The sequence below is a fragment of the Oryza glaberrima genome, chromosome 10, assembly GCF_000147395.1.
Source record: "Oryza glaberrima chromosome 10, OglaRS2, whole genome shotgun sequence".
Taxonomy (NCBI): domain Eukaryota; kingdom Viridiplantae; phylum Streptophyta; class Magnoliopsida; order Poales; family Poaceae; genus Oryza; species Oryza glaberrima.
This window is the reverse complement of record NC_068335.1, coordinates 16,612,229-16,751,279: the sequence shown is the minus strand read 5'-3', so window position 1 is coordinate 16,751,279 and position 139,051 is coordinate 16,612,229. Positions and strand designations below refer to the sequence as shown.

The 139,051-nt window shown below is 43.6% G+C and overlaps 15 protein-coding genes, 1 long non-coding RNA gene and 1 pseudogene across 21 annotated transcripts; 7 read left to right on the top strand and 10 right to left on the bottom strand.

Annotated features, from left to right (window-relative positions):
* Positions 1 to 16,612: 16,612 nt before the first annotated feature.
* On the top strand, positions 16,613 to 22,924 carry LOC127785734 (leucine-rich repeat receptor-like serine/threonine-protein kinase BAM1). 2 transcript variants are annotated; one of them, XM_052313135.1, is made up of 3 exons: positions 16,613 to 19,773; positions 20,564 to 20,596; positions 22,329 to 22,396. In XM_052313135.1, coding segments are annotated over exons 1-3 (2,937 nt in total). In that variant the 5' UTR covers positions 16,613 to 16,871; the 3' UTR covers positions 22,331 to 22,396. The 2 variants fall into 2 exon arrangements, with proteins under 2 accessions (XP_052169095.1, XP_052169094.1); XM_052313134.1 differs by lacking the exon at positions 20,564 to 20,596 and having other exon boundaries at positions 16,614 to 19,773; positions 22,329 to 22,924.
* Positions 22,925 to 23,448: 524 nt separating this feature from the next.
* LOC127753102 (cellulose synthase A catalytic subunit 7 [UDP-forming]) lies at positions 23,449 to 28,028 on the bottom strand. The gene is made up of 9 exons (XM_052278568.1): positions 27,744 to 28,028; positions 27,515 to 27,642; positions 27,330 to 27,399; positions 27,086 to 27,242; positions 26,373 to 26,985; positions 25,454 to 25,930; positions 24,783 to 25,376; positions 24,353 to 24,703; positions 23,449 to 24,254 (listed from the first exon to the last, which is right to left on the bottom strand). Exons 1-9 carry the CDS (start codon positions 27,955 to 27,957, stop codon positions 23,667 to 23,669), a joined length of 3,192 nt encoding a protein of 1,063 aa, XP_052134528.1. The 5' UTR covers positions 27,958 to 28,028; the 3' UTR covers positions 23,449 to 23,666.
* Positions 28,029 to 28,784: 756 nt separating this feature from the next.
* LOC127753103 (eukaryotic translation initiation factor) lies at positions 28,785 to 31,865 on the bottom strand. Its single transcript, XM_052278569.1, has 5 exons — positions 31,517 to 31,865; positions 30,378 to 30,546; positions 30,123 to 30,248; positions 29,204 to 29,269; positions 28,785 to 29,085 (listed from the first exon to the last, which is right to left on the bottom strand). The coding sequence occupies exons 1-5, from the start codon at positions 31,723 to 31,725 to the stop codon at positions 29,035 to 29,037; spliced, it is 621 nt and encodes a 206-aa protein (XP_052134529.1). The 5' UTR covers positions 31,726 to 31,865; the 3' UTR covers positions 28,785 to 29,034.
* A 2,494-nt stretch (positions 31,866 to 34,359) lies between these two features.
* LOC127785640 (peroxisome biogenesis protein 12) lies at positions 34,360 to 39,284 on the bottom strand. Its single transcript, XM_052313041.1, has 10 exons — positions 38,994 to 39,284; positions 37,761 to 37,866; positions 37,480 to 37,628; positions 36,468 to 36,720; positions 36,027 to 36,136; positions 35,689 to 35,763; positions 35,502 to 35,588; positions 35,225 to 35,311; positions 34,907 to 35,044; positions 34,360 to 34,792 (listed from the first exon to the last, which is right to left on the bottom strand). The coding sequence occupies exons 1-10, from the start codon at positions 39,099 to 39,101 to the stop codon at positions 34,721 to 34,723; spliced, it is 1,185 nt and encodes a 394-aa protein (XP_052169001.1). The 5' UTR covers positions 39,102 to 39,284; the 3' UTR covers positions 34,360 to 34,720.
* Positions 39,285 to 40,095: 811 nt separating this feature from the next.
* On the bottom strand, positions 40,096 to 40,374 carry LOC127785914 (uncharacterized). The gene has a single exon (XM_052313255.1). The coding sequence runs from the start codon at positions 40,372 to 40,374 to the stop codon at positions 40,096 to 40,098; it is 279 nt and encodes a 92-aa protein (XP_052169215.1).
* A 9,474-nt stretch (positions 40,375 to 49,848) lies between these two features.
* Positions 49,849 to 50,646, bottom strand: LOC127752947 (uncharacterized; annotated as a pseudogene).
* Positions 50,647 to 57,021: 6,375 nt separating this feature from the next.
* LOC127752872 (uncharacterized) lies at positions 57,022 to 57,868 on the bottom strand. Its single transcript, XM_052278311.1, has one exon. The coding sequence runs from the start codon at positions 57,580 to 57,582 to the stop codon at positions 57,313 to 57,315; it is 270 nt and encodes an 89-aa protein (XP_052134271.1). The 5' UTR covers positions 57,583 to 57,868; the 3' UTR covers positions 57,022 to 57,312.
* A 10,003-nt stretch (positions 57,869 to 67,871) lies between these two features.
* Positions 67,872 to 69,889, top strand: LOC127753287 (60S ribosomal protein L23). The gene is made up of 4 exons (XM_052278768.1): positions 67,872 to 67,951; positions 68,058 to 68,342; positions 69,500 to 69,541; positions 69,642 to 69,889. The coding sequence occupies exons 1-4, from the start codon at positions 67,939 to 67,941 to the stop codon at positions 69,722 to 69,724; spliced, it is 423 nt and encodes a 140-aa protein (XP_052134728.1). The 5' UTR covers positions 67,872 to 67,938; the 3' UTR covers positions 69,725 to 69,889.
* A 2,770-nt stretch (positions 69,890 to 72,659) lies between these two features.
* LOC127786191 (uncharacterized) lies at positions 72,660 to 77,643 on the bottom strand. Of its 3 annotated transcripts, none has more exons than XM_052313526.1 (5): positions 77,439 to 77,643; positions 73,920 to 74,735; positions 73,659 to 73,832; positions 73,383 to 73,508; positions 72,660 to 73,234 (listed from the first exon to the last, which is right to left on the bottom strand). In XM_052313526.1, the coding sequence occupies exons 1-5, from the start codon at positions 77,490 to 77,492 to the stop codon at positions 73,133 to 73,135; spliced, it is 1,272 nt and encodes a 423-aa protein (XP_052169486.1). In that variant the 5' UTR covers positions 77,493 to 77,643; the 3' UTR covers positions 72,660 to 73,132. The 3 variants fall into 3 exon arrangements, with proteins under 3 accessions (XP_052169486.1, XP_052169487.1, XP_052169485.1); XM_052313527.1 differs by lacking the exon at positions 77,439 to 77,643 and adding an exon at positions 75,480 to 75,753 and having other exon boundaries at positions 73,654 to 73,832; XM_052313525.1 differs by lacking the exon at positions 77,439 to 77,643 and adding an exon at positions 75,480 to 75,626.
* Positions 77,644 to 86,312: 8,669 nt separating this feature from the next.
* On the top strand, positions 86,313 to 93,431 carry LOC127786387 (pre-mRNA-processing factor 19). Its single transcript, XM_052313787.1, has 18 exons — positions 86,313 to 86,550; positions 86,634 to 86,719; positions 86,830 to 86,901; positions 87,068 to 87,130; positions 87,693 to 87,779; positions 89,554 to 89,695; positions 89,784 to 89,902; positions 90,090 to 90,206; positions 90,496 to 90,591; positions 90,689 to 90,748; positions 90,945 to 91,019; positions 91,769 to 91,873; positions 91,991 to 92,107; positions 92,204 to 92,281; positions 92,360 to 92,456; positions 92,691 to 92,742; positions 92,834 to 92,904; positions 93,001 to 93,431. Exons 1-18 carry the CDS (start codon positions 86,538 to 86,540, stop codon positions 93,132 to 93,134), a joined length of 1,584 nt encoding a protein of 527 aa, XP_052169747.1. The 5' UTR covers positions 86,313 to 86,537; the 3' UTR covers positions 93,135 to 93,431.
* Positions 93,432 to 93,898: 467 nt separating this feature from the next.
* On the top strand, positions 93,899 to 95,501 carry LOC127786389 (54S ribosomal protein L19, mitochondrial). The gene is made up of 2 exons (XM_052313789.1): positions 93,899 to 94,016; positions 94,738 to 95,501. The coding sequence occupies exon 2, from the start codon at positions 94,757 to 94,759 to the stop codon at positions 95,222 to 95,224; it is 468 nt and encodes a 155-aa protein (XP_052169749.1). The 5' UTR covers positions 93,899 to 94,016; positions 94,738 to 94,756; the 3' UTR covers positions 95,225 to 95,501.
* Positions 95,502 to 95,512: 11 nt separating this feature from the next.
* On the bottom strand, positions 95,513 to 98,598 carry LOC127786388 (uncharacterized). The gene is made up of 7 exons (XM_052313788.1): positions 98,488 to 98,598; positions 98,210 to 98,327; positions 98,064 to 98,107; positions 97,784 to 97,894; positions 97,306 to 97,398; positions 97,103 to 97,221; positions 95,513 to 96,573 (listed from the first exon to the last, which is right to left on the bottom strand). The coding sequence occupies exons 1-7, from the start codon at positions 98,577 to 98,579 to the stop codon at positions 96,446 to 96,448; spliced, it is 705 nt and encodes a 234-aa protein (XP_052169748.1). The 5' UTR covers positions 98,580 to 98,598; the 3' UTR covers positions 95,513 to 96,445.
* A 2,671-nt stretch (positions 98,599 to 101,269) lies between these two features.
* LOC127752752 (RPM1 interacting protein 13-like) lies at positions 101,270 to 104,737 on the top strand. 3 transcript variants are annotated; one of them, XM_052278159.1, is made up of 4 exons: positions 101,270 to 101,504; positions 101,759 to 102,361; positions 102,866 to 102,952; positions 103,050 to 104,737. In XM_052278159.1, the coding sequence occupies exons 2-4, from the start codon at positions 101,987 to 101,989 to the stop codon at positions 104,259 to 104,261; spliced, it is 1,674 nt and encodes a 557-aa protein (XP_052134119.1). In that variant the 5' UTR covers positions 101,270 to 101,504; positions 101,759 to 101,986; the 3' UTR covers positions 104,262 to 104,737. The 3 variants fall into 3 exon arrangements, with proteins under 3 accessions (XP_052134119.1, XP_052134117.1, XP_052134120.1); XM_052278157.1 differs by having other exon boundaries at positions 101,270 to 101,509; XM_052278160.1 differs by lacking the exon at positions 101,270 to 101,504 and adding an exon at positions 101,528 to 101,667.
* Positions 104,738 to 105,049: 312 nt separating this feature from the next.
* LOC127752753 (uncharacterized) lies at positions 105,050 to 105,991 on the bottom strand. Its single transcript, XM_052278161.1, has 2 exons — positions 105,514 to 105,991; positions 105,050 to 105,423 (listed from the first exon to the last, which is right to left on the bottom strand). Exons 1-2 carry the CDS (start codon positions 105,951 to 105,953, stop codon positions 105,183 to 105,185), a joined length of 681 nt encoding a protein of 226 aa, XP_052134121.1. The 5' UTR covers positions 105,954 to 105,991; the 3' UTR covers positions 105,050 to 105,182.
* A 3,160-nt stretch (positions 105,992 to 109,151) lies between these two features.
* On the bottom strand, positions 109,152 to 118,472 carry LOC127785913 (beta-amylase 1, chloroplastic). The gene is made up of 17 exons (XM_052313254.1): positions 117,726 to 118,472; positions 117,433 to 117,643; positions 117,234 to 117,344; positions 116,352 to 117,139; positions 114,554 to 114,749; positions 112,585 to 112,725; positions 112,400 to 112,489; positions 112,207 to 112,284; positions 111,984 to 112,058; positions 111,699 to 111,751; positions 110,894 to 111,044; positions 110,554 to 110,670; positions 110,319 to 110,445; positions 110,104 to 110,207; positions 109,843 to 109,978; positions 109,549 to 109,601; positions 109,152 to 109,445 (listed from the first exon to the last, which is right to left on the bottom strand). The coding sequence occupies exons 1-17, from the start codon at positions 118,220 to 118,222 to the stop codon at positions 109,362 to 109,364; spliced, it is 3,012 nt and encodes a 1,003-aa protein (XP_052169214.1). The 5' UTR covers positions 118,223 to 118,472; the 3' UTR covers positions 109,152 to 109,361.
* On the top strand, positions 113,472 to 115,015 carry LOC127786160 (60S ribosomal protein L21-2-like). Its single transcript, XM_052313489.1, has 2 exons — positions 113,472 to 113,809; positions 114,545 to 115,015. Exons 1-2 carry the CDS (start codon positions 113,573 to 113,575, stop codon positions 114,800 to 114,802), a joined length of 495 nt encoding a protein of 164 aa, XP_052169449.1. The 5' UTR covers positions 113,472 to 113,572; the 3' UTR covers positions 114,803 to 115,015.
* Positions 118,473 to 119,579: 1,107 nt separating the features above from the next.
* LOC127786228 (uncharacterized) lies at positions 119,580 to 123,617 on the top strand. The gene is made up of 4 exons (XR_008019933.1): positions 119,580 to 120,223; positions 120,974 to 122,026; positions 122,103 to 122,227; positions 122,797 to 123,617. It is a non-coding gene; the product is annotated as an uncharacterized LOC127786228 (long non-coding RNA).
* Positions 123,618 to 139,051: the final 15,434 nt, after the last annotated feature.

Genomic DNA, 139,051 nt, shown 5'->3' with positions numbered 1-139,051 from the left:
CAAGTGGTGTCTGTGTGAACATTTGTATTTTTTTTATTTTTTTTAGAGAAGGGTATTTTTTACCCGGTTTCTACATCCAACCGGATATATACAGCCATTGAAATAGGGAACTTGGCCCCGTGAACAACCCAATCTGAAATTCGCTCCATAGGAGATTTGAACTCAGGACCTTGGGGTACTACTCAGGTAACTGTAACTATTAGGCTACATGCCCTTTCGTATGTGAACATTTGTATGTTTGAGTTTGGCGATGTTAATATTGTCTCTGATCCTACAGCCCCATTTCCATTATCAGAAACATATTACGTCAATCATTAATATAGAGGTATCCACATTAAAAAAAAAGGAAATCAAATGTGCTCAACTGTCTAATTGTCAGAGTGTCAGTGAATCTAGATCCACGGCTCTGTTTAGTTCCAAACTTTTTCTTTAAAATTTTAATTTTTTCATCACATCAAAACTTTTCTACACACATAAATTTTCAACTTTTTTTTGTCACATCGTTCCAATTTTAACAAAACTTTCAATTTTAACATGAAATCCATAAATTCCCAATGTCGTCTCATCACAGGAAGATGCTTATCTAGAGTTAAAAATGAGCCGATCTTGGTACGGTGCTATTGGAGTGGGAACGTGGGATAAACTTGCTTTCTCTCAAACATTAGAAAACACGCTCCACTTGGAACTTGATTATTTTGATTGTTTGATTTACTACTGATAAAGCCGTAGAAAAACAAACTCAAGCAATAGAAAATGATTATTAATGAAAATTTAAAATATTTGTCCTTAGTGTTTTAAAAACCACTGCTAGAAAATAATATTAAGAAAAAAAAACTCAATATCAGCCCTTAAACTAATTTATAAAATTTGAGTCCTAGTTGCGGTTGATAAGACAAGAATAATTGACGAACTAAGAAAAATGACTCACTGGCCGATCTTACAACGAATCGCAGTACAGATATATGTTCATCGTCGACAAATAAGAAGTTTTTAGCTTTGTGCGCCAAAAAAAAAAAAGAAAAAAAGAACAAAGGAGAAGCTTACCAATGGCTTTCGCTAGCGGTTAATTGTCGGTGTCAGCTGACTCGGACGGATACACTGTACATCATCCACGAGGATCACGGCCAAAGCCGGTAGTCATTCTGTTCTAGATTATAAGTTGTTTTGACTTAAGTTAAAATTAAATTGCTTTAGGTTTGATTAAGTTTGTAAAAAAACAGTAACATTTTCAATCTAAGATAAATATATTAAAAATATTTTTATTGCGGGGAAATTATAAAAATATTGACTTTTATCATTGACTATATTTCTCCGTAAACTTAGTTAAATTTAAAGTAATTTAATTTTGATCAAAGTCAACAACTTATAGTACAAAATGATGGAGTACGTACTCAGCACAGTTGGCAACATCATTCCCCGCACGATCTCCTACCTCTCGCATTCTCTTCCCCAATGCAAACGACTGATCGAACTGAACAACGTTCTCTCTCCTCCTGAAACTGTGGATGGCGATGGCCATATTCAGCAATACCCCAATTTTTTTATTCATCCCTATAGAAACCGTGTGTGTGCATCTCATTCTCCAATTAGACACATGGGCAAAGAGCTCAACTTTGACCATTCACTTCTCATTGTGCCGGCCTGTTTCTAGAGTGCCGGTGAGCCGTGCACGGGACTCCGAAAGAGGCAGATTCTCTATCCATCGATTTAGGGGTGAACAGAAAGCTCAAAGCTCGTCGTTCGAATCGGCTTGTAACGAGCTTGATTCAGATCGACTCAAACTCATAGTTTTAATAAGTCAAGCCAAGCTAGAATTTTAACTCATGAGCTTAATGAGCTGCTCGTTTAGCTGGTTAGTACAGAAGATCGCCTATCTTTATATGCTTAGCCCTTCTTAACTAATGATGTTTAGTTACTTAACTACATCCAACCAACCCACTTGAATTTAGTGAAATTTTTATTAGCCAGTGTTTATTATTATTTATATGGAATAAAATGATAAATTTAAAATTATAAAGGTGAAATAAATATGTTAACGAGTTTATTTCAATTTTATAATTCTAAATTTTATTAGCTCGTGACAATAAGCCGAGCTTACTCGTTATCCACCCCTCATCGCGGCCGTTTTGTCGTTCGTGACCACTTGAATCATATACGGCTTTAGACAGATCAGTAGTGCTCTGCGAGAGCTTCCTGTCGATCGTGTGTTTCTTTTTCTAATTTTTATTAGTGCAGAGTTAGGCGAACTTTGCAAATGCGTAGATAGCTACCGTAACACACGCCGATGAGTCGTCGGCGATGACCGGCCATGCAGTGTTTTAATTTTCGTGTTCAAAATGCTAATGCTACCATGCATTGTTCTGCCAAACCGTGTGATTAGCTTAATTACTGCATGCTCATTTCTTTTACATTATAAATTGTTTTAATTTTTCCTAAATATTTTTTAAAGTTTCATTAAATCTATGAAAAAAATATAGTAACATCATTAGCACAAAACAAACATATTATCAAACTATAATAAATGTTAGTTTTTAACAAAACTAAATTGGTGTTGTATATGTTATTAACTTTTTTTTACAAATATAGACAAAATAAAAAAATACTACCTCCATATTTTAATGTATGATGCCGTTGACTTTTTGTTCAACGTTTGACCGTTCGTTTTATTAAAAAAATTTATGTAATTATTATTTATTTTATTGTGACTTGATTCATCATCAAATATTCTTTAAGCATGACATAAACATTTTTATATTTTCAAAAAAAATTGAATAAAATGAATAGTCAAACGTTGCTCAAAAAGTCAAAGGCGTCGTACATTATAATACAGAGGGAGTTTTTGACTAGAAGAAATAAATTCAAAGCGACGAACGGAGGGAGCGGGAGGTTATGACGAGTTTGACAATCACTAGCTCGAGTCGTGCCGTTTTGCTCACCAGTCACACATCGCACAATCGTCGACTCGTCGTCATCCGAGAAAGGAGGCGTGTGCAGCTGCGACCGAGGGCAGTCAACATATATCTGTTCACAGTCGAAAGTTGGAACACGAGAAAAAAAATTAAACGCACAAGCCCGGCGGCCAGTCGACCGGGGCTCACCCTGGGCGACTAGGGGTGAAATGATGACGAAAAATTCCCGATCGACCGAACGTTGTTTTGGTATTAAAGGATAGGCAAAATATTTTCAACCTTTACCTATTTAGCTATATATATATATATTATTCGTGAAAAGGTATGTAGCCTAGTGGTTGCAGTGACCTGAGTAGCACCCCAAGGTCCTGAGTTCAAATCTCCATAGGAGCGAATTACAAATTGGGTTATTTGAGGGCTAGTTCCCTGTTCGATAGGCTAAGTTCCTGTTTTCACCTTTTCATGATGTGAAAGCATTGTTTTTGAAGAATGCTACCAATTCTAATCGTTTCTGACTGTTTTCACCTATACTCGCAATGACGTCGATAAGAATTTACTGTTTGCCATCCTCATAGGTTCAAATGTCACTCTTTGAAATTTTCATTTCCATTTGTCATCCAGTATAACTCTCTCGTGTGTCACTATTCTTACTTTTCTAGTTCACCTGGTGTTACATTTGTATTTTTTTTTCCTTTCTATCCAATGTATCGAATGATGCCAAAAGACTAAATGCCCTTGGGTCCATATGTAAGAGGTTTCTCCCGCCCTACCCAAGCTGAACCAAAAGAGAGGAGGAGGAGACAGAGCCGCTATTGGAAAGATGGAGCCCAGCACCGACGCTGATACATCCTCCCGACCACGAACACCACAAACCGTGCCCCCTCCCCAACATGTAGAACCACCCAGCCTCAACATGGTCCTAGCACACTCCTGTCTATCCTCACCTCCTGCGATGCCGGCGAAGAGGAGAATAGGGGGAGACGAGGCAGAGAATCAGCCCACGACTTGCCTCAATTTTCAAATTTTGAAAACTATCGACTTAAATTTTGAAAACTTTCAACTCAAATTTTTTAAAAAAAATTAACTCAAAATTTAAACTTTTAATTCTAATTTTGAAAACTTTCAACTCATTATTTAAACTTTTAACTCGGATTAGAAAACTTTTAAGTCAAAATTTTAAAACCTTCAACTCAATATTTATTTAAGTTTTGAATTTTGAGTTAAAATTTTTAAAAATTTGATTTGAGAGTTTCAAAATTTGAGATGTAAGTTTTGTAGTTTAAGTTCAAATTTTAAATTGAAAGTTTTAAATATATTGTTTTGAAATTTGAGATAAAAGATCTAAATTATAAAATACATTAAAAATAAAAAAAGCTCGCTAAAGATTAAAAAATCATGAAAAATGGAAAACGTGTCGGGAAGTGGAGGAAAGCGTAAAAAATGGGGAAAAAATCGTGCGGGAGCGGCGGAGCGCCAGCTGACATATAAGCGCCAGATAGCCATCCCCAAGATGGGGCCATGGGATGGGAAGAAATTCCAAAGTCCAAACCTGTGTGTACGTGTGGGGTAGTCATCATGGTCCTATGTGTTTCCTGGGAATTTAGAAACCACGGACGTGTTGGATGTATGTGAGTCAAGTGGTCTCTTTGAACATATATACATTTGCGTGTTCGCTGCCAGGACTTTCTGCTCCTATATCCTCGTTCCATTATCAGAAACTGATTACGTGACAGTGTAGAATTTTGGATATAAAGGTGTTCAACTGTGGGTTAAATTAGAAACCACAATGCTTACAAATTCCCTATATCGTCTCACCATAAGTATCAGCTCGTCTAGAGTTAAAAATGACCCATTTGTTACCCTTTTTTTTATTCCCAGGAGACTCTCTTGTAAGTTGTAACGGTGTAATTGGAGTGGGATAAACTTATCTTCTTCTAAACATTACTCTCTCAATTGTAAATATGGCAATCTAATATTGGATTACATATAAACATATGCTACGAATCTAGATAATACCGTATCTTGGGATGGATTGAGTAGAACTTGACTGACTGCTATGAATGTTTGATCTACAGTACAATAATGAATTAAGCAATCCAAATAATTTATAAATACAAGTTTTATATGTGTGTTTTTTACGGTTTAAATTATCTTGGAAGATAAAATATGATGTAAAAGTAAAATTTGCTATAGGACACCTAAAGTTTATAATTCTTGGTGTTGAACACCTAAAAATGTGACATGGTTGTAGAAAAAAAACTGGTAATTCGCTAAGATATCTATAGTCATTATTTTATTATTTCCAGGAAAATGGGAAAGAAACTTTTAGAAAAGATGAGTTTGCCCCTAGGCCAATTGCTTGTAATGGCCTCTGTCATGGGCCCTGTCTTTCACCGCCTCCAATCTTTAAGGTCTTGGAGAGGGGATTGGTAGAGGAAATGTGGCTTGGATCTGGTTCCAGATATGTTAAATGATAAAATAATAACAGCAGTGTCCCCTAATAAATCATCGGTTTTTTATGTCCTAAAATTGAGTTTATGTTTTTTAGTGTCCAAGAGTAAAAAAAATCATAAATTTTGAATATCCCATAGCATACTTTTACCAATGAAAGAAAAACCTTAGTGTTAACTTAAAAGTAAGTTTTGAAATTTAAATTTTGATTGCAGCAGACAATAAAAAAAAAGGGAGAATGATGGTTCATGGATAGACCTATGATATGCTAATCTCACTCGACGATTATCTTTGACACAAGAAGTTTAGTAATATATTTGGCTTGTCGGTATCAGCCGCAATCATCAAATTAAATTTAGAGCACATATGCGACATAACCAATAACGCCATCCGATCCACGAGAAAGGAGATCGTGTGGTTTCATCGTCCCCGCACAATCTCCTCCCTCAGAATCTCCACTCCAATAAAAACGACCTCCATTTGGCCATTCTCTATCTCCACAAGCACCACCATTTTTCTCCCCACCTGTGGAAACCATGGATGGTGATGGCCATATTCAGCAATTCCCTCCCAGCTTCTTCTTTGTGAAAACCGTGTCTGTGCATCTCCTCCTCCGATTACACATTGACAAAGAAATCAACTTTGACCCTTCACTCCTCTTTTCCACTAAAGAAGGATCCAATATACCCATGAGGACATGATAGTGTCACACACTCACACTACTCGTCGTACGGGCGCACACCCAGCTTCTAGATTGCCCGGTGAGCCACACGCCCACAGGTGACTCCGATGAAAAATGGATTCCATCTATCGATCATGTGTCCGCTTCGCTCGTCGTACGTGACGGCGTCATCACCTGATTACGTACGCCTAGACACATTAGGCCATTTACAGTGCAACGAGCTGGCATTCGGCCTAAGCTTCCACGTTGACGAGTAGCCCAGATTCACCGCCACGTTACAGCATGGGCCCACAAAACTCAAGCGCGGGTGACCAAAGTTGGTCACCCGTTCTTCGGCGCAATCGAGACTGGTGGCGTGGGAAACGAGGTCGTGGTGCCGTGCGGGAGGCCTGGCTTCGCCGTGAGAACGGAGAGCGGCGGCGGCAGCAAAGGAGAACCGAGAGCGGCGGCGGCGATTGGGTGCAGATCAGGTTGTGAGAAGAGGCCCGCTTGCCTTGTCTCCCGAGCTCCGGCCATTTCCCCCTCCCGTGCCGCCGACCTCGCCGTGTCGCCGAGTCACGCTCCACGCCGCCGATCTCTTCGACGCGCCGGCCAAGGGAGTGGAGAGCGCGAGGAAGACGAGGACGGATTAGCCGCCGAGCCGGATCTAGCCGGCAGAGGAGAAGAGAGGGGGACGGCAATGGAGGAGAAGAGAAGCGGCCGGCCGCACGGAGGAGCTCGTCGTCGATTCGCAGCCAGCCGCATGGAGGAGCTCATCGTCGACCCGTAGCCGGTGCCGACACCGCTCGTGACACCCCGCCGTCTGCCGCCTGGCGCGGCCCGGTGAGGAGAGGAGAGGTGGAGCCCCCGGCGCCGGCGCCGCTTGGGTCGTGCCGCCAAAGCTCCCGCCGCATCGTCCCCCGTAGGCGCGCCGCCGAGCTCCCGCTGCACCGTCCGTCGGCAGGGATGGAGATGGATTCGCGGAGGAGGGCGCCGACCGACGCAGCCGCCCGACGCCGTCGCCGCTCGGGCCGGAGGAGGAAGGCGGAGGCGTGGAGGCTGGACGCCGCTTGTCCGCTCGTCGCTGTCCCCTGCTCCAAGTCGGGCGTCCGCCGCCGACATACCGCCGCCGTTCGAGGTCGATCCCTCGATCCGCCGCCCGGCCGGCCCGCCCCGCCCTCGCCCCGCCGTGGAAGGCCACGGAGCCGCCGCCGCTGCGCCCCGACGAGCCGACACCACCTGACCCCCTCTGCGACCTGCGCTTGAGCCGCCGCTCCGCCCAAGTTCCGGCGACCTGTCTTCGCCCGGCTCTGCGGTGGGGAAAGGAAGAGTTGGGGGAGAGAGAGGGGAAAGTAAAAGGTGAAACTGTAAAAGTAGTAGTGGTGGGACCCACTACAAGCTAGTACTTGTATGTGGCCTTGTGGAGTTTGCACTGTGAGATGTGTGGCTAATACAGTTCTTGGTCTACGTGGCATATGAGGGACATCAAAACTTGGTGACGCACTGTGAATGGCCTTAGTGCTACGACGAGAGGGTCATTGTCGTGTGCCTGTTTTTTTTTATATTGCAGAGTTAGGCGAGAATGCATGCATAACACAATTCGAAATGAGTATAGGTATGATCCACGGTCGATTCAACTAATGCATAAACACATCTATTCCTTTCGTTCCTAAATATTTGACGCAGTTGACTTTTTAAAACATATTTGACCATTCGTCTTATTTAAAAAAATTTAAGTAATTATTAATTCTTTTCTTATCATTTGATTCATTGTTAAATATACTTTTATGTATACATATAGTTTTACATATTTCATAAAAGTTTTTAATAAGACGAACGGTCAAACATATTTTAAAAAGTCAACGGCGTCAGATATTTAAGGACGGAGGGGTATTATTTTTCTAAGCCCACATGAACAATGGCAGAGGCCATGACTAAAACCTGTGGGGTTAAAGCTGTAAAATTCTTTTTAGTTTTCTATTATTGTGACACAAATATCAATAGTTTTTTTTTTGGCTGTTTCGCGAAAACAAGTGGGGTCAGCTGATCCCATATATTACTATAGCTCCACCACTGCACATGGAGAGAAATAGAGCACAAGAATCAGTGAATGAGACGTAGTCGGATGCTAACCATATAATATGGTATGTAAAGCAAGATTCTAACACAATTAACGATGACCAGTAGATCTGCCACTGACCGAGTGACCGGCCCCGGCCCGTGCATGTGTTTTACTTGATCCAGTTCAGGTGCAGTGGGTAGTGTGACTGTAACTTAAACAGTCACACGAGCACCATCAGATCTAAAACGGGCGTGATCTAGATGTATCTAAACACTGTAGCAAAACACTGCAGCGATTTATTGTAGCATAGTAAAGTTTCGATTTATCGTGGCAATTGATTTGGACCATTGGATCAAAAAATTGAGAACTCAGATTATGTGTAATCTATTAACTTATTAAAGGAATAAAAAAAGAAGCCTCCACGTTCACTCTCACGGCCTAGAAATTCTCATATTGATCGGAGAAAAAGAAAAACAGAGTCCATATAGAAATATAATTTAGAAATAGCTGAAATTCGGAATTAAAAATAAGGAATATTGGAATAGGAGACTAGAGTCCATATAGAAATACAATTAAGAAATAATAGAAATTTAGAATTAAAAATAATGAATATTAAAAGTAGAGTACAATTAAGAAATAATAGAAATTTGGAATTAAAAATAATGAATATTAAAAGTAGAGTATATGGTCCATATAGAAATACAATTAAGAAATAATAGAAAATCGGAATTAAAAATAAGGAATATTAGAAGTAGAGTATATAGTCCATATAGGAATTTAAAACTAACTAAAATTCGGAATAAACATAATAAAATTAAAAGTAGAGTTTAGAGTTCGTATAAAAATACAATTTACAAATAACTAAAATTCAAAATTAAAAAAAATGGGAAGAAGAGTCTAAAATCAATATAGGAATACAATTTAGAAGTAACTGAAATTCGAAATTAAAAATTAAAGAATATTGAAAGATGAATTTAGAGTCCACATAGAAATATAATTAGAAATAATAAAATATCATAATTAAAAATAAATAATATTGGAAGAAGAGCCTAGAGTCAGATATCGAAAATTCAGAATTAAAAAAATATCGAATTCCGACGATATCGTCTCATGCTCAATCCAGAGAAGTGTACGTTCAGAGTACCGTCGGGCAAGCTACTCGGATTCCTTGTTTCTGGCAGAGGAATAGAGGCAAATCCCGAGAAGATCAAAGCAATCGAGAACATGAAGTCGCCCACAAGGCTCAAGGAGGTACAGAAGCTCACCGGATGCATGGCAGCATTAAGCAGATTCGTCGCCAGGATGGGAGAATGAGGACAGCTTTTTTTTCGCCTTGTTGAAGAAACAAGACAAGTTTGTATGGACACAGGAAGCCGAAGAGGCATTTATTGCACTCAAGCGCTACTTATCAAACCCCCTGTACTCGTTGCTCCCCAACCTAATGAAGAATTATTTCTTTATATTGCCGCTACACCATACTCCCTTAGCACTGTCATTGTCGTCGAGCGAGAGAAAGTACAGCGACCAGTTTATTACGTCAGCGAAGCTCTCCATGACGCAAAGACAAGATATTCACAGATTCAAAAACTGCTCTACGCAGTCATCATGACATCAAGGAAGCTACGCCACTACTTTCAAGCCCACAGAGTCACAATTGTTTTCTCCTTCCCTCTTGGCGAAGTTGTAAGAAACAAAGACGTTGTCGGCCGCATCGCGAAATGGGTAGTCGAGCTAAGCCAATTTGATGTCCACTTCATGTCGAGAACAGCCATTAAATCTCAGGTACTCGCCGACTTCGTGGCCGATTGGACCATGCCAGATAACAAGTCAGATAACCAAGGCGACAATGAGACATGGACAATGGCATTCGATGCGCACTCAATAGCCAAGGAGTAGGGGCTGGATTTATCTTAACATCTCCATCCGGAGATCAATTCAAACACGCAATCCACCTCAACTTCAGGGCAACTAACAACACTGCAGAATACGAAGGACTACTCGCCGGGATATGAGCTGCAGCCGCACTTGGGGCCAAGCGACTAATCGTCAAAGGGGACTCTGAGTTAGTCGCAAACCAGGTACATAAAGACTACAAATGCTCTAACCCCGAGTTATCCAAGTACCTTGCAGAAGTCAGGAAGCTCGAGAAGAGGTTCGACGGGATCGAAGTCCGACACGTCTATCGCAAAGACAACGTCGAACCCGACGACCTAGCACGACGCGCATCCAGACGAGAACCGCTCAAACCCGGTACCTTTCTCGACGTCCTTACGAAACCTTCGGTAAAAGAAGTTAGCGGCGAAGTGTTAGGGTTACGGGTCAGGCATACCCTCTACCCCACGATATACGTCACATATCGACAAGGCATATCCACGTGTACACGGATAAATCCTTTAGCACCTAAGGAAACTCTTCGTAAAGACAACAAACAAGGAGAGACCTTTTCGGACAAGAATTGGGTTGCCTACGTATCATACCAGGTCTGGTATATTTGAGTCCTACTCGGATAGTGCCCAACTTACGGTATAAAAGGGACCCTCCGGGGAGGGCATAGAGGATCGAATCTCAGAGCCAACACAACCTAAATAGCCTACGAAGTCGGAGTCTGCAAGGGGCCAAGTCAACGAGAGCTAGTCGAATCGTCTTGACTACAATCTCGCCGAATCCCTCGAGTTCCGTCTTTTCCTGTGTAATCCGTGTTTTCCACCATATAATCCCATATCAACTGGATTAGGGCTATTACCTATCAAGGGGCCTGAACCAGTATAATTCTTGTCTTTTGATTGCTCGATGTCGTACTACGTAGATCCTTATACCAGCGTACCCCAATACCCTCTATATCCGGTCTACGGGTATCCCCCGTCGACAGATCAATAATATTTATAAAAGTGAGATGTTTTAAATAAAAAGAGTTGCATATTACGATAAATTGTTTAATGATAAATCTAGTAATATCAATTTTACATGATTGATATTTTTTTATTTTTTTTGCTATTAATAGTCAAAGTTAAAAATAGTTGATTTGTCACTATGCTAAAAATACTTATATTTTGATGGATGGAGTAGTAATTATCTAATTATTAGTTAGTGTATTAATTAAAATGAGACATTTTAGCTAGGATTGGATAACTAACCCAAGGTCCTCTGATCCTGGATTATTGAACGGGAGTGCAACTGTCGGGCTCACCGTCGCGCCCTGCAGTGGTGGGAAAATTTTTCACGCATATTGCTAATCTAATGAAAACATTAATTTTTTTGTTTGAAATTAGATATCAGCATTTATTAAGATTATAATGAGAATTATGGAGATAGGTATAAGGCTCAAGCCCTTAACTATCCCATGTCTGTTTCCGCTCACGCCGAATGTTATTATCACCATGAATTATTTGCTTCACGTCTTTTAAAATATGTGTGTTTATTTAATGTTTTAAACTAATTATTAAGCTTTTTTATCAAGACATTTGACTTATATGTATAGTCATACAAATACTCTCTTTTTTTTAGAGCTAGGGCATCACTGCCCCCATTTCTATTACCAGAAACGGGAATAAGTGTCTTACAGAGCAAGAGAGGAGAGGGAGAATAGCAGAAAAAGAAAAAAACTAGAAGCAGAAACCTCAAAGGGAGGATTACAGTTTTCCTTTGCCCCAGAGGAGCGAACACAGAGAACATAGCAGTAACAATGATACTGCTATGTTCTCTGATTAATACTCCACAATGATACTGTCAGTCAAGTGTCAATAATCCGTTTTGAACTCAGGTACTGGGGCTTCCGCTAGTTGACCGATCAGCTTTGCATTATGCGGCGCACTAGTTGTTTGTTTACGCGTAGGAATTCTTGAGCGAAAGCGACTGCATGTAGCCTAGCTCACGCCCCGTTAATCCGTGTAGTGCTTAAAAACAGGCAAAAAATCGATGCCAATTTTCTCTTTTTTGGTCCTTATTAGTCAGCAAACCCAGTCTCTGTTTTGCCGTCTTAGACCAAACTATTTGCTGGTTGCTAGTACTAATTATTAACCATGGACGTTTCTTCGACAGTAATCGTGGAGTTTGTTTTCAGAACTTGATTATCGATCCACAGCTCTTATCTTCAAACTGAAAAAGGTCGCAAGATAGGATCACATGAGCTCACCATCAGCATAACGAGATGGCAGACAGCGACTGGGCTAGCGTATGCATCAACTCCGGACAAAATAATATACTATAAATATGTAAAAAAAAAAATAGAAAGAAACCGTAGATTCTTTGATCCTACTCGATCCTCGGTTCCTGTAGCAGAAGATCATGCATCAAAATAAAATATTTCCTCTATTCTCGAATAATTCACACTAGTAATATTCACGCTTATTTTTTTTAAAAAATATGTTATCTTATCGAAATATATAACAGTAATTTATGGTCAAAGTACAACACCCATGGTCAAAAGTGACACATTAGAGAACAGAGGAACAAACAAGAAATGGAGTAAATTTCGCTTGAGCCAGTCACACTCAGAAGTCAGACACAGAGAGGTTCTCAAAGTCAAAGTCAAAGGGACATGGCACTTTCATTAGCCACCTGATACAGCTAGCTTCATGAACTGCTGTACAGTAATACAATCTTTGAATCACACTCACATGGAACCAGAAGGTATTTCAATCAGTATATAGCGCGGAAGAAGGGGGCAAGGCACATGGAATGGGGATAGGAGAGCGCGCTCAAGTCAAAATGGGTTTAGTTCTATGCAACTAAAATTGACTACAATTCTATGTTTGTATATTGAAAATATTTATTTTGGAATCGAGAGAGTAGTACTATGGATTGGCTGCTCTCTACAGTAAGGTGCCATCGATTTCCCAATAATCGTACAATCTAACCCGTGTTGGTTAAACATTCTCGGATTCTCAAGTTATAAGTAGATAAAAATGGGTTTCAGTAGCTGGGCTTGACATCGTCATTGGCTCTGTCACTAAGCTCAACCGCGACAACATTTTAGTAATTGGTATATATGTTGCATTCAGTATGCAACATTTCAAGGAAAAGGGCATGTAACTTAGCGGTTGCAGTGATCTAAGTAGCACTCGAAGGTTTTGATTTCAAATCTCCATAGGAGTGAATTTTAGATTGAGCTATTTTGAGGGGTTAAGTTCTCAATTTAAAAGACTGCATATATCCAATTAGATATGGAGACCGGACAAAAATTACTCTTCTAAAAAAAAGTACTCAAGAAAGCACTATTAATCCATATTTGAAGCTTCAAATAGAATGAAGAAGAAAATATGCAACATTTCTTTTCTAAATTGCTTCAAGAGAATATAATTAATATTGGTAGGGAAACATGAAGAGAAATACAAACAGAGGCTTGATTGAAATCTGATATCGGTATTCGCCAGCCAAGTCTGGTCTGAAACGGGGAAGTTTGCAAGAGTTGGGTTCAATCCCACGAAATTCCTCCAAAATCTCCCGTTCGAAAGGAGGTCTAAAAGTTAAATTCCTTTCGTGGAAGAAAAATTCTTGCGCTTCAAATTAAAAAAGAAAAACTGGTCCATGTGACTATGTCTCACGAAAATTGCCGATTGTGTACTTTACACACAGTACTGCCGTACTGGGCTTGTAATTGTAGATGAACAATTTGGTTCAGGTGATCAGGTCCGGGCTTTCTTAAAATTGGGCAAATCAACGAAAATGACAGAAACAGGCCAGATGTCAAGAACGCCATGGCCCGTCTGTGAACTTGGCAGAACAGCCCATGTGTAAACTCAAAGCTTTGAGGTTTCAAGTTTTTTTTTTCCTCTTTCAAATTATATACTGTACACGTACTATTGTCTTCTTCTATCCAGTATCCATGGCGCAAGCCCAGTACGGATAATATTTTACAATTGGGACTTGCGAGAGTATATTTTACCACTTCAGATAATATTTTCACAGTCCTGAAAAGTATTTACAATCATGAGATAATGCATCTGGTAGGAACGGGCACTTACCGTAGAAAAATAATCTTACAGGTGTCAGCCAAGGAGGCACTTACCCAGAATTTTGTAAAATTTACTCATTTATTAACTATTTCTTCCGTTCCATAATATAAGTATTTTTTAACGTTTAAATTTTTTCCCTCAATATAGCAACTAATCAACCTATTTTCAAGTCAAATTACTTTCTTGTCTTAACCAATCACAATCTATCAGTTAATTTGTTTATATATTTTTTTTCTGCTTGAACCAATCATAACCATTCTGCTCTACAATTTGCTTATATTTTGCAATGACACAAGTAGATTATATGGCACGACAACAGTACACTAGCCCTGATTACCCAAATTCTGCCACGATCAGATAGAAAATTGTGTCTTCCAGAGAAGAGGAAGAGAGATTCTACACTTACCCATCAAACTCCCTGGTTATCACCATTCCATGGGCTAAAAGAAACACTAGCTAGTAACCACATGCGCACACCCTAATAGTGACTTTGCGTAAGTTGGTTTCACAAGTCATCTTTTTCTGATCTTTTTTAAGGGTGATCGCGTGCACAAATCCTAGTACCATCAAAAGGTTGGCACATAGAAATTTCAGTGACAATATGTAAACATGTTAGGTCACAGTCACATTGGAATGTTATGTGCGTGTGTGATAATCTTATTCCTTTCTGAAGAATAATAAACAGTGTAATTCCTCTTTGCTTATGTACTTTTTCTTCACTTATTGTTTATCGGACATTTAACTGAGCATATATGCAGTGCCAAACAGCGGGAATTGGCATCCCCTGTTTCTCCTTTCTTCAGCTTTGTCAGCACACTGAACTGTACAAAATCAGTTCATCTTTTCCCACCTAATTCTGAAAATGACATCAATAGCAAAATGATCAAACAATCAAAATTTTCATAGAAATAAAATATTTTCCTTATCGCAATTGGCACCTTACATTTAGATTTATTCCAAGTTACTCGGCAAAAAGAAGAAGGATTAAATTAGTCCATCGCTTGCACTGTTTCATCTGCTAGTGCCAGCTCCAACATTTTGAAGAGTTTACTATTATAGCTTCTCAACATCTCAAGCTTGATGTACCAACCTGTCGTAGAATGCGTCCTACCAGTAAGAGCAATGATGCAAGATCAACTGCTTATAAACAAACAAGCAAATTAAACAAACACGGTTTGCAAGTATAAAAAACTTATGTCACCTTAATTACATGCAGTGCAATCCAGCCAGCAGCAACAACAATTAATTGCACTTGGTTGACCTCTATAACATTAAAAAAATCCCTAAGAAAATTGCTGACATAATGTTCTAGTCAATTGGTGCTGCAACTACCCGTACATGGTCAGCAGCTGAAGCAAGGACGAGAGCTCAACTAAGGAGGTCATTATCTAAAAAAACTAGGGATATGAGGGAAATAATTAGAGGATTAAACAGTTCAATTTTGTACTGGTCCACGCAATGGAAGAGCTAATAGAATGTTGTAATTGCGTGTCAAATAGATTATACATTGTTGTGTACCTTTTGGAACTTTCTTTTTTCGCCGAAATGTGGCTTTTGGAACTCAAGCATATCGGATAGATAGGCTTGCACAAGTTGTCCACTAGATCACTACTACTGTTGTATATGCACTGGGATGACTATGAAAGTACACAATGGTTGGTAACCGTACACTCAAAGGAATACCCAGTTTTTTAAAAGAATTTAGGGTATCAACTTCAAACGAGAAAAATAATTCATGAGGGGATTCTCTATTCTCCAGCCAAGGTTTACACAACCGATTGCCTTAAGACAACCGTGATAATCAAGCGGTTATTATCGAAAACCAGCAAAACTTGTTGAAAAAATTGTAAGCTTTTTAAAGTTATCTACTTTATCGAGCGATTCGTAAATACGGCTACGGCTAGATAGATAAGATTGATAACCACGATAACCAAATGGTTATTGTCACATTTGAAACGGTTATCTAAAGTTTTTTTTTTTTTTGCAAATATAAGATTGCTTCAAGATTTGTGCTCTGACCCACTTCACTCACTTAGTCTCTAGCTCTATGCAGAATGTTTGTGTCCTTTCACCCATCTCTTTGCCACCAATGCTTAACGGTACCTTGGAACACAGGAAAAACAATAGTATTTCAAAGGATTTAAATCTTATAGGAAAATTTTCTATCAGGTCTTTTGGAACGAATCAGGTCCCAGCCCATACAATTCTTTTGAAATTTGTGTGGAATGGCATGTTTCATGGGAATTTTGAAGGATTCCTGGCATGAGCTCTCTAATCTCTTTGGAATTCCCATTTATGCCTACCTCTCTCTGCCATATCCTGTGCTTTTCTTGTATTCCATCCCACGTAGTTTTCCTGTATTTTTTGTTCCTTACAATTCAAGGTGTTACTGACATTCTATTTTTATGTTTTTTATATTCCTAAGGTCCAAAGAGAGTATTGGACCCATGATCTTGTATCTTTAAGTGCCTACCAAGCCAGCATCGTGTCATAGCCGGAGCATCAATCTCCATATGAATCCAATCGTGACCTCATGGTTTGAATTTTTCAAATTTTCATAATTTTTGGACGCCAAAAGTCTAGCAATCCTATTTTTTGATAGAGATATATTTACTCATCACATATAGAGAAATCATATCTCGAACAAACAGTGCGCTTGATGGCGCCCGCCCAACCACCGCCGGCTCAGTCGCTCTAACACCTCTCGATCACCTCCTTGCAAGCAATGCTCGCCATGGCCGCCGCCGCGCTCTCGCCGGAGCGCGTCCGGTCGTCGTAGCACCTACTCGCCGGCGCCGCTCCAATCACCGTGGTTCAGCCACCCGCGGCGGAGTATGAAGCGCCACGACGCGGGAACGCCGCCGCGGCGCGCGCGCGACCATGCACGCGGCGTGCTTGTGCTCCACCTGCTGCTCGTGTCGGCCTCGCTGCGCGGCGCGACGGCCGCGCCGGGCGAGGCGGAGGCGCTGCTCGCGTGGAAGGACACCCTGCCGCGCTCGGCGGCGGCGGCGGCCGGTGTCCTCGGGTCGTGGGCGACGCCGTCGCCGCAGCAGCCGAACGCGAACCCCGCCGTCGCGGCGTGCGCGTGGCGCGGCGTGGCGTGCGACGCGTCGGGCGTCGTGGTGGGCGTCGACGTGGCCGGCGCGGGGGTCGCCGGGACGCTCGACGCCCTCGACCTCTCGTCGCTGCCGGGCCTCGCAGCGCTCAACCTCAGCCTCAACTCGCTCACGGGCTCCTTCCCGTCGAACGTGTCGTCGCCGCTGCTCAGCCTCCGGTCCATCGATCTGTCGAGCAACAACCTCTCCGGCCCGATCCCGGCGGCGCTGCCGGCGCTCATGCCCAACCTCGAGCACCTCAACCTCTCGTCCAACCAGTTCTCCGGCGAGATACCGGCGTCCCTCGCGAAGCTGACGAAGCTCCAGAGCGTCGTTCTTGGCTCCAACCTCCTCCACGGCGGCGTGCCGCCGGTGATCGGCAACATCTCCGGCCTGCGAACGCTCGAGCTCTCCGGTAACCCGTTGGGCGGCGCGATCCCTACCACTCTCGGCAAGCTCCGGTCGCTGGAACACATCAACGTCAGCCTCGCCGGGCTGGAGTCCACCATTCCCGACGAGCTCAGCCTCTGCGCCAACCTCACCGTCATTGGCCTCGCCGGGAACAAGCTCACCGGCAAGCTGCCGGTGGCGCTGGCGAGGCTGACGAGAGTGCGGGAGTTCAACGTCTCCAAGAACATGCTCTCCGGCGAGGTCTTGCCGGACTACTTCACCGCCTGGACCAACCTCGAGGTGTTCCAGGCGGACGGCAACCGGTTCACCGGCGAGATCCCCACGGCGATCGCCATGGCGTCGAGGCTGGAGTTCCTCTCCTTGGCGACCAACAACCTCTCCGGCGCGATCCCGCCGGTGATCGGAACGCTCGCCAACCTCAAGCTCCTCGACCTCGCCGAGAACAAGCTCGCCGGTGAGATCCCCCGCACGATCGGCAACCTCACGAGCCTCGAGACGCTGCGGCTGTACACCAACAAGCTCACCGGCCGGCTCCCCGACGAGCTCGGCGACATGGCGGCGCTGCAGAGGCTGTCCGTAAGCAGCAACATGCTGGAGGGCGAGCTCCCGGCGGGGCTCGCGCGGCTGCCGAGGCTTGTCGGCCTCGTCGCCTTCGACAACCTCCTCTCCGGGGCCATCCCGCCGGAGTTCGGCCGGAACGGCCAGCTCTCCATCGTCAGCATGGCGAACAACCGCTTCTCCGGCGAGCTGCCTCGTGGCGTGTGCGCGAGCGCGCCGCGGCTCCGGTGGCTCGGCCTCGACGACAACCAATTCTCCGGCACCGTGCCGGCGTGCTACCGCAACCTGACCAACCTTGTGCGCCTCCGGATGGCACGGAACAAGCTCGCCGGCGACGTGTCGGAGATCCTCGCGTCGCACCCCGACCTTTACTACCTTGACCTGTCCGGCAACTCGTTCGACGGCGAGCTCCCCGAGCACTGGGCGCAGTTCAAGAGCCTCTCGTTCCTCCACTTGAGCGGCAACAAGATCGCCGGAGCGATTCCGGCGAGCTACGGCGCCATGTCCCTGCAAGATTTGGACCTCTCGTCGAACCGTCTCGCCGGCGAGATCCCGCCGGAGCTCGGGAGCTTGCCGTTGACCAAGCTGAACCTGCGCCGCAACGCCTTGTCGGGACGTGTCCCTGCGACGCTCGGGAACGCCGCGAGAATGGAGATGCTCGACCTGTCCGGGAACGCGCTCGACGGCGGCGTGCCGGTGGAGCTGACGAAGCTGGCCGAGATGTGGTACCTCAACCTGAGCAGCAACAACCTCTCCGGCGAGGTGCCGCCCCTGCTCGGCAAGATGAGGTCGCTGACGACGCTGGATCTCAGCGGCAACCCCGGCCTGTGCGGCCACGACATTGCCGGGCTGAACTCTTGCAGCTCGAACACCACCACCGGCGACGGCCACTCCGGTAAGACGAGGCTGGTGCTCGCCGTCACGCTCTCCGTCGCCGCCGCGCTGCTGGTGTCCATGGTGGCCGTGGTTTGCGCGGTGTCACGCAAGGCGAGGCGAGCCGCCGTCGTCGTAGAGAAGGCGGAGACGTCGGCGAGCGGAGGCGGCGGGAGCTCGACGGCGGCGGCGGTGCAGGCCTCGATATGGAGCAAGGACACGACGTTCTCCTTCGGCGACATCCTGGCGGCGACGGAGCACTTCAACGACGCGTACTGCATCGGCAAGGGGAGCTTCGGGACCGTGTACCGCGCCGACCTCGGCGGCGGGCGCGCCGTCGCCGTGAAGCGGCTCGACGCGTCGGAGACCGGCGACGCGTGCTGGGGCGTCAGCGAGAGGAGCTTCGAGAACGAGGTGAGGGCGCTGACGCGGGTCCGCCACCGCAACATCGTCAAGCTCCACGGCTTCTGCGCCATGGGCGGGTACATGTACCTCGTGTACGAGCTCGCCGAGCGGGGCAGCCTCGGCGCGGTGCTGTACGGCGGCGGCGGCGGCGGCGGCGGCTGCAGGTTCGACTGGCCGGCGAGGATGAGGGCGATCAGGGGCGTCGCGCACGCGCTCGCCTACCTCCACCACGACTGCTCGCCGCCGATGATCCACCGCGACGTCTCCGTCAACAACGTCCTCCTCGACCCGGACTACGAGCCGCGGGTGTCGGACTTCGGCACGGCGAGGTTCCTCGTCCCCGGCCGCTCCACCTGCGACAGCATCGCCGGCTCCTACGGCTACATGGCACCAGGTACAAACTGTCCGTACATCCATAGCCACACAGGGTGAAAACGGTCGGAATCTAACGACGCTGGTAGTTGATCATATTTATCATTTATACTACTCAGTACGATATTAATATGATGCATAAAGAAATTAGAAAAAACAAATTTTATATCTATGATATTTAAAATCTTAATAGTGGTGGTGTCCATTCGCACGCAATCTCTACCATTGACATATGGGTCTCATAATCTATACTATTACCTTTCAGCAAATCTTCAATTTCACCATTAGCTCTCCCAAATTTCAAAATCACCTACTTGTTGAAATAAGAAAAACCATAGTATTACTTATACTAAATAGGGTCTTATTATTAACTAGCTGGGTGACCCGCGCAATTGCGCGGCTAGCACCCAAACAAAATCATATATTATTTTAGTATGATTCATTTAAAATTTATTAAATAACTAGCTCATTGTCTTAAGACTTTGAAAGAACAAACCTTATCATCCTCGTGTTTCTAATTATATAGTTTTTAAAAGTCACACCAGTTGCTACCCTTATGTCATCTCCTTCTTTATTTGCTTGCTCGATCTATCACTATTTCTATTCATTCTTCTTGGAACATTTAAAAATTGGATTTTATAGTTTTTAGAGTTTATTGTTATGTTGGGTTTCATTTTTATAATATCTAGATGTCCCGTCAAACGTTGCCATTATACTCCTCTATGGTCCGTCCACTGTCTCTTCTCTTTATTGTCATTGAGATTTTTAAAATCGAACATAATTATCATTTGTGTTCATTTTTTACTTTCTAGAAGTTCCGCCAAACCGTCAGCGGCTTTGCCATTGTACTCCTCTACGGTTTGCCCGCTGCCTCCCTTCTTTATTGTCATTGATATTTTAAAATCAAACATGATTATTATTTTTTTTTTTACTTTTTAGAAGTTCCAAACCTTTAAAAATTAAACTTGTAGTTTTATTTTTTATAATTTTTAGAAGTCCCTTCAAACGATGCCACTATGCCCCTTTACAGCCCGTCCGCCGCCTACTCTTTATCGTCATTGTGATTCTAAAAATCGAACATAACTATCGTTAGAATTTATTTTTTATTTTCTAGAAGTCTCGTCAACCGTCGGCGGCTCTGCAACTATACTCTTATACACCCTGCCCACTGCTTTTCCTTTTTATTGTCATTGAGATTTTAAAATTCGAATATGATTATCAATGGTATTTTTTTTTTACTTTCTAGAAGTCTCGGCAACCGCCTTACTTGTTTGCTTCACGGCCTACTTGACGTCCCTCCTTTTAATCGTCATTAGGATTCTATTTGGTGTTTTATTAACAATTTTTATATGTCGTATCAACCGCCACCACTCTACTCTTTATATGCATGGTACTTAATTTATCTCGTCATGTGTTTTAGATGGTTTTCTTTCAATAGTCTATATTTTTATCACAAATTTTATACATTGAATTTTATACATTGTATTCCTAATTGAAATCTTATTTTTCTTTTTCTATTTTCAGAATTTAATTTTTTAGAAAAATTAGTTAATATCGTATTGTGTTTTTTTAATGTTTTTATTTTTTATTTTCAATTTTAGTTGTTTCAAAATTGTATTCCTACTTGAACTCTCTTTAAATTTTTCTAATTTTGGATATTATTTTATTTTTTATTCAAAATTTTTATTAATCTCGTATTAGGTTCTTATATGAGTTCTTCGTTCAATATTGTCTATTTTTAATTTCGAATTTCAGCTAATTTTAAATTGTATTCATACTTGAACTCTTCTTTTATTTTCTTTTGCTAATTTCGGATTTATTTTTATTCCAAATTTTAATTAATCTTATATTGGGTTCTTGTATGTACTCTTTTTTTTAATATTCCTTATTTTTAATTCCGAATTTCAGTTATTTTTAAATTGTATTCCTACTTGGACTCTCCTTTCCTTTTCTAATTTTGGATTTTATTTTATTTTTATTTCGAATTTTGATTAATCTCATATTGTGTTATTATATGGAAACTTCTTTCAATATTGCTTATTTTTAATTCCGAATTTCAGCTATTTTTAAACTGTATTTCTACTTGGACTCTCCTTTCCTTTTCTAATTTTGGATTTTATTTTATTTTTATTTTGAATTTTGATTAATCTCGTATTGGGTTCTTATATGGAAACTTATTTCAATATTGCTTATTTTTAATTCTGAATTTCAGATATTTTTGAATTGCACTTCTACTTGGACTCTTCTTTTCTTTTTTTTCTTTTTCTCTGATTAATGTGGGAATTTCTAGCCCCCACAGTGAACATGGTGCCTCCTTTCAATGCTGTTTTAATAATATAATAGATAGATAGATTGATTGATTTAATAAGCTAGAAATTTAATTTGTTTTCTGTTGCAATGCACGGACTCTAAGCTGGTATAGCCAACAAAAAAAAAAGGAAAACCGTTGAAAACAGTGCCCCTTAAACATAAACGGTGCCCAATTAATCGAGAATTTTCGTGACCATTTTCACCCCTTATACACACCGAATCGGCCATTGACGCTGATACCATGTTTATCTTGCGGTCTTGCCGCAGAGCTGGCGTACATGAGGGTGACGACCAAGTGCGACGTGTACAGCTTCGGCGTCGTGGCGCTGGAAATGCTCATGGGCAAGTACCCCGGCGGGCTCATCAGCTCGCTGCAACACTCGCCGCAGTCACTGTCAGCCGAGGGGCACGACGGCGGCGGCGGCGGCGGCGGCGAGGAGGCGTCGGCGTCGGCGTCGCGCCGGCTGCTGCTCAAGGACGTGGTGGATCAGAGGCTGGACGCCCCGGCGGGGAAGCTGGCCGGGCAGGTCGTGTTCGCCTTCGTCGTGGCGCTGTCTTGCGTCCGGACGAGCCCCGACGCCCGGCCGACGATGCGCGCCGTCGCGCAGGAGCTCGCCGCTCGCCGGCGACCGATCCTGGACAGGCCGTTCGAGATGATCAAGATAGGCGACCTGACAAATTCTCACAGATGAGAGAGAAAATTTGTGACAAATTATCGATTGCTTTGTGCTTATGTGATTCCGTTAGTAGATTCTCATTAGCATCTGTATAGTTTTTGTACAGTCATATTTAGTCCCGTTTAAGAACATGCAGATGATGAAGAGTGTTAATTGACTTTTTTTAAAAAAGAAATTAAAAATGGATTTATCTATCTATGTTTTAAAACAAGTTTTATGGAGAAAGTTATTTCATGAAACACAACGTCGTTTAGAAGTTTGAAAGTACTAACGAAAGGCGAGGTAAAATCTACATGTAAATTACCGAACGTTTGGGCTGAATTGATGCCTTCCTACGGGCTGAATTTATGCACAGTTATCGGCTGAATTTGCACTCACATAAGGGCCGAATTCACGCCAGCTTTTGGGCTCAATCGACGTAAACTTGTCGGCCAGATTGACCAGCATTTCTGGGTCAGATTTACCTGCATATATGGGCTAAATATGCGTAAACCAACGGACCATTGAGCAGAAAGCATTGGGCTGAAATTACGTCAAATAATGGCCGAATTTATCCTCATTGGGTCCAACTAACGCTCACTGTTGGGCCAAATTTACGGGCCTAATGGGCTAAATTTGCGCTCATTTTCGGTCCGCACTAACGCTCAAATAAGGGGCCAATTTTACGACCTTTTAGGCCGAACTATGGACTGAATTTACTCCCAAAAATCTTAAAAGAAACTTCAAAAACAATTGTTCTTAAATTCGAGTATAATCTCCACCTCAGTTCTTACAAATTTTACCCCCAAAACACTTTATCCCACTCACAAAAACTTGTACATGAACAAGTCAAAATACTCCATACAACAAGAATCATCCATCCGGTCATCCCTCTTGCAAAATGCAGAGACACAGAGAAGTAGTAGCAGCAGCTGCGAGCTCGAGCTCATCAGCACGAGACCCCGCATGGCTTGAGGACGGGGCCCTTGGGCTTGGGGATGAAGGGGTCGATCCTGACCCAGACGAGGGAGAAGATGGAGGCGAGGAGGATGGACCAGAGCACGACAATGGTGGGCGTCCGGTTCTGCCTCCCCATGAGCCCCTTGAGGAAGGGGTAGAGGTGGAGGATGACCCAGAAGGAGAAGAAGAGCTTCCCGAACAGCGGGCCCCACGACCCGTACCCGTTGTTCACGGCGTCCGACACGCCGGCGACGATCCCCACCATGTTGATGATGATCAGCGTCGTCGGCGGCACCAGCAGCGTCGTCCACTTGAACAGGTAGAGCTCGCCGAACGCGTCGGTCTCGTCGGCGGCGGCCTTGGACGTCACCGTGAAGTTGGTGTCCACGCCGCCGAGCACCTTGAGGAGGCCCTGGAACACGGCGAACAGGTGCGCCGACACGCCGCCGATCACCCAGAACTGCTCGTTCCTCCACCAGTCCTCGATGCTCACCCCGCTCCACCGCAGCTCCAGCACCCCCGTCGCGATGATCGACAGGAACAGCGCTATGAACCATATGCTCGCCAAATTGTTAAGCTACACGTACACCAAGATCGCGATCGATCGGTCAGTGCAAGATCATTTGGAGCTTGAAATTTTAGCGGAAATTTTGATGTTCTTGGTTGGTTCTTTACCGTGGGGATGATGAACTTGCCGGTGAGGAGGCAGACAGCGGGGATGGTGCAGTAGGCGAGGAGGGGAATGGAGGTGAAGGGGTAGACGATGGTGTTGGTGTAGGCGAAGCGCTCGAGCCACTTGAGGCGGCCGCCATAGGCGTACCAGAGCGGGCAATGGCGGCTCATGAAGATCTCGACGGAGCCGAGCGCCCACCGGAGCACCTGGTGCAGACGATCCGACAGGTTGATCGGCGCCGACCCCTTGAATGCCGCCCTCGCCGGCGTGCAGTACACCGACTTCCACCCACGGCAATGCATCTTGAACCCCGTTAAGATGTCCTCCGTCACCGACCCGTAGATCCACCCAATCTGCAAGAATTTTGATTTTTGGTTAGCTTCGATCATCTTCCTCGAGCTTGCAAATGGTGGAGATTTTTTGATGGATTACCTCCTTGCCCCACTCGGTCTTCTCCTCGTAGCCGCAGCTGATGACGTGGATGGCCTCCTTGATGAGGGCGGCGGGGTCGGCGGCGGCGCCCTGGGGGAGGCCGCCGTCCTCGACGAGGGTGGAGGCGATGAACACCGGCGACTGGCCGAACCGCTTCTCGAAGCTCTTCTGCGACATGAGCGACGAGCGCTCCAGCTCGTCGTACCCCTCGAGGCCCTCCTCGATCTCCTCCAGCTCGAACCCGCGCTGGTGCTTCCGGTACCCCTTCTTCCCTCCGGCGAGCGACGCCGCGCCGCCGCCGAGCTTGTCCTTCTTGCTCCTCTTCTTGTAGAACCCGAGCAGCCCGCGGCGCGGCTCGTCGAGGCCGCCGCCCTCGCCGCCGCCGCTGCCCTTCTTGTTCTTGTGCGACTTGCCGCGCTTCCCCCCGCCGAAGCAGCAGCAGCAGCAGCACCACGACGGCCAGCAGTCGCACGTCATCTTCGGCCTCTTCTCCGGCCGCGGCGGGTCGTATCCGTACAGCGCCTGCCTGTTGAACACCGTCCCCGTCCCCACGTACACCGGCCCCTGTATCCCGTCCAGCCCCTTCATGTTGATCTGCACATCAAACGACACCATCGTTAGCTCACGTCACGGCGCGACGCACGCACGCCGGAGAAGAAGGCAGTGCTCACGTCGAAGAAGACGGTGTTGCGGTTGGCGTAGCGATCGTGGCGGTCGATGCCGTCGAAGCGCTGGGGGAACTGGACGTAGCACAGCTTCTTGCCGAGCTGCTTGTCCATGAGGAAGCACATGGCCTCGCGGACGGCCTTGCTGTTGTTGACGTAGTGGTCGCAGTCGAGGTTGAGGATGAAGGGGGCGTTGGTAAGCACGGCGGAGACGCGAACGAGGGAGTTCATGGCGCCGGCCTTCTTGTGGTGGTTGTAGCCGGGCCGCTTCTCGCGGGACACGTACACCAGCCGCGGCAGCTCGCTGCCCTCGACGTCGAGCGCGCCCTGGCTGCCCAGGTACACCTGGATCATCCCCGGGTGGTCCCTCGTGTTGTTCCCCGGCCATGGCGTCCCGTCCTGCATCACCCACCCTTCCTCCGGCTTCTTCTGCGCCTTCGCCACCAGCGCGTTTATCCTCACCTTGAACTCCTCATACTCTCTCTGTCACATCAAGAATAGGTGTTAAAAAACTTATAGACGATCTAAACTGGATGACAACATCGAGAAGGGATATATCGGTAACGAAGTTTAGCCATAGCCTACATCTCCAAAAACAGACTGATCACGAGATGCTCCAATTGAATGAGGGTTCAAAATTACATAACAGAATTTTTGACATTTCAGTTCTATTGGACAACCTGATATGATATTATTTGAAACTTTTAAATGTTTTTCAAATTTTTGTGAATTTGATAATATTTATTCAAATTTTATCAATTTTTTTCAAAATAAAATAAAATAATTTCGGATCGAAATAACCGGCTATATCGGTCCCCCCAACACAAATGCCTAAAACAATATATTAAACCCTTGAATCCGGTGTATTACAGCGTATCAGAGTATCCACGACACTCAACCCGCAGATGGAGTGGAGAAGGTTTACCTTCATGGCGCGGCGTTCTTTGACGAAGGTGGGCTGGACCTTGTCCTTGAGGTAGTCGATCTTCTGGGAGAAGTAGAACTCGGGGGCGCGGGGCTCGATGGTGAACTTCTTGCAGAAGGGGACCCACCGGCGGGCGAACTCGGCGGTCTCGGAGAGCGTGTCGAAGAGCAGCATGGACGCGCCGTCGTCGGAGACGTAGCAGGAGACGCGGTCGACGGGGTAGTCGACGGCGAGGATGGACAGCACGGTGTTGGCGGTGATGATGGGCGGCTCCTTGAGCGGGTCCACCGTGCTGACGAAGAAGTCGATCGGGGCCAGGCGGCACGGCTCGCCGTCGCGCTCGTACCGGAGGGCCAGCCGGTCCAGGTACGTCTCCCTCGTCACCGGCGACCACTTGGGCAGCTGGTCGAGGATCCACGACAGCGCGAACCACAGCTCGCAGATCACCGAGGCCAGCCACAGCGGCACCGCGTCCATCGCCGGCGTCGTGATCCGGAACTTGAGGAAGAAGCAGAGCACCACCAGCCGGAGCACGATCACGATCCGGTACGGGTTGATCTTGCTCGACGGGATCGGCACCTTCCTCCACAGCGGCTGCCTCGCCTCCGCGAGCCTGCATGCAGAAATTCGATCATCACGATCATGCCAAAGTTCACAAGATTTGAAAAATCTGAGGTCGATCGATAGATAGATCTTTGGAGAGCTAAGCTTACAGCATGTACTCGTCGTCGTTCTTGTCGTCGTCGTCGTCGCTGTCGTCGCGGTTGAGCTTGCCCCGCTTCTCCTGCTTCGTCTTCCACTTGTCGATCCTGTCCTTCCACTCCATGCCACCCTCCATCTCCCTCTCCTGCTCCAGATCCTTCCCAGCCACTGCAATTTCACAGAAATCCACACACACATCTTCAGATGAATTGTTACACCAAGAAACGCAATTTCTTGCGGGATTTGAGTACCGACCGCTTCCGGTGAAGGAGGAGAGCGCCGGGCCTCCAGGGCGCCACTTCTGTGCCGGCTGCTCGCCGTTCTCCTGCAAGACAAAGGTTGTATACAGGTTTCGCATCAGTTTACAAGCACTTGATTGCAGAGCAATTGCAGTGAGAAATCAATGGCGATGGATCGATCGAGTCGAGTTGAGCTCTCACCGAGTAGACGTCGAAGTTGACGGGCTCGTGGGGGGGTTTCTGCTTGGTGGGGCTCTTGATCTGGAACTCCTCCTCGAAGTCGTCCATGTCGCCGCCGTCGTCCTCGTCGCCTTCCACCCGTGGGCACCCTGCGACCGATCGATCGAGACAGACAGACAGACATTCTTGTCAAGCTCGATCTTGTGAACTAAATTGCGATTGATCACATGGACACAACACATGATGTTACCTTTGTGGCGCTTGTAGCGGGTGTTGCACTGGGGGCAGCACTGGGTGCCCTCGCTGCGCTCGTACTCGTAGCAGGGCCTGCACACCGGGAAGCCGCACTCGGCGCACGCCACGAACGGCTTCCCGTCCTCCCTCGCCGCCACCTCCTCGCCGCACACCCGGCACGTCTTCTCCTTCCCCTTGTGCTCGCCACCGGTGACGGAGGCGGTGTCCATGGTGAGGTGCCGGGGAAGCGACGTTGGTGGGCGAGGAGGAGGCGGCGGCTAGCTAGGTGATATAGCAGCTGGTTGATGATCAGATGCAGGGAGGCGGGGGCGGTAAGGTGGCGGGGTGGCGTCCCGCACCAACCGTGAGTTGGGGCGTCCCGGTTTGATTAGAGCGCAAGCCAAGGCACGCACGCACGCGGCCGCGCGCGCCATGCATTGCTCGCTTCGGAAGCAAGCCGCCGCTGCCGATGCTGCTGCTGCTGGAACGAGATCGTCGTAAGGTGAGATCGCAACGAGACGCGAGGGAAATGTGTTGGAGGGGTCGTAGTGCAGCTGAAGCAAAATCGAAGGCCAACGGTGAAGGGACGTGGATGTGTTTGGTGGGTGGGTTGCGGTGACGCCTCACCGTTTTTCTGGTGAGATGGTGCAGGGGGGAGATCCGGGCCATCCGGCTCGTGTAAGCGTTAAGTCACTGCGTGTATAAATGGCAGACGGTAGGAGGAAGGCCATCTGAACCTGTCAAGTGAGAATGTGAGATGAAATCCTGCGATGCTGGCGTTAACACGCATTGCGATTCAGGGAGGCTCTGGTGTAGCAGCACGCCGACACACACACACACACTCTCTTTCTCGGTTCAAACGTGAGCGTGACCAACACATATCAGGTTAGCCATCTAGGACAAACTAGACTCGAGGCCCTGAGAGCCAACATCAGCTAGATTTTTGTTTTTTTTTATGTTTCACGTTTTCAGTACGAATCAGGTGTGCAGTGAGAAAAGCAATGGATGGATGCTTGCATTAAAAAGGGTAAGTAGTGTACACCATCCAGTAAGAATATGCCGTGTAAGCAGATCGCAATGCCATGGCTCCTCTTGATTGTCAAAGTATGTTACGAGCAAAATTAAGTGGCGTACAAACTCCTCAACATCTTTGTATCTTTTACCATAAGCTATCAGAGAGGAAAGCAACACAATAGGTCGGAAAAATTGCCTCGGACAACAACACTAGCTGAGGCTGTAAAGAACAGGCGCCGGTATCGGCACACCACTCGATGGCCACTATCCAAGCTGCAACGTTTTGCGGTGACTTACACGTTGTACCGTCCACCTCTGCTTGGTTTCTCCCTCTTGGCGTCATCCTGCATTGAAGTTGAAGCACCATCCAAATAGAATGAGCTATGGACGTATTTGATCTATTCTACAGGTGACTAAAAAATAATATGTTATTGAGACAACAAAAATAGTCTAAACACATACATGGAAGCTGTAGACCATCTTATCATTGTAGTCAACAATCTCCTTCCATTTCTTGCCAATGTTTACCTGCAAAGCAAAGGCATGTTAGTTTTCTCTAGTTATCATTGGTCTATGGTTGAAGCCATGTTTCAAAAGGTAATGCTCAAATCTCAAAAAAAAACACATATAGAGATGTCCTTTGAATGCACAGGCCTGTGGTAACAATGAAAAATTTATGAAGTGCAGAAAAAAGAGACAGGATGGTTGATGAGTTAGGGAATTACAAAGCGATTGCTTCATTGCAAAATGTGAAACGTTTTAGTACTATTATGGTGCTCATCAATGCAAACCAGCATTGATGTTGTGTTTATGTTTTTGTTATCATACCAATGCAATATATCACTATATCAGAAACACAATAGATGGCAATCATAATGGATGCATCAACCATCAATAGTATTGCATGATGTGGGCACCAGATGACTTTAAGAGTCTTGAGTCTCTTTGACACGGCATCAAATTACCTAATAGGGATTTAGCTCACACAATAGGCTTTATCAAGCATAGCTTAAATTGACTGAAACTCAAATCAAACAAAATAGTTCTCTACTCAAGACAGAAATAAATTGTTCCAATAAAACAAGCAGATAAATGGTATCAAATAAGATATGGAACTCAGAAAAGCAAACAAAATGTAAAGTCTAGCCTACCATCAAATACTTGTCAACTGTATCCCAAATAAATTGAGCAAAATTAGTGAAGTGGACAAATTTGATGAACATAATACTAAAGAGAACATGGCAGCTTTGAACAACGTGTTTAATGTTGACTATAGAGGTGGTGGGAAAACAATGTACTACAGATTAAATTGCTTGCTACATCAAACATATGAGCAAATACACTCATATTGTTATACTACAGTATTTTTCAAAAAACCAACCTGAACGGCTTCATTGCTGGCAGTCCTAGTCCACAATGCAAGCTTGTCTCCTCTCTGGCGGACACTAGCAACAACTCCACAAATTTCCTCACTTTCATCAAACTGCTCTCCAATCAGAGCCATCAGCTGCATGTTCGAAAAGTTTGTCAGCAGAAATGATAGAAACTTTAGAAGATAGGTCAAGCAACAGATGTTATATCCAAAGCACTTCAGAGCCTCCGACCAAACTAAGCAATGATTTTAGAGGAAATGTACCGTTTCAAGCCACATGTTCTCAAGGGTGGTCTTCCTGCTACATGGCACAGTCCATTTGCCCCCATTTGCACACTCTGGGTCTTCCCACTTTGGTTCTACACCAGCCTTGAATAAATGAAAATCAGCATTTACTGTCACCTTGCTTGGACGGAAAATCTGATCATACAAGCTGCAGCAAGAAATAAGGGGATTTAAATGAAAGGAAGATCATGCCTGCACATATAGGATAAAAGGACAATCAAATTCAAAAGTATCCGATAATAGGCAGGAATACCTACAGTAAGAACTTGCCAAAACATAGAAAAAATACAACAGAGTAATTAATACCTACGCCTCCATGTGCCCACAATATTGAATGTCATTCTAGTTGTAAGTCTCAAAAGGTATAACTATTTTTCTTATCTTTAGACACAAAAAAAAAAGTCGCATGCAAGCTTGAATAATAAATAAACAACAATGATAGTTGTGTTCATATGTTGTATAATTGCTACCCTTGTACATTTAACCACATTAAAAGTCCCGGAACATCCATAAAAGAAGCTAGAAAATATACTCCATGCAGCATGTATGGAAATAAGACAACTCTATCAACAGCTGGTTCAGCAATACGAGGCCTTCGAGAAATCTTAAACATTCTAGTCTATCAACAGCTGGTTCAGCAATACAAAGCCGTAGAGAAATCTGAACATTCAAAATCAGTTGTTACGACTATGCGGGAGGGGACAATTGTTGTTTATAAGTCACAACAAACGACCAGGGTTGCACTTCGGGAAACAAGCATCCAGACAATCCCTAAACATCAGTAATCCACGATGCAGCCTACACTTAAAATCAGCTCCAAAGTAATCAGCATCGATGCATTGTAGTAATTAGATCTGACGAAAACTGCAGCCAACGATAGCATCAACAAACATATCAGCGAAAAAAAAAAACTAACCGAAGTACCCTCTAATCATTCTAGATTGTGCTCGCATGGGAATAATCAGAACCCCCGATCTACACCACCAGAAATACCCACAGCATAGCCACTAAATCAAGCATATGAGCTACCAGACAGGATCAAAACACAGAAAGTAGATCAGATCCGAAGACCGGGAAACGGATCGGGCAAGGGCTTAGGGCGCTTCATCGGCACGTACCCCCAGAACTCCTCGACGGTGTCGAAGGTGTAGGCCTTGCGGAGCGAGGTCCCCCACGCGGCGCCGGGCTTGGGCTTGGACTGGATGTCGTACCAGAACGCCCACTGCCTATGCAGCTTGTGCGGCGCCTTCGCCGCCGCCGCTCCCTCCGCCGCCGCCACCTCCGGGGTCTCCGCCGCCGCAATCGGCGCTGCCTCCACCTCAGCCATGTCCGCTCCGCCGCCGCCGCCGCCTCTGCTTCTCCTCGAGGGAAAACGAACGAGTAGGCGATGCGAGAGAGAGAAGAGAAGAGAGAAGCCGCCGCCGCCGCCGAGGGGAAAGAGAAGGAGAAGGGGAAGAAGGTTTCGGCTTCTGGATATGGCCGCGTTGGCGAGGGAGATGTGCTGCGTTTTCACCTGGGCTACGACCCCACGATGCCACTAGAGGCCCGGTCCGGCCCGTTTATAACGGGACGCAAGTACATCGCAGTCTCCTTGTGGCCCATATAGATGGGCCTCACGTGAAACGAAACCCATTCCCGACACAAATAAAATGGGCCTCATGTGCACCGAAGGTCCCTCAACTTGTCATCGAGTTACAAAATCGTCTCCCAACCGCAAAACCAGATATCGGGTATCCCTTAACTAAACCATTCGTTTTAGGTCCTTCGGTGGTTTTGACCTCGGTTTTATCCGACGTGGCGGCTGAGTCAGCGTGGGACCCACATGTCAGCGTGGCCACATCAGCCTCCTCTCTTTTTTCCCCTCTTCTCTCCCTTCCTCATCTCTCTCTCTCTTCTCAGCGAGATCAACAATGCAAGGCGGCAACGCTGGGGGAGCGGCGCGCAGGCGACAGGGAGAGGAGCTGCGGGCGGTAGGGGAAGGAGCGGCGCGTGGGCGGTGGGGAAAGGAGCGGCACGCGGGCGGCGGGGGGAGGATGTGATATCCCGGCTCAAGGCTTAATAGGATTAATAGAATACTCATATCTTGCAACTTCTTTTCCGGAAGCCGATCTCGAAAAAACTCTGAGATTAAGCGTGCTTGGCCTAGAGCAATTTTGGGATGGGTGACCGACCGAGAAATTCTTCTTAACCTAGAGCAATTTCGGGATGGGTGACCGACCGGAAAATTCTTCCCGAGTGCACATGAGTGAGGACAAAGTGTGCAGAAAAGACTAGTGTTGGTCTGTGAGGGCAGTCTATGTCCTAGGAAAGCTGCCAGATGTAGTGTGGGGCGTCACATATGGTATCAGAGCCGACTCTTGTAGCTATACGTATATATGAATATGCACGTGTTGGTCTGTGAGGGCAGTCTATGTCCTAGGAAAGCTGCCAGATGTAGTGTGGGGCGTCACATATGGTATCAGAGCCGACTCTTGTAGCTATACGTATATATGAATATGCACGCGGGCATACAGTGCATACGGGATGATCCACGATGTGGTCGTATGGCATGACGTATGTGCGCCGAAAAATGTCTGCATATACGTGGTGCTAATAGGGGACGTTCCTGGCCTGGGTTGACCGACGAGGACGTCGGTATCTTAAGGGGGTGAGAATGTGATATCCCGGCTCAGGTCTTAATAGGATTAATAGAATACTCATCAACAAGTTGCAACCTCTTTTCCGGAAGCCGATCTCGAAAAAACTCTGAGGTTAAGTGTGCATGGCCTGGAGCAATTTTGGGATGGGTGACTGACCGGGAAATTCTTCCCGGTGCGCCTCGGGTTCTTCCTCCCCCCACCCCCCCACCCCCCGCTGCGCTCACCTGCCGCCGCCGTCCCTTCCTAAGCTAGTTCGGGTTCTTCCTTCCCCCCTTCCTAAGCTAGTTCGGGTTCTTCCTCCCCCCCCGGTGCGCTCGCCTGCCGACGCCGCCCCTTCCTAAGCTAGTTCGGGTTCTTCCTCCCCCCGCGCTGCGCTCGCCTGCCGCCGCCGCCGCTTCGCTTGTTCTGCCCGCCCTTTTGGTGCAGTGAGCAGTCCCGCTTCGCCCCGCCCTTTCCCGGGTCCGCCCCTTCCTAAGCTAGTTCGGGTTCTTCCTCCCCCCGCGCCGCGCTCGCCCGCCGACGCTGCCGCTTCGCTTGTTCTGCCCGCCCTTTTGGTGCAGTGAGCAGTCCCGCCTCGCCCCACCCCGCCGCCGCCCTCGTCTCCCGCGTCGCTCCGTCAACCAACCTACGCCCCTGCACAGAGAAGTGAGAGAAAGAAGGGAGAGAAGAGGGGAAAGAGATAAGGTGTTGATGTGGACACCCTGACCATGTGAGGCCCACGTGGGTCCCACACTGACTCAGCCGCCACGTCAGATAAAATCAGGGTCAAAACCACCGAAGGACCTAAAGTGAACAGTTTTATAAGTTGAGGGATGTCATATATCTGGTTTTGCGGTTAGGGGACAATTTTGTAACTCGATGACAAGTTGAGGGACCTTCGGTGTACTTTTTCCACACCGTTATGCCGTTCCAGCCCAACACGTCTGTCATAGGTTCATCCAAAATTCCACAAATCATGCTCACAGCATCATAAACACATGACATCCAAAATTCCACAAATCATGCTCACAGCATCATGATAGATTCAGAAACACAAGAAGTTTTCCTTGAGAGAGATGAGAGTGAAATATCTATGGCTGCGTTCGGTAGCAGTAGTTCCCAACCCATCTCTCTCGTTTTCCGCGCGCACACTTTTCAAACTGCTAAACGGTATGTTTTTTTTGTAAAAAGTTTCTATACGAAAGTTGCTTTAAAAATTTATATTAATCCATTTTTCAAAAAAAATTAGCAAATACTCAATTAATCATGCAATAATAGAGACTTCGTTTTGCGTGCCGGAGAGGAGGGGTTCCCAACCCAACCCCTCCTCCCGAACAGAGCCATAAGCTTTCGATGACTTTCATATTTGATACAGTTGGGCAAGGACCTCTCAAATTGTGTAACCAGTCACCTCGTCAAAGTGACATTTGTACAGTAATTGCACATCAGTACCAAAATCTCGAGCTGTGCATGTTTTTTTGATTTCAACAGAAGAAAACGAATACAAGCTTTGTATGAACATAGAATTTCCTAACGGGGGAAGAATCAACAGCACTGTTCTTGAGTAGATGGCCATGCCTTGAGTGTCAGAAGGGCTGAGTTCCTTGTGGTCTGTTCAACAAAAATGAATAGCTGCATAGTACGATTCTGTATATCCGGCTTCCCCTGATCTTTGGGGAGAAGAGTGTGTTCTGTCTAATCAAACTACAAATCATGAAAGAGGCGTCTGATTTGTTCTACTGTGGCAGGCATCAATGTGATGGGGCACCTTTTATGCTGTAGAGCAAAACAAAATCAAATTAGCGACTGATTGGTGGCTAAGATAAATAGATTGTGGGTTGCTTCTTTCTGATCATAATAATGGAAAGCTTCTTTGTGACAGTAATCTACCTGGGAGACTGACTTAAAAATGCAACTGTAGCAGAATACAAAACCAGAAGCAGAAAGAACAGAAGGGTTATTGCGCTTCTGGCAGCATAAGGGGCACAATGTCCTGTCAGGGGGCAAGGGAAGTCCATCTTTAGCAACCTGATGAAAGAAGTAGACGCTCAAATCAAACAGTAGTCATATAAAGAACTATTAAACCACAAAATATATCCAACTGCACAGTGGCAAAACAAAGAGTTCTGTTCACCATGTTACTGCAAATTGAGATTTCAGACAAGGGTAACTGCTTTCTGCATATATTGACTAGCATATAACATGTACCTTTGGCAGAGGTGGAGGAGGGGGTGGGGGATATACAGTCGGAGCTGACATTCTTTCCTCAGCAGATTGATACCACCATTCCATCATCTAGATAAGATCACGAGATAGAGAACATTAAGCGAAGCACGATGGGGGATCATGTTTTTTCATCATATTACATCCATTGTAGGGAGAACTGAGAAGATTAAAGATAAAGAGAGTGTGCAAGGAAAAACAAATTTGACCACCGAGACAAACGAAGAACTTGGGTTCCTAGAGCAGAAATTGGAGAGCTGACCTTGAAAAAGAAAACTGCAGCAATCAAACCAGTTTGTGCATAATCTAGGCTAGTGTACATACAGTTAAGTAACACCCTTTGCATGGTCTGCAGGGATAATATTAAAATATTAGTGTTATGCGCCATTATTAAATGACTCAAACTTGAGCAAATCCACTATATGAGTAGTGATACAATCCTTTACTACCTTCAGCCATGGAGGACCACGAAGTCTCTCAAGTTCTCGATTTCTGATTCTTGATACCCTAGAAGATGATTCCATCTAATTTTTCAAGAAAAAACAATAGAAAATAAATTAGCAAAATAAAGGCTAACCATCTCTAAATATGAAAACTTAACCCAATTTGATATCTGATATGTTTTCTTGGATTTTAAAAAAGGACAATGGTCTGCATGGAGAAATCATAATCATAAGAAAGAAAAAGGGCATTTGTATCAAGGTAATAGGATAGAAATAGGCTTCTGCATATTTGAGCTAACCAATAGTCAAGGACACAAATTAGTAAGTAACTAAGTATCAAATACCAGCTCTTGTCCTGTAGCACGACAAACATGAAGCCCAAGAGCATGCAGTGCTGGACTATAAAATGCAGTACCATCCAACAAATACAGCAACTGGTAAGCAAATGAGAGACCTGCAAATCAATTTTAAGACCTGATAAGTAAAAATTATGGCAACCGTATAGCCCATCTGATGAAACAAACAAATCAGCGGTGCACAGCTATGTAATTGAATTTGTATAAAACATGAGTTACATCCACACACAGCAAAACAAAAGGATTAAGACAATAAAAAGTAGGTTATACAAAATAAGCTAAAGCTGGGCTGCTGGAATGATCTCATTCTTTATTGGTCTTTAACTGAGAATAATGCACTTGTAATAAGATGTCTAAAATCAATAGATACAGAAGAAAGCTGGAACACTTATGATTTATGCAAGGTGTCTAGGCATAAGGGTAGTTAACCTTCATTGGTCGCATGAATCCATGGATAGCAAACACCTATTAATGCCGCAAAATTCTTCTTAATACGTGCCATATTTGATACTTCTCCAGTTGTAGCCTCGACTTGTGCTTGAGAAGTCTCCCCTTGATCTGAAACAAGGTCAGCTTCATCGAATCTAACATCACCCTGACCCCAAAGGCTTGCCTGCAACCTGGCCTCCCTTTCTTTGTTATATATGGACTGCAGCTTTGACTTGAAATATGGCAAAACAACCTACAAACATATTAAGAACACCGTAAAAAAAATATTCCAAACCTGAGAAATTTCATCATAACATAAATAAAATGTGACACCCATTTTTTATGAGCATTTTGATAGTGATATCCATATGTTTGTCGTTTTACTTGAGTCACTGAGGTAGCACATGAAATTGTATCATAAATGCCAAAAATAACAACTTCATCAAGAGCATCGCTAATACATTTAACAACTACACTAAGTTTTGGTGCTGAATACGCATTAAAGGATAATAGACCAAAGCAAGATTGAAGACTCGAAACTTTTTTTTCTAATCTGCACCAACTTTCAATAAGAAAATAACTGAACACAGAGATCCAGTAAGAGCATCGTAGCTTGTAACTAAAGCAAAAGGACATTCTGTATTCATACTGGAGTAGTACATAGTAAAAATAGACTAGGCATTGGTGTCAGTTGTAAAACGTTGATAAACAAGGCCAGCTTTAATAAAAGAGCAGCTCAGGGCACATAATAGAACCATGCAAAATCACACAAGGTTAACATATGGGTTAGATTTGTTTCTAGGTGTTCAACTCTTGAAGTCATGATAAACCAATTTAATCAAATTGGTAGAGAGAGGTACTGTTTTCGTAGATTTTGATAGTAGCTGCATATGCAGAGTAGCAAGACAGAACAGCTCAAAAGTATTTACCACGAAAACAACAAAGCCAATACCAAAAAAAAAAAGCAGTAATATTTGACACTAAAGCTGCTTGCTGCTAAACGACATCATACCAAAAAAACAACAGAAAGGACTTTCTGGCGCTTCCTTAGAACAGAATCATAGGCTTTATCATTGGATTCTGCACCAGAACTACTTCTCTTTACTGAAACCTTAACAGGTCTCCGCCTGAGACCATACAATGACTCCGAAAAAGAACCATCTGAAAAAAAAAAAACCTGGACAGTTATAATCACAGAGGCGTTGAGATGTCTCAAAGAAAAGTTAGTACAAAGGTCATGAACACAGCAAATCCTTTACAGCAAAAGAACCTTATGTTTCTGTGATGACAAACCTGTCGTTCGCAAACTATGGGACTCAAGGACAGCCATTAACAAGGCAAAGAATTCATCCTCGTAATCTAAAACTTTATGTAACAACGGCCGTCTTAGTGCAAAAACCTGTGAGTAATAGTATGAGTTAGTTAGAACTCTATTTAAGAGGCATGATGTACTAAAATTAAACACACACACAAAGTGATATGTTCAAGAATTTAGAGAAAGCATCAGCTGAAAAAATGACTCCTCTAGTCACAAGTTTTTCCCCTTATTAAAAATGGTGCATATACTACATTAAACTCTGCTTTATCGCTCTCCATTGTTTAGACACTTTTTTCAAACAGGTAGTAGTAAAAGCGCAATTACATACTTAACTGCCTGTGCAAGAATCACAAAGCGCAATTACATACTTAACTGCATGTGCAAGAATCTTTGTGAACCAGATAGAGCAGAATTTGTATCATGCTTTTGACAGTATGTTGTGCTAGGTAAAGGTCCAACCTTGTGTAGGGCAATCCAAAAACTTCCATTCCGCATGTAATCCTCTTGGCTATTTCGTGCCCAGTGCGCACTGTTTTTTAGTACTTTTTAACACTATTATTGGAGTTTCTTCGTAATATACTTCTACATACGTTCCACAGATGCTCTACAAAACACTTCACCTTCAGTTTGTTGGGATGCTATTCTAATTGCATCATTTGGTCACATTCAATTTGTTCTTAAACATGTGATATACAACAACCAATTTAATATTATTTGTATAGAAAAATGAACAGCATCATGTGAGCTCAATGTCCTTTAAAAGAAGTTTGCTCAAAACTACATATAGCAATGATCCCAATGAATCAACCCAATTCAGTGCAGCTAGCCAAACAACCTAAAGAGCTGTAATATCCATCAGCAGAAGAACCAACTTCTGTGACTGCGAATTGCATATACAAAACTAGCACTGATCAACTATACTCCGAGCTTGCACCAGTAACCAACAGAATCTGGCACAGAAACAAATAAAACAACAACCCAGAGCCCGCACCATTCAATCATCTCCAACTCCTCAAGCTAGACCACTACAATGCGCAGGAAGCCAGCATCGTCGAGTGACACTATAATTTTCTATCACCCCCTAGAAACCCCAGACATCTTACCAAATTACAGCCACGAAGTCAAAACACCCTTATCCCGAGCGATTTGGATCGAATTTGGAGGAGATGAGGAGAGGGGCGGGGGCGAGGCGAGTTCATCCACTTTACCCCGAGCGAGTAGGAGAGCGCGGCGCGGAGGCTGGCCGGCAGCTGCTGCGCGGCCGACATCTCGAAGAAGGTGGGCCGCGCCCCCTGCCCTCCCACCTGGAACAGCATCCTGCCTCCTCCTCCTCCTCCTCCGGGCTAGGCTCGGCCGGCTAGGGTTCCCGCTGCCTCTTCCCCGGCAGCGCGACTCGGCCTAGCTGCGGGTGGATCCGCCGGAGTTGCCGCCGCAGCCGCCGGTTAGTGTAGTCCTCGGCGTCCACGGCGGTGTGTGTGCGTGTGGGAGAGAAAGGAGAGGCGAGGCGCAAAAGAGAAGCCTTGAGGGAGACGGGACGGGGGTGGTGACGTCACGAGGCGACGATGGGCCGGGCTTAGAGAGGATGATGGGCTCTTCTGTCGATGGGCCTTCTCAGGAAAACGATGGGCTCTTCAGCAACATCCAGTTCATGCAAATACAAAGGGGCTCATTAATTATTTGAGGGCAACTACAAAACGGGATCCCGTTGCAACGGGACAGACATATTAACTATTCTCTTGCACGAGTATCACAGGTATCAGGTCCTAGGTATCACAGGTACCGAGTAACAGGTATCAGGTACCATGCAGCTAGTACCACAACAGATATCAGGTATCCGGTACTATCTCATAGAAGGTATCGCGTTCCAACGGGATACCGTTGTCTTGGTTTTCTGTAATTATTTCGCTTATATTTATACTTATAAAGCTAAGATTAAAAAAACTTAATTTTAAATTTGATTTTTATTAGTTCATTATTGTTTATTTTACAGCATTTGTTTTTAATTCACTAAGAATATATACATAAAAATTTTACTTACAAATAACTTTTTATTCACTAATAAGCGTTTCGGATAAACATATTAATAAGCGAAACAATGGAGAATATGATGCTTGAAAGCTGCAGCTAAAGATTTTTTTTAAAAAGTAAAAATCTCCATTAGTTTTGTGACCAGCTAGATAAGTACTCAGACATTGCACTTATGAACAATAGTACAATGTGTACAAAATCACAAATGTGCTAGCAGAACTTGTATTGGACTTGGATCCCCCTGACTCTAGCAGTGGCAAGAGGCAGAAGAAGTTTCTCTAGCTAACTATAAGATATAGGAGCCAGAGAAGCGAGGCCGTCGTCGAAGTTGCGGGAGTAGCTCTCCAGGCTGTACCCGAACCTCGCCGCGCCGCCGGCTTTCTTCCCCGGCTGCGTCGACGCCGAGCTCCTCCACTTTGACCTCAGCTTCCGGTACAGTTGCCTCACCGGCCGCGCCGTCGCCACCGCTGCCAACCGCCGCCTCTCCACGCCGCCCGTCGACGACGCGGCCGTCCTCCTCCGGCTGCCACCGCCGCCGTAAAGCCCCAGCAGAAACACCATCTCTTATATCTAGCTCCACAGTATACAGACTACAGTGCGGGATCTTTTTATTTTAAACCCCACGGGGTGTATTTGTATTAAAGAAGGGGAAAACACTGTACAATAGCCAAAAAGGCTAGGAGATTACAAGAAAAAAGAAAGTGAGAAAAACGAGGGTGGGTGGGGTGTAGCTACTAGAAGAGACGTATGATTTTGATTAGTCGATTACGTGACGTCGTCTGCACTTCCATGGTTGCTCGGTAGTAGGCATTGGAGGCTTTTTGCCCTGCCTGCGTGCCAAAGCCAGATCTCGTCAGTCGCTCGGTCAATGATTCCCTGCAGCGGAGTCTCTATGCTTCTGAATACCCTACTATTTCTTTCTTTCCAAATTTCCCAGGATAGTAGGGTAAGGATTGATTTGACGCCCTTCCTTTTCTCCTTTGTCATTGCACGAACAGTCTGAGTCCACCAGTCCTCAAGGGATGCCGTCTTGGTCCAATTTACCAGCCGTAGTTGGGGGACAGCCAGCCTTGTCGCTATAGCATCTCATATTGCTCGTGATCGGGCATTCATAGAAGAGGTGGTGTGCCGTCTCTAGGTTCCTAAAGCATAGTTGGCAGAAGTAGTTGTTTGGCCACTCCCTCTGCTGCAGCCTATCAGCCGTCCATATTCTATTTTGAAGGAGCAGCTAGGCAAAAAAATTGCATCTGGACGGTGCCCAAAACTTTCAAACTGCAGTTGCCGATAATGATGGGATGCTGCCCAGGAACTGCATTTGATAGGTTGACTTCGCTGTATAGGATCCGGTTGGTGTCCATTTCCATTGTATGCTGTCTTGGACACCTTGGGATAGGGTAGTGTTTGATTCCCAAAGTATCTCGAAAACCTTGAAGAACTCCGTGACGAGCACTGATGTCAAGTTGTGTCTAATGTCATCGATCCACTTATTGTCCTGTAGGGCATTTGCAACAGTCCTTTTCTTCCTTCTGGCATGACGGTAGAGGTTTGGTGCCATTGTCTTTAGTGGGGAGCTGGATACCCAAGGGGATTCCCAGAAGAGCGCCTTCCTGCCGTCCCCGATGGTCACCTTTGTGGATGCTGCAAAGAGCTCGGCGTCCTGTTCGTCACATGGGGTTGGCATACCAATCCACGGTTTGTCTGGGAAGGTCCATTCGTACCACAGCCATCGTAAATGGAGGGCCCGTCCCATCTTAGTAAGGTTCGAGACCCCCAGGCCACCATACTTGATCGGTCTGCAAACTCGCTGCCAATTCACCTTGCACTTGCCACCGTGGATCTCGTCGCCACCGTCCCAAAGAAATTTCCTTCTTGCTTTATCAATTTCTTGGATTATTTGCTTTGGAATCTTGAGCGCTGTCATGACGTAGATTGGCATGGAGCTTAGTACTGAGAGTACTAGCTCTCTTCTGCCCCCAGCTGAGAGGAGTTTCTTTTTCCAACTAGCAAGTCGTGCCTTGATTCGGTCAATTAAGTATTGTAGGTGGACCTTGCACAGTCTGCTTACAGTGAGGGGCATTCCTAGGTACTGCATTGGAAAGACTCCACGTGGGCGGTGAAATTGTGTAGAACCTTGTCGAGGTCAACCGCGTCGCAGCTTATTGGAAGCACTGAGCTTTTTTGTAGGTTGACTTGGAGGCCGGTTGCTCCCCCGAAACCGTTTAGGATCAAGATTAGGCTATCCACATCTTGGCGAGATGGCTTGATGAAGATTGCCGCGTCATCAGCATATAGGGAGCACCTGAAGCGCGCGCTGCGATCCGCTAGCTCGCTTAGGTGGCCTTCGTCAGTTGCTATCTTGAGGAGTCTGTGCAGAGGGTCCATTGCAAGGATGAACAGGTACGGAGATAGGGGGTCCCCCTGTCTTAACCCCCTTCGATGGTCGATCCTTTCCCCCTCAATTCCATTTAGAGAGACTCTAGAGGAGGAGGTTGAGAGGATCAACGCCACCCAGTCGCGCCATTTGGCGCTGAAGCCCATTCTCTCTAGGAGCGTTAGCAGGTATTCCTATGAGACCGAGTCGAAGGCCTTGGCAATGTCCAACTTGAAAAAGAGGGTGGGTTTCTTGGATCTGTGCATTTTCCTTGCCAAATTGGAGACGTAAAGGAAGTTGTTTTGGATGCAGCGTGTTTTGATAAAACGCACTCTGGGCTTGCGAGATTAGACCGTTGATCTGTCTGGACAGACGGATTGCCAGGATCTTTCCCAACAACTTTGCCAGGGATCTTAATTAATTTCTTCCTCACGGCTCACTCAGAACATAGCTACTTCCTCCGTTTCAAAATATAAGACATTTTAGCATTTTCCATATTTATATTGATGTTAATGAATCTAGATAGATATATATGTCTAGATTCATTAACATCAATATAAATGTGGGAAATACTACAATGACTTACATTGTGAAACGGAGGGAGTAGCTAACTGCAAGTCTGCAACTCGATGGCCTCGTTTCTTCGCCTCCTTCCACCTGCGGCTTATATAAAGCTCGCACTTGGCTACGACGACGACGATGACCGGATTGTTCGGAGAATGTCACCGGCCGCCGGCCTGGCCCGCCGTGGTCGGCCACTGATGACAATAATGGCACGGGCAAGAGTGGATTTCTGCAGGCAGCTTCTTCTTTCTCCCTGGGGGCCAGATGCTGAATGTGTTGCGACGTACTGTTAACGCGCGTGAAACACGTGATGGTACGGAGATGTATACAGTGTGCGTAGTACATGTGTTAGCGTCGAAGAGACGAAGACTGTACTAGCAGCTACAGATCAGGTGTGAAATGTGACATGATCATCAACATGCGTATGCATGATCCAATTAAGCCTGCCAGTGGGCTGGATTTTATTGGGCGAAACGGATTGGATGTTGATTTGGATGGTGGTGGTTGGATTCAAATGGGCTGATATTAATTTTGGATTGGAGCGGGTTGTCCTGTGAAGAATTGCGGTTTGGGCTGGAGTGGATGCGGGTTGGCCTGTGAAGACTATCCATGGATTCAGCCCATGGGTTAGCCTCCAAAACAAACCGAACTATCCCCACTTCACTCCAAACCCTACACTCCCCGCACGCGCCTGTGCACAGTGCGCCGCCGCGCACTGCCGCCGCCGCCGCCACAACCGCGCGCCGTCACCGCCGCGTGCCGTCACCGCCGTTCGCTGCCACCGCCGAGCGCCGTCACCGCCGTTCGCCGCCACAGTCGCCGGACTCACTCAAGAAGGTGACTCATCTTTCATGTTTCTTGAAGTGGCGTTCTCTCTCTGCTTGGTCGAGCTCCGCTGATATATGTTCTTGCTGTGGGCAGGGAGGTGGCAGATCTGCGGTTGCGTGACCTCCATCTTGGATCTCGGTGAGCTGGGGGGACTGTTCTTGGAAGTGGTTCTTGGGAGCATCCTGGTATGGTACCTTGGCTATTTTTGTGCTTTTTCTTTGTTTCGATTTTTAGATAATGTGGGTTGGTTCGATTGGAGATGCTGAAGAGTGGTGGGTTTCTGTTGGGTTTAATGCCGCAGCTGGTGTCCCATCTTAGTTGTCTCATGTGATACATACTCTGCTGGATTGTAGTATGTGTGCCATCAGACATCAGGATTAGTCACAATAATTAGGTCTTAACTCTTGAAAGGTAAAGACTTATGAAGCTATTGCCAAATTAGCAGTACCAATGTCTCATCTAACCTTGAGAAGTCATCTAGATCTCTGGTATACTGCAATGCTACTGAAAAAGAAAAAAAAAGATGTTGGAGATTTGAACAAATTGGAATTACACAAATTGATTGCCAGCAATGTTCTGTTATTCGCAATTAATTCTGTCAGATGGTTGTTTATAATATATCAGTGCAATTGCACCCTTTCCCAAGTCCCAACCTCTAAGTCATGTTTATTAAGCATGCAGCTTTTTTGCTGCTTAATGGTGACTGTTGAGCACATCTAGAAAATCCAGCACTTAAACTTTTAAGCTGTTGGTCAAAGGATAAAACATTTTGAATGTCAGTTCATTCAGTTCCATATAACTACTAATCTGTTGATTTAGGTGGCTGTCTTTCACTGTAGTATTAAGTAGCTAACTATTTTATGTGTTGACATGACATGAGGCCTGTCTTTCTTGTTCAAAGATGTGATTTGATATTCATTATGTTATTAGTGGAGTTTCAAAAGGTGAAAAAAAAAGTGCACAAGAATATTTATGCACGGTTCTTTGAAAAGAAACATGTCCAGCCCCCAAATGCTAGATGCATGATTACGGTGTATAACAGGTTGCTGTTGGGTATGCTTATCATTTCACTAGTTTTTAGCACAAGTAGTAAATGTAAATATTAATTCTGCACAAGTAGCAAATGTAGATATTAATTTTCTATTCTTGTCAAACACAGGTTTATTAAACATGTCTATGCAAAATTCTGAAAGTTCATCTGCCAATAGTTCTAGTCATGAGCTGCCTTCACAAACACGTAAGAGAGCAAAAGTGTGGGAACATTTTGAGCAGGAGCTTGTCATGATAGATGGTCTTCCAAAAGCACAATGCAAATATTGTGGCTTAATGTTGTCAGCGACTAGAAAATCAGGAACTAGCCATCTCATAAACCATATTTGCGAATCTTGTCCACTAGTTGATGGTGAAGTTAGAAATAGGTTTATATCAACAGTTAGGAAACAACCCGTGGAAAATTTTGTGTTTGATCCTAAAAAGACTGAAGAGTTGATGATAAAATATTTCATCCATGCTGAGATACCATTCCATAAAATTGAGGATCCCTACTTGGATGATTGGATGGCATCCATGCAGCCAACTTTTAAACTTGTGGGTCGTCAATCAATCCGCGACAAGATTTACAACTATTACAATAGGCTGAAACAAGAATTGCATGCTGAATTAGAGAATCTTGATTCGCGTGTATGCCTAACATCGGACATGTGGACCTCAAATCAAAACCTAGGATACATGGTTGTCACAGCCCACTATGTTGATGCTGAATTCAAAATGAAAAAGAAAATTATAAGTTTGAAGCCTGTGAAGTATCCACACACTAGCTTTGCAATTGAAGAAGCCATGATGAGGTGTTTGACTGAGTGGGGCTTTAGTAGCAAACTGTTCACCTTAACTTTAGACAATGCTAGTAACAACACCGCTGCTTGTCAAGAATTAGTGAAAACTCTCAAGGATGAGTTGGTTTTGGAAGGCAAACATTTTCATGTGAGGTGTTGTGCACACATCCTCAATTTGTTGGTTCAAGATGGGATGAGGGTGATTCGTGCAGCAATAGATAAGATCCGTGAGATCCTAAAGTACATTGAGCATTCACCCTCACGCATTCAAGCGTTTAATTCAATTGCTTCTAGTAAAAGTCTTCCTCCAAAATCTGGTTTCACTCTTGATGTACCAACCCGTTGGAACTCGACCTTCAAGATGATTAGAGAAATATTGCCTTACAAGGCTGTCCTCAATAGCTATGCCTCTGAAAATTGTGAACTTCTACCAACTGATGAAGAATGGTTGCATGCTGAATCAATTTGTGAATTTCTTAAGGCTTTTGAAGAGGCTACTAGAGGTGTATCAGCTCATAGGACACCAACTGCACACACATTCTTGCCCCATGTTCTTTGTATCCGTCATGCTTTGAGTGATCCTGATTGGCAAACCAGCGATCTTTTAAAACGATTGGCTGCTCCTATGCACACCAAGTTTGCAAAATATTGGGATGAAAAATTGGCAAACAACTTCAATTTGGCACTTGTCATTACCACTGTGTTAGATCCAAGAAGGAAAAGAGACTATTTGGATTTCTTTTATGAGAAGGTGTCTCCCCATGGTTCTAATGTTGAAAGTAAAGTGGACTCTATTATAGAGGAGATGAAATCATACTTTCATGTATATGAAGGAATTGCAAGAAGAAGGGGTGTATCCTACATGTCACAGTCTAGTGAGAGAGTTAGTGTTGTAGGCTCACCTGTTTTGGGAAAAAGAAAGCTAGAGCATGAATTCACCCTCTTCAAGTCAAACCGGAAGGTTGCACGTACTCAGAAGTCAGAGATTGATACATATTTAGAAGAAGTATGTGAGGATGATAGCGAGGATTTTGATGTTTTGGCATGGTGGAAGAAAAATTCCAAAAAGTTTCCTGTGTTGGCAATTATGGCTCGAGACTTTCTTGCAATTCCACTTAGCACCGTGCCCTCAGAGTCCGCTTTCAGCAGTGGAGGAAGGATTCTTGGAGACACAAGAAGCTCATTGACACCAGAGATGCTCGAGGCACTTGTTTGTGCAAAAGATTGGCTACATAGAGCCAAAAAACAAGGGGATTAAAGGTATAATATCTCACGCCTTGTATTTCGTCTCAGACTTTGTGGTCTGTGCCATACAAATAGTAATTGTAGATGTGTTTTCATTTTATATTGTTTGATTAGTCACAAAATCTAGATTAATTTGTCTGAGTGCCCACCAGTATTACTAATATTTGTGCCAAATTTTCTTTGATCTAGGTTCGTACTGAGTACTGACCATATGATGTTTTGTGAAGAAGGTTTGGTATGATGGCTGTTTTTTTTTTATAATGGTGGGGTCCCTGTGCTCAGTAACTTAATGTTGTTTTTTGTTCATCAGTTGGTGAAATGTTAGGCGGAATTTGTAACACTTTGCAATGCCTTTTATATCTATTAGTTGTATCCTTACTTGTATATATTCTTATTTGAGCAGCTAGAGCATGTTCAGGAGATAGATGAGAGCATTGTGTATGTGAAGGATAAGCAAGGAAGGTGGCCTCTCTCTTCTCCCAGAGGGGCAAAAAAGGCCCCAACCAGGACTCTGTCATCCTCTGCCAGGTAACATCTTCAGCTCTAACTCTCTGTCTCTGAATCTTTTTTTTCTGTTTGATGTGCTCAGCTCAGATCAATCCGCTCAATTTCTCCTCTTGATGAGGCTGCTCAGGCCAAATGTTTTGTTTTGTACTCAAAAGGGTTCAGATTAATATTTCTGTTTTGAATTAATTGTCTGCACGTGTGTCTACACTGCTGCTCTCTATACTGTAGCTGAGATCCATGGCTAAAGAAGTAACGAGGCCTCCTGGCTCCAAGCTCTCTGTAGTGTAGCTGGGATCCATGGATTGAATCCATTCCAGTGAAGTGGGCTGAACCCATTTTAGTGTAATGGTTTGGGGTGGGTTGGACTGAAATCTGACGCGGGGTGGGTTGGTTTGGATTTTGGAGGAGAGGAAATGGGGTGGGTTGGTTTGGCATGCCATTCCATGAGGAGGTGGGCTGGGGTGGATTCAAATTGGATCTCAGCCCACTGGCAGGCTTAGATCCAATAGCTAGCTACGAGGTGTGGAGCTGCCACATGAAAAATGAGCTTCATGAGTATACTCATTTTCCGAGTTCCGACCAGCTAATCGATCAGATAGATCTCACAGATTAATGAACGACGATGGCTGACAGCTCGGGGATTATGGCGACCAGCTTCTTCGCGCATCATCTACCATGCATGATGACAACACAAGACACATGCATGTATATATATTCTTAAAGTTCATCAGCGCAAAAGCTCGCAAGAAACAAAAAAAAAAAAAGCTTCACATGATCTCTCTGTGTGTTCAGATTTCATATCTCCCATGCAGGAATCAACTAATAACATTGCTAGTCAACTGGGCCTTTGAATTAATCGATCTACCAATGTGTTCATATGGATCATGCAGGATTTGTATACAACCTATGTTCTGAACAAACAGTTAAAAGGGAAACTATTTTTATCCCTCGAGGAGACATCCCCTCATTATTTGCATGTCATTCAAATGGTTATAAAAAAATGTAAAAAAATTTGAAAAGATGTATTATCATGTGATATATCACTCCACAAACATGCAAGTTCAAATTCAACTTCCACATCTCGCAACAAAAAAAAACAAATTTGACTGTGAATATACGTTAACTAGTTGTAGTTTAATTTGTTTTTTTCATTGCGAGATGTAGAAGTTGAATTTCAACTTGCATGTTTGTGGAGTAATATATCACATGTTAATACATCTTCTTAATTTTTTTCATATTTTTTCATAACCATTTGAGTGACATGCACACAACGATGGGATAACCCCTCGAGGGATAAAAATCCACTCCCGCAGTTAAATCTTGTTAACTCGTTTATCATGTTTTCGCATGGGGTTGACCCGATGTACGATAGATTTATTCAGTTCACTTAATTAAAGAGCTCATTATTCTCGCTTCGTTGAACACGTACTAACACTGATGGATCATTTAGATCCTGTTTGATATAACTTCGGATTCAAGATGTTTTGAAACCGGGCATTCCTAATACTATAAATCTATATAGCTCTGTAATCACGCTGATAACATTTAGATGAATCATTTAATTAAAATAGAGTATACATTTTTAATCACTATAATTTAACATATAAACTTTAAATCTAATGTGAATCTGGGATTTGATGCCAGAGAAATTCCCCGTGGCGAAGAAACCGCCGAACTGAACGTTGACGAGGGCGAAGTGGAGACAGCAGAGCATGGTGGCGAGTTTTGATTTTGTTGCATGTGCTTCCAAAATTCAAAACGATTTTGTTGCATACAGCATATCTCTACTACTTAAAAAATTTAAAACGTTTCCGACGTCCGTGACAAGAAAAAAAAAAGGGCGAAAAATAATAGATCCGATTGCGATGCGAAAAAAACAGTCCGTAATACAAAAGTCATCTGTTAAACAAACGAAACTGCCTTAAAAAACGGTTCGTACCCCACCACGCAAAAAAAAGTTCGACTCCGTAATAGAAAAGGCTGAAAAAAAACCGAGAAAAAAGGCATCCACCACGCGGAAAAAAACACGTTTCTGCAAAAAAAATATTATTATGTTTTTTTTATTTTCTTTCTCGATTTCCGATTTTTCCGGCGCACCGTTTCCTTCCCGATTTCTAATTTTTCCATGGTTATGTTTATATACAGATTTGATGGGCCATAAACTACTTCATGAGCTCGGCTAGGTTACGAGCTAGCCCAAACACAAGATTCGGCCCGATTAAATTTGAGTCGGATAAATTTCAATATATAGAGAAGTCCATGCATTTTAGGATATTATGAAACACACCATAATCTCAACATATAATTCTTCATGAAGATTTAAACGAGAGTATAAAAAGACTTATATAATTTCTACGATCTATAGAGTAGAAGTATTCAAACGGTAACATGCTATAAATGTTGATGCGTCATCAAGCACCATGTAAATTTGGAAATCATGCTTACTTCAAAACTATTCTTTTAAATTAGTTTATCATGAGCTATCATATTTTCCTCCGTAATTTGAGATTTATTTTAGCGAGCAAAAGCACTGGGTGAAAATAGCTTCGGTTAAAAAAAATAATTTAAGTTTTACTTTAATTATTCTAATTTTATTATACCCGTAGCGGAGCACGAACATTTTGCTAGTATATATATACACATAACCAAGTTTTAGTTCCTCCATTAATTTAGTTATCTATGGCAATATGAAAAAAGCAAATCTGACCAAATTGTATGAAGACAGAACAACACTACAATTACAAGTAGATCTAACACTAATACCACTTGCATAATTATTGCAGGTAGACCAGAATATATTGCACTCTCCGGTCTCCAGCAATGGCAGGGCACTCTTCTCTAGCTACCTAGCTACATGAGCCTAGAAGCGGTAGCTGGCCGGAGACGATCGATCGAGGCCGCCGTCGTCGAAGTTCCGGGAGTAGCTCTGAAGGTCGTACCCGAACCTCGCCGCCGCGCCGCCGCCGCCGTGCCGCTTCGACGACGACGACCGCAACCTCGACCTCAGCTTCTAGTACAGCTGCCTCACCGGCCGCGGCGCCGCCACCGCCTCCGACGACCGCCGCCTCCCTGCGCCGGCGCCCTTCGCTGTCGTCGCCATCCTCCTCCGGCCGCCGCCGCCGCCGTACAGTCCGTCCAGAAACGCCATCTCGATCCGCCTTTCTCCGGCTGCAGGCCGGTCACAACTCACAACAACAAAGATCACTCCGAGATCAGTACTCAAAGCTTGTCCAGAGATCGAGTTAATCTGCAAACTCTTCTTGCTCTGCGGTGCGAGAGCGTCTCCCTCACCTGCGGCTTATATAAAGCTCGCAGGATGGCTGTGGGTATCACCGCCGGCAGCGGGGCCCGCGAGCCACTCACCGGCCGGCAGGAATGGTCCGGGCTAAAGTGGATTTCAGGTATCTTTTATTCTCTCTCTACCCCATTGCCGCTGTGGTCAAGGAAAGAGACGATGGAGATAGCCACGACGAAAGAGGAGGGGGAGAGCATCGTCCTTTTGCTTTAGAGGCGGTAGCGTGAGCAGTGAGGTGGCAATAGCGAACGCGGCCGTCACCCTCGCACAAAGCTAGGAACAAAATAAATGAAAGGATTGGAAGAGATAGAGTTGGTCGATCGGCCTGGCCTCGAATCCTCGATCGACTATGGATTCTCTGCCATAATATCACGATCATTATATTAATTGATCTATACTATTTTTTATTATTTTCTATGTTAATGTTTATAATAATGGTATTACTATAGTAGAGAATGTGAAACCTGTATGAGTGTCTGATGCTCCAAGCTCGCTCGGTGTATGTCTTTCTGCTCGATCGGAGTGGACGGCGAAAGCGGCGCGACCAGATGCCGATCGATGCGTGCGTGTGCGTGAAACTCATGCAGAGCTAATTAAGAGCTAGATCGATCGATCGATCAATGTGGTCATTTCTATGGGTATGTGTGCCATACTGAGATGTTCGTATACGTCACATGAACAATGAGCTTAATTTGTGTAGGTAACGTACGACCACAATTAACGCACTACCACTTGTGATTTTTCTGTACGAGGCCCTCTCATTTTTCCATGCGGACGGCGTCTGTAAAAATCGATAGTCATTTTTCCATACGGCTGCTTAAGTGGCCCGTATGAAAAAATCGTTTTTCCCATACGGACCTATTAAGAGGGCCGCATGTAAAAATGAGCTCATTTTTGCATGCGGCTCACTTAAGCGCCCCGCATGGAAAAATCGATTTTTCCATACGGGCCACTTAAGAAGACGTATGCGAAAATAAAATTTGAAACTAGTGTATCTCACTCATATGAACTCCAAATTGGATAATTTTTTTTTCTAAATGTTTCTAAAATCATGCTCTATCATGTTATTGTGTTCTCACTGGTATTATTTTGGCTGTTTTTTCTTATGACTTTGTTTTATCAATTAAAAATTTGAATTTCAAAAGTTCAAATAATATTTTGAAGCAGTAAATGATTTCATCGGAAAAAGTCATCAACAACAAAGTTGTATAACTCATCAAGATCTATAACTTCTATTTTTGTCATTTCTTCATCTGACAAAGTGATTTTCTTTTTCAGATGAAATCATTTTCCCACCACTTCAAATTTTTTTCTACCTCATCTCCTCTCTCCCCCTATTAATTAATTTATTACACTCCCCTCTCTCTCCTCTCTCTCCCTCTCTCTCCCTCTCCCTCTCTCAGAGCAGCCGGGCGGCGGATGGCGACAGCGTCGATGGCGTCGGCGGGTGGCGGATCCGGCGGCGCCGCCCTCAGGAGGGCCGGATCCACAGCCATAGGGAGCGGCTACAGCGGCGGCGGGCGGCGCGTCTACGGCGGTGGCTCGGCATAGCGGCTACGGCCCCTGCTCCGTACGTCGATGGCGTCGGCGGGCGGCGCGGCTACGGCGGCGACTCGGCGGCCCGCCACCCCCTCCTCACCGCCGCCGACAATGACGACGATGAGGCGACCCTCCCCCCTCCTCAACGCCGCAGCGGCGGGGGCGGCTTGGCTGCCTTGGGTGGCGCCGCCGCACCGTGCGGATCCGGCGGGGGCGACGACGGCGGGCGGCGGGGGAGACGGATCCGCCGCCAGCGACAACGCCGGGCGGCTGGGGCGACGGATCCGGTGCCGCCGCCGACGGATCCGGCGGGGGAGACAGATCCATCGCCGGCGACGACGCCGGGCGGCTGGGGCAACGGATCCGGTGCAGCCGATGACGGATCCAGTGGGGACGACGACGGCGGGCGGCGGGGGCGACGGATCCGCCGCCGGCGACAGCGTGCGGCATGGATGCGCCGCTCCGGTGGCGGGCTAGGGTTTGGGATTTTTTGGATATTTATTTTTTTGGGGGGGGGGGTTTGGATTTTATTTTTTTTGTTTGCTGAATTTATTTTCGCATGCGGCCGGTATAAGCGACCGTATGCGAAAATTCCATCTTCGCATGCGGATGCGCCGGCCGCATGCAAAAAGAGTGGTTTTTACAGACGATTTCGTCCATGCGGTTGGGGCAACCGTATGAAAAGATGCTTCCCAACCGCATGGAAAGAGCCTTTGTGTGGTAGTGACGAGCTCCACTCTAAGCGCATGTTATGATCTAATTAACAACATGTGGTCGAGTTAGGGCGTGTTTAAGTGGAAGTGAAAAGAGAAGAGATGTAAGCTATTAGCGTATATATTTAATTATGTATTAATTATTTTAAACTTTAAAAAAGGATTAATATGATTTTAAGTAAATTTTTGTTGACGAAAAAATCGAACACACCGGTCTGGGAGATCTGTTTAGCTCCTGTGCAGGTCCAAAGATTAATGAGATGCGGGTGTGCCAGTCAGTTTGATCCTGCAACTGACAAGATTTGCAAATAATAGATCAAACAGCCAATCGGCTGACAAGCCGATGGAGTAGTTCCAGCCGATAGCCGATAATAGTCGATGCCGATACCAGCCGATAGCGATAGGGTTTAAGCAATCGGCTATATGTCCAATGTAGCTAATGATATAAAGGCAATCGGCTGATGATAATATAATATAGCAATATAATCCAGTAGAAACCAATCGGCTAACAATATGAAACAGTAGAACAAATATTGATCCGAAGGTTAAAGCACATATCGGCTGGAGGTCCGATGTCACAAGATCCACAAGATTAGATTAAACAGTGAAACCTTTGTTGTCATCGGCTAAATCGAACTTATATGTATTGCAATCCTTATGAGCCGATGCAACGTCCACATAACTCACCGGCTGAAACCCCGATGAAACCCTTATTGGCAATCAAGAAGCAGGCTAGAGATTATGGTTCTAAGCACGACTTAGTAGATCAAACTCAACTGATGCAGAACTAAGTATGAAAAGAAACATAATATTTAGATAATCAAACCGTTGACTGAGTTTTCAGGGTGGTAGATGTCTAAGCTAATCTAATCTAGCAACGCGATTTAGCCGATACCGGCAGAAACCCTAAAACAAGAAGTAGCCGATAGAGCTAAATTGATATGCTAGGACTAGATTAACAGAGACATATGATAAATAGGTAGACAAATATATCATCCAAACCAGAGCAATCCAAGAGGTCGAATGTACTGATGCAGCCTTGAACGACGCCGACGTAGACGATACAATTGCCTGGACCGACGGAACATTAGACTTACCCCTTCGCCGGAGATCGAACACCGATGCAGCCCCGCGTCAGGTGCTAAGTCCCGCCGGACGATAAAATAAAGTAGAAAAGGTAAAAGGTGGCGATGCGCCGAATTGTATTAATCGTAGAGATTGATAGATTACAATGACCCTGGGTGTACATATTTATACCCATAGAGAGATACTAGTCCTTGTCAGACAAGAAAGAAACTAAAAAGGAAAAGATAAAGTCCTTACCGGACACTAAACACACTTTCCTAAAGATAAAAGGAAACTAACAAACTATACCTAATTAATAGATAACTGTCATGTCGCATCCTTTTTGAACTCGAACTCTTCTAGATAAGCTTCCTTTGATTGATCCGACTCCACCAAGAACACGACATCGTGGCGACTTGACTCCCATCGACTGATTCTAGAACTTTGAAGCTGATACTGACTCTAAGACGATGGTAACTTTGAGCTTACCAAATTTCACTGTTAACAATTTTATATTATTTTTTTAAAAAAATACATCGTTTAGCAATTTGAGAAGTATGTGAAAAACTAGAGAAATTTTTTCTCTTTCAACCTCACTAGAACATAGCCTTAGGGGAGATATATCTGAATCTGATGCATGTTCTGTGTGAATCAGAATACTCTACCTTCGAAGTCACGTGATTTTATCCTTGACATATGAATCTAATACTGAACTATGGGGGTTGCCAAGAAAAAGAGTAAACTGATACTGGTTGAAGCTTCTGCCATTTGCTGGGCTCTATGGTTGAGTAGAACTGATTTTGTTTTTAACAAATCACCATCTATTTCATTTATGCAGGTAATTTTCAGGGCAACGCACTGGCTCCGGTTTTGGGCACAGCTGCAAAGGTGTGAGGATGATGGGGAGTTCCTAAAGGTTGCATGCCGCAAGTTGGAGTCGATGGTTATGCAACTATTTGCCAATTATGGATGGAGGTTCACAAATAGACTTCAATAAATATGTTCTCCTTATTTTGCCTTAGTTTCCTCTGTTTTTGTTTGGTGTGTTCTATTTATCTGAACTACACTCTTGGATGCTACTGTATAATAATTGGCTGTAGCTCTTTTTTAGCAAAGGCTGGGACGTTAAATTCCATTATATAAAAAAATATATGAATCTAATAAACCTTGGATAATCCACATCTGAGTGATAAAATGTACGGTGACTTTAAGAGGGTTTTATGTCTAAGTGCCTGATCTCACGACCATCCATCACCATGTAATTCAGCCTGACATGCATGGTGACGATAACACACGATCCACGATCCTTGCTGCAAATGTACGGCGAAGACCCTGACGGTCCACGTACAAATGTTGCGAGAGAAAGGTTGAGGTCGGTGATATAATGTAATTAATTAACTAAATTAAAGCATAAGCACTTGAGCAATATATAGATCAAGATTATAGGAAGCAGCTACGAAATGATCGTAGATGGATAGGATGAGAGGAAAGTGCAGGGAGATGACTGCATCGAGACGCTTTACGCGCATGATGACCGATGGGTTTGTGTGCCATATCCATTCCATGGATCAACCTGACGTGTAACGTGTAAGCCGCGAGTTCTAAATCAATTTCTGACGAACGCACTGGCGCTGATTAGCGCCGCGTGGAACAACCGAATCCTTTGCACAAAAGAGACCGAGACCGACTGGCTAATTACTTTTTGCTTAACTGAACATCTGCTGATCGATCTGTGGCTACGACGGTCTACCATATACCAACTTTCAGCATGATCATTACGATATCAAAAGAACAAAACTAGTACTGTCCTGTACTAAGCTGTTAGGAGATGGAGGGAAGGAAACACACCTTTTTTTAAAAAAAAATGGAAAGGCATACTAGTGTCATTGAAGACATGACCCAATCCATTTCCGCTAAATGACAGTCCTTCCATTTTTAGTATATTTAGACATGACGTTTGAATATTTGTCTTATCTTTAATAGGAAGATTAATACAAGTTATACTTAAATTATCTTTAATGCTAAAACAATTCACAATAAAATAAATAACACTGAATGAGATGAATGATAACATCGTGTCAGAAGTGATAAGCTGGCAATATCATACTCCTTCCGTTCAAAAATTTCAACTTATAGAGTTTAAATTTTGTCCCACAAAAATCAACTTCTACCATCGTACATATCCTTAACACATAAAACGAGAAGCTTTATTCCTTCAATACCTTTACCTACTTATCACTCTTATTACTTTTTTTAATGATTAAGGATATTTTAGTCATTATCGCTCTCCACTATTTCCATTTTGGAATGCTAGGAATGGTTTTTTTTTTTGGACGGAGGGAGTATATATTTAAACGGTTGCAGTACTCTACAACAGTGCATCTCGTGTGAGATTTCAGACTTGGAACTAAACAAGTGGTCCTAGTCAGGCTTCACCTCAGACCAAAAGCTCTAAATAATTTCATTCATTATTAATTCGTCAACAAGAACAGAACTGTCATTGCAGTAAGATCTCCAGAAGAAATATCCATCAAGTTTAATTAAATCAGTGGTGGTGATGCTAAATTAAAGCACATGCATGCATGCCCAAATTAAAGAGGATAAACACATATCTACTTAGTGACATGATGTCATTTATCTAGTAATCTTATGATCTTATCTGCAGTACTCACTTCTAGGTATAAAGTAACAGTAAGCATCGCAGGAAAACGATGGAAAGCAAAAAAGGAAAACCACTAAGTGCTAAAGCTAAATCTACCTACGAGATCAAAGGGGATTAGCTGATGAGCTGATGACTCACCCACCTGATCGGCTGATTCACAGATCTCACAAAAGGACGGCCATGGTGTGGCATCTTTTAATTATGATTGGGAAATTCAAACAGAAAACAACGGTTGTCAAATTATCCGAGAGTCACCGGCGTCCATGGCGAACCAGCTTCGAGCAAGAGATCTTAATTTCATCAGAGATTCAGAGAGACACACATACCACCTTAATTAACACAGCTGCAGCTAAGCTCTGTTCAGATTTCAGATATCCCTACATGAACCCAACAACAAAATTCGCCTAATTAAGAAAACATGTGCTATCAGGTCTCAAGAAAAAAAAATTAATCACTGAATATAATAATTTCTTCAGTAGTTTCATGCTTTTGGCAACCAGATATATATGTACGCTCAATTGTTCATGTCACTCCAAATTGACATATACATGTATAATACACAAACATCTTCAGCTTCAGCTTCAGGCTTATTATGGCAACCGAATATATTCATGTGTCACGTACGTATATATACATCCCATACCATACTGTCCATACAGTATATGTACACAATACATGAACAAGAGCGTGTTAGGATCGTAGTTTCTCCATTAATTTTGCCATCCCAGATGAGCACTATGAAGAAAAACAGTAGTACAATCTAACACTAATACCACTTGCAGAGTTGCAGGTAGACCAGAACAATAATCTCCGGTCTCCAGCAATGGCAGGGCGCGCGATCTCGGGATCGAACCGAATGAGCTACCTAGCTAGAGAGCCTAGAAGCGGTGGCCGGAGACGACGAGGCCGACGCCGTCGTCGAAGTTGCGGGAGTAGCTCTGCAGGTCGTACCCGAACCTCGCCGCCGCCGCGCCGCCGGCGTGCCTCTTCGACGACGACCGCAACCTCGACCTCAGCTTCCAGTACAGCTGCCTCACCGGCCGCGGCGCCGCCACCGCCGACGACGACCGCCGCCTCCCTGCTGCGCCGGCGCCCTTCGCTGTCGCCATCCTCCTCCGGCTGCCGTACAGTCCGTCCAGAAACGCCATCTCTTCTCACTGACAAAATTAAGATCACTCTCTCGATCGACTTGCTGTACTCGAGATCAAACACAAGCCTAGGAGTTTTTGCAAATCTTGTTTCGCCGCGCTGCTGTGAGCTAAGCTAGCGTCCCTCACCTGCGGCTTATATAAAGCTCGCAGGATGGCTGGGCATCATCGCCGGTGGCGGGGCCCGCCGGCCACTCACCGGCCGGCCGGAATGGTCCGGGCTAAAGTGGATTTCAGGTATCTTTTTCTCTCTCTCCCCCATTGCCGCTGTGGTCAAGGACAGAGACGATGGATGGAGATAGCCTAGGAAGAGGAGGAGAGCATCGTAGATATAGGCTAAGCCTTTTGCTTTAGAGGTATTTCTCCGTTTTTAAGATTATAAGACGTTTTAACTTTTGGTTAAAATTAAATTGCTTTAAATTCGACCAAGTTTATAGAAAATAATAATAATATTTTCAACTCAACATAAATTTATTATGAGAATATATTCAATTGTTGATTTAATAAAACTAATTTGTTATTATAAATATTACTATATTTATGCATAAACTTAGTTAAATTTAAAGGAATTTAACGTTGATCAAAGTTAAAACATTTTATAATTTAAAACAGAGGGTGTAGCTAATTAACCTAGGTAGCGTGAGCAGTGAGGTGGGAAATGGCGATCGAACGCGGCCGTCTCCATCGCAGCATAAATTAAAGGAGAGCAAAAGCTATGTTGATCGATCGGAATAATCGATCGTTTGGAGATAGATCAGTCGGCGTGTCGAGGCGCGATCGATCGATGCGCGCTGCCGTCCTGAAATGTTGTAGTGGACGGCGAAAGCGGAAGCAGCCAGATGCATGCGTGGATACGTGGCCGAGATCGCGATCGAACTGCTGCCGAATTGAAATGTTGTGCGTGAAACTTAGGTTTGAAAGTCCGGCCGGAATGAAATTTCGGACCCCATACATTATTATTTCGGCCGATTTTTTTAATTTTTTTAATTTGATAATATTTTGTTCAAATTTGACCAACATCTTCTATTATATACTAAAAATCCATGAGACTTCCTACAAACGCTCTCAAGCCGACAAGTGGCGCTCTAATAAAATAGAGAAAATCCTAGAAATTCTAAGAAAAAAGCAAAACATCTACCCCTTAATTTTCACTTAAATTAGTGGGTCTAATATTATAATAAAATTGATCTTAAAAAAACTAAATACCATGAGTCCCACCTATCCTTCTCCCGCGCATTGGCAGGTGGCAGGTGGAGTATACGTACGTACATGTACGTATGCTTCCTTCCTTTCTTTTCCTTTCTTTTCCTTTTTTTTCTTTTTTTCCATTTATATATATATAATGGATATATTTTTTAAATAATCATAATTTTACAAAACAAAGAATCTACCATCATATAACAAAGAAACTTCCTTTCAAATAGTGCACTATTTTAAAATAAATTTTACACATTTATATTCTGTACCTATTAAATGCTCTCAAGCTGCCAAGTAGTACTCTAATAAAATAGAGAAAATCCTAGAAATTCTAAGAAAAAAACAAAACATTTACCCATTTATTTTCACTTAAATTGGTGAGTCCAATATTATACACCGTTAAATAAAATCGATCTTAAAACAATCTAAATACCATGGGTCCCACCTATCCTCCTCCCGCGCATTGGCAGGTGGCAAGTGGAGTATATACGTACGTACATGTATGCTTCCTTCCTTTCTTTTCCTATTTTTTCCTTTTTTTTCTTTTTTCCATATATATATATAATGGATATATTTTTTTAAATAATCATAATTTTACAAAACAAAGAATCTACCATCATATAACAAAAATCTTCTTTTCAAATAATGCCTTATTTTAAAATAAATTTTACACAATTATATTCTGTACATTGGTCTATTATTCTCAAGTAATGCACTGTTTCAAAATAAGGTCTACACCATTATATTGTGTACCCATTAAATTAACAATTTAAAATCTATATTAACTAATTTACACTTACACTAGAACTGGTGGACTTATTATTATAATCATCGGATCTATTGTTTGCTAATAAATAAAGCGTCCGAAATTCTCTTTTTGCCTGCTGCACAATGCAAGTGTGCACCTTTGCCTTTCGCACGTGTGACAAAGTGTAGTGCCTAAGACATATAAGGTGATCACAACCGCTGTAGAGCTACCACTTTGCCACAAATCGAATCATATATGGAGATGATTAATTTTGTTAATAACATGAAAAGAAAATTAAATGTGTGATGCAGTGAGAGAATAATTAAGCACCATGGGTTGTGTTTTCCTCCATACTAATTAGCTCTGTTTAAGTTGAAACCGAGAGTTGATTACATAATAATTATAATGTATCTGAGTTATATCGTATTTGGATTTTTTACTATTTGTTCGTATAGGTGAAAGGAATCATTATGTTATAAATGTGAGCGCAATATTGACGAATATTAATAGAACTCTTACTACGACAAGGGTGATAAAGGGAGTTTAAGGCCCTCTCTTTTTTTCCCGATTCCATATTTTGGATTTTTTTTGCACGCTTTCCAAGTTTCTAAATAGTTCTTTAAACAACATTCTAACTTTTTAGAAGTCAATATATTTGTTTATACCCTCAAAAAACTATCACATAAATTATATAATTCATCAATTTCAGCTATCCTAAACCTTAAGTACTACATATTTTTTTTCATACGAGTCATGGTGATAAATTATTAAAGTCGTAAGATGAATATGTAAGAGTTACTCTGAACAATTTTACAATTGTAAATAGGTGTCACAATTAATTGCTATTAATTAGACATCTAATGGCTTGCAATCCATAAAATTAATTTCACTCTACATGTATATAAACATGGACGAAGCTGGAACAAATATTACCATATGTCCCATACATATATATTGCACAGTTAATATTCTAATTACATGTGTTAAGTCATTTAAAATTCCTTAAAATGCTCTCAAGCTACGACGTGGAGCTCTATAAATTAGAGCAAATATTAGACATTCTAAGAAAAAAACAATGTATCTATTTCTTGATTTTCACTTAAATCGGTAGGTCCAATATTATAAACCGTTAGATTAAATTGATCTTAGAACAAACTAAATACTACGAGGTCCCACCTCTCCTCCCGTGGCATAGGTACGCACCTACGTGCATGGGTACGTACGCTTCCCCTCCCTTTTTTCATTTTTTCTCCTTCTTCTTTTTTTCCCATGCATATGCTTCCCTCTCTTTATTACTATATCATGTGCCTTCATGAGATGATTTAATCAAAAGAATCTTGAGTATCTTGCACTCGCATTTTTCATTTGCGGTCATACTACACGGTATGCATATAGATGGACTATATGATAATTAACTAGCAATAGTTTTTTATTTACTCGAGAAAAAAGAAACATGATTCAAAAATCATAAGTACTTAATCCATCTTCTACTTAAAAGTTTGTGAATGGTTTTTCAAGATACCTTAAGAAAAATAGAACCCTTAAATTATTATAAAATAACATTATCCAAATTTTAGTTTGCCCTTAATCTATGAGACAAAATTTCTAAACAAACAATAATCTCACCTTTCAATAATATAAGTGCCCACGCATACGCGCGGGCCACCTTCCTAGTTTGTTCAAAATTTCAGAAATTTTGGACCAAAATTTTGGAAATTTGATATATCCGTGACCTCCGATAGAATCGGTCAAACCGAAAAATTAAACCCCGTGAAAGATATCTATGCAGATCGATGTAGTCATTATATTCCCGGCCGTACGTAGGCATCTGAGCGCCACTAGCTAGCGTCTGAGGCATATTACACATCTACACGTTTTACAATTGACACAGCAAAACGTGGGGGAAATATAATGTCACATGAACAATGAGAGAGCTTGCAGCTACAGTGAGGGTTGTACAATGGTCGAGTTTAGGCGAGATATCTGGATGTTGCCATGCTACGACAGGGCTTAATTTATGCCCGTTTGGCTGACATGACGGTGTGGCCGTGTCTCTTGTTCAAACGACGACCATCTGTGTGTTCAGTTCAGATATCGCGTTGTCGGTCGTTGCTGCGAACGAATGCACTCCAAACAGGGCCGTGCACATGGGCGTGCGGCCCATACGACCGTATAGACCTCCAAATTTTTAGGGCCTCAGAAAATCAGCCCAGCTGAATAAGGCCCATGCATTTGTGTGAGGCCAGAGCGCCATAACCCTGTTCGAGTCCGCGCGTGTCTCCGCGCGGCGACTTCGCGTGCGTGGCGCTTCGTATTCTCAACTCCGAGCCCCGAGGTCCCACGGCGTTTTGTATTCTCTTTCGTTTTTCGTATCTGCGACTTATTCAGTTCGTCTCGAGTCTCGACGTCTTGTCTCCTCCGAGCAGCAAGCCGCCAGCCGGCTCATCCAATTTCAAATTTTCATTCAACCAGCGAATAGCAACTTAGCAAGCAACCAAAAAGCAAGGCACTAGGCATCAAGCCAGCAACAACAACGAACATTCTCCGTTTTCAATTTGACAGTTTCTGATTATGCAAAACAAGAGTTAAAAAATATACTATTCTTGATATATCGCATTTGCTCTGCAGTATATACATTATTTTAGTTATACTTTGTACTTGATTTAGGCCTCACTTAGTGTTTTGTACAGGGCCTACAAATTTGACGGCCCGGCCCTGACTTCAAACAGCTAGCTAGGACCATGGCTGTCCACGTTGCCGATCGAGAAAGGTTTTGGTGATGAAACTAAATTAGTACAGTAAAGCATAACTGGATAAGCACTCTGCACTCGTTGGAGCAATATGCATGACAGACGATGATATATAGGCAGAGAGCTAGGAAAGACAATCGCGATGAGGAGGAAAGTGTAGGAAGGTGACTAGGGTTCACCATACCGTCGGTAACCGCGCGGTTACCGCAGTTACCGGGTTTATCATACTTACCACGGGGGTATGGCAATGTAAATACCGCAGTAACCTTCTTAAATTCAAATAAATTTAAAAAATAATTTAAATTGGTTTTTTACGGTTACCATGATAACCGTGCTTACCGCTGGGGCGTGGTAACCCTGGACCCGGCGGTTTGGGAAACCCTAAAGGTGACTGCATCAAGGCGCTTTACGCGCGCGATTGAATATTGATGGATGGTTACTGCTTCCTCCGGCCGGTGTATTTGACGTTTAGGAAGAATCTATCTATCTATTATATTATTAAACAGCTTTGAAAGGAGGCACCACGTTCGCTGTGGGGGCTAGAAATTCCCACATTAATCAGAGAAAAAGAAAAAAAAGAAAAGGAGAGTCCAAGTAGAAATACAATTTAAAAAAAGCTAAAATTCGGAATTAAAAGTAAGCAATATTGAAAGAAGTTTCCATATAGGAATCCAATACGAGATTAATCAAAATTCGAAACAAAAATAAAATAAAATCCGAAATTAGCAAAAAAAAAGAGTCTAAGTAGGAATACAATTTAAAAATAGCTGAAATTCGGAATTAAAATAAGGAATATTAAAAGAAGAGTCCATACAATAACCCAATACGAGATTAATTAAAATTCAAAATAAAAAAATAAAAAAAATCGAAATTAGAAAAAGGAAAAGAAAAGAAGAGTTCAAGTAAGAATATAATTTAAAATTAACTAAAATTCGGAATTAAATATAAGCAATATTAAAATAAGAGTATATATAAGAACCCAATAGTAGATTAACTAAAATTCAGAATAAAAAATAAAATATAATCTGAAATTAGGCAAATTAAAAAGAGAGTTAAAGTAGAAATACAATTTTAAAACAACTGAAATTCAAAATAAAAATAAAAAAACTAAAGAACACAATACGAAAAATAAAATAAATTCTGAAATTAGAAAAAGAAAAATAAGATATCAGCTAGAAATACAATTTATAAATAACTAAAATTGGTGATTAAAAAAAATAAAGATTACTAAAAGAAAAGACCATCTGAAACACATGACGAGATTAATTAAGTAACATGCCTATAGAGGAGAAGAGTGGTGGCGGTTGATGGGACATCTAAAAACTATTAATAAAATATCAAATAGAATCCTGATGACTACTAAAAAGAAGTACAGCGGGCAGGTCGTGAAGCAATCGGTCAAGGCGTTTGGCGAGACTTCTAGAAAGTAAAAAAAAAATAAACCCAATGATAATCATATTTGATTTTTACGTTCGCTGTGGGGGTTAGAAATTTCCACATGAATCGGAGAAAAAGAAAAGAAGAGTCCAATTAGAAATACAATCTAAAAATAGCTGAAATTCGGAATTAAAAGTAAGTAATATTGAAAGAAGAGTCCATATAGGAACGCAATACAAGATTAATCAAAATTCGGAATAAAAATAAAATAAAATCCGAAATTAGCAAAAAAAAAAGAGAGTCTAAGTAGGAATATAATCTAAAAATAGCTGAAATTCGGAATTAAAAATAAGGAATATTGAAAGAAGAGTCCATATAGAAACCCAATACGAGATTAATCAAAATTCGGAATAAAAATAAAATAAAATCGGAAATTAGCCAAAAAAAAAGAGTCCAAGTAGAATTACAATTTAAAAATAGCAGAAATTCGGAATTAAAAATAAGGAATATTGAAAGAAGAGTCTATATAAGAATCCAATACGAGATTAATTAAATTTCGGAATAAAAAATAAAAAAAAATCAAAATTAGAAAAAAGAAAAGAAAAGAAGAGTTCAAATAGGAATATAATTTAAAATTAACTAAAATTCGGAATTAAATATAAGCAATATTAAAATACCCAATAGTAGATTAACTATAATTTGGAATAAAAATAAAATATAATCTGAAATTAGGCAAATTAAAAAGAAAGTTAAAGTATGAATACAATTTTAAAACAACTGAAATTGAAAATAAAAAAATATCAAAAAAACACAATAGGAAAAATAAAATAAATCTGAAATTAGAAAAAGAAAAATAAGATATCAGCTAGGAATACAATTTATAAATAACTAAAATTGGTGATAAAAAAATAAAGATTACTAAAAGAAAAGACCACCTGAAACACATGAAAAGATTGATTAAGTAACATGCCTATAGAGGAGCAGAGTAGTGGCAGTTGATGGGAGATCTAAAAACTATTAATAAAACACCAAATACAATCCTAATGACGACTAAAAAGAAGTACAACAGGCAGGTCGTGAAGCAATCGGTCAAGGTAGGTGGCAGGACTTCTAGAAAGTAAAAAAATAAACCCAATGATAATCATATTTGATTTTTAAAATCTCAATAATAATAAAAATGAGAGGCAGCGGCCGGGTCGTATAGGAGTACAATGGCAAAGTCGCCGATGGTTGGTGGGTCTTCTATAAAGTAAAAAAAATGAATTCCAATGATAGTTATGTTTGACTTTTACAATCCTAATAAAGAGTATGCGGCGGACGGGTCATAGAGGAGTATAGTGGCAACGTTTGATGGGATTTCTAAAAATTATAAAAGAAAAATGAAACCCAACAAGACAATAAACTCCAATTTTTAAAGGTTCGGGCTTCTAAAAGGTAAAAAAATAAACCCCAATGATAATCCTGTTTGATTTTAAAATCTCAATGACAATAAAGAAGGGCGGCAGCGGGTGAGCCGTAGAGGAGTACAGTGACAAAGTCGCTGACGTTTTGGAGAAACTTCTAGAAAGTAAAAAAATAAACCTAAAGGATAATTATATTCGATTTTTAAAATAGCAATGACAATAAAGAGAAGATGCAATGGACGAACATAGATGAGTATAATGGCAGTGTTTGACGGGACTTCTAGAAATTATAAAAAAGATGCCCAACAGGACAATAAACTCTAAAACCTATAAGTTTTTAGATCAAATTTTTAAAGATTCCAAGGAGAATGAATAGAAAACAGTGGTAGATCGAGCAAGCAAATAAAAAATAATATGACAGAAGTAAGGAGTAGCAACTGCTGTGACTTTAGAAACTAAAGAAATTAGAAACACGAGGATAATAAGGTTTAGTCTTTAAAAATCTTAAGACAACGAGATAACTATTTAATAAATTTGAAGTAAAATCATATTAAAAATATATAATTTTATATGGGTGCTAGCCGCGCAATTGCGCGGGCCACCCAGCTAGTTTATTTTTAAACAAAGAAATTCAGAAATTATTGGTGGCCAAAGTTTTAAAATTAAGTTTGATTAAATCCTATTTTAAACGTTAAATATTTATAACTTTTAGAGGGAGTACGTCCTAGCGTCCTACTAAGCTCAAGCTGCTAGCTATGACGTAAAAACACTTCTGTTTAATTACAGTTCTATAGAGTGATAACATAACCACACATCTACGGTCGGATTTCGGACTTCTGGCAAAGGAATTATACGCAGCTAGTACAACTAAACAGTTCCAATTTCAGGCCAATTGCTGCTGGAGGCCTAGTGCCTAACTTTTATGTTTTGTTATTCGAAACCTATATTGTGAGCTTAAATGCTCAGACTATGTATCTTTAGGGCTGCGTATATCCTGCGGGATGTATAGGCCGGGTTTTAATCCATTATTAAAAAAAATTAGTTATATCCATTCGTCAGCAAGAACAACACATTCAGCCGTTGCAGAGTGTACATATCTGCTTAGTGACATGATGACATTTATCTAGCCTTTCCTTACGATCTTATCTACTCATAATTAACAAATTTCTAGGTCGTAGTAGTGAGCATCTCAGGAAAGCGAAAAAAGGAAAACCACTAAGCCCTAAAGCTAAATCTAGCTACGAGATCAAAGGGACATTAGATGATGAGCTGATGACTCACCGACCTGATCGGCTGATTCACAGATCTCACAAAAGGACGACGGATGGCCGGCAGCTTTAGGATTAGGAAAGTATAGTTAAAAAGCACAAGTCAAATTATCCGAGTCACTTGGCGATCAACTTCGAGCATGGCGATCAGCTTCGAGCATGACATCTTTCTTAAGCTCATCAGATTCACAGAAGCTGCCACCTTAACAGCAACATTTATATCTGATCAGATAGCACCACATGACTACAACAACAAACAATAGCAGTGGTGCTAGTTAATCCTATGGGATTTGTATGGGTTTTTTTTTACCAATTTACTTATGCATTATGCAGGATCTGTATGCATTCTATGTTCTAAACAGATCATTAAAGTTTGCTAAAGCATTTATCTGGCATGTCATATATGATTTCACTTTTTTTGAATCTCTCATTTTCCTCTGAGCCTGTTGGACGGACCGAGATTGGTGCAGTCCTTACTATAAGCCCTATCGTTTTGCTTATTCGACGATATATTTACAAACAAAAAAATAGTTTGTGAATAATTTTTTATTGTATATGTTCTTAACAATTTAAAAGCAAAGGCTAAAAAATAAACTATGATAAAAAACCATAAACATAAACTTTAAATTTAAGGTTGAAATTTTAAATTTTGGTTGATAAGTATAAGCATAAGTGAAAAGATGAAACCATATAACTATAACTTTAGCAGTTGCACCGCAACTGATGGATCAAAAACCAACGGTTTAGATCATAAGAAATATTGTTTATGAATTACTGTAGCAAATCTACAACAGTGTTGCTATAATTATGTCGACACATTTTGTGAGTAATCACAATTGATTTCTTGTTCAATTGATCTCCCTTGAGATTCGTGCTACGATTGCAATACCATGTGCATTGAACGTCTTTACGTATTTCGTGTTGCATCGTGAACGTCTTTACGTATTTCGTGTTGCATCGTGAAGCCAATCAATTCAAATTTCTCATCTCGTCAGCATGTGTTTTCATGAAAAAACTACTACATATATAATTTCAGGACTTAGATATGTAATTTTAGAACTTACATTATAAATATACTAAAATTACATATGTAATTTAGAGACTTACATATATAATTTTAGAATTTACATTGTAAATACACTAAAATTACATATGTAATTTAGGGACTTACAATGTAAATACATGCTGACTATTTTTTGGTGAAAAATATGGCGCCATAAATATAGTTACTCCCAATCTACAATATACCGATTACTGTAGCATCGATGGTGCGGCATGATGGCAGAGCAAATCCGAGCCGTTGGTTCCATCGATCCAACAGTTATTATGTGCTCCGACTATTAAAGTTGCAGTCATTACTACTACAGCACCGATCTCAGTTCCTCTCGACACTGATGGATCATTCACATAGCCAAAGCCACTTTAGGGCTAAGTACTGTTCCTAGTAATCTAGGCCCAATTAAAACTCTAACATTAGCAGTAAATGGGCCGCATATTGAGCCGAAAGCCCAAAGCCCACAGGCCCACATGCCTCTCGCCTTATAAGTAGCCGAGGCAGTGAAGCCCTAGCCGGATCCTCGTCTCCTCGCGCCGCCGCCGCCGCGGACGCCGCCATGTCGAAGCGAGGTACGTGCGAGCCACCTCTCTCCCCACCTCCGCTCCGTCTCCTTCCTCCGCCGCTGCTTCTGCGTCGCTGATCTGGTCTTCGCGCGTGTCGGAAATGGTGGCGCAGGGAGGGGTGGGTCGGCGGGGAACAAGTTCCGGATGTCGCTGGGTCTGCCGGTGGCGGCGACGGTGAACTGTGCCGACAACACCGGCGCCAAGAACCTCTACATCATCTCCGTGAAGGGCATCAAGGGGAGGCTCAACCGGCTGCCGTCGGCCTGCGTCGGCGACATGGTCATGGCCACCGTCAAGAAGGGGAAGCCCGACCTCCGGAAGAAGGTCATGCCCGCCGTCATCGTCCGCCAGCGCAAGCCGTGGCGCCGCAAGGACGGCGTCTACATGTACTTCGAAGGTAAGCGGAAGCTGCACCCAATTTCGCCCATTCCGATCTGTGAAATCGTGATGCTCTCTAGTGTCTTGATGATTAGTGTTGCATTATGACGTGTTATGAGCTGCGTTAAGTTTGGTTTCTAAGTATTTTAGTGTGATCTTTTAGTCCACCTGCATAAATTAGTGTCAATTTCATTATGGGTTACACGATTTACCATATTGAGAATGCTGATCAGTTGTGGCTGCTACGATTGGAGCAATGCTCTATTTTTTTATGCTTACGTCATTACGTGATTAAGTTACACATTCTTATGAGCTACAGTGAGCTTGTTTTGGGGGCTAGGCTTTAGGTTGATTTTACTTGAACTATCATCAAATCTACCAGAAAACACCAAATATGTTAGCAGGTTTTTTTTAGTTTGGTGAATTATTTTTAAGCCAAAATTTATGTGTTTGCTTATTGTGAGTTTGTAACATGGCATAAAAGAGGGTACAAATATTCTTCTATATTTTACTGTCTTCACTAGGAAGATGTTTTAGATGGGGCCTTTTGGTTGGGAACATGATCGTTATTGCCTGACATGGTGCTGGTCCTACTTTTAATAACTGTGGTGTTCTCAAAATATTTTTCAACTGGAAGATGGCTGGCATTACTTATCTGATTGCGCTGTATAGGCCAATTGCTGAATTTTGTTCGTTGGAGCTTGTTCTGTTATTTTATTTGCACTGCCGTAGGAAATACACAGTGACGGGAGGACTGCAAGGTTCTTCAGCTTTTTCTGGAGCAAACTTATATACATGTTTGCATATTCCTAAGTAAACGTCACAAACAAAGCATTGTTGGATGTAGAGGTTTTCTTATAAAGATTTTATCTTCATAAGAGTTCCTCCATCTGGAAGCGGTCACATATTCCATTGCCCTAGGTAGTGGCATCGCCGCTATGAAACTTTGGGACTGGCCATGTGACATATATTTTTGTCTTCTGATGCCATAAATATAATACATTAGCTTTTATTCATTCTACATGTTTTGTGTGCTTTTATTCTTTGGTCTCTTTTACATTTCGAGCAGCATTTCATTTGTACACTATTCCCTTGGCTATTTTGTCATTGGTTTTATCATTTGGAGCTGCCATGTGGTCTATCGAATTAATACCGGTTATGAAATTTGATGTGCAGACAATGCTGGGGTGATTGTGAATCCCAAGGGTGAGATGAAAGGTATGCGAGAACACTACTATACTCCCATATGTTATATGTTATTGTATTTTCTCTCGAAGCCTACCAGGCAATAATTTACTCACTGTGTATTCTTTTCCAGGTTCTGCTATCACTGGACCCATTGGTAAGGAGTGCGCCGACCTCTGGCCAAGGATTGCTAGCGCAGCAAATGCCATTGTCTAGAGCTTGTTTGGAGTAGTAGTTTTCAGTTCTGTGCCGGATGTGATAATGTGCTCCAGTTCTTTTTTGTTTCCAACCAAGTTTAACCTGAACTTGAAGCAAACCTTCAGTTAAATTTTCAGTGCGGATTGTCCTTGATGAATGGAAAATGGCATGTTTGCTTGTTTACCTTGCTCCTTTTAATCAGTTCACAGTCAGCAACCAGATCGTATTCTGGAGAAACTAGCTGAATGAACATCTATCTCACCTTTCTGCCACCTGAAGCTGCCTGAAGATTTAGGCTTTGTTCTATGCTTCCCTACCTAATCTCTACTCCCTCATTTTCAATGTGCCGCTGCACAACCTCTGCAATCAGCGACGGCCCATTTGACTCCTTTCTATGTACGTTCTGACGTTATGTGATGTTCTAGGATGATTTCCTCTGGGATTAATTGGATTCATTGGATTCATGCCACTACAAATATGCTAAATTAGAAAAATAGCACTACTATTCGTGATATCGGTTGGGTGCCTCTAGAATTTGGAGAAATTAGAACTGTGTTACTCCGTCGCGTTTTCCATCCACTCCCCAATAATTTCCCAACTTCGGTGCTTGGCCTCGATGCGGCAGTTTCCTTCGCTGCTTGGCCTCTATGCGGTAGCGAAGGAGCTCGGTGGCAGGGAAAGCGATGACAGCCTTCAAGCATGACATGACAGTGACAATGACGTTTCCCAACTCTGGCGGCAAGCGGAGCTTCGGCGACGAGCGACTAGAGCGGCGGTAACTTGGGTACGCGGGGAAGGCGGCGCTCGGCCTTGATGTGGCGAAGGAGCTCGGCGGCAGGAAAAGCAGCGACGGCCTTCTCCTCCGCTCTCAAGGGGCACGATGGCGAAGCACGCCGAGAGGGCGAAGCGGCGGCGACGGGCCATGGCTGTGCGCGGCAAGAGGGCGAGGTGATGGCGAAGGGTCTCTAGGGGCACAATGGCAAAGCACGCCAAGAGGGCGAGGCAGCGGCAACTGGCCATGGCTGTACGCGGGCGGCGAGAGGGCAAGGTGACGGCGGCGGGTCTCAAGGGGGATGATGGCGAAGCATGCCGAGAGGGCGAAGCGGCGGCGACGGGCCATGGTTGTGCGCGGGCGGCGAGAGGGTGAGGTGATGGCGGCGGGTTGTGACTCTGCGCCGGAGGGGAGAAGGAGAGGCGGCGGCGGACTGTGGCTGTGAGTGGGTGGCGAGAGGGCGAGGTGATGGCAGCGGGCCGAGGCTATGTGTAGGCGGGGAGAGCGTAAGGCTGCGCCGGTTAGTGGGGCGAGGGCGAGGCGGCTCGGTTGTGTGGGGAAGGCGGTGCTCGGCCTTGATGCGCGATGGTGATGGCGGGGAGTTTCAACGATGGTGGAGGAGATGGCAGCACTCGACACAAACGAAAGATAGTGGCGCCAACGGGAAGTGGATAACGCGACGGAGTGGCATGGATCAAATTTCCCCAAATTTTAGCGGTACTAGTCGATATCACGAATAGTAGCGATATTTTTCTAATTTGGCATATTTGTAATGGTGAATAGTAGCGATATTTTTCTAATTTGGCATATTTGTAATGGTATGGATACAATTAACCATTTTCTTGTAGCATAGTAAGAGCATCACCAGCAGTCCTTATATCGTTCCCAAAACTGATTTTTATGTTTTTAAAACTGATTTTTATGTTTTTAGGTAAAAAATCGGATCGAACATATCCCCACACACGTTTTAGAGTCCTTCACCATACTGATTGTAAGGGTTTTAAAGTGAAAAATCGGATCCAACACACGTTTCAGAGTTCCCTTCACCGTACTGATTGTAAGGGTTTTAAAGTGAAAAATCGGATCCAACAGATCATCTACACACGGATATAACAGAACCCTGTTTCTTCCAAAACTGATTTTAATGGTTTTAGGTGAAAAATCGGATCCAACATATCCCCCACACACGTTTTAGAGTTCCTTTAACTTACTGATTTTAATGGTTTTTAAGTGAAAAAAATGGATTCAGCAGATCCCCTACACACGGATCTAACATATCTCAGTTTCTTCGTGATCTATTCTTATAAAATTTAGGTTTTCTATGAGAGAGATCAGTTTTTTTTTTACTTTCTATTTTCAGTTTAGAAAACCAAAAACAAAATTTTCTATTTTCAATTTAGAAAAAAAAATTGGGAGAAGATTATTCGTAATGTCTTGATGATGCTCTAAGTTCCTCTTGCGTAATTTTCCAATATTCTCAATGGATGTGCATTGTTACGACGATAAATGGTAATAACTGTTAAAATTTCTGCCAACAGGATTTTCAAAAGATTCAGCCTTTGGTAAGGAATTTCTTTTTTTTTTATCTGATTCTTTTTTTAGATAGTCGTGTTTTTAGATGCCACAGATTTCATTGGTCCCTCACTTGTATTTCCTAATGAAGTAATGATATATCTGGAGAACTTTTGGGTCATTTTTTTATTTTTTATTTGTGATCTTTTTGGGACCTTAATTAGTTGATTGTTTGAATCAGGCATTCTGTGTAAACAAGGTTTGCATAACAGTTTTATTCAGTGTGCTTCTACTTAGCTTAATTTTATTCAGCCGCTTATATTTTGACTGAATAGATTAGGTTTCTTGTTCCCAATTACACGACATGTAGAAATTACTTTGACACGCAAATGGTTTGCGCGTTCGTGAAAAAAGACATATAGAAATTACTTCATCCGTATTCAAATATATGATGTTGTTAACTTTATTTAGTTTGTTTTCAGAAAAGAAAAAGAACTTTATTCAGTCAAACTTTTGAAAGCTTGATCATTAATAGCTCTCATAATATTTAGTTTGAAAAATACCGTATGTGTAGATTTTTCTTTACTGGAGCATTTACAATAATACAGTTTTGTTAGATAGTTTTGTTGTATTCTAATTTAAAAAAAAGTACTGCTCAGACTTGAACACTAGAGAAGGAATAAAGTCAATAGTATAATATATTCATATAGAGGTATTATACCGTCAAACATTTGCAAATATATCCTTTTCCTTTACACCCTCAGATTGTTAAAGGCCTAAATCTATATTGATTTTCCCTGCTCCAATTTTCTCAACCGTTTCCAGGACCACCTCAAAACATACTAGGCATTTCAAAATGCCTTCTAACATCGTTAAGTACACACGACATTTGTATCTATACAAATTATGCAAATTAACTCTATCTATTTCATTCACCTGCAAGAATGACAAACAAGTGAAAAGCAGATTGATATGACAACAGACCGACCCTACAGCAACTCCAGCTGATCAACATATATCAAATTTCTACAAAATTATTCAGAGGTTTGAAGTAAAGGACCGGTTAAATCTGCACAAAATAGGGTGGAAAAAAAAAAGAAAAAGCAATTCGAGAGAGTTTCTCAGTGCTGTGTCGTATGAGTTTATATCCAGGATTCCACTGTGTGATTGTACATGTATGAGCTCATCCCGCTGATATGCGCTAGAGCGTCAGAATCAAGCATGTCTTCTCCCTTCACGCCGCCCTGCAAATTCAAGACAAAAAAAAAAGACAAAAAGTCCTCAAATCATTGCCAAATTTCACTTCGTAAATATAATCCCAAGTTTCAAACCGATAATATCACTTTGTTTTAAAGATTTTTTTGAGGGCGTTCTTGGCATTTGAATGCTTACAATTTGTTCATACTCTTCGTGATTCTGCGAGCCGATCGACCTGGATGCCTCGCAGTAGTCGTCGTTCTTGGCGAACCTACCACGGACGCGAGGCCGGCTATCCGCGAGGGTTTTTCTGCAAGCGTACTGCAGATTTTTTTTTTAAAAAAAATCTGAGATGTCAGTAATGTGGTCGGCGGTGAGGTGAAATTCGTTTGAAAGATGGGTGGGTGGGGGGGGGGGGGGGGTGTGATATTTTGAATTTGAATTTGAATAATTTGGAAGTTCTTGCCTCACCTTGATCTTCTTGCTGAAATTCCTCTCGTTCCTCTTCTTGATGTACCTGTGGATCTTTTCCTTCCTCTCCTCGTTGGAGAGGCGGACGGTCTTGAAGCTCGTGTCCTCCAAGCTCGTCGTCTCCGTCGTCCCCGTCGCCGGCAGCCGCGCTGGGCTACTCCCGCCTCCGCCCATCTGTGGCACCACGACCACCATGGTGAAACGGTCATGGCGTCATGCTGCGCGTGCGCGAGAGGTTCTTGCATGGCGGCAATGTCCTACCTGCAACTCTGCGGCGGCGGCGTTGCCGAAGGCCATGTCGGCGCCGTCGGCGGCGTGGGTGGCGCCGAAAAGCGCGCCGCCGCATTCCATCATCCGCTGGTACTCGCCGATCTCGTCCATTCCCATCATCGACATCACCATGCTTCCGCCGCCGCCGCCGGCCGCGGCGAAGAAGGCGGCCTGCGCCGCGTGCGCGTCCTTGCTGAAGAACGCCTCGCCGGCGGCGGCGGCGGCGGCGGGGAGCATCGCGCCGGAATGCTGCTGCTGCGGGCAGAGCGGGTCGTCCAGGCCCATGTACCCTCCCGCCCCAGCTCCGGCTCCAGCGGCCAACGCCGCCGCGAAGACCTCGTCGGTGAACCCGGCGTACTGCATCAGCTCGGTGGCGGTGCTGCTCAGCTGCGCCTGCAGCGCCGGGTGCTCCGCCGCCGCGCTGCCCATCACCGGGAGAGGCATCTGGGTGAACTGCTGCTGCTGATGCTCCGGTGGTGGTGGTGGCTGCGTCTCGTCGACGGCGGCGAACGCGTAGTCGTCGATGGGGAGGAGGAGCTCGCCGTCGGCGCCGGGCGGCTCGTCTTGCTCGAGGAGAGCCGAGAGCGTGGAGTCCAGCGACGGCAGCGGCGGCGACAGGGTGTCGCCGCCGCCGGCGATGGGCGCGGTGGCCGTCGACGACGACGAGGCGGACGCGTCCTCCGAGGAGGCCGTGAACATGTCCGACCCTGCCGCCGCCGCCGCGTTCACCGCCGCGAAGAGGTCGCCGCCGTTGCCGTCGTCGCAGAAGTCATAGATGTGCTGCGCTATCGGGCTCGAGATGCCATCCTGCAAAAACAAAAACAAAATTCAGACAAAAACCATCAAACCACCAACTCGTAACCATTTCTTTCTTCAGAAAAAAAAACTGTATTCTTCTACAGGCCTGTGCAATGCAAACATTCATCGCCAAAATCCTGAATTGACAAAACGGTGATTTACAGATTTGTATTAGGCTATTTAAACCCATTTCTATGATTCTTTTATAATCTCTTTTTTTGCAAGGAATCAAATGCCATACTGTTGTATTTGCAAATTATACTGTTCTATCTGAAATCTGAAATCTCTGAAGATGTCAAGAACAGTAGAGGTATAGGTCCGTATGCCGTATGCTGGGGGGAATGTTACTGTTAGGATCAGGCAACTAATCAAAAATTCCAATGCGCAATGTCATAAAGCTCGTGGAGATTAGGAAGCAGAAACTATCAAGTCGAGGCATCGATTCCCATCTGTACTGCAAGAGGTCCAAAAAGCAGAAAGATTTTCGCAGGATCTGGTGCCCCTTTCCGCTTTAGTATGATAGCCACCTAACAATTATTGCTCTAGCAAAATCTGATCAGAGCATTAGCATTTGCCAATTGCCATTGCTATGGAATCCTAATATGCATGGGCAAGCAGAATGCAAAATAAATTATCAGACCATATGCATGCAGAATAACAACAGCAGAAACTGCTGAAAACAACTATGCTGAAAATGACTGAAGCTTGCAAATAACTGCAGAATTGAGCCTAATTTGCTTTCAGGAGATTTACGGCGAAAGGCTCGTCGTCGACGTCGTCGAGCATGATGGATCTTGCACCAAGGAATGCTCTAAATTGATACTGAGAAGGTAGAGGCACATCAACGGAATGGGAATTTGAAGAGGAGAAAAGCTCACGACCCATGCTAATGGCAGTGTGTTCTATTTATAAGCCCATGAACAAGAAGACCAAGCAATAATCCAGGCTAATTATAGAGCCATAAGAGCCGGAGACCTAACAAGAACTAGATGCGAAGTAACCGTAGCACTTAATTAGGACAAAGGACAAATATATTTACATGTCACATGGTGAAAATGTAAGTACATATGCCCAAAGCTAAAGAAGAAAAAAAAGGGGAAAACACCTATTTTTGTGCATGTTCTATGCCGTAATTCGGCTCCTAACGAACAATTAAACCGCCCTTTGTCTCTCCAAGATTAGTTTCCCCTTACTCCTAGATCAGTTTTTGACCGAGACGTCGTAATTTTCTTTTGCGAGAAAAATGGGATATTGCTATCTAGTTGATTCAACACATGAACACATGATCATTAAGAGATAACAGTATGTGATATATATAGGTTTTGCATTTTTTTTTAAAAAAGAAAGAATGAAAGAGTTCATGGTCGCACAAGATATAGGATTCCAGTTCCTATTGTCTTTCTTTGTAATTCTGTTCGTTTGCGATGTACTCAAACACCTCATTACATCTTAATGATGCGTATTCGCCAAAAAAAAGAATGTAAGAGTTTTGCCTGATGTATTGTTTTTTTTTTATCTCTGCAATACTGACTCGATCTCAGAAATCCCTCCGTCCCATAATATAAGGGATTTTGAGTTTTTACTTGTAACGTTTGATCACTCGTCTTATTCAAATTTTTTTGAAATTATTATTTATTTTATTTGTGACTTACTTTATTATCCACAGTACTTTAAGCACAACTTTTCATTTTTTTATATTTGCAAAAAAAAAATTTGAATAAGACGAGCGGTCAAACGTTGCAAACAAAAAACTCAAAATCCCTTAATTGTGGTAGGGAGGGAGTAGTTGATTCTTGTAGGTACAATGAGAATTGCTTTGAATATGTTATTGATGTGCTTATCTCTAATTTGATATGCTGATTCAATGGTTCAAACGGTGTCTATCCCGGGTGAAATTTTGACCCCCTTTTTTAAAATTTTCTTGTCAAATATGATACATATTAACTTATCATTGCTTCATGAATCCGGAACTAAAAGGCGGAAAGCGAAAAGACACACTATTACTTTAGAGACCTTTGCATACATGCAAGGTTGGTCACATATCTAACTAAGCTTTCGATGTGCGTTTATAGATATTTCAGGAGAACTGGATGCCAAACGTCATGGAAAAAAGCAGCCAAGTACATGCATGCCTGCCAGAGATGTATATGCTCTTATGTGGCAAATTGGGGCTGTAAAATGATGATTGATCAATAACTGTTTGCATGCATGAAGTTGTTCTCTATCTAAAAGAACAACCTGGTCATTCCGTACAAAAAGAACACTTCATGTAACTGAAAAAAAAAATGGATAAGAATAGCAAGAAACTCAGGTCTCACTTGCAGGAATAGCACACAACTCTTGCATGCAGACATGCAGTCATCCATGCTGTGAAGCAAAGTCGCCGCGGCGACGCCAAGCAGATGGATGCCTGACGAAAGAATTGAAAGTATTCTGATTCCAGACTGATCGAATGCATGTCTGTCAGACTGTCAGGCGAAGATGCACCTCTATCTAATCCCACAGTGCATATGCATATCGATCTCCATTTGATCATGTTCAACGTATTGATCATCGGTTCGTCGTTATATATAATTGAAGTAGAAATACTAGTATCCAAGTTAACAAACACACTCTGATTATTTATGCATGTATGCAGATTTTTTTTTTGTGTGTGTGTGTATGTAAAACTGGCATGCAAAGGAGTTAAAAGAGAGAAGTTAGAAGAGTTACAATGGCAGAAGGCAGCATGCCGATGAAATCCTGATCTTGAAACATCATCATCATCTCTACTGATCACTGCAGAAATGATCACTACTGTCTAGCTGAAAATTTTATGTATCTATAGTCTATGAGAAATATGTATATGACTGAATTGGGTGAAAGGGCTGAGAAGAAATGGTGTATGGAATTCAGGTGTGTAGGAGTAGTACTCTGAGTGAAGTCTCTGAAGTCTGCAAGCCATTCAGAAGGAACCATTTGAGTATATATAGATCATATGAGAATAACCAAAGTTGTGTGTGTGTGTGTTGTGGGCGTACATGGCTATAGAGATTTAGCCCTAGACGCCCCCCAGGCTAGGTACCATCTTTGGCATCTCTGAATCTATCTCTAAGCTAGCTGCACAGCTTGTGAAAAAAAATGTTCTGTCCCTGACGGTGAACAGTACGTACACGAAAACTCAACTGGGTTTTTTTCACACTGCTGCTAATGGGGAATAGTGATAGTGGAGATCTAGGAATCTGTTTCTGCTAATGAAAGGATGGTGTGGTATGATATGAGGAAGCAAATGCTTATCTGATTCTGATTCAGGCCAACCCTGCACACACTGAGATGTGTAGTTGCAGTACTGGTTTTTCTTTCTTTTGGTGACAGTTTGCAACTTTGCATGACCTGCTCTGTCTATTGTCGGATCCCTGGCTGAATTTTGGTGACAGAAGTTAGGAAGGATCGAGTGCGGAGAGTTGACTATGTCCTCTAGAATAATATACAGGAAATGGATTTTAAGCCGAGATCACACGCTCCTTTTTCTTTTGGCACGCACAACACAACAAATATAGTTTCGGAAGAAATTCATAAACCATGGTTTATTGAGTTATAATCTTTCCACAAACATGCGTGATCAAATCTGATCTAAATAAGCAAAAACAGAAATGGTAAATACAAGTGCCAATGCAAAATGCACTTTTTATAGTCAATGTTGCTATTTTTCTTCATATGCAGATCGAATTTGACCTTGATTGTACGTCGAAGGATTTGCAACACAATATAAAGTATATATTTTTCAATTTAAAAATTTTAATAATTATTTGCTCCACATACAATAAACTTAGAGCATGTGCCTTTGAGAGCTTAAAGCCACCAACGTACAACACCTCGGAGATATGCTCCTGTCTCCGAGACACCATGTACCGTTAAGCTCGAAGCTCTTTCTCTAAGAATAAGTTCTCATATACTTTTTTGCTTGTTGGCTTATCAGCCGCAACTAAAATTTATATTTTAGAACTTAATTTTAGAGGTAATTTTAGGTTATTTTTCATCTATTCTATTTTTAGCTTTAATTTTAAACCACTAATAACATAGATATAAGTTTTACGCGTAACTTTTTTTTCCTTCGTTCGTTTTTCTATGGCTTTTAAACCAACAACTTGACACAAATGTGATTCTTCCTTACTTAGTGATAGATCACTAGTGTCGTCTTGAGCTTGATGTGAGAAATTGTTGCATTCCGCTCTACCCAAACTAAAATGGACATGGAGTCAAACACAACACTTCAATAGGTTGTGAGTGACATGTGGGGTAGTCTCTAATCTAAAGAAAAAGCACTAATGAACACTTTTAGTGGGAGATATGTCTAGTACCTTGTAAGTAACATAAAAATGTCATGGTCATTCCTATTTTGTAGAGTAGAGGCACATGTACACTGTAAACACATCTCTTTTTTGTAGTAAGAACAATAAAAGGCGTGTTTAGTTGTATGCACTCCTATTCTAGCGCGTATGTCTTATCCATGCTAGGCTTGACCTGATTAGATGAACGCAACCATGCAAGAGAGGTTGCTTAGTTGGTTAGATCAATTGAGCTAGGATTAAACGAGATTCAATTTGGTTGGTTGCATGTTGGATGAAGCCGATTTCGATCGTCTCGGTGGTTGCATCTACTGATCATGCACGGGTTACCTCTTCCAAGTTCCAACAGGTGATGAGGTATCACTCCAATAAAAAAATTGGTCAACTAGGAAAATTCATCAATTCTAAACCCCTTTTCTCAAGTTCCCATGGAGCAGTGTCGATGCTAAAAAAAATGAGGTCTTCTGTTAAGAATATGTCAATATACAAAAGTAAATTTCACTTTAAGCAATGTCTATTGAATTATTGACCAAAATAGCATAATAGATAAGGGCTAGACCCATCTTTTCAATTGACGCTAGGAATTTCGCCATTCGTTGGGAGGGGACTCCACCGCCAATGCTCTTTGCTCAATTCGCATGCCAGTGGCTCTCTATCTAGAGTAGGAGAGCAAGCGATCAATCTAACGCTCCTCTCTCTAGCTATGCATTGATATTGAATGAGTAGTAGTTGCCCATGGCTAACAACGACCGGAGCTATACCAAGGAAGCTCACCAGTCGATAACGGTGGTGGTGCTAAGCCCAGGAAGAAGAATTGCATGATTATACAGCGGAAAGAAAATCGTATCTTCAACGTCCACAGCGTGCATCCACATTATCATTGTAAAATACAACTCTTTTATATGACAATGATTATCATCAAACCCTTATCAGAGCCAAGGAAAATAAGCTAAGTTTTAGCTAAACAAGTGGAGACAGGAGATAGAAACTTCGAAAAATTGAAATAAGAAGGTCCTAAAATATATTGTAACACATTGGCATGGATTGAAATAAACATTGCCCTAATTTGTTAGGCATGTGCCATCACCCATCTTGCACTTATCAGCCATGTCGTTTGGCATATGTTGATTATAAGCCGTAATGGCTTATGAGTGATAAAAATAATTTGTTATATATATATATATATATATATATATATATATATATATATATATATATATATATAATCTTAGTGATTTAAAAGCTAATGCTGAAAAATAAACTAAAATTAAAAAAATCTTCCAAAATCAGCTTCAAGATTAAAATTTAAAATTTAAATTTGATAATGGCTTGTAAGCGGAAGGACAAATGATAGGGCTTTTAGTTTTTGTACCTTACTGTAATTTGAGAAAGTCACTCTACCAATTGCTCATACTACGGGGCTGTTTGGATGGGACTAAAAATTTTAGTCCATGTCACATCGGATGTTTAGACACTAATTAGGAGTATTAAACGTAGACTATTGACAAAACCTATTTCATAACCCTGGACTAATTCACGAGACGAATCTATTGAGCATAATTAATCCATGATTAGCCTATGTGATGCTATAGTAAACATGTGCTAATTATGGATTATTTAGGCTTAAAAAATTGTCACGCGAATTAGTTCTCATTTATGTAATTAGTTTTGTAAGTAGTATATGTTTAATACTCTAAATTAGTGTCCAAATATCCAATGTGACAGGGACTAAAGTTTTAGTCCCTAAATCCAAACACCACCTATAGTTGCTAGCTTAGAGGCTTGTGCGTTACAATGGAAAACAAAATGAGTTTCTACCTCATTAGATCAATTAATTAGCATTTATTTAGTCCAAGTAATACGATGATTTTTCTTATTAACAAGTAGGTGATTTTGAAATTTGAGGAGATCCAATAGTAAAATAGGAGATGACTCATAAAGATGGTGTAATAGTACAGATTAGGGGACCCACATATTAATGGTAGTGATGATGTGGGAAAGGACACCCACTATTATAACATTTTAAGTAGTAAAGAGTATAGATATTTGAAAGTATTTTTTCAAAAAATTGTGGAAAGTTGTATACTACCTAATACCATTACATATAGCCAGTTTTATTATAGAGTACTAGTATCATAAATATCAGAGTACTATGCATTAGTGTTCGACACCTAAGGCGGTGCAAAATCTGCCAAAGAACTAGATCAACGTGCTGATTAGGCAGGTGTCAATCCATCGAGAATTCGATCGAGAGAGAGAGAGAGAGAGAGAGAGAGAGAGAGAGAGAGAGATCGATGCATAATCTAATCACCAAATGGTATATACCGAGCGGAGCCCCCCGATTCACCACCGTTTTCACCATCACCGGCTCACGTACATATAGCAGAGTCTAACCGTGCGTGCCGATCGATGAGCGCGAGCGATATGATCCAGCGCCCACGACGATCGATCGACATGCCGCTGCTCCAGTGGGGGAATCCGGTCGGCCGCCCGCGTCTCGTCACGTCGATCACCTACGCGAATACTCCTACGCGATACCAGTAGTGTAGTACTAGGCATAAGCCGCCGCACGCGCTCCCTACTCGTACGTCGTCTCTCGGATCGGTAGCTAAGCTAGCTAAGCTAGGTAGCCGCGGCCGGGCAGAGTAGACGATCGAGTAGCTGAGATGCGAATGCATCGTTGCGGCATCCGGCCGGGCGGGCGTTTCGTGCGGTCACCGCCGTGAGATTACTGGCGATCTCGGGGAGATATCTTTGTTGGGATCCTGGGTAGAAAAGCCTCGGCCCTTTTGTCTACCTAGCCAAGCATCTCCAGCTAAATTTAGCCATGAGTAGGAGAGTACCATGCTATATGGTGTAGGAGACCTGCACTGCATAATATACATGAGTTCAACACACTAATGAGTTATATTTTCAAGCAATAATGAGTTATATTACAAGCATATGTGTGTTAGAGATCATAACCCGGATCGAAGGAAGCGTGAATCAACTGTACGATCTCAAATTAAGCTAATCCATTTCTTCACACTAGGAACAAATTAAACCATTAATTGCAGGTGTACTGTACACACCTGCAAGTGAGGAAAGGATTAAGGATCAAAGGAACCACGTACGCGCGAGATGGATGCGATGGCGGCGTGTAATGTCCAAGATTAAAAATCAATCCTGTCAGCAACACAACAACAATTAGCACCCAAAGGATATTACATTAGTCCATGAGATCGAACAGATAAAGCTATACCTTAGCCTACCAGACAGAACTAATGCCCATCAGTCCCCCAAAAGCAGCCTCCTCCCCCTCTTGTCACCCCCATGAGGGCTTATCTTCCAGCTTAGCTTAGCTTAGCTTTGCCATAGCTAGCCATGCATTGCACGGCCCGTGCACAACACACATCCATCACAACGCCATGCACGCTAGCTAGTACCCTTTTGCAACTAGCTAGGTAGATACATATATACCTCTGATAGGAATCTTTTATCCGTTCGTCAATAGGCCAAATCGCCGTGGGCCAGCTGCCGACTACACTAGCTTTTTACCATTGCGTATAGTAGCATGTTTAATGCAGTAAGGCATACGTCGAACCTGTGTTTGCTGTCGCCTGCCGAAACGTATAGAAGGCGATCGAAAGTATGGTCTCTGAGATCGAAAGTGCAGGAGTAGTGTTAGCTTTACCCCTAGCTATGGAATGTGCATAGGCCAAACCGGGGGATCTGACTGTCGCCGCTTTGCCGCAACACCGGCACACACCGCTACGTCGATCATCCTCGCGCGCGATTCCTGGATTTCTTCCACGTAGAGAGGCCGGGTAGCTAAGGATAATTTGGTGGAGACCGGATGCGAGCCCCGTCTTCTACAGCCCAGCTCTGGATTATTGACGCGTGGATGATGTATTGATCGGACGGGGCGCTCCGCTCGGCTCCAGGCTCACCCGAGCCCGATCTATGCGCATGCGGCTGATGGCGCTTGATCCGTCCCGGCTCGATCTGAGCGTGAGCGGCTCATGAGCAGGAGGACGCCGCCTGCCCGTTCGCCGTCAATCCTCGTTCAACCTCCATATTGAGGGAGTCGTTGTCGCTTTCTGCCTCCACCCCGGGTTGCCACCGCCTACCAGGCTACCACCGCTGCTGTACCAAGTAGCGTTAGATGTGCAGCTTGTCACCGTCGGCGGCGTCGAGGAGAAGCATGCGCCGGACTATGGCAAGAATGGGTCAATGGACACAAGAAGCCATGACGGCCGCGAAGGTGGACATGGGAAGGAGGTTGTCTCGTATTACTGGCCAAGGGAAAGATGGAGAATTACAGATGTTTTGGACATTTTCGAAGCTGCTGCTGTCGTTGATTGCAGGAGGTGAACATCGATCGAGGAGCAGCCGCTGCTTCGGCTGTTCTTGAATTCTTGATGGGGATTGGGGAAGATGAAGATGAGCCTGCGCGACTGCTGCCGGCCCTACTGGGGAGTGGGGATACGTCGAGCTCGTCACCACATTCGAAGATAATTGATGTAAACCAAATTGTGGCTTAAAATCATAAATTGATTGGTGTCAGTGTCAGATGTGCATGCTGATGCTATGATGTAGTCTGACATCGTTGTTTTGAATTTTGATTTTCAGAACAACACGACGACACACCGCACACAGCACAGGCTAGCGGCGAGTACGGTGGTACGGCCACCGCGTGCACATCCATCTACAAGCTCGAGCTCCCCTCGCCGGCCCGTTGTCACGATGATGCCGACGCCGCCGTCGCCGCCATCGAGCCGCGGGAGGCCACGAACGTGGATTCGAAGGCGTCCTACCTCATCCAGATCAAGAACCCCGAGCAGCCGCCATCCTCCGATGGTCGTGGCGGTGACAAGATCAAGCCGCGCGGGCCCAGATCAAGCCGGGATGGGACGGATCGAGCCTCGAGCTCCATCAGCCGCACGCGCATAGATCGGGCCCGGGTGAGCCTGGAGCCGAGCGGAGCGCCCCGTCCGATAGTCCGATCGATACATCATCCACGCGTCAATAATCCAGAGCAGGGCTGCAGAAGAAGGGGCTTGCATCCGGTCTCCACCAAAATTTTTTCCGGAGCCGTGTGTGCGCGCGAGCTGTTGATGCGGTGTGTTTTTCTCGCGCAAAACATGGTGGAATCGCGCGCGCGCACACGCGCACGGCCGGATGGGGGCCGGGGCCATATATATGGCACGGCCCGATCGTGTTCTCATGTCGGCTCAAGGCCGTGCGCCGGCCCGCGCGAGCGTGCGTAGGCGGGAGCGGAAAATATGTGGATATGTTTGGTACATCTCCAACTTCTAAATTTAGCTCTAGAAGTTGGGTCTGTAGTGGAGTTGTGGAGCTGCCTAAACCCAGCTCAACAACTCTAATTCATTTTATGAGAGAGCTCCACCTAGAGAAGCTGAAACTGTTTGGCTGAGCTCCAGCTCCACCCCTGCTAAACAGGCCCGTACAGAGCACTACGGGTCTATTTGATAAAGTTTCAATTCCAAAATTTAGCTTAAGTGGTTGGGTACAGAGTAAATTCATGGAGCAGCTTAAATTCAGTTTCACATCTTGTTTTGTTTTTGTGAGAATGTTCCATCTAGCTCCACTTTATATAGAGCTGAAACTGTTTGGTTGGACTTTAGCTCCAAAAGGCACTAGATCTCGTGAAGCCTAGATATCAGGATGGCGATGCGGTTCAGGTTTCAGCTGTGAGAGAGGGGCCGTGTACATGTCAACATGGATGCACAGGATCAGTTGCGACTTTGCGCTTTTAGGGGTGGGTCATGCCGTGAGGTGTCGATGTATTGGCATCGACAGGGCGAGATGCAGGGAGTCGGGATGCATGGTGTCCCATTTATTACCATCACTAGGTGAAACCCCGCGCATTTCTACGAGAATTTAGTATGATAATAATAAAAAAATAACATGTAAAATAGCTAGATAATATCAGATTAAGTGAATTAATGTGGTTTATGATAATTTAAATTTAAATAGTATGTAGAATGGTGATTCAAACGTAAAAAGTAAGGTGGTATGACTTTATGGAAGAAGAAAAGTAGGGAGATAGTTTGGACCGTAGATTAATTATCTAAAGGCTAAAACCAATTGATGTGATATGACTTAATTAGAGGAAAAAAGGAGAAGATAATTTGGACCATAGATTAATCATTTAAGCACTAAGTGAGGATGAACTATATAAGTATATAGGATATCATAAAACATAATAAATATATACATTGAAACATTATGTGAATTATATTGGATGATAATTTAATATTTTTGTATTTGAAAAGCTCTTAAATTATAAAAACTATAAAGATATAGCATATTTGCATGATGTTTAAATGTGATGATTGTTAGTGGATGATGATGTGGCATCTTGTTAATTAGTGGATGATGATGTGGCATCTTTGCATGTTAAGGTTATGGAGTTAGTGGGGGATAACTTTATAGTAAGATAGGATTCCCGTCAAGCCTGTACGATGATACTCCTTGAAGATTTTTGGCTGTGTTCGGTAGTTTGGGATGAAAACTAATCCCTCTCGTATATAAAACAATGTGACTCATTAGTGCATGATTAACTAAGTATTAGTATTTCAATAATTTTTCCATATATTTTTTTTTTGAAAAAACACAATCTATACTCTCTATAAAGTTACAACCCACTATCTCTAATGTTTAATATGCAACCATGCCACATTATCACCCACTAGCAATAATTACATACTCAATCTCATTCAAGCATGCAACATCATCTACAATCTATTTAATTCTACAAATCATTATGTATAGTACAAATCCAATCATCACCCCTCACATCATTTCCACAATATTTTTACAAATCTATCTATCATTCTTATGATATTTAACATAAACTTATCAATTAAAGTGTGAGTTTTATTTGTTTGTTTCATGATAAAAACTGATAAGCCTTGGTATTTCATTTGTTTTTTTTTACCCCTAGCTTGATTGTAGTGAAAAAATATATATTAAAAATTAATTTCCACATCAAAGCGCGGGAAATCAACTGTCTTTAGCAAATTGAGAACCGTGCGTGAGGTAGAGGAGGGGAGAAGCTGAGAAACGGTTTCGTAGGTACCGCCTACGTAGCCGTGTTCGGCCAGATATTTCACAAGCCTACAACATCTATAGCCCACGAAGTATTTTCCAGGGCCCAAAATGCGGCCCACCAAACTTAGCCGGCCCACGCAGTTAAAGCCCAATCACCCAATGGAAACGGTTCAACTTGCGCGACCGATTTCAGGCACCGCGAGTGGACCACGGCGGAAGGAGGAGCCGCACAAGCGACGAGATTTTCGCCCCCGCTTCGGATTAAAACCCTAGCCGGCTAAACCTGCTCCGCTCCCCCCCGCCGCCGCCGGCGCCGCCGCCACCACCACTGCCGGAGAGAGAGAGAGCTGCCTGGGAGGAGCAGCCTCGGTGGGCGCGCGCGCGCTAATCCCCTCCTCCACTCTCCGTCGCCGCCGCCGCCGCAGCCATGATCTGCGCAAGTAAGCTTCTCTCACTGTCTCTCCGAAACCCTAGCTGTTCTCTCCGTGCGTGCGCTGATTTGTGGCCTCCGCCTGTTGTGAAGTCTCCGGCGAGGTGCCGGATGAGCCGGTGGTGTCGAAGAAGTCCGGGCTGCTCTTCGAGCGGCGGCTCGTCGAGCGCTACATCGAGGTCGGTTAGGGTTATTATAGCTTCCGTGGGTTTAGATCTCGCGTCGCATTTGTGTGTCGTGCTTTGAGCTGATGTTTCTTGTGGTGGTCATGGTCGTGGCCATGGCGCAGGACCATGGGAAGTGCCCAGTCACCAAGGAGGAGCTCACCATGGACGACATCGTGGCGGTGAAGACCAACAAGGTAAGGCTTCGCTGGAATGCTGAGAAAATTATTGTGGAGTGGCAGGCTTCAGCAGCGTGTGGCGTGGATTTACCTATGTTTTGTACAAGTGACTGATGGTGCTATACCTTTTAGCTGAAAAACTTGCATAATCCTCAAGGCCTCAATCATGTTATACTATTTGCAGGTTGTGAAGCCCAGACAATTGCAGGCTGCAAGCATTCCCGGACTCCTGGGGATGTTCCAAAATGTAAGTGGTTCCACTAACTTCATAGTTATCTGTGTTATAGACAGTGAAGATCTGATTCTTTTTCTTTGATAATAGTTCTCACATTGTTTTGTTTATTAAATGTATAGTTTGTTAATTTAAAACTGTACCTGAAAAGTACTTTTTATCTTATGTTTGAATTAAAGATAAACACGTTGCATAATAATTGGGAATGATTCAGTGTTAAGTGTCTTTCTCCATTGCACACCAGGCAGTTTGACAGAACTTAATGCGCTGTTTCCAAGCATAGTCAGGTTACTAGAGGGAGTAAACTAATCTTCATAATTGGAGCTTGGCAAACTGCCTGCTCATTGGTTATGTTTAAAGCAGATTCAGAGATTCTGTGGTAGAGTTAAATTTCTGGTCTTTGTTTCCTAAAATTTGCATCACCCTCAGTTTAAATGATCTCATGTAACTATTATGAAGAGTAATATAGTACAGTGCCTTGATTTTGCCACAAATAATCATGGAACTAAAAATGTCTTGTGAGAACCCATCATGATTCACCCTAGCTCTCACTAGAACAATACCATGGCTTTTACAGGAGTGGGATGCTATCATGCTTTCTAGTTTTGCTTTGGAGCAGCAGCTTCATACAGCAAGACAAGAACTTAGTCATGCGCTATATCAGGTATGTCTTTTACCTATGCAGAATTTCTATTACATATTGTATCATGTTAAGTACAAAATCTTCCCTTTTCTTTTGACAAACTATGCATGTTATTATAGTTCTACATATGCTAGCAGCTTTAGCTGATGAAGGATCTGCTCAGAGGATTTTGAGCTTTTCCATAGGTCTATTGTTGGGGCATGTTAGATTGCTATGGAACAGTGCTCTCTTTTAGGAACTCTGGTGGCCATTTTGTATTTGTGTATGGTTAGAGCAGATGCAGTAGGATGTTGAACGTCCTTACATAATAAAAATTCGAATTTTTATTTAGAAATGCTACTTGACTCTTGATTCTAGATGAATTTATCCCTGTAATCAGCACTGTTGATTCCCAATCTTGAGTCACTCTTTTGACTCTTGATAAACTACCCCCTCCATCCAAAATATAGCAACTTCACCTATTCCTTCATCTCAACCAATCACACAACCATCTCTCATTTAATATCTCCACATACTTCCTCATAACCACTAATTACAGCCATACCTCATTAAATTCCACCTACTTTCTTAATCTCCCTCAAAAGCTCTAGAAAACCTTATATTTTGGGACGGAGGGAGTATCGTCTTTCTTCTTCTTCTTTTTTTGTATTTGACATTTGTCTTTTTTTTTATCCTGCTGGTGCTTGTTCCTTTTCACTTATAGTACCGAAGATGGCTAATGATGATTTACAGATTATTTTTCCTTCTATGCTTCTTGTTGTGCATATGTACAAGGTATAGTTGTTGGCTTATTTCCTGGCACTAATCCTGTGGTGAAGTGGGCAACAATGTTAGCCCTGATCTGTTTACCCATCCAACTAAAGTTCGCTAATCTGCAAATGACCACTAGTTTTGTACGGGCATTGTTAAGTTGACTGTTAAATATCTATCCTTGTTCCTGCTCCTGTTCGAGTTGTACTGCAATTTATATTTTCATAAGCTGAAGAAAAAATGCTTATAAAATCAATCATTCACTGACCAGTCTAGAAATGTGTGATGCTGTTCTGGGTTCTTGTGCATACCATATAACTGGTGATATTTAGGTTGTTTTTTTGCTCTAGGCAGTCTGGTTTGAGCTTGAAAACAATAAAGTATTATTACTGCTTTTTTTTTTTGCACTAGGCAGTCTGGTTTGAGCTTGAAAACAATAGCCCTGTTTGGAGAACTAGCCAAGAGTTATTTTGAGAGCTATTTTTTAGCACAAGGAAATAGCCCTCCAATAAAATAGCCCTAAGTTGTTTGGATCAAAGGGTTATTTTGAGAGCTATTTGGCCTTTAATGTAGCTTCCCATGGAGAGAGATAGAGAGAAGACACTTTTTCAGTGGGCCCCACCCGAAATAGCCCCAATTAGCACCCCTTGGGTGGGATAGTTTTTTTTGGGTGGGTTATTTCCAAATAGCCCTCAAATAGCTCACCCTTTTGGATCTTTTTGGGCTATTTGGGCTATTGGAGGGAGGGCTAAAAAATATCCCTTGGATCCAAACAGGGCCAATGAAGTATTATTACTGCAAGTTGATATGTTAAAAAACTACTTGTAAGTTATTGAGGAAAAGGTCTGAAGTACCAAGCTTTGTTAAGGCATTGCTTGTCTTTACAGCTACATTTTTTTTTCAGCGCTTGATTAAACAGCTCTATTATGGGTTAAATGCTGAATACCGTTTTAATGAAATGCTCTTTTAGTTAACACTTTTGCTTTTAAGAACATTCATTATCCTGTAATCTGATCTGTTTAGTTGTTTTATGTCCCTTTTCCAGCATGATGCTGCCTGCCGTGTTATAGCTAGATTAAAGAAAGAACGAGATGAAGCCAGAGCACTTTTGGCTCAAGCTGAGAGACAGATTCCTGCATCGATGGCAGGAGCTGCACCTACAGCTGTTGTCTCCAACGGGAAAAGAGGTACCTACTTTCTGACTGTTTGAAGTTGTTGAAGTAAATTTCTACATATAATTTCAGCCTTCTCATAGTTCTGCATTGTTGGATTCAGCATTTGAAGATGAAGTTGGACCAGACGGGAAGAAGATTCGTCCTGGTATCAACCCTGTGATGATTGATGAACTAACAGAGTGTAATACCATGCTCTCTGCGCATCGTAAGAAACGACAGGTACATATCTGTATTCATAGTTATGCTACAAACAAGGTCTAAAACATGCATTAATGTTTTTATCCAATAGTTAAGATTATCTCAAGAATGCTAGCTCATCTCGCCAGGACATTATTTCTCAGTGTTTGTTGCCATCTTTACACCTTACTTTTGAAATGAGATAACAGTTCTCTACATTTTCTCACAGGTTCCTCCAACTTTGGCATCAATTGATGCAATTGAGAGATATACCCAGATCTCCAGTCATCCACTTCACAAGACAAACAAACCAGGCATCTTATCTATGGATATTCATCCTTCAAAGGTCTGTCTTTTATGTTTTTAGTGTACCTTGCTTTGAATATCATATACTCTGTGGTCTTATCCTTTTCAGTTCAATTAGGTGTAAGATTTCACATTAATTGAATAATTATATCACTAATACTTCTATTTGTACCTGCAACATGATGCTCTCCTGAAAAGCTTGGTTCACATGTAGTTTGTTTTATTTTGTTATCTGTTTGATTCGTCTTGGATTTAATGTTGATAATTTGATGGCAAACGGTGATTTAAATACTTAATTATTTTACTTTGTTCTTATTCTGGATTAACAGGACATTATTGCAACTGGTGGCATTGATACAAACGCAGTGCTTTTTGACAGGCCATCCGGTCAAATCTTGTGCACACTTACTGGTCACTCAAAGAAGGTTTTCCCTCATTTTATTTTGATGATTTAGATGCACTCAATTGATTTTTAATCTATCTCTAAAATTTATGTTAACATTGGAACCTTCATATATATAGATAACCAGTTTGAAATTTGTTCCTCGGGATGAGCTCTTTGTAACTGGATCAGCAGATAAGGTATGCCATTCTCTGATAGATTAATTAGTCACATAAATTTGATGCAATAATCAAGTTTTGATTTTGCTAGTAAAATTGATTGCATCATTTCCTGCAGTACTTGATTAGGTTGAGCATGTTTGCAGTCACTGGTCCGACTATCTGATGATTAGGTTGTGCTGTTTATTCTTCACTGAGTTGTTTGCAAATTATGCAGACTGTTAAAATTTGGCAAGGAAGCGAGGAGGGAAATTACAATTGCATCCATACATTGAAAGATCACACTGCTGAGGTTAGCAATTGCGTGGATATTCTTCTGCAAAATAACTTCACATTCTTTGCCCTTTTATGTTTTTGGATATTGGAATTACAGATTGCTGGATAGCTGGTATTCTTCTTGCATGCATACAGTCATATTTCCTTTCTGTGGCTTCTAAATTTCTGTTACAGTAAAATTGAAAATATTTATGAAATTTCTATCTATCAAGGATTTGTCACAAATATGATTATAACACATTTTGGCATGTTGAGCTATGATACTCAAAACTCAAGTCATACTGCAAATGCAGTTCTTTCATCAAATTTTCTTTACCATTTGTACCGTTAGCTACTCTGGTCCATTCATGTTTCACAGTTACAAAACATGTGAAAATGCCCCACCATTGTCCTTAAAGGCCCTCTTCACAGTTACAAAACATGTGAACATGCCCCATCATTGCCCTTAAGGCCCTTGTTCTTTACAGATTATTCTCTGCACTGGATTATTGAAATGGATTATTTGCTATATACTTTGGAAAATACATCTTCTCAAAAAAAATTCTTTTGCTGCATTTCTTAGATAACTTATTTTAAGCTATTTATTGAGTTTATTTTTCAAAATATTTAATTTATATAGATAATCCATGGTAATAACTCAGTAATATAAATCAAACAGGGCAACTTTTACCATATTTTATATTGTAATACTTCAATTGGTAATATAAAATGTTTCAATTCAAATTCTATTGTTTCAAACTTATTTGTTTTACAAAAATCTGTCAGGTTGAAGCTGTTACAGTCCATGCGACTCAGAAGTACTTTGTGACTGCTTCCAAGGATAATACTTGGTGCTTCTACGATATTCCATCAGGATCTTGCCTCACACAGGTTTACTCCATTATCTTTCTCATGTAACCTGCTCCCATTCATCCATGTACTTATACATGCTTTGTCTGTTAGCTCCCAAGATGTTTATGAGTTAATGAATACCTTTTCTTTACTCAGGTTGGCGAGTCTTCAGGACAAGAGGGATATACATCTGCATCTTTCCACCCAGATGGTCTTATCCTGGGGACAGGGACCACTGAAGCTGTTGTCAAAATTTGGGATGTGAAGACGCAGGTGTGATACTCCGGCAACTCATTCAAGTTCTTTTTTCAGGTGTTCATGCATTTCTGCTCTTGAAATACCTTGCTAACAATCATCTTTTTTCTCTAGTCAAATGTTGCAAAGTTTGAGGGGCATGTTGGACCAGTGACTGCTATGTCCTTCTCTGAAAATGGTTACTTCCTTGCGGTATGAATCTCTCCATAGTGCAATCTGCAAAATGTTGAATTTCTTTTTTATTCTGATATATTTATCATCACTGTACAGACTGCTGCTCTCGATGGAGTCAAGCTTTGGGATCTTCGAAAATTAAGAAACTTTAGGACGATATCACCTTATGACTCAGACACGCCAACAAATTCTGGTAAGGAACTTTGCACATGCTCCACACTCACAGTAAATTGTGAATGGTGCATGTGCTTCAATGTGTGTATAGATATAGCCAACAAGCGAGATTATGTTGATCATTCACCCTAGATATATCTTGCTTTCTAGGATTTTGATTGTAGCTGGAAGGACATCTCATTCCATTTTTGTTATTTGTACTGGAGTTCCATTAATCATATGATGCATGAATGTTTTTTTGTTTATCTTACAGTGGAATTTGACTTTAGCGGAAGTTATCTAGCTGTTGGTGGTTCAGATACAAGGTATTTTCTCAAAACCTGCAAGTCTGACCTTTTGGTGCAAATGTTATACCGTAAACTTTTATATTTGATACCTCCTCTGTTTGGCCTTCAGGGTTTACCAAGTAGCAAATGTTAAGCTTGAATGGAATCTTGTCAAGACCTTACCAGATTTGTCAGGCACAGGTTCGTCCCTTTCTTATGGCCCACATTCTCGGTTCGTGATTGGCATCTGTGCTTGCACTTAACTAATTTGGTTTCTGTGGCGTACACTTTTCTCAGGGAAAGTGACAAACGTCAAGTTTGGCACCGATGCGAAGTACATTGCCGTAGGTTCTATGGATCGTAACCTACGGATATTTGGGCTTCCGGGAGAAGATGATCAAATGGACGACGCAAAGCCATCGGAGGAGTGATGAAACCAATTGTACTTCATTTGGCCTGCGTAAATTGCTCCCTGTTTGTGTGTTTTGACGGTGGATGAGCTGGCTGAGATTGGAGGCACATAACAACGGGAGACGAGAGGTTCCTTGCAGGAGCAATTTGGTGGGCTTTGGTCGATGTAAACAAATGACATTGTTATTGTATTTGTAGGCCTTACTAACTTCCTAATGAGGATACGGTTTGTTTTGGAGATGAATACAATGCTGAAGTGCTCGACTTGCGGACATGCCAATGAAATCTAGAATGTGTTTAAATTTGTGGTTACGTAATGTCCATGCACTAACGCTCGTTTATTCATTTCTCAAAGTTGCTGGCGCGATATTAAGGAATGGTTTGATGGTTAACTAATTAGTCGTCTAATCTGAGAAATCTGGCAGCATCCGAATTACCTTGAACAGTACATCAAGGCAGACTAAGTATATTGAGGACCTTTCCGTGCCACCGACAAGCGTGGTCACATAAGCTCACTGAAATGTGGGCAAGGAGGGTAAATCCTCAATTTCAAACAAAAGAATAATGAGGACTCTCCCGTGCCACTAACATGTGGGGTCATACAAGCTCAATGAAATGTGGGCCAGGAAGGTAAATCCTTATATGTGATCAAATTTTAATTCAAAGATCAAACTATGGCCGTTGGATATAAATCGGATGGTGGATGAAATATGTTCTGGCATGGGCTGAAATTGTCGAGTGGATCAGTAATGGGCCTCGTGTGGGCCTCAACTAAAACCCTAACAAAGAGAGAGGCGCAGCCATCCCACTCACAGACACACAACAAGTCGATTCGATCCATCCCGGAGGATCCTCCGCCGCCGCCGTCCCGGAGCGCCGCCGCCGCCGCCGTCGTACCGGAGGTACCACTCGCTCCCCTCTCACATAGCAGCCCCCCTTCCCGTCTTCACCTAGGTCGGATTAGCTCGTGGTGCTCTCCCTCTCTCCTCGTTGGTTCTAGTTACTCTGGTGGTTTAGGGCGTAGAGGGTGTGGAGGGGATCGGGTTGGTTGATTGCGCTTTTTTTTCTGTGATGTTTTTCCTTCTGTGCTCCGTATCAAATAGATTGAAGTGATAATCTGTGATTCTTGTGGAAATGGGTATGGTTGAAACCGCTATGTCCTTAAGAGATAGATTGGTAAGGAACTCTGAAACCGCTGTGCCTTAAGAGAATTGATATGAATATATAATTGAAGTGCTAAAATAAGGATAGTTTGTAGCTTTCTTTCTTTCTTTCTTTCAAACAGCTCATCATTTTCAGGGTTTCGGTGCTGATTTACCTTTCTATAGTGAAGTCCCTTGTATAATGCAGCATAGAGGAGACAGGAGACGATGAAAGTACTCCTTTCTGAAGTTTTAACTCCTGAGAGGCATTAGAAGCTGTGTAAATTAATGACAAGTTTTTTCATTCAATAATAGAGAAGTTCTCTAGGAGAATGCCAACAATCAACTCCCTTGTATAATAGAAGTCTGATGTTGCGTTCGAGTTATCAACAAATATTTCTCTGACTTCTCTTTCATGTTATTTCCTGCTGGTTTTTGTTGAACATTAATGGTTTTGATGGAGGGTCTTGTTTCGGTTCAGATCTTCATAAGCCTACGGCATGGCAACCACTCTGAAAGATGCAGTTGCACGGAAGCCTGTGTTGGCAACAATCCGCCTTATCGTTCCAGCTGGTGCCGCCCGCCCTGCGCCACCAGTTGGTCCAGCGCTAGGTTTCTACAGGCTGAACCTGATGGCGTTCTGCAAGGATTTCAATGCCAGGACTCAGAAGTATAAGGCAGAAACTCCTATGCAGGTTACCTTAACTGCCTACAAGGACAGCACATTCGAGTTTGTAGTCAAGTCACCATCTGTCTCATGGTTCCTCAAGAAGGCAGCCGGGATTGAGACAGCCAGCGGCCGTCCAGGGCACACTGTAGTGTCATCCCTTTCACTTCGCCATGTCTACGAGATCGCGAAATTGAAGCAATCTGATCCCTACTGCAAGCACATGTCACTTGAGGCGCTGTGCAAGTCAATCATTGGCACAGCCAACTCCATGGGCATTGAGATTGTTAAAGATCTATGAGCTGCTTGGCCCCATCTTTGTCATGAGGGGAGTTGGTGAGTTGCTCAATGATTTTGTGTATTACTAATTTTTAGTTGGGGAAGTAAATTGTGTCCTGGTTTATTGAGCAGAGATCTTGAGAGTTCCATGCCTCTGAAATTGCCTTCAGCACAGCCTTTTTTTTCTCTGCAATTCTGATCTGAAACATGCAGTTCCCACAAATCGTTCTCACCGATGTCAATTTGTTCAATGTGGTGATGGTACAATGAAAATAATAGATTTCTCTGATGATGGACTCATCAAGTCTGGGTGAACCTTTGAGTGAACAACCTGTAATGCAGCATTTGCTCATATAAGCAGGATAGTTTTCCAGTTAATCTGTGATTCTTCCGGAAATCTGGTCATAAGATTCATCTAGCTTGCCTTCCACTGCCCATTATGATGTGCTTGCAGTTTCAACTTTAATCCAAATCTTCACGCTGTTTACTACAAAGAACTCAATGAGTAGGTTGTCGGGTTTTTCCAGGTTTTTCTTTCTTTTTTTTTTTTTATAAAAATCCTCCATTCTACAACTTACATTCATTGTTCATCTTGCTGTCCAAGTGAGTTTAAGAGAAACCGAGCAAATTTATTTTTTGTTCATGTGAGTTGAAGAGAAACCGAGCAAAAATTACTTTTTGTTCTTCTTTGAAAAGTCATCTTGCTGTCCAAGTGAGTTCAAGAGAAACCAAGCAAATTTAATTTTTGTTCATATGAGTTGAAGAGAAACCGTGCAAAAATTACTTTTTGTTCTTTTTTGAAAAGGAAATCGAACAAATTTACTTTTTGTTCACCTAGTGAGTTGAAGACCGAACAAAATTACTTTCTGTTATTTTCTAAAAAAAGGAAATCGAGCAAAAATTACTTGGTAGAAAACATTCACTGGGAGATCAAACGAATGTATTCCCCAGAAGTTCAAATTCGTATACATTAATCTGACTGCCCTTTATCTGAGATAAAAATGAACTAGAAGAACAGAATCTATTCACCCAGTAGCGGCTTGTTTTCGGGTTGGCTCTAATTCATAAATAGACATACATTCAATTAAGGATGCAGTTCTCGTTTACAATGAACACATTTGTGCCAGTTGAAATTGATACTCTTCGTGCATACAAAACTAGCTGGAACAGTCTTTTTTTCTGCTTCTCCAAGGTTATGATTGTACATGTTTGGGTACTGGGACCAAACAGTAGAAAATATGATCTATCCATTGCTGATATGTTCAAGCACAAGATATTGCAGTGCTATTGAGTACTTGGCTGCTCTTCCTTCCCTGGACCCACAATCTGAACTGCTAATGCTCTTGAGTATGTAGGATCCATGCCCATCACCTAAGGAAGCCAAATTAAATCGTGCAAACATAACGGGAAGAAACAAAAAGATTTAGATTGATAGCCATGAACTATCATAGACTAGAAACTGACATAGCACAAAGAAATGAAACAAATAAAGTGAATCAGTCATTTACAGTTTTGGACAATTTAGTTGGTATTCATAGCAGTCGCATCAAACAAAACTTTCTAAGACGGATACAAACTAAAATGAGAAGTATCTTGACTGTCATGCCATCTATGTAAGTGCAGTGAATGAAACCAAGAGGGTATCTCATCTATATATTTTGTTACTACAGTGAATGAACCAAGAGGGTACCTCATCAAATAAGATTTCAAAGATGGATATAAAATGCAATGAGTAAATGTCCAAACTAAAAAGAATTATATGCAAGCACAAGATGTTCTCTGTTAATGTGAAACAAAGAGCCGATGAATAGCAATAGAAACAAAAGGTTTACTTAACAAAATATGGGTGAACAATAAAATGACAACCGGCATTGTACATCAGATATCTTGTAAGATTTACCTTGGATTGTATATATTGAACTTATCCACCTCTTGTAAATGAACATGGATCTTGGGGTGTCACCTTGATGAACATCAGAGAGCAAGAGATTACAAGACCCAGGGACTCCGAGCTTTGTGCTAGGATAGAGATTGAGATGTTTATTCTCAGGAACATAGGAACATGCAGAAGTTTAAAGATCTGGCATTGAATTTATCACTCACTTTGCATGCGCAACAGCATTTTGACACAGAGCTAATATGCGAACCACTGCTAGATCCCGAGCCCTAGCATTTCCATATCTTTGCTGACAGCTCCTATAGTTTCAGTATTGTCAGAACTAGTCATAACAAAAATTGGGAATGCACACCATACATAATTCAAGTCAATTACTATAGTGTATAAAGTTCTCGCTTTGATGATGTAGATCAAACCTAGTTTTCTCAGAAAGATCAGAAAATCCCTAAAATAAATTTGTGCAGCAGGTGGTCTAATGCATCATTCAGTAGAACAACTAATAGCCATATCATAATGGAGCATACAGACCTAACAGAAGTCTACACCAAACATTCTGCACGTAAGGACTTGGATCATCATTATCACAACTACAGGTGCCCAGAATTCTCAGCTGAGATTATTGAGACCAAAAAAAAAAAATCTAGAATGATCAAGCAGGACGACAAGACAAAATTAAAAACACACCTTTCTGAGAAGAAATCTGCAAAATCATCAATAATTACTGCAGCAGGGAAGCTGCCAAGCAGATGAAATGCCGCGAAGTACTTTCTGATGCCCTCATCATCTTCAATGTATCTACAAGCACGGAGTACATAAATTAGAGCATAAATCCCCATCTTTTTGTCATGAAGTAACACAAATAGGCATTTCAATACGATCACAGACCATAAGCTTAGCTGACAATAGCATGCAAATCTCACAAATCATCAATAGTAAATAAAATGTAACTAGAGAGATCTCATACTTGATATGGATTCTCTGAAGCACGCTGTGTGATAGATCAATACCCTGAAAGAAAGAAATAAGAGTAAGATTTAGCTTCACAAATGAGGAGCAGGTGAGATTTTGTAACCCAAGATTCCAGAGCACGAGTAGAGAACAATCGCTCACCTGGGACAAGAACGGGGGGCTATTCTCCAGTCTCCCCTTCCTGCAGATGAACACCACGCCTCGTCCACTCTCCGTCGCGCGGTTTATCGCGAACTGGAAGAGAAGCGACGTCTTCCCGCTGTTCTAGCACCAGGAGAGGCGGCGAAATCGGAGCAAGAGCGGAGTGAGCCAAGCCGCAGCATCGGGGATGGGACACGGAACGCACGGGATTCGACAAACAGCTTCGGTTTGATTCATGGTGGAAAAGGAGCTGTGAGACGAGAGTACGAGACGCGTACCAGCACGAAGGGCCCGAGACGAGGGTGATGTCAGCGTTCTCGGGCGCCGGCGGCCGGGTGGCGCTCGTGCAGGAGAAGAACCTGTGCACCATTGTGCCCGTGGACCCCGGGGGTTGGGGAGGGGGGGGGGGGGGGGGGTTGTCGCCGGGATACGGGGGAGACGGCGGCGCCGGCGAGGTGTTCGGCAGAATGCCACTGCGGCGGCCGGCACCAAGGCAAAGGCTGAGGAGTTTTTTTTTTCTTCCTCACGATTTTTTTTTAAAAAAAAATGCAAAGAAAATTGGCAGCGGTGCTTAAAATTTTTTTAAAGAAAAGATAATCCGAGCATGTGTTTAATTGATTTGGCACAAACTATTGACTTTTGAAATGAATTTTGACTTTTTCTTACACTATTTGACCACTCGTCTTGTTCCAAAAATTTGTGCAAATATAAAAAAGAAAAATTGTGCTTAAAGTATTTTAGATAATAAAGTAAGTCACAAATAAAATAAATAATAATTCTAAATGTTTTTAAATAAGACGAATGGTCAAACAATATAAGCAAAAAGTCAAAATCCCTTATATAGAAAGTACCAACACTACATGTTTGTCTTATTGACCAAAGTCTAAGCTGTGAATTATAAACCACTCTAATAATTCTTTTGTATATGCTAAAAAATGAAAATAAAACTAAAACCATTGAAGTAAAAGAATGACACGTTCACTTAAAAGTAATAAAGGAATAAAGTAAATACTTTACGTATTGGTTACTTCTCTATAGCTCTATAACCCAAAAATATATTTTACAGATCTAAAAATTAAGATAAGATACACAAATGAAAGTCTGAAAATATATATATTATAGATCTAATTGCGTTTGATTTGCTCAGGTCATCCCGACTAAAATTTTTGCTCTCTACGATTAAATCTAAGAGTAAAAAGATTTACTCAAGATAATATGGATAAATCTTAAACACCCATTTACATATCTAGAAGTAGTTTTCGGATTTACAATATATGTATATATGTATAGTTTGCATCATATATTTTCCTCATTTAGGATGAGCCTCATCGGCCAACATATTATACGTTTTGTGTTGAGTTAAAAAGAGACCGGATGCTTATAAAAGCTACTAAGGATGAAAAAAATAACTAAAAACATAAAAAAGCAGTAGAGTGGCTGCCGCTACAAGCCTACAACCAATGATATGCTACTATGGTTGCCGAATATGATCTCCTTTTTACTATGGTTGGTGCCCAAACTATGAGCTCACGGAATTTTCATCACTACTCCTTCCATTCTAAAATATGAACACTTCTGGCATTTAAAATTTACACTAAAATATAAATACTTCAAGCGCTATTTAGAGTATTTTCTCCACCGATTATATCCCTCTCAAATATGTTCTTATGGTTTCTTAAAAAAATATATGTTCTTATGTTGAATCCTAATCATTGTCATTTCATAAATCTATCAAAATATTTTCTACTTAAGCATAAATTCTACTCCCTCCGTTTTTAAAATATAACAACTTAATACCAAATTCAACAATCTTACTACTATGGATGAGATTACTAAAAAAAATAGATTTTAGAACAGATAAAGTATTGTATTAATATAAATTTCTTACCCTCAAAAACTCGTCGATCCTTCTCTATTAGTACAACCAGCAGCCTACATTTCTAAATGAGTAAAGTAGATTTTAGAACAGATGAAGTATTGTATTAATATAAATTTCTTACCCTCAAAAACTCGTCGATCCTTCTCTATTAGTACAACCAGCAGCCTACATTTCTAGATGAGTAAAGTCCATCATCGGTCCCTAAACTTGTACCGCTGTGTCATCCCGGTCCCTAAACTCGCAAAATCGACCGTTCAGGTCCTCAGACTTGTTCGACTGTATCATCCCAGTCCCTAAACTTGCAGATCACTCATTTAGGTCCTCCAACTTGTTCAGTTGTGTACCCCGGTCCCTAAACAGGACGGTCTAAAAATTTTATATCAAAAAATAATTCATAACTTTTTCATGTGAACTCTAATGAAGACAAACTTTATATCAAAATTGTAGCTCTCGACATGACCTACAACTTTATAGTTGAAAAGTTTTTGAATTAAAACTGTTTAGGGTCCCAAAATATTGTTGCATGTTTATATATTTTGAAATTTTAATTTTAAAATTACATTTTGGGACAAAAAATGACTTAAAATAAAAAAAATCAACTACAAAGTTGTAGATCGCGTCGAGGACTATAAGTTTGATATAAAGTTTGTCTTCATTAGAATTCACATGAAAAAGTTATGAATTATTTTTAAATATAAAGTTTTTAGACAGTCCTATTTGACCCAGATGATATTCAAATACAAGTTTAGGGACCAGGGTGACACAACTGAATAAGTTAGAGGATCTAAACGAGTGATCTGCAAATTTAGGGACCGGGATAATACAGTCAATCAAGTTTGAGGATCTGAACAGTCGATTTGCTAGTTTAGGGACCGGGATGATACAACGGTGGACCGGTGATGGACTTTACTCTTTCTAGATTCTAACTACTCCTAATTGATTATGCAACTACACCATCTTTTATATTGGATTCTCGGATGATATCCAGCCTAATATCCAATATCCACTCATTAGCAGTTTAGCACCGAGACTTTGAGATTAGGCCAAGTCCAAGCGGATCCATCTGCTCATCCCGGAAATGAATCCAACCCTCTAAACCCGGAAACCCTAAACTCGCTAAGAGCACGAATGCACGATGCCATTTCCACTCGGTAAAAAAAAAAGAAAAAAAGAAAAAAAAAAAGAGCAAAGCAAAGCAACGGCTTTTCGCCCATCGGAAAACCAAGCACGACGACGTATAAAATCCACGTTTTTGAGCGCGAGAAATTAATTTCTCTCGGTATTTTCTTCTTTCTTCTCTCCATACTCCAGTACTCCACCCTCCAGGAGCAGTTAGCTTCTCCCCCTGCTTTCTGCTCCTGACGCGAGAGCAAGAAGAAGAAAAGGCCATGGCGGAGAAGAGGGCTTCTTCTTGAGGTGAGGTTGGTTGCTCGCTTCTCTTCTCTTCTCTTCCTCCTGCTGCCGATTCGGTTGGCGATTTTGCTCGAGACTTTTTTTTTTCTTCTTCTTTGTTGCGAGTCTTCGCGCCGCTTTAATCGGGAGAGCATTTGGAGTCTGACTTGGCTTCCACTCGCGCGCGGTTTAATCCCCTTTTTTTTTTTCTATTTTTTTCTTCACTTCTGATGATGATTTCGTGCTCTTCTCCCTCATCACGATTTCTTGGCTTGCAGGCAGCTGCTTCGCTTTCCTCACCCCCCAAATCGCGCCAGAATTCGATCTTTTCCGGCGGCGGCTGGTGGAGCGCAAGATCGCGCTGCGCGTTTGATGGGCAAGGCGTGTTCTTGGTGGAGTTTCTTGGGAGCCGCCTCTCGTCCTGGATCCGTGGCCGCCGGCGACATCCTGGGCCGGGGAGGGTTTCTCGGATCCGGTTCTTGCTAATCCGATCGGAATCCGAGCGGATGGGGTCAGCGATGGATGTGGTGGACATCAGCTCCGACGAGGAGGGCTTCGCCGCGGCGGCGGTGGCGGTGGCGACGACGACCAAGAAGGCGTCCGTCGACTCCCTCGGGTGGATTGCGGACCTTCTTAGAGAGGAGGATGAGAGGGCTTTGTCGGATGAGTTCGATGATCTGGAGGTGATGAGTGAGCTGTCGGCGCCGCCGGTGATGGCGCAGCAGAAGGGGGGCAAGCCCGATTGCGGCGGCGAGGAAGACGACGATGATTGCGTGGTGCTGGATGGGGATCCTGATGATGTTGTCGCTGTCGCGGGGGAGAAGGGGAGTGAGGGAGATGGCAGCTCGGATGAATTGCAGATCGTCGCAGAGAAAGGCCCGGTATTTTGGCTTAATTGCTTATTACTAAAATTTTGATCTGTATTTGTTGCATTTTGTGCATGAAATAGGAGCAGCTCAATTGTTATGTTTGTAGGCTATGTATATATAGATGAAATGTTCTCGTAATTGGGGGAAACTGTTCGTAATAAGTCATTTTGTTATGATCTGAACTTTGAATTACTATATTGTTCTGATTTCATTTGAAGGCTTATTTACTCATTGCATAGTTTAGTTTGATCTCCTTTGTTCAGTGATGTGGAATTCAGATTCAAATACATTGGATAGCGTGGAAGTGGTTTGATTTAAGTGCATGTGTTTCTTTCCCCATCTATACTTGCCTATTTGTCTATGAATACATGTACCTCTAGTTCATGTCACTTGTAATAACGAAATGATAAATTTCATGCTAGCTTTTTAACAGAAACCACAGTGTGGAGTGGACATGTAGTAGCATTCATTTCTTTTGTTATTTTCCTTAACTAGCAGTTGTCTATTTATCCACAGGTAGCATGCAGGGACTTCCCTCATTCCCGCCATTTATGTTCTAACTTGCCCTTCAGCACCACTTCTCATGTGAAGTATTGTAGCATGGTAAGTAAGAAATAATTTTCCCTCCAGTGAATCTACTAGAGGAGCAGCTTATAGATTTTGTTTTGACACGATTTCCATGTTTGCTTTTCAAATGCAGTGCCACTGTTTTGTATGTGACACTCCAGCCCCATGCAATTATTGGGGTAAGGGCACCGAGATTTATGATCATTGTCATGCTACAGATAAGGAAAAAAAGTGGAAAGCAATGAGACATACATTCAAGAGCAAAGGTCTGCCAACATCTCATCCAGAAAAGCGCCAGAATGTCGTATACCCAACAACAACGTCATTTGTACAGCAAGATACACAGTGCGAAATTTCACTCATACAATCGCATATGACTACTTACTTTCCCAACCAAAGTCATCTTGCGAATGTTGTGAACCAGGGGTTAACTCAAACAAGACATACATCAGTAAGAGTCTCACCGAGTGTAGGGAGAACTGTCAGTGCAACAAGAACAACTCCTGCAACAAGGGCTGGAAGAGGTATGAGCAATGCTCCCAGCATTCAGATTCCTCAATCACGCACAAGATTCAAACGAGTAGGGGCTACTTCTCCAGGCATAGTAACTCTAAATGATAACCAGTTTGGTTCTGCTGCTCCGAACAATACCCAGTTGCACCAGCCATCCTCGCCACATGCATCCCAGCCAGCTCAAGTTGCACCAAGAACATTGTTTGGTACTGTTCAGAAAAATCCCCCTCAGAGATCGCTAAGTGCCCCAATAGCGCTTCAAGGGCAACAAGATCAGTCGGCGTCGTCCTATCAGGCTGCCTCAAACGGAACACACGGTACAGGACCACAATTTTCTCGGTGCATTTCTCTTACGGCTCAGAGAACACAATTACTGCCTGAACCAGCATTGGATGTTTACAGCAAAAGCTGGCAAGACATAATTGATAGTCTGGCATCTGATCTGGAGGTACCAGATTACAATATGGGCGCTGCAGAGTCTCAGCAGCCAGACAGGACTATTTCTCAACCTCTTGATTCCATTACATTCCAGGGGGTAGGTCTTCACAGTGAGCCTGTTGTGGCATTGGCGAACTTGATGCCTTGTAATGGGCAGAATGTGGCCAATGGCATGATAGGCAGCAATTGTCTTGCACAAACAACACAAATTTTGCCTCACCTCAATCACCAGCCTAGCCTTGTTCCCAATGAATCCCATCTTAATAATTCAGTAAGTTCCACTGCGGACGGATTACTAATGGAAGCTGCTCATCAGAGAGACACGCAAGGATCGGATTCTCTAGATCTTCTATTTGACTTTGAGTTTGAGGATTGGGATTCAGCAGAGCCCTGACAAACAACCTCCGCATTTCTGAACCCCAAGGACAATAAAATCTGGCGTCACCGACAAGCTGGTTCGTTAGCTTCCTTCCTAGGAAGAGGAAGAGATGTTCCTTGTACATTCTGTAGGTTCAGTGGTAGAAATGTTTTTTTTTTTCCTTCCATGGGTGCTTGTTTACAGTAGCGGCTATACAGGCCTTCTAGGCCTTAGATTAGCAGTTATCGCTCTGAAGTTTTAGGGATGAAGTTCAATTCCCAAACTGTTGTTGATCATATATCTATGGGCCATAACTCCATAATCCTATATCTATGGTCCATAACTCCATAATCCAATTGCCAGAATGCATGTTTCAGGTAGCATAGCACTGAAGCAAAATCTTCTGAGCACTGGTGTGGATTGGCTCTAGTAACTGCTGATCCAGCGAAGCAATGTATAGTTTTTGCTTGATAATGGCAAAGAGTGATCTGCTCTTGAAAAGCCTTAAGCTTTCCTTGCAATGTGAAATTTGTGTTACAAATAGCTGAGTTGGCTATGCAGAATACCAAGGCAAGGAGGAAGAAACCAATGCTTGCGTTGTTCTACCTCCATTGAGGTAAAAATCTTTCCTTTTCCTCTTATCGTAGAGATTTGTCATTTATATGACATGAGTTACTCCGGCTATAAATATTTGATAAAATTAAGTCAAAATTTTGAAATTGTGACCGTCAATAATTTTTCTCCAATACTTATTAGTTACTTTGAAAAGTACTGCCATAATATCATAAACTTATTTAAATGTAAAACCGATGGCCAAAGTTTTAAATGTGTAATCGAATCTCATTCTAAACTCAAATACTCCATTTATGACCAGTTAACCACAGGGAGAGTACACAATTCCTTTTGTTAAGAGTCAGCATGTAGAGGGGATAATAATGTCTTTGGTGGCCCCACTTGTCAGGAAGGGTCGAAGGCGTAGTGCATGTCCACGGCGGCGGCGATGTGCCAGGTGCACCGTGTGCCCTTGGGGAAGACGACGATGTCGCCGGCGCCGAACTCGACGCGCCGCCCATTCTCCGGCGAGCCCTCCGCCGCCGACGCCGCCGCCGTCGCCGTCGCCGTCACCTTCCCTCTCACGATGTAGCACGTCTGCCGCGCGCCGTAGCTCAGCGCCATCCTCCCCGGACCACCACCCCACCTACAACACAAGTACATATATAGGGTACAATACGTGTATTTTGTACACCGTATAAAATACGCGTATGATGTATCGGAGGGAGATTTATACTTGGGCCAGGACCTGGCGCCGAGCTCTGACAGGCGAGACTCCGGCGGGCTCCTCTCGACGGCGATGCCGCCGCCGGCGGCCACCGTGCACGGCGGCGGCGGCGACGAGCTCGAAGCCATGGACAATGGACGATGCAGTGGTTTGGATTCGCCTTGGGCTTTTTTTTTTATATAGGTCTCTCGGAGAAGTTGCAATCTCTTGCCGGAAACAAGACATAGTAGCATACTTTCCGACGACCTGCTGCTGTCGTGGACCGCACCTCGACATGTCGGCAGCGGCCGCCGGCGGCGGCGGTGGCAGAGGACATGTCGGCCGCAGCCTGCAGGTGGCGCTTGGTCAGCCACGTTGACCGGCTGCCAGCTGGCTGATGACGTGGCGACGCAGCACTGGGCATAAATAAATGTGTTTGATGCTGATGCCGTTGATTTTTCGCATAGCATTTGGCCATTTGTTTTATTTAAAAATTTAGCATAAATATATAAAAATATAAAAGTATAAGTTAAGATTATATTTTATTTGATGATAAAATATGTGCTAACAAAATAAATAACATTTATATAATTTTTAGTAAGACAAATGGTTAAACATTACGTCAAAAGTCAACAATGTCATACGTTAAAAAAACGAGAAAATTGACATTTTACCATCATCAAAAAGGGGTTTCGCCCAAATACCACTATGCAATTGGGATTCACCAAAATACCATTCTCAATTGAGGGGCTTCACCCATATGCCATTTTCTTCCAATTCTCTCTTTCCTCTCATCATTATTGACCAAAATGGCCCTAGTTGAATCAATTTAAGTATATCAAAATACGTAGATTATAAAGTAAATACGCTAAAATATTTTTACATGCTATTTTTTTCTTACACAGTATGCATCGTATTATATTCATAACATAAAAAAAAGACACTCTCAACGGAAACTCTCATAAAAAATACGTAATTATTTTTTTATTTATGCTGAGGAGATAGTGTCTTATACTCTGTAATTTGGTGTAAAGAAAAAAATATATTGCATGTCAAGATATTTGGACGATATGTACTACTTTGTCTGTAATCTACATATTTGCTTTACTTGAATTAATTCAACTAGGGGCATTTTGGTCAGCAAAGATGAAAGGAAAGAGAGAATTGGAAGAAAATGATGTTTCGGCGAAGCCCCTCAATTGAGAATGATATTTTGGCGAATCCCAACTGCATAGTGGTATTTGAGCGAAACCCTGTTTTGACGATGGTATTATGCCAATTTTCTCGATTTTTGTAGTTGTTAACCTTTGCTATGAAAAATCTGAACTTTGACAACGGTTATTCAACCCATTCATTCAACTGAAAGTCCTTAAATTCAGCAGGGAGCTGAAGACTTTTGTTTCTGATTGGTTTTGTTAAACCAAACATAATGCTCTAGAACTTCAAATGATAGCTCCAAGGGAAGAAATCACAAGTCCAATCCTTGACCTGGTAGTCTATGTCAGGGGCGGGCCTAGGATTTTCAACTTGGGTATTCGAAATTGGAAGAGATAATTTTTTTTCGAACCCAAAGTGTAATAGTTGTATAATATATAACGGCATAAGCATGATTTCATAAAGTTATGGATTCGTAGAATTGACCATAAATTGAATGTAGTAAGCATATTAAAGTACAACAGTACTAAAGTATTAATTGTTAAAACATATTAAATTTATATAGCATAGAAAATTGAAAAATGGTGAGAAATATTGCAATTTAGAGCTTGATATTTTGAAGATGAGTGATGATGTCTTTATCCTTAACTCTTCTAAAATATGTGCACTGATGTAATTTGTAAATACTAACTCTCCTACAAAGCTTTACAAATCAGTGAATCACAAGTTTCATAGTTCAGTTGTTCAACCATGAACCACCCTGGATGGCTTGATTCAAATCCTACATAAAAAATGTCCAACCATGAACCATTCCTAGATTCAAATAAACTAAATCCTAAATCAAATGTACCATCCTGGATTCAACAATGAACTAATCCTAAATTCCTAATACAACCAAATTACTAAAATGTGTCTAACCTTCCACCTTCGTCCTTCGTCTAGGTCTGGCCGTGAGGCCGTCTGCATCTGGGGCGGCTCCAGGCGGCGTAGTGCAGTGGGGACTTGAGGCGTGGACGGCGGGGGCGGAGCACGAGCACCAGCCGGCCCGCCGTCGGGGCCCCAAGGTGCCACAAGGGCGGTGGTGCGTGGACGATGACGGCCGGCAGCCGGCCCGGGGGCACGGGGGCCACGGGGCTTGCAGCATGAGATTGGGTAGCCGGCTAGGCGCCGCCGCCGTCGGACACTTAGGGTGGGTGGGAGACGATGCAAGCGGCGTGCCCGTGGCCCGTGCGCGTGCGCCATCGGGGTCGAGGAGGGCAGAGAAATTGGACATTCTGCCACTGCCAAGAGTGGGTTTCGCCACAATGCCATTCCGCGAAATGGCGTCGTTAAAATGCCACTTCCAACTGATACCAAACCGTTGCTTCGCTATATTGGCCATTTCACAAGATTTTCACCATTTTTCCCACTTCAATGGACTAAAATACCCCCCTCTCTCCTTCTCCTCTGGCGAACAAAAGAGGCGGCGATGTGTGAGGAGGTGCGCGCCGCGCCGCCCCTCCCCGGTTCCCCACCGTGCCACCGCCTCTCCCTGCCAGCCGCGCCGCCGCCGCCTCTCCACGCCAGCTGCGCCGCCTACCAACCCTCGCCCCCGATGCCTCCCCCCTTGCGAAGTGATGCCGCCGTCGCCCTCGCCATCGGACCGGGAGGCCACGAGGCGTACATGGTGGCGAAGACCCGAGCGGCAGGGGGAGCAGGAGAAGAGGAGGCGCGGGTGGGTGGGGCGGCGGCGGAGACGACCGGGAGGAGGAGGAAGGCCGTGGATCTGGCGGCTATGGCCGGCACGGCTGGCGGCGGCTGGCCGCCTACCAGCCCCACCATCAACACCTCCTCCACCGTGCCGACTCCTCTCCCACCAGCTGCATTGCCGCCTCTCCCTGGCCCCGCGACACTGCCGTCACCTCGCCATCGGACAGGGAAGCAGCGAAGGAAGTAGGAGAAGAGGAGGCGTGGGTGGGTGGGGTGGCGGGGGAGATGGCCGGGAGGAGTAGGAAGGCTGCCTGGCCGGTGCGGTGGAGCGGAAGCGGAAGTGGCGCATGGAGCTCGAGCCACGGTGAGCTCCTCTTTCTCCTTGGCCTCCGCCACGGTGACCTCAGTGTCGCCATTGGTGGCAGACCGAAGGGTATTTTGGGTAGCCCGGGTAGAAAATTAGGTGGAAATGGAATGAAATGGTCCAAATGGCAAAACAAATGTAAGCCCAGTCTTGACAGTGGCATTTTAACGACGCCATTCCGCGGAATGGCATTGTGGCGAAACCCACTCTTGGCAGTGGCAAAATGTCCAATTTCTCGCCATGCCAGGGAGGAGATTGGGGAGGACCAAAGGAGAGCTGGAGAGGTTGAGCGAGGTTAGGGTTATGTCTTCTTGGGCTGATTTGGATTATTGGGCCAAATGGTCTGAGGAGAGGAGGGAGGTGAGATGGTGCAGTGCTAAGTCAGGCTTTTCTAGATAAACAAGTCTATTTTGCATACTTTTCGACATACACATGAAATATATATTACCTATATGAATTTTTTTTTGTCAAAAATCTTGGGTATTCAACTGAATACCCATGAATCATGGTGGGCCCGCCCCTGGTCTATGTTACAAAGAGATCACCATGTCCCAACCTGTCGACTTTTGAACAATAGCTGAAGCATGGATCATTTTTTTTTTGAAAGGAGAAACATGGATCATTTATTCAATGACAATCTTTTTTTTGTCCCTCGCAATTTCGACAAGGTCTAACACAGGTACTTAGTCAGGCGTGGATCGGATTGCCATGGTAGGCCAGATCGTGCGCCGATTGCTCTACATTTGATGCCTGCCTGAAGCATGAACAGGAAATATCCCAATCAAGGTAAGAAGTGAAGAACAAAAAAACTAGTAGTATTTTTGTTTCATTTCTGTAAATGAAGGAAGTTGTTATACCACTTGGCAAGCAAAAGGCAGCATCTTTTCTGGAGGCATCTCTGTGGATAGTCCTAAGTATATTCAATAGAGGAAACATTGAGGTCACAATAAATAGTTAATGATAGGCGATAGCTAACTGGATTTTAATATTTAGTTAAAACAAAAATACTTGAATAGCATCATATATATAAGAATCATATTCTTGAGCAAAGAAGTAGTAATCTTAATAACTGTTTATGTCGAATTCCCGTCTCCTCAGGGAGACATAATGAAGAAAGTAAATAGTTATTCTGGAAGAAGTTAATGGCTCACCATGAAGTACTGCTCCTATGAATGCATCACCACAACCAGTTGTATCAACAAGCTCTGAAGCTGGAATACTTTCTGCTGTTCCTATGAGCAGCCTTGCAAATATATTCCCAGACCCTCTTGCAGTAAGTCTCATGAACTAGAAAGTAAAATGGAAAAAGGTTAGGTAAAGCAGTAAAAGAGATCCAAAGCAGTCATCAAATTACTCACATTTCTGATGACATAACAATGTAAACGATTTTGATTGCCAGAAATATCTCATACCTTAGATGATACACAAGTTGGCAGGATATCATCTTTATCTACTTTCAGCCTTAAGGACTCGGCGACATTCTCTATATCTACTGGCTCAGTTTCATAATTTTCACCTATTTAAGAGTGGAACTGCAGATAAATAAGTTGAAGTCACAAAGGCAAAACTTATACACAAACTTTATCCAGCATGTAATTAAAATTGTCTGGACAAGATCAAAACTAACCATCTTTGCCCCTCTCAAGCATCATGCATCCATTTTCTCCAAGGGTTACAACTGCGAAGCATGCACAAGGATATTGCAGAAGGATTTCTAGTAGTGCAGAGGGAATAGATGGGATTGATGTCCATTTCTGTAGGTAAAGAGTCACTGTAAATAGTGAGTGGGAAAAAAAACTAATGCAGCTTTACTAAAGCATGCCTTTTAAAACCATTCATGCCTGTCAAAATGTATCACAAACCTCTGGAAATTTCCCATTACAGACTATGTAACTTGCTAGGCTGAGCAAACCTCCCAATTCTTCCCTTGTTCTTTCTGGTTCGGCATCAACCAAAATAGGAATCTTCATCTGATCAGCCTGTACATTTCTGGTTTTAATCAAGCAACAAATCAAAATATGATCTAATTCTCTACAGGTTTATGATACTGTTACTATAAAACAAAGGTCATTTACATTATTGAAATTTACCTAGACAGTACTAACTACTAAGATGTATGAAGATTAGACAACCTAGACTACATGGTGAAAGCATTACATGATACATGAATGGATTAATGTTGCACACTCCAAACGAACTTACCTGCTTAGCAACTGCCAAGGCCATCTCATCTGAATATCCATCTAAGTATAGTAAGCTTACGTCTTGCAGTGCAGCTGACAAACTTGACATTCTCAAGTCACTAGGTATCATTGGAGGGTACCCTGATGTGATTATACACGTACGAGTTTTTCTGCAAATGTAAATGGCCCTTCTATGAATATGCACAGAAACTTGCTATGATGCCAGAAAGTGTTATTGTAAAAAAGTAATAATTGAGTAAGTGTGGCTAAATAACCATATTGCTTAGACAAGCTTAACAGCTTCAACCATATAAAGGATGTTCAGTAACCAGCAAAACAAAAAAGTAGTGACCAAACATCAAAATGGTCAAGTATAAAGGGTCAGTTGGAGGGTAAAATTTTTATCCTTATTTACATGTATCTACTAAATGCATATATGCCCTATTTCCATGCATTTTTTTCCTTTATCTGATCTAGATGCACAGTCCTTTAGAATAACTGAGCGAACGGTGTATGCGCCGAAAGGGAAGTTTATAATGAAGTGAGAACCATGATTTATAAAAGCACCTTGTTTTTATATATAAAAAGGTAAGTCAGGTTACTCTAATATAAATAGGTGTAACAAAACTAAAAAGTGGTTGAACTTCATTCGAAATGTACCTGATTGAGTGTGCAAGGTGACCAGAAAATTCATTTGGAATATTTCAGAAATGCTTATCATTACAACCTAGGAGCATGCCTTTAATTGTTCCATTTACATGTATTGCTACATGAAGATACAAACTAGTTCTCTTATCGTAATGATGCAAAAGAAATATTCTTACGTTTGCTTATCAATAATGACATATACAAATGTTGTGTTTCCACCATCAGAAATCTGCAAAGCAGAATCATCAAAACAATGAGGTATAAGATAACATGGAAGAAAGTCCAGTGCATTGATAGTACCCCAATATCTTTCACTGTGCATCTTTCTTTTGTTAATCCTTGACATTTTGGTTACCAATTTATTGTACCTTACTACCTTCTCGATGTACACATGATTACTTGCATTGCAGCGCTTGATGAACAAAGATGCAGAAATTATATATTTGTAAACCAAGCCTTACTATAACATGAGATATATCAATCCCAGCTTCCTTAAGCTCCGAAAGAACGGTTCCTCCAATTTCATCGTTTGCCACCTGATGAAAAAAAAAAGAGAACATCAGCACTTCAGCAGGGTTGTACTTGTAACTAGGCAATGCTGTACAAATAGATGACTCAATTTGACAATTCAGTAAATGCTGCACTGTAAATGATAATTTCAAAATGACTCTAAATTCAATTTACCTTGGAGATGAGCCTCGTGTTGAGGCCCAGGCGGGCGGCTCCTGTCAGCGCGTTCCCGGCGTTGCCACCTCCAGACACCTGCAACAATGGCGAAACACCAAGAAATCGCCAGGAGCGAAACGTCAATCTTTTCCCCATGTTTCTTGGTAAAGAACTAAAGAAGTGGGGGGTTTGGTTTGGTGTGGTGTGTCACCTGCAGCTCGCCGCTGCGGATCTTGTCGTCGGGCCGCGGGTACGCGTCCACCGTGGCGAGGTAGTCCAGCGTCACCAGCCCGCAACCCAGCTGCAAGAAGAAGAACACCTCACGCCAGGAGTCAGGTCAGGTCAGACCAACCGAAGGCAGCGGGAGAGCAGAGGGCGCAAATCACAGTAGCTCACCACGACGCGGCCTGCGGCGGCGGGGAGCAGCGGCCGGCGCCCCGGCGGCGCAGCGGAGAGGAGGGAGCCGCTGCGGCGGCGCGGGAGCAGAGGCGGTGACGCCGCCGGCGAGCAGCGGAGGAGGAGCGGCATGGTGAGAGCGAGTGATTACCGCTCGCTGCTGCCGGTGGAGCCGACGAGAGTTGTTTGGTGGGTTGTTGGATGGATCATGGATGGCTCCCGTTGTCATTGTCGCGTCGTCACCTCTGATTGCGTCATTCCATTTCCATGGATTGCTCGATCAGTTCAGACATTTTCGAGTTGAAGAAAAAGTTTAGAAACTTTCACCTCAAAGAGGGGAGAATTCCATCTCAAAGAAAGAATTTCCGAAACTTTCAGTGCCTGTAATTTTTATTTACCGGCATCCAAATCCCAAGAACTGATGTTCTTATCAGTGAAGTTTGCAGACCTATCTTAGACATGCATGGTTCTTAGAAAAACTGAACACATATGGCGAAAATTTTTTGGGACTCTTGCCTTTTTAATTTCAAGTAGGATTGAGCTAACAGTGGATGCCAGTACAGCAACAAAAAAATGCAAATATATTTCTTTCACACCCTCAAGTTCACTTTATAACTTAAAAACACACAAAGAAAGGAAAGAAGAGCCCTCACATTTGCAACTTTATTCTGCAGAAAAGCCCCTCATTTGGATCGCACAGAAAGAATGGCTGAGAGCCAGACGAAGACGAACAGCTCATGGGCCTTAATTCGGGATGTACTATAGACTTTGTTTCATGGACCATAAAAGGCCCACATTGCGAGCCCAGCCCAACTCCGCCACGGCAAGACGCAAACCTAAGCCTAAACCGCAACTATAAAATGCAGCACTATCTCCAAACCCTCGCGAACCCTAGCGCCGCACACACGCTCACCCCACCTCTTCACCCGCCGCCGCCGCCGCCGCCGCCGCCGCCGCGCGAAGGGAAGCAGGAGGAGGAGCCGCCAGGATGCCGGCGGGCCACGGGCTGCGTGCGCGGACGCGCGACCTGTTCGCGCGGCCGTTCAGGAAGAAGGGGTACATCCCGCTCACCACCTACCTCCGCACCTACAAGATCGGCGAGCACGTCGACGTCAAGGTGAACGGCGCCGTGCACAAGGGGATGCCGCACAAGTTCTACCACGGCCGCACCGGCCGCGTCTGGAACGTCACCAAGCGCGCCATCGGCGTCGAGATCAACAAGCAGGTATAACCCCCGATCCCCAAACACCCCGGCGGCGCCGCCGCCTCTTTATCATAGATCTGTGATTGTGTCGCTTAAGTGACTTGGTGTCATGTTTTTGCCCCAAGTGACTTTGGAATCATGTAGTTTAGTTGTGCCAATATGAAATTTCATTTTTGCAGTTGCAGGAATGGGAAGCCATTGCATACTCTTGCATGGTTGTGTAAGATCTGATAAATAGTGTAGTCTAGATGGTTTACTGGTTATATTTACTGGTAATATTTGTGCGATTTTACTTTGTGCTTTAGTATTTGGATTTTGTTTTCTCTTTAAATTTATTGAGAATGTTGTGTACTGAAGTAGAGCTATTGTGATTGTGGCTTTGGTTCATTTCATTTCTAGGTTTCCATTCGTCCAAGTAGGATAGTGGCAAATCAATCCTCAAGTTTACGTCGATTGTATTGTTATCGGTTATGTGGAAAGCTTAACCGTTTGGTTTTATGATGTAGTTATGAGAAGTGCATTTAAAGATATACTTCTGATTGTTCATTTAATCCTGTGTGCATGTGTAGTTATATGTTTCAATCATATAACATGCTACCGTCTAAACACATTCTGTTGGTGTAGATAAATTGGATAGATATGTAGTTAGCTGTCGGCATGTGTGATGTTCAGTCATGCGGATATGTAGTCTTCGGGATTATTTAATTTTTGAAATCATGTATCTGTTTTACTGATTGTTTGTTAATCTCTTGGTAGGTTGGGAACCGCATTATCAGGAAGAGGATCCATGTCCGTGTGGAGCATGTGCAGCCATCCAGGTGCACTGAGGAGTTCCGCCTGAGGAAGATCAGGAACGACCAGCTCAAGGCAGATGCCAAGGCTCGTGGTGAGGTCATCAGCACGAAGAGGCAGCCGCAGGGTCCTAAGCCCGGCTTCATGGTTGAGGGTGCAACACTGGAGACTGTCACCCCCATCCCGTACGATGTGGTCAATGATCTCAAGGGTGGTTACTAGGATTTTCAATCTATCTGCCTGCGCTACCAATTCTATATCCCTGTCACTCTAATGAGTAGTTTGCTCGCTCTGAGCATTATTAGTCTGGACCTTTGTTCTGTGTGGTTCCTGTCAAAAAATTATTCGTCGCAGATCACTGTGCCGAGTTTTGCAGAATGCTTTATACTGTGCTACTATTTGCTTTTAAGAATGAAGATATGCTCTGTTGAACTTCTTGATGTCTTGTAGTAGAATTTTGCGATGCATATAACCCTATTTACGTTTGATGGGATTTCATGATGTTATGGGTGCCGATCAAACATCTTGTCTTGACTTTGGGATCATGATACATGAATGTGAATATTATCTTTGGTTGCAAGTGTCAGCCTGCCTGTCTAGTTGATTGGCTCGATTACGTGTCTTGGAGATCATCTTGCCGTGATTTTATCTCCTTACCTTGTTTGTTTCTAGGCTTGTTGCTTTGCTTCCTTGATGGATTTCCGTCTTATGTGGTTCATATTATCCAATACTTGTTTGATGTTAGGATATGGGGCTTGAAGGAACTCCTCATGTTGTTCATATTATCCAAAACTTGTTTGATGTTAGGATATGATGGGACTGTCAGTGTGCTTGGCAGCTGGACATTAGTAATCACTGAATTATTGCCATTTTGCCAACTTGCTGCGTCATATTACTGGAGTCCCACACTGTAAGTTGCAGAATCCTTTCAGTTTCCACAAACTAGCATGCCAAAGATAGTAATCCGCTCAAGGTCGACGCTTGTAAACTCTTATCGTTTGGAGCAGGGAAATTTTCCTATTTCTTGCAAGAAATGAATTACTTCACACCATTTGTAGCAGTGATTCTTTTCCCTACTTCTTGCAAGAAATTAACGACTTCGTGTGAAGTTCATGCGAAATTCGCCAGGCAAGTTTTTAGAGGGGAGACCAAAGACGTGAAGGCACCAATGTTTTGTGACACGAGAGATATGTGTAGATTGCAAATCAATGGGCAAACTTAGCTCCTTTATAAAATTCCCAACAAACATAAGGTTAGGGATCTACCAGAAAGCAAAATCTGCCGACGTAGACCCTAAACACAACCGTGGAGTAATTACTCGTGCAATTAACTTAGCTTAATCTCCCTCTAGGCTCTAGTAGTTTCAGTTTCAGTAGTACTGTAGTTTTTTCACCAGCTGAATCTGACCCACAGCAGCAACGAACCAGAGCGCAAGAACACAACGCATTTCTGCGTTTTTTTTTTTTGGCTGGAAATGGATATATTCCCCAAGCGTGACAACAACTTTTGAGTGCCAGTGTGTGTGTGTTCCCCTCCCCTCCCTGCTTAATTACATCATCTCTAATGTAAATGATTCGTGATCTTCAACGGGAGGAAAATGACGCTCTCTTCGACCTCCAGAGCGGTTTTCCTCCCGAGACAAAGCACAAATCCAAAGCTCCCCAAAAGGCTGTACAAAATGGCAAAAAGAAGAAAAAAAAAAGGGAGATCGAATGATCCCACATCGGAATCCGACCTCGAGGCGACGGTGTATATGAGCGTCTGACCGTGCTAGCTCCGGAGCGCGACCGCGGCCTCGTGCACGAGCGAGCCGGTGGCCTGCGCGACACCGTGCGCGGCGCTCTCGGCGGCCTCCCGCGGCGAGCCGGACTCGGACATGCGGCGGACGAAGGCGACGAACCGGCGCCAGTTGTCCGGGTGGAAGAGGTCGGGCCCCATCCGGAGGTAGGTGAAGGCGACCATCCGGTCCTCCGCCGCGCGGTCGGCGGCGGCGGCGACCACCTGGTCGTGCGCCGTGCCGTCGTACCGCGGCAGCGCGTTCTCCCCGGCGAGCCCGACGCCCGCCGCGCGCGCCGCGGCGGCCACCTGCCTGACGAGCGCCTCGGGCATGCACTGCGCCTCCTGCGGTTGCTCGTGGTCGCGCATCTCCACGCAGGTGAAGTTGAGCACGGCGCCGTGGCGCGCCAGCATGCGCGCGATCGGGAGGTAGCCGTCGCGGTGCCGCGTGTTGTAGTACCCCGCCGTGAGCTCCGGCGCGTGCGACCGCGTGCCGTAGTGCCAGTGGATGCCGGCCACCTTGACCGAGATCTTGGCGCCGGCGCCATCGCCGAACACGGACGTCGCGCCCGACAGCACGCGCTCGCCGTGCTCCAGCAGCATCTGCGAGTACCACGACAGGAAGAACTCGCCGTACTCGGTGCTCCACCCGCCGCAGTCGCCGCGGAAGAACACCGTGTCTTCCGGCCAGTTGTTGTAGCCGCCGGCGTCCGTCGGCCCGCCGTGGCCCCACTCCGGCTTGCCCCTCGCCTCCGCCGCCACCTTCAGGCTGCTACGCATGTACTGCACCACAGGACGTCAAAATTTATCCAGATAAGAGTTTTTCTCGAATCCATGACGACCCAAATGGAGTTTTTGCTCGTCGGAGCTTAGTTACCCTGTCGTTGCATTGGAAGGCGCCGATGCCGGGGAACCTCCAGGTGCCGTTGCTCTCCGGGTAGGACGGGTACCGAAGCTCGCCGGCGGGGCCCATGCCGACTTGGATTTCCTGCACAAGGAGACGCACGGATCATCAGCGTCGTCGTCGCCGCCGGCGAAACGGCAACGATATCAAAAGAGTCCTTCCTCCTACTTACGACGATGGTGTCGCCGAGGAAGGAGGCGAAGTGGTCGCGGAAGGCGCGCATGAAGTCGGTGTAGCACTCGACGGGCGTGCGGCCCTTGAAGACGGGCATGGCGTCGCAGCCGAGGGAGATGTACTCGAAGTTGCGGCGTCCCCATTGGTCGGTGTAGGCGAGGTCGTTGTCCTTCTCCATCTCCTCCACCACCCACCTCGGGAGCGGGATGCTGCACGCCACACCAACAACAAGAAGAGGTTAGAGGAGAAGGATGAGATAGATGATCGAGGAAGGAGACGAGAGATGCGTACTTGACGGAGTCGCCGACGTTGCCGCCGCACTGGTGGAAGGACATGACGGCCTGGACCTTGAGGCCGGTCTTGCGGGCCATCTCCATGAGCTCCATGTAGCCGTCGAAGTTGTACCGGCCGGGGCCCTCGCTCTCCACGATGCCCCACCACACGTCCACCATGATCCCCTCCACGCCGGCGCTCTTCAGCGCCGCCAGGCTCGCCGCCACCGCCTTCCTCCGGTTCAGCGCGCTCCCGCACTTGCTCACCGTGTCCAGCGGCATCATCACGAACACCGGCACGCCGTTCCTCCTGCTGCTCGCCGCCGCCGCCGCCACGTGCCTGGCCACCGCCCGGCACGCCACCGGCTCGCATGCCGCCTGCCTCTTCATCCTCAGGCTCGTCGTGGCCGACGACGACGACGACGGCATGGCGACCACCGAAGCAGCTCGCCGCGCATCACCGGCGGTCGCGAAGCACGCTGCCGCCGCGGCGCTCTGAGCCAAGTTCAAGGCCATCGTGTAGAAAATCTTAACCCGAAAATCGAATCCCCAACAAAACGCGGGAAACAAAGAAGTGATCAACAGATGAACCACCCCAAAAGGAAATTGTTTTTTTTTTCTTTTTTGCGATCGACACAGCCTTGATCCGAACAGAACTGGGAGAGATCGGATTATTGGGAGGTTGGGGATTGGGAATCTAAAGCCAAAAAAAAATACTAAAATTATTAAAAATAATTATTCAATGTGGGGTGGAGGTCGATGAGGAGGAGGAGCCGAGCGCGAACAAGTTTATATAGGCGGGCGGGAGCTCTCGAGAGAGTGCCACGTGGCTGGTGTGAAGGGAGGAAACGAGTGGTCGAGATGAGGCCGGGGCCGCGGCGATGGACGGGCGGGATTGTCGGAGCACGTGGCGGTTGTGGATTGCGTTACGTGGACTGGCGAGAGCTAGTCTCGCGGCGGAGACGCGGAGTGGCCGTTTTTAACCGTTTCCTCCTATGTGGGATTTTAGCTCGTTTTTTCCTACTCTCCCGGTGATTCCAAGAACCTAATTACCGTGGTTTCATCGGTTATTTCTTTTTTTCGCGAAGAATATGTTGATTTCTTCTGAATTATCTAGCTCTCACTTGCTGAAGATTTGATTCGAGTAGCAGGATGATTAAGCTCAATCTAGACCACTCGAAGGGAACGGAATGATTGATCAGCGAATCTACGAGTGTAAAATTCTCAGATCAGGGACAGATTGCTGCTGCTACAGCACGTACTCCGGATTGAGAACAAGATTCAGAAAATCTGAACAACACGTTGCATTCATTGGAGCCATGGAAACGATGGAACCAATCAATCAGAGTAAGGTTCTGGGAGGAGCTGCAGATTGGGAGCCTGAAACTCAGCCGCGTGGAAGCCCGCCCGGGAGGAGAGGGAGAGGACCAGATTGTTCAGATACATCGCCATCGTCGTCGTCGCATGTTCAGACTGTTCTAGAATCTGAATCTGAACTCCATTTCATACTTGCCCCTGCTCTCCCCCCATGCGGCCCTGATGGAAAGATCGAAGGCTATAGTTTGGGCAAGACGACGAGATCTTGCAGAAGGCCAACTTATGGGTTTTTTTTTTTTTACTTCATCGATGCTTTTTTATTCACCCAGCAGGTTCAGTGATATCACGAACCACAGAGCCATTTACAAATTCTGGGAGAGGGTCTATTTTGGTTTGATGCCAAAATATGGTCTACTAAATCGGGAGAATATAGACTATTTACCATCAAATTCGCGTGCCTCAACTTTTTTACCACCCAATCCGCATACCCTCTGTAATATATCATTAGGACTGCGAATTAATCTATTTGGTACCACTTTCAGGTTTTTTACTGTGTTTCTCATTTCTTAATTCCATTGTGTTTCTCATTTCTTAATTCCATTTGCATATTTTTTCAAGATTTGTGGACGTTTTTGCCCCTGGGCCCACCCGTCAGAACCAAAGAGAGATATTTCTCTCTAGATCGATCGATCCCTCCAGTCTCGTCACCGTGAGCACCAACCTCGCCGCCGGGCACCGCCAACCCCGCCGCCGAGCACCCCCACTCTGCCGCCCAACACCGCCGCAGCTCGCCGCCGCCGCCACTCGCCTCAGCCCGCCGCCCCACCACCGAGCTCCGCCCCCAGGTCGCCGCCCCCGAGCGCCGCGCCACCACCCCGCGGAAGGGGAGGCGCCGATGCTGGTGCCGCCTCCAGACGTGCAGCTCATCTGGCTCTACCACTGCTTCCACCATGTGAGAGCTTTACCTGCCACCTTGGTCGCTTCAGTAAATCTTCTGAACTGAGAAGCTAACCTTGTTTAATCAATATATAGTGTTTGTGCTCAATGTTATTTACTAATTGTGTTTATGCACGGGGGAGCCGCTCGGCCTGGGCGGCGGCTCCAAGCACGGGGGAGGCGCTTGGCCTGGGCAGCGGCGCCAGGCCTGGGTGATGGCGCGGCGTTTGGGGGCGGCGCTCGGTGGTGAGGCGGCAAGCTGAGGTAAGTGGCGGCGGCGGGGTTGGCGGCGAACGGACGAGACTGGGGGGATCGATCGATCTAGAGAGAAATATCTCTCTTTGGTTATGACAGGTGGGCCCAGGGGGCAAAAACGTCCATAAATCTTGAAAAAATATACAAATGAAATTAAGAAATAAGAAACACAGTAAAAAAACCTGAAAGTGGTACCAAATGGACTAATTAACAGTCCTAATAATATATTATAGAGGGTATGCCGATTCGGTGGTAAAAAAGTTGAGGCACGCGAATTTGATGGTGAATAGTCTAAATTCTCATTAAATCGTTGGTATTTTGAATAGTAGTTTGGCTAGTGTTTAGTTTGCTATCAAAATATACCAATAAGACACATAAATTGCTAAAATATTTGGCATTATCAAAATTTACCTATGATTTGGTATTATTAATATTTTGCATGGTAGCAAACAAAACAAGTCCTATGTCTTTGGCTGATTGATTAGCCGTGTATGGCTGACTGATTGATTACTAGGGTGTCCTCGATGATCACCGTGCTTAAGCTGCTGTAGCCTGTAGCAGAGGGCGATCATTGTCGCTAGTCAGTTCGTCATCAGAAACGCGGAGGGGAGAATGGACGGACAGCGTTGGATGCCTCCCCTGGGAGGCAATTAGGCAAAAGCTTGGCGTCTCACGCGATGTTTCCGCGCACGCTAGCGTCTTCCGGATTGGAGTTTGGGCTCTCCTGATTTGTTGTTCTTGTTGTTTTTCTTTGATCAGGTGTATTTGAGACGCCTGGTTTACGGCAGAGAGGATTGCTTCAGGAAGCAAACCCGGGCTGCTGCCTCACGCCATTGCTTTGCTTCAAGAGGGCGTATGGTATCTACGTAGATAAATCATAAATGGTTGTATTTATCTCGTCGTAATTAATGGGTGAAATTGGAATCTCTACTTGTTTAGGTACTTCAGCTAAAAGATGGAAAAAATTCTTTCGTAAAAAAAAAATGATTTACAGAAATGCACAGTACAGCGTGTGTTCTAGCTACCTGCTTTGAGCCTGAGGCCCCCGTTGTTCGGCTTATTGATGGAATAAGACAAACGGCATATTTACAAACGAAAAATAATCTGTGAATAGAAATTTTACATATGTGTTCTTAGCGATTTAAAATTAAAGGCTGAAAAATAAACTTCGATAAAAAAAACTCAAAATCAACCTCAAATTTAAAGTTAAAAATTTAAAAATTGGTTGATAAGCATAAGCATTAGCGAAAAAATGAGGCTGTTAATCTTACCCCCGCGTGCAGGGGAGGGACGTTGTATGGTCTTGAGCTAGGCATGCTGAAAACGCCAGAAATCGAGCTTAGCTCCTCATGATCATCTGCAATTGAGCTCGTGCAGTGAGGGCCACCCATGTGCATGAGAGAAGGGTCGCGCATCCCATCACCTCCCTTCAGAGTTGAAAATTTCGGTTTATTTCCCTTTAAAAAAATTCGGTTCAAAATATTACAATAAGCAATCAAATATTTATCAAATTTGAATAGCTTGACTATATTAAAAAACAAAGAAAATCTATGTAAATTTCGGACGAAATAGTGTCAGCCGAGAGAAACTCCCCGAAATGCTGAAATTTGACTACACTGTGGTGCAATTGTAAGTACTAGTTTTTTCTTTTAAGGAAAGAGTATTTGAGGTGGTTTAAAGGACTGATATTGAAGAAAGCAATTTTTAGTGATTTTTTATAACTCTATTTTCAGTGATTGATTGGGCCAAAAAAGAAGACCTTAAGATCAAAGTAACCCGTTAGTACCGTAACCATCCAACGAAGCTCAACGAGTGAGAGCAAAGCCAAAAATCCAGTGTTGATTTCTGGACGGAAAGTTTTCTGACTCCAGATTCCCGGTCTTATCAGCAGGCTACTGTCCAACCCACAAGACAACAACACTGATGATCCTATCCTAATCCACGAGGCCTCCGACGGCTCAGATCCAACGGCCAGCATCAAACGGACGGTCCAGATCTCTCCAGCGCACACAGGTGGTCACACGAGGGCTTGTTCGCTTTATTTCCCAAATCAACCATACTAAATTGGTAATATCAAATTTAGATACATTTTAGCATTACCAAATTTTGATAGTATAAGACTATAAGTTTTGTTTGCTTTGATGCATTTATCAAATTTTGGTAGAGTTTTAAGAGAGAAAGCTTCTATAATTATCAAATTTTGGTAAAGTAGTAATGGTTGAAGTGTGTTTAGTTTATTGCCATACCAAAATTTGGTAAGATTTAAGTAGCAACAAACTGAAATAGCCCATAAATCCAAAGGAGAAAAAAAACAAGTAGCTCCTCAAATCGGATCATTTGTAAATCCACACTGCCCCTCTCAAATTCACCCGAATTATCCGATAATTTTTGCAGATTTCGAGCTCTCCCTATCATTTACAAGAAATTTAACAATAAGCCACTCAATAGAAGTGGCTTTAACAAAATGCCATCATGTAGAACGACCTTATAAAAATGCCACTCCATAGAGGTGGCTCTTTAATAGAATGCCACTTTTGGGCTGTTTTGATGCTTTTTTTTATTTTGTTTATATTTTTTTCCAGACCTCGCTCGTGAAATGACCGAAATGCCTCTTCCTCACCTTGTCGCTCTTCGACCTCGTCGTCATCATCGTCGGCGCCAGCGGCGAGGAGGCAGGAAACCGATGTGGGGGCAAAGGTGGCCCCTCCCACGGCGGCGAGGTGGAGTGGGGTAGAGAGCGATGAGGCCGAGGCGCGGTTGGGGTCCACGAGGTAGGTCGGCGAGAGGAGAACGTCGAGGCAAGCCACTGAGCCGTACGCGGTGGCGACCATGAGCGGGGTCAGCGGTTCCGTGCCGCGAGCCAAGGAGTACCATGGTGCGGGCTCGTCGGTGAGGGAGGGGCACGCGGCGAGGAGCTCCCTGAGCCCTGCCGCGTCGTTGTCGAGCTGGTACCACAGTGTGGGCCCGTCAGCGAGGAGGGGCACGCGGTGAGGAGCTCCTCAAGCCCCGCTGCATCGTTGCCGGCCTGGTACCAGGGGTGGTCCTCGTCGATGGCGGAGAGGTAGAAGCGAGAGGGGAGCGAAGAAGAAGAGGGAGTGGCCATGGACATCGCCGCAGCTAGATGCAGCGAGGTGGTCGGAGGTGGCCTTGGCGCTCGTGGAGAGGGCGTCATGGTCGCCCCCACTACAGCGTTGCCGCCCACGCAAACCATTGTTGCCACCGGGGAAGGAGTCCCCACAGCCATCGGCCCCTCCTCTACTCTGGACATGTGAGAAAGGAACTAGGGGTAATTTTGTCATTTCACACATCATGTCTGTTTAAAAGCTTCCAAACAGCCTAAAGTGACATTATGTTTAAGAGCCACATCTATTGAGTGGTATTTTTATAAGGTCATTATAGAGGATGGCATTTTGTTAAAGCCACTTCTATTGAGTGGCATGTCGTTAAATTTCTCATCATTTACTATCCTTTAGTGCGTGGAATTTTGATCGCTTTCGAGGTTCACTTGTTGTGAGAAATTGTCCCCCCTTTTTCTCGCTCGTTTGAAGTTTTGATCCGTGTGTTTGCCTTCAAAAATTTGGATGCTATACTAACATTATTATCATTTGACATACTTTTGTGCCACACTTTAGCTAAGTTTTTGATGGGCTAATTTGCCTAGTACCATCACAAAAATCACAGAGTTAGAAAATACATCATGTGTCATTGACATGTGGGTACAGGCCCCATATGTCATTCTCACGTACGATGATATTTTACAACTCACGTATTTTTGCAATGGTATTTCCCAAATCTTCCCTTTTTTTGATCTTCTGTTTGGTTGGTTGAATTATGTGTGCTGGATATATATCGTCTTTCCGTACATCTTATCCCCATCAGCATATACGAGTTTCTCCTTTGATCAGTTTGAAGTTATCTGCTGCTCAGTAAATATATTCCAAACAGCATTATATGGGGTGTCGTCCTTTTGTCATCAGATTTCTCTGTGCTCTGTGGTGTACCGATTGACAACAACCAAGAGACATTGTCTTGGGAAGTAAACCCTGCCATTCATGAGTTCTAAAAAAAACCCTTCCATTCTATCTAATCAATTATCTGAAAATTTTCTGGAAAATGCGAAAACTACACTGTTCATACCCACAAGGTGTTCGACACAATGTCTGCCCCGGCCAGTGAGCCTGAATGCACGGCCCAAATCCATAACCTCTCACCATAGCCCAACTTCAATCCAACCTTTACCAGCCGGGCGCCAACCACGGCACGCCGCCGCCGCCGCTTCATGCCATCACCCACCTCCACAACCACACCTTGATGCCTTGCTTCGCTCCCTCCTTCCTGGAGCCATGGCGGAGCGTCGATCAAGCACCTAACGTGCATACACTCCGCCAGCAATCCAAAGCCAATCTTGCTGTCAAGACCCGGCGGAACACGATCCTTGGGCGTCGTTCTGCCACCCTTCAAGATCCGCCAAGTTCTCCGCTGGCCATCATGCGGCCCGAACCTCGCCGAGCTCTGCGCCCACGCCACTTTGCTCTGTTTGGCATCGCCTGGAGCTGAGCGCCGCCTCGTTTTCGACGTCAAACCGGATCCCAATGATCCATTTCATCTATAGCATCTAATTGAAGCTTGTTTGGTTTGGTGTCAAAATATCAACCTTGCCAAAATTTGGCACCGCCAAAAGTTGGCACATTTTGGTGTTATTAAATTTTAGTAGTGTTGGATGCGTTTAGTTTGTAACCTTATTAAAATTCGGTAGGGTTTGTATAAGAGGAAGTTTGTGAAAGTACCAAATTTTGTTAAGGTTTGAATAGCAATATAATATTTGTTTTTGTTAACCTATTAAGTTTTAGTAATGTCAAAATCCGAAGCCCTGTCCCCCATCTCGACCTCTACGTTCTACCGACCTATTTAAGGGAGTCAAGTTAGACTTTTTCCCTATTTTGTTGGTTCAGATCGTGGTTGGACTAGCAGGCCGAACCCAAGTTTTTCCTGGTTCCTTCCTCGAAACGAAAAACAAAAGTAAAAATTGCCGCCGCCGCCGCCGCTTTGCTGAATTGCTTCCGATCCAATCGAATCCCCTCTCGCTGGACTTCGCCCGACGACGATGGCACTGGCGTCAATACTCTCAGCGGAGTCATTTCTCATTGGTTTTAATAGTTTGTGGGTCGACATAGGGTAGAGGGATACAAATTAAGCTAGTATTGTGAAGAGACGAATGCAGATGTTCGACGGAGAGAGTACCACCAAATGATTAATTAGTATACATACGCTTAATCGGAATTTGACGAAAATTTAACGACTGTGAATACGTAAATATTGCTATGCAGATTGTAGATTCATGTATTGGAAATTCACTATGCATAAGCTACAATTAGGAAAAGGTGAAAACGATGATGCTAGCTATTATACAGATATATAGAGATCTGACTAGCATTATTAGTGCATTGATAAAATATTTGCATGAATTATCTTCTGTTCTTCATAGAGAAACTTCAGGCGTGCACATCTATTTGAGATATTATTATAAACAAAAGATCAACTGGGAGTTAAATTGCATGTTTTCCTTAAAAAAATTGGTGGTTCGGATCGTGGTTGGACTTCTTAATTTCCAAAGCAGGCCGAGCCCAAGTTTCTAAAACGAAAAATCCATAATCAATATAACTAATATAAATATTCGTATTTTTCCGGTCGTAACATCTAATTTTCGTCCATCTTTTGTCCATGCACAATCCTATTCGGTTAGCAATAGCCATGGAAAAATTTACAAAAAAAAAAAAACGGCGGCCGCCAACGCCACCACTGCCGTCGGAGGGAGCCGCCGCTGCCGGATCCGCACGCGGATGAAGCCGACGCCATCGCAGCCGTTGGGAGGGCGCCGTCGCCGTCGAGGCCGATGGGGAGAGAGAGAGAGAGGGAGGGACGGCCGTCGCCGCCGTCTCCGCCGCACCCTACCGTCGCTGCGCCAAGCCGATGAGACGGGAAGGAGAGGGGGAGAGGGAGCGCGGACGCCGTCGTCGCCGCCGTTGGGACGGCGCCGTCTCCGCCGAACCCCGCCGTTGCCGCGCCGAGCCGGCGAGAAAGGAGGGAGATGGGAAGGGAAGCGGCGCCGGTGGCGGGGGAAGCCGCCGGCTGGGGGGAGGGGGAGAGGGGGCGGCGCCGCCGGAGGGGAGGGGGAGGGGAAGCGGCGGCCCTCTAGCCTCCCTCTCGCGGCAGATCCGCCGTCGCGCCGCCGACGCCGCCTCTCTCTCCTCCCCCCAGCTGGCCGCCTCCCCCGCCACCGGCGCCGCTTCCCCTCCCCCTCCCCTCCGGCGGCGCTGCCCCCTCCCCCCCTCTCCCGCCTCTCCCCCTCCCCCTAGTCGCCCGCCTCCCCCGCCACCAGTCGCTGCCCACGGTAGGGCAGGTATGCCGCCGCCTCGCCTCCGCCGCGAGATCGCCGGTCGCCACCGCCGCCGACGCCGCCGCCACCGCCACTCGCCGACTCGCGGTGGGAGAGGGAGGAGAATGAGTTGGGGGGGCAGGGGGGAGGGGTGGGCAGGGTTAGGGTTTTGATAAGGCTGTGGGACGACCGGAAGGGACGGAATAAATCTATTTTAGGTCCCTCGGGCCGGAAATAAGTCTATATTATGTCCCTCAGGCCGAAAAAAAAGAGATGTTCATTTTTAGTGCTTCATTTTTTCAGAAGCATTTACAATTATAGTTATTAAATGTGTTTATTTCTAAGCAAACCTAAAAGGAAGGATTTTCTTTCTTTTTCCAATTAAATAATTATTAAATGATATTTGTATTATTAAAATTAGCAATTAAATTCTGAAAATTCCAATAAAATTCCAAAGAGCGTAACCAATCATGGAGAATTTGATAAAATTAAATTTAACAATGTCATTTTATTTCTCGCACTTGCTTTACTTGTAAATTTATTTAATTATACACATACCTACTTAAAAATACCAAATATTTCAGCGAATTTGTATTTTAATTAATTTGCATATTTTTACTGATCTGTGCTCTTCCCAGTGCAACGCACGGGCACTTTTGCTAAACCAAACAACAATTTGGTCAATATACACACTCCGTAATCACCCGGTGCAACGCACGGGCACTTTTGCTAGTAAAAATAAAAATCGGAGCCGCACGGCGTAGTCGGTAAATACTCGTCTTCTATCCGGTTTCCACTCGCCACCGCCGCCGCCCCTCTCGCTAGACGCCGCCGGCGGACGATGGCGCTGGCGTCCAGCTCGCTGCTGGATCTCCGGATATACGAGCCATGCTGTGTTGGTGGGTACCCGTCGCCCGACGAAAAATCTGCTTGCAAATCGCATCTGCTGCGCAAGATCGAGGCCTTCTACCCAAAGGCGTTCCAGCGGATCAGCCATCACCGCGCCGCCGCCGCCTCTGCTTAGGCCTCCTCGGGCTGGTCTCCAACATCGTCATCAACACTCTCACCCCCTCCTCCTCCGCGACGCCCGATCCCCAGGCGACCATGCAGGAGCTTGCGGTGTGGCCGCTCGACGGCATGAAGGCCTGCCTCGTCCGCTTGTTCCCCGACCTGAGGGAGTGGTAGGCCGTGCGCTACCTGTTCGTCGCTGGCGCCGACCTCGTCGTCGCCGCCACCGCGGTCCCGGCGGACATGGGCATGAAGAAGAGGAAGAGATTACTCGGGGACGACGACGACGACTTGGCCCTCAACGAAGGCCTCTACATGGCGCTCGAGTGCGGAGCTCTCACCGCTGGCCATCCCGACGCCGACCGCCTCGTCCGCGCCTGGCTCGCCGTATCCCGCCGCCGCCATGCACTCGTCCGCAGGCTCATCGGGCTGCTTGAAGACTCATACGGCGATGGCGGTGATGGAGACGGCTCGTCGTGGCCGTGGAACCGCGCGGCTCATCGTCACTGTCCTCTCAGTGTCGAGAAAAGAAGGGGAGTCAAATCACTCATTATCCTGGTCTCCTGGGAAATCTGGAAGGAGAGTAATAGCCGAGTGTTTCAAAGCATCGAGACAACACCATGCGGAATCATCGATCGGGCGACTGAGGAAATCTGGCTCTGGCGAGCTGGCGGGGCAAAGAGCATTCAATCTTTAATGCCAGATGACCGTGGTAGCACAACAAATAATCTGTAGTTAATTTTTTTTTCCTCTCCACACGTTCTTCTAGTGGACGCTCCCCCGCCCCCCCCCCCCCCCCCCCCCCCCCCCCCCCCCCCCCCGCCCCCAACTCTCTTCCTTTTTTTTTCCTTTGTAAGTCCTAGCCTTTTGGCTATTGTACAGTGTTTCCCCCTTATTTAATACAAATACACCCTGTTGGGGTTTAAAAAAAAGATTTCCACCAAGCCATGCGCCGCATCCTCCAAGCGGATGCCCACCTTCTCTCGGCAGATTCCAGCATCAATTCTTGCGCCGCTACCACCATCCGCCAAGGCTTCTTGGCTGCAGCCACAGCTGCCTATCACCCCGACCCAACTGCTCAAGCAAGCTTCCTCGCATCTGCAAGTCGATGATTGGATCATCGTCTGATTTGGCACGACGTCTGCAGAGCGGTAATAACCAGCTCTCCTCGCAAGATGTTGAGTGAATTGCGATGTTGGTATGTCCTGGCTCATCCCGTAGTTGTGAAGAGCCACTCCCTTCACTCTCCTTTGCTGGGTACTACTCCTTCTTGGGTACTACTCTCTCCGTCCTACGAAATATCAATTCCTATAATCCCATGAAAAAAATAGTGGAGAGTAAAAAATGACCAAAATACCCCCTCATTATTGGAAAAAGTAGTGATAGTGATAGATAGGTAAAGGGTATTTAAGGAATAAAACTTCTTTGTTTTATATGCTGAGAGTATGTAGAGTGGTAGAAGTTGATTTTTTGTGGGGACAAAATTCAAACCGTATAAGTTGAGTCTTCTGAGAACGGAGGGAGTACTACTCTTTTGGAGAGCTCACACGCACTCGTGCAATGATGTGCTAATGCATACGAGCAGACGGTGCCTGGGTATGTAAGGTTTTTTCATCGTTTTTTGTTGGTTGTTAATAATCTCTAATGTTGCTTAGCAAACTGTATTTTGTCCAATTTTTACAGGTCTTGGAGCTCCATCTGATATGTGGTGTCAATAACGAGGAGTGCCCATACTGTTTCGAAGGTCTCTATGGTCATCATTACCAATAATCGCACCCACCTCAACTTTGTAGCGACTCATGATAGAGCCATGGTATTTTTTTTTTTGCTAAAATTCATAATGATGACAATGGTGCATCCTTTTGTTGCCCGGTGTCTCTGCCGACACCATGCACTGCCGACACCATGCACTGGTAAGCTATCGACTTGAAAAGTAATTTTTCCATTGTTAAAAAAAAGCACCAGAAGATAATATATTTTAACTCTCTGAATTTAATTTCATAAGTAGCATAAAATTTCTCATGTACTTGCAGCCCCTCCCCCAATCAAAAAAAGTCTTAAACCACATGGTTCAATGTTGTTGTACAGCAATAAGTTAATGCAATTTTTTTTATGTGTTGACAGGACGAATCAGATGTCTTTACTATGATTATATGGGCATTAGAATTGTGCATCTCAGTAAGGAGAACTTTTGTGGGCGCGAGATGGAGTTGGAGAAGATGACTTGCGGAGAAGACTCCCGCAATGATCACGATCGATCATTCCGTTTTGATGAGCCAATTAATGCTACACTTATTGCAATATCAATTGCTATAGCCGTCTGATGGCACATAATGTTGATAGTTTCATGAGTGACATGGATATGAGTTTTGAGATGCAAGGTTCCATGACTGATGCCATGTTGTTTGATCGTTTAGCATACGGCACGCTTCCTAGTTAATATATATATATATATATATACTTATCACTCAAAAATAAACTACATGATAAAATTGGTGTGCTCACTAATTTAAAATATGTATATACTTCTTTTCTTATTTGAAATTTTATACTTTTCATAAAATATTATAGAAAGAAAATTGTTAACCACTATTTTAGTATTGACAAATGAATATATGATATTAAAAAACATTTATGAATGTATGTATAAATGATTTATTTATTATGTATAGAAGTGAAAAACATATTTGTTATATAAAATTTAGAACTTGTATGTCATGTGAAGCAAAAATACTAAAATTTAATGTGTCATTTTATACATAAATTTTAATGAAATCCAAACAAATAAAATAAATTTTGAGATTCATCAAAATTAATTGGTTCAAATATATTTGCTTGTGGATTTTAATTTTTTAAAGATTAATCATTTAATATATTCAGAGTTTTTTAAACATATCCCGTACAACAAAAAAAACACAATCATTTTTTTAGCTAAGGAGATATTAATGATCTTATTTCGTGATATATGAAATCAAGGTTGTTTTCTTTCTTTATTTGTTTTGGATTTTTTTTTGCATAATAATTTTGGGTTTACTATATATTCTATATATAGAGTTATATGAGTAGGCGTAGGATATTTAAAGAAAGATAATGAATGCAAATTCGTTGTTTTAGATTTGTTTTTTTCCCTAATAGTTTTGGGTTTACTATATATTTTAGAGTTATATGAGTAGTACCGAGTAGACGTGGTATATTATAGAAGGCAAACGAGTAAAAGTTCGTGTTGTTGGAAAGGGAGATTGTTTTGGAAGCCTCTAGAATCCCTATGTGATATTTTTCTCTAGATTTTTCCTCACATATGAATGTTAGGTGTTTTTTCTCTAATATAAATTTATGATTTTTCTTCAAAGTAAGAGGTGCCAAGTGGACCAATCAAAAGCTAACAAAAGAGCCAGCTTTAGATTATTAGATATGCATAAACTTCCATTGAAGACGTGTATAAGGCCTTGTTTAAATCCCACCCCAATTTTTTTTACCTTGTCACATCGAACGTTTGAACTCCTGCATGAAGTATTAATATATTCTTAAAAAATAACTAATTACATAGATTGCGACAAATTTACGAGACGAATCTTTTAAGCCTAATTGCTCTATAATTTGACAATATGGTGCTACAATAAACATTTGCTATTGATGGTTTAATTAGGCTTAATAAATTCGTCTCGCGGTTTACTAACGGATTCTGTGATTAGTTTTTTATTAGTGCCCGAACACCCCATACGACACTCCGTATAATACCCGATGTGACACGCCAAAACTTTACACCTCTAATCTAAACACCCCCTAAATCGTTATGCGTATGGCTCTTAGATTGGCTGACAATTTGGTCCTTATTTTTGCTGCATGAACAACGGTGTTCTACTCTAATGTACTAGACTCATTCCACTCATTCCAAGTGCTACTATCTGGTTTTAACTGGTGTATGCAGCCAGTATAACCTCGCTAATTTGAATGGAGTTTTTCATGCATCATGTTTGGAGGAAAGAGCATAGGCACCGCCATTCATTTACAGTTGTAAATCAGCAACCAAGAAATATGACACTTTCAGTTTATATTGGCGGTCACGCTAACAGCAAGGTCAATAGTGCAGCTCACTACTAGCTCCAAATCATCTATAGCCAATGTAATAGCCAATTCATACAATAGTTGCTTACTATAATATTTATACCTGGTCCTACCTATCATACACACGTTACATCTTCAAGTTCGTACTACAGCTAGTTACATATCTGTAGTCCGCTGCCCTTGTCTCTCTTCCTTTATCTTTTTAAAATATGTTTATAGTCTGCTTATAGCATGCTATTGTACATGCTCTTAATAAACGCGTAGCGCGCTTGGAGTAGAAAACCGAGAACACTCAGTCCCATGTTTTCCCTTTTTTTTTCCATCTCATCCGCGTTTTCCGTTTTCTACTGCCCCACGTTTTTTTTCCCATCCCCCATATTCCACCATTCTCCGTTCCAGCCCAGTAAAAAAAAATACCCTTTCTTTTCTCATGTACCCGCGTACTTTATTCCATACACAGGTTTTTTCCTCATTGGGCCCAGTAAATAGATTACGCTGTAGTTATACCATGGGAAAGGCACGCTTCTTGTTAAGTAAAAAATTTATTCTCCCGATTATTATATTCTCCATTCACCTATACTTTCCATTAACCCATAATTTCTTATACCTCTACTTACCATCTTTTTGCTAAACCGTAATTACTACAAATGAAAAATGTTAGTAACTATTTTACTAACAGGTCTTTTTTATAATTTAGTAATGCATTTACTTACATTTGCAATTTTATTTTACTAACAGATCTTTTTATAATTTAGTAACACATTTACTTCAATTTGCCATTTTATTTTACTAACAAGTATTTTTTTATAATTTATGAATTCATTTACTTCCATTTGCCATTTTATTTTACTAACAGGTCTTTTTATAATTTAGTAATGCATTTACTTCCATTTGCCATTTTGATTTGGCTAGACATCCGACAAGAGTTCAAAAACATTTTTTTTACATGACATACCCAGACAGAAATGTAGTTTGTATAAACAAAAAACATTACAGACGCCCAATCATTCGATAGACAAAGGGGGGAAAAAATCAAAATTAGCCGCTGGGTCTAGATTCTCTCTGGACACACACCGGCGAGATGCAACCAGAGGCAGCGTCAGAGGATACGGGCTGGGATCGATGGACACCAGTAGCGAAATTCCTAATTCGCGCGTACGCGCCACCAGCGCGCACTTCTGGCCCACGGCCCACGTGTATACGTGGTACAGCGCGTTAGAGCGATTTTTTTCGGGAATCTTTTTTCCACTGCGTGCGTAACTAATCTGTTAGATCTTAGCGTGTAAAAAAATCATTAGTTTTAGATAATCAAGATAAGATTTGTTTTTTCCGAAGTTTATTTTAAGTAATAGATTGAAAAAAATTTATACGTGAAGTCAAATTTTGAAAACTTTTAACCCAAATTTGAAAAATTACAACTCATATTTGAAAACTTTCAACTTGAAATTTGAATCTTTTTAAGTCAGATTTTGAAAACTTTCAACTTTTCATCTCAAATTTGAAAACCGTTCAACTCAGATCTGAGAACTTTCAACCCAGATTTGAAAACTTTCAAGTCAGATTTGAAAACTTTCAACCCCGATTTGAAAACTTTCAAGTCAAATTTGAAAACATTCAACTCAAATTTGAAATTTGAAAACTTTCAAGTCAAAATTTGAAAACTTTCTAGTCAAAAATAGAAACTTTCAACTCTACATTTGTAAAGAGGTATGCGAAAGATTAAAAAAAATTAGAAAGAAACGGCGAAAAATAAAAGAAAAAGGCACATGGATTAACCACCAAAAACGTAAAAAAAAAGAAAAAGAAAGAAAAACACGCGGAACGGGGAGGGGGCCCGCGCGCGCCAGCCGTGCGTATTAGCCTTCCCCCACCAGTAGAACAACAGGGGACGCGATGGGCGAGGCCACCGGGACCAGCAGCTAGCCGGGAGAGCAGATCCGCAACGAGGCAGGCAACGCTGGTGGAAGAAGCAGTCGAGGATGAAATGCCACTTTCATGGGCACCGCGGCACGCGGGGATGGCGACCTCCACCGCCGTCGCTAGTTCCCCAAACCGATAGCTACCTGCAAGAGCGGCTCGGATCCGACTGTCTCTAGCCGTGGTAGAGCAAGATGCGGCCGCTCTCTTACCTCGGGAGGCGTCGGATCCGGTCGGCGGCGGCGGTGCTGTGACCACGAAGGATGCCGGGTCTCCGCTGCCTCTTCCACGCCAGAGCTTCGCGCCGAGAAGAGCCGACAGAGGGCACGAGGAACATTGCGGTAGTTGCCGCATGCGCCTGCCTGGTGCCCTATCCCGCTCTCCTGTGCCCAGAAGCCCCGGCGGCCGATCAGAGCCCGTTTACACTGTTGGTTGCCGACGATGCCAATCGATCCGGCCTCTCCGGGGCCGCCGAGAGGGGAGTGGACACGACGTCCCAAGGATGTTGACGGCGCGCTCATCTCCTGGCACGACGATCTTGGCTGGTGCCTTCCCACCTGTGCCGCCATCGACGCCGCCCAATGGAGCTTCCTCCTCCCCGGCGTCCTCCTGCCCCTTCCATCGCGCTGGCTTGGTCTGGAGACTGGAGCACGCCGAGACAAGCAGCGGAGAAGACAAAAGGGTTCACCGTCAACCGTCGCCGCCCTTCTGCGACGTGGGGTGGGGCCGTGGGGTGGTTCTATGGTTGGTTGCCGTCGGATATATATATAGGCGGGCGGGCGATTTGGTTTTCTAAAAGAATAGCTCTAGGCAAGAGCACGGCATGCGTATAGATGGCCAAAAGGCCTGAGGCCCGAGGCCCAACAGTCTGGGCCACGGCACGCATTTTGGCTCGACCCAAGCATGGCCCGACCACTGGGCCGTGCCTGGGCCCCTCCACCGGCACGGCACGATGGGCCGCAGGCAAGGCCCGACATACGAACAATAGGGAGTAAAAATAGACATATTTTAGCTCTCTCTCTCTCTCTCTCTCTATATATATATATATATATATATATATATATATATATATATATATATATATATGTTAGCCCAAAGAGGAGGGAGGGAAAATAGACTTATTTTAAAAAAAAGGCACGATGGGCCACCCGTGCCTTCGGGCCAGCCCGGCACGGCCCGACTACTGGTGGGCCGTGCCTGGGCCGAAGGTACAGTCCATGGGCCGGCACAGCCCAGCATGAAGTGCCGATCGGGCCGTGCCGGGCGGGCCTTTTGGCCATCTATAGGCATGCATGGTGCGAAGGGGTGGAAATGAGCCGCAAGCCTGGCTCGGCTCGGCTTGCAGTGGCTCGTAACAAGCTAGGCTTGGCTTGGCTTGGCTCAGTTAGGGAAACAAGCTAAAACTTGAGCTCGGCTCGGCTTGTTTCCTGGCTCGAGCCAGCTGGCTTGCAAGCCTTCTTGTTGAAACACCTCTTTATATATATTTTGTAATTATTGAAAAAACAAGATAAAATCATCAACATGTAAAATTTAAATAAGTTTATATGTTTAATTCTTCAAAATCTTAATGATAAATTTCATATTGACAAATAATAATACCATAAAAAGTAAAATAATCGATATAAACACATGATGGCCTAGGTTCGTGAGCTAAGCTCGGCTCGGCTCATTTAAGTAACGAGCTGAAAAGGAGGCTTGGACTTGTCTCGTTTGGCTTACGAGCCGAGCCAAGCTAATCAAGCTTGAGCCAAGCCCGATTTGAGCTTATGAGCCTGAGTTTTTTTTTCCACCCCTAATGTTGCGCTGATTAAGAACAGCGCGCAGGATGTTAGTTAGTAGTTCTATTATATCGGCCCTTTTTGAAATAGTTAGTTCCCATTCTAGCATAAAGAAAAAGCTAGGTATGTTGGATGCATTTTTTATGACATGTGTTCACCTGAACGAACAGCTGTGTTCTACTTATTCCTACTAGTATCTGGTTGTGGTTGTCTGACGTCTTCAGCCAGCAATCTCGCTGATTTGAATGGAATTTTCCATGATCATGCTTGAGCGAAAAGAGCAGAAGCAGTGCCATTTATTTACAGTGTGACATACATTTATATGCTATCCAGTCATTGAATATTCTTCTCACTCACATTCATAGAAGGAAAAGGAACTGCTGGAATGAAGACAGTTTCTATAAGATGTGTTGCTTCGCAAGAACAAGAGAATTGCTAGGAATCAACTGGAATACTCCCAAATTATTGGCTCGTTGATGTACCTGGCTAGTGCAACTAGGCCTGATATCTCCTTTGCTGTGAGCAAGTTGAGCCGATTTACCTCTAATCCGGGAGATGATCACTGGCGTGCGCTTGAGCGAGTAATGCGCTATCTGAAAGGTACTGTGGAATTGGGGCTTCACTATACTGGGTATCCTGCGGTACTGGAGGGTTATAGTGATTCTAACTGGATCTCTGATGTGGATGAGATCAAAGCCACTAGTGGATATATCTTCACACTGGGTGGTGGTGCTGTTTCATGGAGGTCTTGCAAACAGACCATTTTGACGAGGTCAACCATGGAAGCAGAGCTGACGGCACTGGATACTGCTACTGTTGAGGCAGAATGGCTGCGTGATCTATTAATGGATCTGCCTATTGTTGAAAAACCGGTGCCAGCTATCCTTATGAACTGTGACAATCAAACGGTAATTGTCAAAGTGAATAGTTCTAAGGATAATATGAAATCGTCTAGACATGTGAAAAGACGATTGAAATCTGTCAGGAAATTAAGAAACTCCGGAGTTATAACGTTGGATTACATCCAAACAGCGAGAAACCTGGCAGATCCCTTCACGAAGGGACTATCACGAAATGTGATAGACAATGCATCGAAGGAGATGGGTTTGAGACCTATGTGAGTTATACTATGGTGGTAACCCAGTCTATGTGATCGGAGATCCCGTGAATTAGATCCTGGGAAGAACAAATCATTAGTAAACTAGAGGAGAGTACCAATATATACCCTCTCCAAGTGAAGATGCATGTACTCTCGTGAGCTGCAAGGCAGGTTGGCTATGCCTTAATGAGTTCTGTTGGCTTTAATTAGCGAAGATGTTGTCCTGCAGAACATTCTTGAAAGAACTCACCTTTGTGAGCTTGACTGTTGGTCGCAGTCTATGAAGATTTTGGGTGAATCTTCTAGGAAGCTTACTAAAGACCTAGGAGTATGACTTATACGCTCCACCCGAGGGGTAGTCTACAGACGGTCTAGTACCAGATAAGACTTTGAGTGAAACTTGCTTGCACAAGACTTGCAATTCAAGGCGTAGTCCATTGTTCAAGTTGTGAGTAAGTGTAGCTTGGAGTTCTAGGTGGATGTTCAACCTTAATCGGTCTCCATCGAATCGTTGGTATATAAACAGTACATTGGAAAAGGCAAATCTCAGTGGGATTTTGAGATTTGGTGGGGGATTGTTGGAATTAATGAATGGGCCTTAGCCCACTCGAAGATTAATTCTTTGGAAAATCACAAAAGCCCACCTCATGGGATGGCATGCATGTGGAGTTTAGTACCACCTTGCTTATTCTAGGAGAGGGGGACCTCCTTAAAAGGGAGGATGCACTCCTAGCCATTTGAAGCATGTGTGGTGGAGAGAAGAGGGGAAACACACGCGCGCGCTCACTCGCCTCGCCGGGCCGGGCAGGGCAGGCGGCGCGCGTGCACGACGTACGCGTCGAATGGTCCGAAAAATTTGGCTCCTCATCCTTGCGCAGCTGCAGCCTCCTTTTGCAGTTTTGTTTTGCTGCAAATTCGGATTCGTTTTTGTTTTGGAAACGTTCCGAAAAATCCGGTGCGTGCAAACGGCATGGAGTCCGGATAAGTTACGCGCGACTTATCCGGTTCGGTTACGCGCAGTAGAGATCGTGCGGGCGCCCTGATCAAGCGACCCTTCTCTATATAAATCGACCCGCCGTCTTCACGCAACACACGCGAAATCAATCTAGGGTGTGCCTCCTACTCTGTACTGCGCCGTCGCTCGTAGACTACTCCATCTCGCTCGCTGGCGTGCACCGGCGATCGGGAGAGCAGGTCTCCGGAACCTCTGCCTTCGACGTCCTGCACAGGGAGAAGGCGGCAATAAGGTTTTTGGGAAGCGCTTCGCGCGACTGCTCCCTGTTCGTTCGCGACGGCTCGTCTTCCTCTTCGCTCGCGTGTTTCGTGCCTTCGTAGACGCCTGCGAAAAGTTTCGACCAAGCAGCCGGTCTTTCCGTCAACTCGGTACGTGTTCAATATGTTGCGCATATTTGATCTGTTCATGTTATACTGTGTAGTTTACATGTGTAGATCTAATGATGCGTTCATGCTAGTTTTCATCTGTAATGTCATGATTTGTTTATGGAATAGATTAAATCATTATATGCCTATAATCTCAACACTTCTCACTCACATTCATAGAAGGAAAAGGAACTGCTGGAATGAAGACAGTTTCTATAAGATGTGTTGATTTTCTATCAGAGAATTTTTTTTACACTGATCAGAGAATTATATGACTATGGCATACATTTCCCCATTTCTCATCTCTGTCTTACATTTACAGGTTTATTGTTTAGCCTATGGGAAAATAAGAATATTACCACAGGGATAGTAAAAACGAGGTATACAATTGCACAAAGTTGGTGAAAGACAGGTTTTGTGATTCAGTGTACAGAATAAGTTCAGTACTTCCTCCGTTTCATAATGTAAAACTTAAGTATTGCCCATATTCATATAGATGTTTCCCTCCGTCCCCCAATATAAGGGATTCTGAGTTTTTTTTTGCTCGTAACGTTTGACCACTCGTCTTATTCAAATTTTTTTTGCAAATATAAAAAACGAAAAGCTGTGTTTAAAGTACTGTAGGTAATAAAGTAAGTCACAAATAAAATAAATAATAATTTTAAAATTTTTTGAATAAGACGAGTGGTCAAACGTTGCAAGCAAAAACTCAAAAATCCCTTATATTATAGGACGGAGGGAGTATATAAATGTGGGCAATGTTAGAAAGTCTTACATCGTGAACCGGAGGGAGTAGTATACATTAATCTGACAATGTAACAACACTATTCTAAGCATTAATCTGACAATGCATCTTACGCCGTATGAGTGATGTTGATTGAATACTAGGGTGTCTCACTGATCACTGTGCTTGAACTGCTGTAGCCTGTAGCTGCCGATCGTTGTCGCTCGTCAGTTCGTCAGAAACGCGGAGGGGAATGGACGGACTAGGGTGCGTTGGATGCCTCCCCGGGAGGTAAAGCTCGGCGTCTCACTCTCACGCGATGTTTCCACGCACGCGAGTGTGCCTCTTCCGGATTGGAGTTTGGAGCTTTTGGAGTGTACGTAGGAGAGACCTATTGGATCTCTTGATTTCTTGTTTCTTTGATTAGGTGTGTTTGAGACGGCCGGTTTACGGCAGAGAGGATTGTTTCAGGAAGCAAACCCCGGCCGCA

Coding starts and splice junctions, on each gene's coding strand:
- LOC127752753 (XM_052278161.1), bottom strand. CDS start 105,953: ATGCTATGCGAAAAATCAACGGCATCAGCATCAAACACATTTATTTAT. Junction 105,424..105,513: donor GGCGCCAGGTCCTGGCCCAA/GTATAAATCTCC, acceptor CTTGTGTTGTAG/GTGGGGTGGTGGTCCGGGGA.
- LOC127785640 (XM_052313041.1), bottom strand. CDS start 39,101: ATGCTGTTCCAGGTGGGAGGGCAGGGGGCGCGGCCCACCTTCTTCGAG. Junction 37,629..37,760: donor CCATAGTTTGCGAACGACAG/GTTTGTCATCAC, acceptor TTTTTTTTTCAG/ATGGTTCTTTTTCGGAGTCA. Junction 36,137..36,467: donor GATTCATGCGACCAATGAAG/GTTAACTACCCT, acceptor ATTGATTTGCAG/GTCTCTCATTTGCTTACCAG.
- LOC127752872 (XM_052278311.1), bottom strand. CDS start 57,582: ATGGCGTTTCTGGACGGACTGTACGGCAGCCGGAGGAGGATGGCGACA.
- LOC127752752 (XM_052278159.1), top strand. CDS start 101,987: ATGGGGTCAGCGATGGATGTGGTGGACATCAGCTCCGACGAGGAGGGC. Junction 102,362..102,865: donor TCGTCGCAGAGAAAGGCCCG/GTATTTTGGCTT, acceptor ATTTATCCACAG/GTAGCATGCAGGGACTTCCC. Junction 102,953..103,049: donor ATGTGAAGTATTGTAGCATG/GTAAGTAAGAAA, acceptor TTTCAAATGCAG/TGCCACTGTTTTGTATGTGA.
- LOC127785734 (XM_052313134.1), top strand. CDS start 16,872: ATGAAGCGCCACGACGCGGGAACGCCGCCGCGGCGCGCGCGCGACCAT. Junction 19,774..22,328: donor CTACGGCTACATGGCACCAG/GTACAAACTGTC, acceptor GTCTTGCCGCAG/AGCTGGCGTACATGAGGGTG.
- LOC127786160 (XM_052313489.1), top strand. CDS start 113,573: ATGCCGGCGGGCCACGGGCTGCGTGCGCGGACGCGCGACCTGTTCGCG. Junction 113,810..114,544: donor GCGTCGAGATCAACAAGCAG/GTATAACCCCCG, acceptor ATCTCTTGGTAG/GTTGGGAACCGCATTATCAG.
- LOC127786387 (XM_052313787.1), top strand. Junction 90,592..90,688: donor TTACTGGTCACTCAAAGAAG/GTTTTCCCTCAT, acceptor TCATATATATAG/ATAACCAGTTTGAAATTTGT. Junction 91,020..91,768: donor TGAAAGATCACACTGCTGAG/GTTAGCAATTGC, acceptor AAAATCTGTCAG/GTTGAAGCTGTTACAGTCCA.
- LOC127753103 (XM_052278569.1), bottom strand. CDS start 31,725: ATGGCTGAGGTGGAGGCAGCGCCGATTGCGGCGGCGGAGACCCCGGAG. Junction 30,547..31,516: donor ACCGTCGAGGAGTTCTGGGG/GTACGTGCCGAT, acceptor TTCTTGCTGCAG/CTTGTATGATCAGATTTTCC. Junction 29,270..30,122: donor CCAGCAATGAAGCCGTTCAG/GTTGGTTTTTTG, acceptor TTTGCTTTGCAG/GTAAACATTGGCAAGAAATG.
- LOC127753287 (XM_052278768.1), top strand. Junction 68,343..69,499: donor CGTCTACATGTACTTCGAAG/GTAAGCGGAAGC, acceptor TTTGATGTGCAG/ACAATGCTGGGGTGATTGTG. Junction 69,542..69,641: donor TCCCAAGGGTGAGATGAAAG/GTATGCGAGAAC, acceptor ATTCTTTTCCAG/GTTCTGCTATCACTGGACCC.
- LOC127786388 (XM_052313788.1), bottom strand. CDS start 98,579: ATGGTGCACAGGTTCTTCTCCTGCACGAGCGCCACCCGGCCGCCGGCG. Junction 97,895..98,063: donor CTTCAGAGAATCCATATCAA/GTATGAGATCTC, acceptor CCGTGCTTGTAG/ATACATTGAAGATGATGAGG. Junction 97,399..97,783: donor GCAGATTTCTTCTCAGAAAG/GTGTGTTTTTAA, acceptor CTGAAACTATAG/GAGCTGTCAGCAAAGATATG.
- LOC127786389 (XM_052313789.1), top strand. CDS start 94,757: ATGGCAACCACTCTGAAAGATGCAGTTGCACGGAAGCCTGTGTTGGCA.
- LOC127785914 (XM_052313255.1), bottom strand. CDS start 40,374: ATGGTGTTTCTGCTGGGGCTTTACGGCGGCGGTGGCAGCCGGAGGAGG.
- LOC127786191 (XM_052313525.1), bottom strand. CDS start 75,611: ATGGGTCGTGAGCTTTTCTCCTCTTCAAATTCCCATTCCGTTGATGTG. Junction 73,833..73,919: donor CCGCCGCCGCAGAGTTGCAG/GTAGGACATTGC, acceptor GTGGTGCCACAG/ATGGGCGGAGGCGGGAGTAG. Junction 73,235..73,382: donor ACGAAGAGTATGAACAAATT/GTAAGCATTCAA, acceptor TTGAATTTGCAG/GGCGGCGTGAAGGGAGAAGA.
- LOC127753102 (XM_052278568.1), bottom strand. CDS start 27,957: ATGGACACCGCCTCCGTCACCGGTGGCGAGCACAAGGGGAAGGAGAAG. Junction 27,243..27,329: donor CTCCTCCTTCACCGGAAGCG/GTCGGTACTCAA, acceptor GTGAAATTGCAG/TGGCTGGGAAGGATCTGGAG. Junction 25,377..25,453: donor GCAACACCGTCTTCTTCGAC/GTGAGCACTGCC, acceptor TTTGATGTGCAG/ATCAACATGAAGGGGCTGGA.
- LOC127785913 (XM_052313254.1), bottom strand. CDS start 118,222: ATGGCCTTGAACTTGGCTCAGAGCGCCGCGGCGGCAGCGTGCTTCGCG. Junction 117,644..117,725: donor AACGTCGGCGACTCCGTCAA/GTACGCATCTCT, acceptor TGTGGCGTGCAG/CATCCCGCTCCCGAGGTGGG. Junction 112,059..112,206: donor ACACGAGGCTCATCTCCAAG/GTAAATTGAATT, acceptor TTTTTTCATCAG/GTGGCAAACGATGAAATTGG.